Here is a 144,179-nt window from a genome sequence, read left to right as displayed (position 1 = left end):
CGCTATGCTGTCCCTGCTGCTGTCACCGCGAAAACTCGCAAGCAAGTGCGCGCGTACGATGCGATCCGTTTTAACGCCGCGAGCGCACTAGACCCCCATCTTCGAAACACCGCGGCCCGCGCCTCCGTCGCCTCCGTCAACACCTCCGCGTTTTCGCACAGACGATACAGAAGATTGCCGAAACGTTCCCGAGAACATTCGGATAACGATTAATCGAAAACGATCAATCCTGCGGAAACGTTTTCGGGCGCGTCAACGATCGAACGAAGTTAACTCCGGAACAACGAATCAAATAAAAATCCGCATATCTGTCGTTTCGAAAACGCGATACGTTCCGCCGTCGCTGCTACCGTCGCGTCGCCGCGAAAACTCCCACCCGTAGACGCGGGTTTCCCTCCTACCCCTCATCCCTCGAGACCCATCTCGGCAAATTCGAAGGTATACAGCCCCTCGCACTCGACCAAGAGATAATCCCTCTCGGCCCGCACGCGACGGGAACGTCCCTGCGATTCGCGCGAGTACTCTGTAACCCCCGCGATGTCGCTCGACGCGCACCCGGTGACATTCGCCCGAACACCGAGCTCGAAACCGGCGCCGCGAATCCACCGACTCGACACCCGTAGCTCGTTACCGAATCTCCCCTCGAATCCCTTCGGAACGGTTTCCACTCGGAGAACTGTTCCGTCCGCTCCCCGCCCGATCTCGACCAGATCACGGGTCACGAATATCTCCGCGAGCAGATGCTTAACCGTCGGTAGAATCCGCATCGATCCCAGCGAGAAATGTACCGTCTCGGAAAAGAGATAATTCCCCGGAGAGGAGGAACTCCTTCCCACCCCCTTACTCGCCGAAAAGGGACGAATAGACGGAAACCGTCTCCCAATAGTTCCCCCTTCACCACCCCCAGCAACATTCCCACCATTCGGAGGAGCACCATACTCCTTTCCAAGGTATTCCCGAAGACAAAGACAGCCCCGTAATTCCGCTGGGTCCCGAGCAGGCTTGCCATATTCCGCGCGGTACCAGGCCCCTTACCGCTGCGCCCCTCGCCCATCTGCTGGGTTAAGCCCGCCTGGCTTGCCCCACTCCTCGCCAGTGGGAGCATCTGCTTAACCCAGCAGATTGGCGAGGGGCGCAGCGGTAAGGGGCCTGGTACCGCGCGGAATATGGCAAGCCTGGTCTCGAGCCCGGCGACCCAAAGGACCAGGACGTCTCCGCCCCAATCCACCGAGCCACCCCCTGACCCCTCCTTCCTCCAATAGCGACGAGCTCGCCCATGCCTCCGTTCCCACCCCGCAGCTGTCGTCTCGGTGACCCGAGCAGCCAACCGCGGAGGCATCCCCACCGGCGAAGGTCCCTTCTCCCGCGGGAACGCCTATCGCTCCCCGCTGTCCCTTAGGCGCCACCTTCCCCTCCTCGCGCCCCTTCGCGCCTTTACCCCCCTCGTTCCCAAACATCTGTTTACACTTAAAGAGTTCATCGTTGTCGTAGCGTCCTCGGTTACGCACGCGAAGCTGTTCACTCGTCGCATAAGTTACTAAACCGGTGCGAAAAAAACGCTAACCACCGGGAGAACCATTACCCCCCCCCCAACCGGCAGGCCCTCGTACCACCCGGTTCGGACATATCCGTGAAGGTGGCATATCGATGATTCGGTGCACCCACCGGACTCACTCCCAGCGCTCTGCGTTCCCGGCAGTACTCCCTCGCCGCATACCGATACTCGGAGTTAAGAACTTCGAGAGTGGGATATCTCTCTATCGCGACGTTATCGATCGATCGAATCGCGAAAATCTTCAACGACGTTGTTACGTTCGCGTCGATACACCGATTTACGGACCGATCGCGTCGCAAAATATTATAGTCCTTTATTTTCGGTCAAACCATTTAAGGAATTTACCCGGGATCGGGACTCGGGTAGTAGACAGTGAACTGAGTTAACACTTAAAACTGTTTATTGAGTAGATGTTATACAAAATCGTGCTCGCGGTTCTGAAGTCGTGTTGATGGTTCGGGATCCGGATTACAAGTGAAGTGACGGTTTGAACTTGGTTACTATCTTTATTCGGTTACATTTCTATTGGTTGTTTTTGCGATTGTGGGGATGAGTGTCTGTTTTTCTGATTGGCGTAGATGTGGCTGTGGGTGTGGTCTGTATGGGACGTTGGAAGTAGGAAGTTTATTTTTTGGGTGCTATAAAGTTCTTTTGGGTTTTCCGTTTTCGGTCGTACGGGCCCCCCAATCGTCCTACAATTATTTGGGAAATCGTTTTATGACGGCTGGCCAAGGTCCGTCCAGGTCTGAGACTTTGTCTGACTTCTCGGGTTGCTAGGTCTGTTACGCACGTGACATAATATAATTCTCGCGAATATAATTCTCTTCGTACGCGACAACGCGAAAAGCTGTACGCGATTCGACCGTATCTCTGCTCGACGAAACACGCATGTTTCCACGACAATTCGACGTTTTTCGTACAAATACTTTTCCTCTTCCAAAAATATTACGTATCGTCTCTATGCGTGCGTACGTGTCTGCGTGCGCGTACGATACGACTCGTTATCATCCGTTTCCCTAAAGGAATATTCACGGATACTTCTTTTCTTTGTATTTTTCCGCTGTATCATTTTCTTCGCGCAATACCACGAGCGCGGTACACGCGAAAAGCATTATCTCGCTCGCGATAAATCGAGATGAAATTTCTCACCCTTTTGCGCCAAAAAAAGAAAAACGAAAACACATATCCATCGATCATACTTTGAAATATTTAATTCGTTCCTTTCCATAAAACTCTCGAAACGTGTTCTCTCGGTAACCAATTTTGTTGACACTTTCGCGTCCAACACCCGCACGCACACACGCACACATATTCGAAACCTTTGACTTTAGTGTTTCACAATAGGTATTCCACGCGAACGGAATAGCGTGGGATCGCGGTACGCGAATTCGTAAAATCCGATACGACGCAACTTTAATATAAAAATATTAATTATTACACGAATACCTACTTCGTAAATTCTGCGTTCTAATTCGATTTACGAAAACACGCACACACACACGCACGCACACGCAAAAACTTCCTTATCTACATCCGCCACGTGTTCGCGCAACGCCGTTTCCGGCAACGGCGAAATTTTCATAAACCTTTCACTCGATCGTTTCGCGATACGTATTTCACGCGAATCGAATTACGTGGAATCGCGTCCCGCGAACTCCTACACCCCGATCTGACGCTACTTTTCGTAGAAATATTTCAATTATTATACGAATACTTCGTAAATTTTACGTCGTAATCCGATTTAGTTATCTATATCCGCAACGTGTTCGCGGTACGCCGTTTCGTACAACGGCGAAACGCTGAAACTGCAAACCAAATGTACCTCCGAACCCATTTGCCACGCGCGACAATGCTCGATACCGTCCGTACGACGCCAATTTCCGCAACGACGAAACACGCTCGAATCGCTACCCAAATTTATTTCCGAATCCATCGTCTGTCGAACGATGCTGTTCCGAACAGTGTTCGCGAAATGGTTAAAAAAAAAATATTCGCCTAAACGAGACGTCGCCTTTCTCCGATCTTCCTTCAAAAATATTTATTTCGAACGAATTCAAATTTCTCACACGAAAACAGATTTATCGTAGAAAAAATCTAACAACGAAATAAACGTTAACGAAAACAATCGATACGATCAACGTTCTCACGCGACAAAATTGCTACGTTATCCTCTCGTATCTTGGTCTTCGTTGACACAAGATACATACATTACACTCACTGTACAATTTATTGACAAACAATGGAACATACAGTCATACACCTTAACCACTCATGCAATGGAAGAACGCCACACTGCAGAAAATATTGCTAATGAATTAAAAAAGACATCAGACGATTGGGAAATAACAAATAAAGTTGTTTCGATAGTGACACACAACGCTTCCAACATAAAAAATGCAATTTCATTGATGAGTGAGGAAATTGAAAACGTAGCGTGTGCAGCTCGCACTCTGCAGCTTGCAATCAAGAAGGCACTTACGGAAGACATTGTAGAACAAATTATTCGCCGTTGCAGTAAAATAACTGGGCATTTCGAACATTCCAACGTCGCAAAAAAGGCCCTGGAAATCAGAAAAATGCAACTTGGAATATGGAAAACGACATTGTTACAATGTTGTTCTATGAGATGGAATTCGACCTTTTTTTATGTTAGAACGTATTCGTGAAAATAGATGCAGTATAACTAATGTAATTGCAGACAGAGCAATTACTAATTTAAGCACGGCAAGAAATTTGGAGGTAACAGAATGTCGATGGGAAACCATAGATAGTTTATTAAACGTTTTAAAACCATTACAAATAATAACCACGTTGTTTTGTGGTGAAAAAAAATGCGTCAGTGTCAATGGTAAGACCATTACTCAAAAAATTAATAGAAAACCATTTAAATATTTTAGAAACAGATAACGAGGTTATTAGAGTATTTAAAGAAACAGTACTTTTGGAAATAAAGATCCGATTTCAGTTAAATTTTAATGAAGAGAGTACTACAACAATAACCCAAATTTCTTGCTTCCTCGACCCTCGTTACAAAGATTTAGAGCACGAATCTCCTCGCACAAGAATTAAAATTCGTAGCAAAATAAAAAACACATTAGAAAGTTTTCCAAATGAAACAGCAAATAGGAATGTAGATAACAAATTGCAACAAACAGCTTTACAATTTTTATATAATGACGAGATTGTTGACATGACCGACATACACAGCGAATATGAAAAATACATTGCGGAACCACAGATACGGTTTGATCTATGTCCGTATGAGTGGTGGAAGTCGCGGATAAGCAAATATCCGACAATTGCAAAACTTGCAATGAAGTATTTGGCGATACCGGCAACGTCGGATAGTTCCGAACGTTGTTTTTCAACGGCGGGTAATATTGTCACGCGAAAAAGAACACGTTTTCTACCTGAGAACGTAAACATTTTAGTTTTTTTTTGTACCAAAATAGAAAATTAGTTGAATAAATTGTATTTCGTAAAATTGTGTTAATTATTTTTTGTTACCTGTAGCCCAAAAATTTGTTTTTCAGAATGTATGTTAGCTCTGGACAGTCGTTGATCACGCTCAGGCCTCAAGTAACACAGGCGTTACATAAATACGTTCTCTGTTTATATTTAGTAAATATTATGTAAATTTAGTAAATACTATGTTATCTTTTCTTTTTCTTTGTATTGTTCTCTTTCACGTCAGTAACGCTCTCTATTTCGCAATAAACACATCGCTCCATTGATTGTTGAACCGGCATACCATATTTCCCCCGCCCCCCACCACCCAATTATGGTGGAACCGGCGCTTAATGTTATGCCGGTTCTAACATAAAATCGTAGAACCGGCACCCCATTTTCCCCCGCCCCTCACCTCCCTTGCCAATGATTGTAGAATTGGCACGAAATATCATGCCGGTTCTACGATCGAAGATCGGCCTATATGTATACTCTACTTACAATATTCGAATGGCGATAAGTGTGCAAATAGTAAGTAACGAATACAATAAATTAGCTCCTCTACTGTTAGTAGCAAGAACTGAAATGATTACCTTTACGTTCACACACACATTAGCTTCCTATACATCTGGAGTGAGATTTAAATGTGTCGAATCTATGGGAATTGGAGAACCAACGCCGTTATGGGTAAGTCTTTAAAATTGAAATAAGTTACCTGATATTTTATTTTCATTGTATTTGGATGGACGTCACATTTTGCTAGCAAAATGACATCTTTCTCGCATATGGTAAGACATTACCTTATATGGCTCGTTATACACGTGTACAAGTGTATTTTAATACACGTTCAAAACCGCGATTTCTAATATTAAGTAAGTACATGTGTCTCTAATGATTTTCACAATATTCCGCAGGATATCCACCTGGTTAACGTTAACTTCATAATAAACTAATCTTGAGAGTAAAATACAATACAGTTAACACGTTCCATGCCACGTGTACCACCGGTGGTATTTACACGCTGACATATTTATTTAATGCTCTAAAAACATGTATTCTATAACAAGTTTAACACTGTAGAATATATTTCCACCAAAAGAGTGAGGCATTATAAAAACTGCAGTGTAGAACAAAACACATAAGTTTGTTTAGTTGTCGAGCAAAAACGGCTCTGCGCGGAACGTGTTAAAAGTATTGAATGCAAAATTAACAATTCACAATGAGATTCTTTATTTAGCTTTCTAGTCAACGTTACCGAATAATGATCGATATAATTACAATGTGCTGTTGATGCACGCATGCCTGAGTTACATTGTTGAATACAAATGTGCTCATAGAATTGAGCAATAAACTTACAAACTCACAACAGTAAAATCTGTTTCCGAGTAGTATACAGACACGTGTAGGTCAAATGGCAATATGAAATTAATTTTGTAATGGCCCTTCATCTAGCAAAGCTTTTTTTACATCCGTCTACATTCGCTTCAGCGTTATCCTTATTGTAAAATCTATACCGATGACTTCGCGAGTGAAAAATAGTGACGACACCGTCTTAACTGAAATGCATATAAAATTACAAAAACTAGCTATTTACAATGAGCTTTTATACACCTAAATGTCTTGAATTTTTATGTATTAATTGACTTGATCGCGTTCGTCTCTGTTACTTACAAACAATGTAATTCGATAAATTCCGGAAACATATACGGAAAATGTGTGAGTCGTTTCGTAAAATAAATATAACAAGAAATATTTGGCATTGCACTACATACCAATAAGCATTAATAGATACTCACTCACTCAGAAAATCTATGTAATACAACTTCGAGATTGAAATTATTTAAACAATGTACGAGTACATACAAATTTACGTAAAGACTAATTAATAAAGGCTAATATCTTGAAATAATTAGAGATACCGTGGAACTATATCGAGAGGTTATTCTACTTAAATGTTGCTTGTTTTAAAAAATACTACGAAACGTAATAAAAGTTCATTACTTCCACGTATATATTGAAATTTACAGAGAAGTACTGTAAAATAACATTTGTAGGATTTAAATAAATTCGATCTCAATAGTTTGCATCAGTCCTTATACGATATGTATTGTATACATATGTGTCTCTTATACTCTACACTCTACACTCTACACAGTGGTACATTGTACCTTATTAGTTGAATTATTCAGTATCAATTGTTCAGACGGAAGGATTCCATTGCTATTTGATATATTTAGCTTTTCAACGGTATCTTTTTCAAGTTCGTTGATGTTGTCGCATTTGAAGACTTTAATGGTATCGACTGGAGGAGTGCTGACCGCAGGTGGTGTTGCCGGTTCGTTGTTTGGGTAAATCAGTTCCTTTTTCTCACCGTTAATTTGTATAGTGGGTTGATGTTTCTCGAAAATTTTGTTCCTGATCGCCCTTCTGGTCAACTCTGGCGGGTGTGGTAGAGCGTATCGCAGTTTATCCCAGAACCAAGGATCACCCCACTTTACGTAGGTGTTCATGCTCAAATAGGCTTTCAGTTCCGAGTCTAACTTATCAATGGCACCGATCTCACCGTACAGGACTAGAATGACTCTTGCTCGACCTTCGCTGAGAGCCTGTCTGTGGGCGGCCCTAAATTCCATTCGTCCCCATACGCTTTCCAAGAAGTTTGGCAACAATACGACCATCGTTCTCCTCGAATCATCAACAGACCGAGCTATTTGATTCGGTATCCACTCTCCTGCTAACCAATCTCTGAAATGTATGCACAGTTTGAACGGTCTGAGACCGCTTTCCAACTTGGACACTAACTCGTTTATAACAAACTCTTCGTCTTTATGGGAATAACTTATAAAAGCGTCGTATAACTTGTCCCTGTCCAATTCGTCTTCGGTTACGAACCATAGGCAGAGTTGATGCGCGTACAGCCATACTTTTATCTCTTCTTGGTACCGGTAGTACAAGGCTGCAAACATACCGATCAATAATCCAATCACTGCCACGGATAAACTGATTCCTACGATCATAGCCGTTTCAGCGGGACAGAAATCGGTCGCCGTCATTTTTACCATTGGAATCTTTTTATTCTTACACGTGATCAGCGAAGACTCCGAAATTCTAGGGACTTCCGTTTGCATGAAGTTCAAAACATCTCTGGTATCGCAGTCGCATGTCCACGGATTCTCGTGAAGCGTAATTTTCCTCAACTTGGTAGAATTATTCATGAATTCTAGAACGTCCAAATCCAGCTTGCTAATGTTGTTGTTGTGCAGTTCTAGAGAATCTGAAATGTTTGTGTATATTATAAGATACCGTTTTTTTTTTTTTTGTAAGAGCATCCGAATATTAACGGGAGTCACTGTACATTGATATTTGACCGTCAATATTGCCGGTAATATCAGGTTCGCTGACGCGGCAGTTTTGGCAGCATAAAGAACGTCCAATTAAATTGAATACAACGTTCAAGCTTTAAATACAAATCTACATATATTCGATGTGATACGATAAACAATCAATAATACTGTAATACTGCTGATACGCATCTAGATTTAAATGATTAATTCAGTTTTGGCAGTATAATTGATCATCTGGATGTATTAGCAGTATTATAGTATTACATATTGATTGTTTATCATATCACCGAATAGATTTGTATTTTTAGATTGAATGTTGTATTCAAATTAATTCGACAATCTTTATGTGAAAATCGAGATTGTAATGTAATTAAAGATGTGTAAAAGATGTGTAACTTGACAAGTTAGATTTGCTCCTATATATAATAATTCGGGGGGGGGGGGTATCTAAAAATTATATGGCGCGGGTTAGGTAGTTCCTCGATCTCATTTTATAAGTATTCTTTCAGAAATTTAAAACATCTACATATATCAAGAAAAGAGAACAGTGCATCGCATTGCATAAAGACTATTTTATTTTTAATTTTTACGAAGGAAACACAATTTTTCAACTCTTTCTCCTTTGTGTAATGAAGTAATTACTATTCAATCCAATAATGATTCCAAATTTCCGGGTACCCGCCCACCCCTAATAATAATATAAAAAGGGGAAACACTTGTATCACTCACCTCAACGTCAGATGGCAATACATCCAAGGGTACGTTTGAGATATTCGTACCTGACAAAAGCAGCTTTGATATCGATACATTGCTTAAGCCAAGATCAGTTAGGGGTACTAGTTGAGTTAACTTGTTACCCTCTAAATTTAATTCAAGTTGATACTCGTGTACACATTGAATATTGCGTGGAATACTCGTCAAGTTCCTGTAGGAACAATCGATCAAGCAAGCTTTGTCGAATGGTTTCGCCCAACATGTGCAACCTGTTGGACACGGGCTCGTCACTACGCATTTCAAGGATGTGGATTTCAGATGGCTGACGGATATGTTCATTGACCATTCTGGACTTTGGCACATTAAGTTTCCTGGTATGATATGAAAATAGTTTTGAACATAGGGGTGCATGTTCCCCTCTAAATAACGAAGAAAATCAAACAAATCACAGTCGCAAGCTATTGGATTGTCTTCCACTAGTATCACTACGGGACGCTCGACTTTTTGGAACGTCATTAAACGTTCCGCAGTGTTGAGGTAGATGTGAGTTATATTGTTGTACCTTAGGTCCACTTGAATTTCATTCGATGTGAATTGCAGATCTTCGGCCTGAAATGTTTCATATAAAATTTCGACGCTTTAGTATGTTACAGATCCGATTATGTACTATGTATCACAGGGTAGGGCACGTTTTATTTGAAATACGATAAAAAGTGATCATTTGAAATAATGCTCTGTTCTAACGAAATGATACGTGATTATTTCAAGTAACGCGTAGCCAAATAAGATGGTAACATTATATATTTTAACTATTATTTCTGAAATAAGGTATGAGTATCCGATTGTATCTCAAATCCAATTTTTTTAATTTTACGCTGCTGACAGTCCAATCAGTAAATATCTCGGAAATATTATTCTTGGCAAGGTACAATTCTTCTAAGGAAGCGCAATGATGGAACGGTGATATGTTCCAAATTTCGTCACGGTACAGAGACAATGAACTATTCAACGTGAGCAGATTGTTAGAAAATCTTGCAATTTTTAGTTTCACCAATGATTTGAAGCTTGCATGATGTATTGTTTGTAACTGATTTTTCGACATATCCAATATGCTCAGCGATAGTAAGTCTTGAAATAAGTTACTGTAACGATTTAAACAATTGTTTAATTTAAATAATTGCAACTAACAAACGTCGATTCAAAGTTGCTGATTACACTGAAACTTAGCATATGTGTAAAGTATGAAAAAAACATGCGTATTCTTTATGGATGTCTCCTTTTATGTTCGGGAATGTAAATAGTGCCTAAAGGAAGGGATGAAGCATTTCATTTCATGAATATTTACCTGGATATTGAAGTAAAATGATTCTCTGATAGATCGATTTCAGTCAAGGCCTGCGTGTCCGAGAAAATTCCATCGGGCAGCGATGTTAATTCATTCAGATAGAGTTTCAGTACCGACAAACTGTGCAGTCCTTTGAATATATCCTTCGGAAGAGACGCGAGATAATTTCTTTCCAACTCGATGGTGTTTATCGAGCTGGAACCCCGAAACAAATCTTCTGGGAGGGTGACTAAACCGTCGATTTAGTTAGATTCGCGAACAATCCCCCCGGGAGGGTCTCTCGTCATGTTCCGTTTGTTTCCATACATGGTCACGATGTCTAATTTTCTGTTGCGTTGGAAGATCTTGGCCGGCAACGACGTAAAGTTGTTCCCGGACAAGTTCAAAACCTGCAGGTTGGTAAGATTGAAAAAGACCTCCTCGGGCAAAGCGGTCAATTCGTTCGAATTGATATCCAAGGACATCATCAGAGAAGTCAACTTGTCGAACGCCCCCCGGCTCGATCTTCGTCAGTCTATTCTGCCATAGATTGAGGAAAGTCAATTTCGTCAATTTGTCGAACACATCCGGTTCGATGCTCGTTACATATATGATTCTGGCCCAACTCGAGCACCGTCAGATTACTAGAGTTCTGAAAGGTGTCCAACCGTAGGCGAACATTGTTTGCTCGCAGGTCGAGCCACGTCAGCTCCGGTTTGTCCGCGAATAAATCGTTGCCGAGTTTGTTGACATTGTTGGACGACAGAATCAATCGTACCAATTTTGGGAATCCCTCGAGATGTTTTTTCGTCAGATTCACACCCTCGTTGCCGTACGATTGAAATATTAATCTGCTGACCGTCTCCGCGCCGAGTTACCGCGCGATATCCGCGAGGCTTCTGTCCTTCGGTAATTTGCACATTTTGAAGAAGATGGACTCTACTCTCCGCGCAGGGAACAAATTGGAGGCGCGGAAGTCTGACCAATCCGCAGAGCTTTTACATTGTATCTGAAATAACAATTTATGTATCTTCTTTTCATCGTAGTATCGACTGCGGTCACGCTTTCTGTTACTTGCAATTAGCACGTTACGTAAAGGAAAGTGAAAGTTCTGGTAACACGAGGCAGTCTATGAGACATACATATCATTTTTATTATTTCAATAATTGTAAAATGAAAAATCTGGAACCGGTCATTTTAACCGGTGGTCAACGAAATAAATAGGTATTTTCATTTGTTTTTGTTTTTTGTAAATATATATGTAAATTGATATAATACCTCATACAATAGTTAAACGTTTAGCAATTAATTGATACCAATATATCTAATAATGTAAACAATATTTTAAATAATGGTATGTACAGCAATTTCTAGTGGCGCCTCAGAATCGCTACTCTTTACGGTGCTAAAGGTTAATAAAATGCTAGAGTGACCGACGTCGTTACGCTACATCCCCTACGAATACAGGAACTTTATCATCTTTCGATGATTCTATCGATGGGCTTGCGACGAGGCCTCACCTCGCCGCGAGTTAGGCGCAAATGGGGACTACCACTCGCCACCTGTATTTATAGATTCTCGCGACACAGGCGCGCGCCAATCAGAGAGCACCGCGGCCGCCCGACCGAGAGCGGCACTCTCCATGGTCCGCGCTCCCGCGCGCTATATAAGTCGCGTCGAAATACCGTGCGAGCGGAGTCCGCCTGGAACCACTCCCGTGCACACCGGATTGTACGAGCCCTTTTCAGAGCTATACATCCGTCCAGAACGCAGGCTGGAAGCACAAGTTCCAGGAGCCGACTCTCTTCCGTGTTCCCGGGGATCGCCGCGCCATCGCCTTGGCTGGACCGGACCCGTCGTGTCGGTGTGGTGGGCACGAATACCCTTAGGTGCCTCTAAGGTGCGTGCATCTGCAACCCGTCACTCAGGTGCTTCTGTGCGAGGGTTGCGGCACCACTAGGCTCTCCGACCGTCCAGCACGGAGCGACTGGCCTCCGGCTCTGTCCGTGAGTCGAACCTCTGCGGTTAAACGTCGCGATTTGGTGTGGCGGCGGCGGGTGCGAACCTCTCAGGTGCCTCTGAGATACGTACGGACCGTGGTTTGTCTCTCAGGTGCTTCTGAGGGAAAACCGCGGCGCCTGCGCTGCGTCGGGCCGCGACCTCCGACCGTATCCTGTCACCTCCCACCTTCCAGCGCAGATCTGCAGCGACCCCGCGAGGTCCCGAGCCGTTCGATATTGCGTTCAGTACCGCCGAATATTCGAGACCGTTTCCGCGAAAGCGTTCGTCGCGTACCAGTACCGATCCATTGCTCCTGACCGCCTGATCGCTTTCTATTTACCGTTTATACTTATCGCCGGATTACCTCTTCTGTTCTCCACTAGAGCGGGGACGCCGATCCAGCTAACGAGAGGCCGTAGGCTCCCTCCGCAGTCAACGCGGTCATTAAGAATATATTTTTGTTACGCGGCCGGATTCGCCGGTCTGCAGGGAGGATTTTCTATTGTGTAATACTTTCATTGAACCGCACTTAGCGGAATAAAGTTTAGTTCGTTACCCGATTTCGCCTTCATTTCATTTACTTACCTGCGAACCCTGGTTCACTCCTAAGCTACAGGGCATCGCGAAATCGGAACGTTACAGGCTTGTAATTTTTCTTCTCGTTTTCCGTGACTCCGCAGATACTCTTGAGGGAGTATCGATGAGTCACGCGTACTCACCTGAATATACCTGGTGGGTACAACGTTTATTACGAAGTTCGAGTCGCTTTCTGTTGGGCAACGTATCTTGGTACTACTGTTGTGACTTGGATAGCAGCTGCAATACTGTTCAGGACATCGAACATCGTCACCGTTGCACGTGACGACGATAAGTGCCACGATGATCCACCATTGATCTCTCATTTTGAAAACTCTAGCACGAACTCGCCCGGTGAAAAAGAAACATTCGCGCGTATTAATGAAAGCTCAGTGATCAGTCGGGATCATTTGCGCGAGTCAATGAGGAATACGTGAATCAGAAATAGCGGTGCGTTGTATGGTAGTGCTCACTCGAGGGGGGGAGTGTCTCATGTACACGTCGACGGTAAAAGTTTCGAACGCAACGAAGAAGAGCGTATTGGAAAGAAAGAGATGCGAACAGTAGCGCAGTGTGCCCAGTGCCCAGATTCCGCGTTTTTTTTCGCGCATGCGCGACTTTTCAGCCTCAGTAAAGTACGCTTCGCGAGGAAATGTGGCACCTTGAGCGCCATGCCGAATGGAACTGATTATGAAAAACGAATGAATGACAAGTGTATTTGTATATATATTCGTATACAGGGTGTCCCAAGACCCCTTCGACTCCGGGAAATGGGAGGTTCCTTAGGTCATTTGAAGCAACATTTTCCTTTGCACCAATGTCAACCGGGGCTTTGTTTAGGAGTTATTAACGAAAAACACGGACCAATCAGAGCGCGACCTAGACGCGCGATGGCACGTTCAGCCCGGCGCGCCGGGAGACGAGCACGGTGTAACGCCGCGATGCCGCAACGAACAAGAGTTTCTCGAGATTATGTGAATCTTCCCCGATTTGGATGAGCTTTGGATATGTTGTCAAGACCATGATTCTGAACAACATTTCCCTTTACAGTTTTTGTCGGCCGGCTTTAGTTTACGTGATAAGTAACTTGTAATTGTAAATCGATCGATGTACTATCTGAACTATCTCCTCTCCGATTTCGATGAGCTTTGGATATGTTGTCAAGACCATGATTCTGAACAACATTACCCTTTACAGTTTTTGTCGGTCGGAAGAACTTTACTTGTCAATTCATATGGGTGGATCTCTTTACCCGACTTACGGCAACTTTACCCGAACGAGGGAAAAAGCAGAAACTGATTGTATTAAAACCTCACTTATTCAGCCGTAAATCCATTTGCTGCTTCGAAATGTGTGTCACTGGGTCACTCGGTGACGAACTGCACAGATGTCTTCAGGTATACGACAGTACCGAAAGCTAAGGGACGTACGGCCAGGTCGACGAACTGCACAGCCGGTGGTAAAAGGCCTAAGGGATGCGCGGTCAAGTCGACGATCCAGAATTTCACTTTCACTTTCGAATCGATAAATAATTCGTATGTTTATTTCACACAGATGCCTTGAAATTTTTCCACACTCACAATCACTGTTCACATTAGTCAACACATAGTTATGCACTAATAATAACTGCCATATCCCTTGTCCTGCTGCACAAATCACAACAATCAGGTAATGCAATCACTAGACTGCGGATTTCATGCATTTGTAGCAAACATGAGTAGGTGCATTTTAAGACACTAGAGAGATTAAAGTAATTTCAGAACACTAATGTATTATTTTCAACTTCTTAAAATGATCACAGTAAGAATCAAATATGTATCTGTCTGGCTCCTGTCCCTTGTAATAGCGGCAGCCAACTTTCATTTTACATAATGATCCGCAGTCTAGTGATTAGATTAAATAATCGTTTAATTAGTTTAAGCAATTATTATTAGTGCATAACTATGTGTTGACAAATGTGAACAGTGATTGTGAGTGTGGAAAAATTTCAAGGCATCTGTGTGAAATAAACATACGAATTATTTATCGATTCGAAAGTGAAACTGAAATTCTGGATCGTCGACTTGACCGCGCATCCTTTAGGTCTTCTACCACCGGCTGTGCACTTCGTCGACCTGGCCGTACGTCCCTTAGCTTTCGGTACTGTCGTATACCTGAAGACATCTGTGCAGTTCGTCACCGAGTGACACACATTTCGAAGCAGCAAATGGATTTACGGCTGAATAAATGAGTTTTCAATACAATCAGTTTCTGCTTCTTCTCTCGTTCGGGTAACGTTGCCGTAAGTCGGGTAAAAAGATCCACCCATATGAATTGACAAGTAAAGTTCTTCCGCGACCGACAAAAAGTTTTAAGGAAATGTTGTTCAGAATCATGGTCTTGACAACATATCCAAAGCTCATCCAACTCGGGTAAAAGATAGTACAATCGATCGATTTACAATTAAAAGTTTTTACATTTATCGCGTAAACTAAAGCCGGCCGACAAAAACTGTAAAGGGAAATGTTGTTCAGAATCATGGTCTTGACAACGTATCCAAAGCTCATCCAAATCGGGGAAGATTCACATAATCTCGAGAAACTCTTGTTCGTTGTGGCATCGCGGCGTTACACCGCGCTCGTCTCCCGGCGCGCCGGGCTGAACGTGCCATCGCGCGTCTAGGGCGCGCTCTGATTGGTCCGTGTTTTTCGTTAATAACTCCTAAACAAAGCCCCGGCTGACATTGGTGCAAAGGAAAATGTTGCTTCAAATGACCTAAGGAACCTCCCATTTCCCGGAGTCGAAGGGGTCTTGGGGCACCCTGTATACATATGAAATATTGAAATATAATATATATATATATATACACATATATATATATATATATATATATTCAGATAATAATATAATTCCGACTTATTCTATTGTATTTAGAGGATGGGGAAGAGGGAAGGAGTGCTAAAATAATTAAGCAAGATAAATAATAAACAACAAAATATTTTATTTGGCAGACACAATGACAGCTACCGAAATCTATAAAACACATTTTTTAAGTTATCGTTACAGGCCCAGATAAAAAAGTTGGCAAAACATCATATTTTAAAATTTTGTATAATTCTTACCAATTGCAATCGTAATAAATTTTAGTTTACTTATTCTCTAGCGAACTAGTCGGTCTAACATCTTAAAAAATTCAAGTCCTTTGGACCAATTTCTAAAAAGTTATGCGATTTTTAAGCGTGTCCACTTATTATCGCCGCTGACTGTAGCTGCCTCAGGGCTCTGCTACATCATCGCATCGGCCGCAACATAGCTACGTTACTGGTTTGACGCGCATGCGCGAAAAAAAACGTGGAATCTGGGCACACTGCAGTAGCGTGCCGGCGGCAGTGATGCCAGAATCATGGGTCGTGGGTTTTTTCCCCTCCGCTCGCTCAGCCGACTCGACCTCCCACCAGGGTTGCCAGATGTACGCCGTACCCGGCCCCTTACGTTTCCGTCCCTCGCCAACAAGCTGCGTTAAGCCTGCCTTCGCTTCCCCCACTCTTACCACTGCCGCTGCCGCGTGCCGCGTGGAGCATGCTACCGAGTGGCGCAGAAAACACCGTACGCTTATACAAGCTGATTTGCTTCGGAAAGGTAGGCTATACTGCTATAATGAAATAAATGTATTCGTGTATTGTTAAATAAATACAAATTGAGGTTTGAAAAATGTATATTTGCGACCTGCTAATTACAATCATCGCTTTCGCTTCCTATAATTAAATTTTCAAATTCTTGCGGTATACTTTCTTTCTTGTACATATCGCTATTAAAATTCTGTATAAAATCGTCGCTTATAACATAATCGCTACATTTCATATGAGTATTCCTAAATTCTAATTTAACTCTACCGAGTGCAGCAACCGACGCATGCAAGTGTCTTCCACAAGATTTGGAAAAATTACTATACAAACTCTATACGTATCTTTCAAGAAGTCCAAAGAGGCAAGAACAATTAGAAAAGATACAGATAGAGATCCAGCTGGCTAGACATAGAATGATTCAACCATCCAGAACCAGGTGGTTGGCATTATACGAATGTGTACATAGGACATTAGAGCAATGGGCTGCATTAACTAAATTTTTTGAAATAGAAGTAACTGGTACATCAGACCAGTGCTGCCAGATGGTTGTGAGATCGCAACCAGGTACTCTCCTACTTTTCCCCTTCCACTATCCTATTCCATCGCTTTAGGATTGAGTGGGGCAAATGGGAGACACGTTGCGCGTGCGCGACGGGGATTGAGTAGGGGCAAATGGGGGACACGTTGCGCGTGCGCGATGGGGACGGGGACGCACACACACGCAACGATGACAGATGAGATGATATGACATTTCGCAGGTTTTAGGTTATTGCCGCGTATCGTATCGAACTCATGTACATATACGTACTTAATGAAATTAATAATATGAATCGATCTAAATAGACATTGTAAACATTCTTTATTATAAATAAAATGAATTGTGGGAGTTTCAGTCGTGAAGCGAAGTATGAAGTATGAATTTTCACACTGTGGATTTTGAAACTACCTTTTTCAATGCATATATTCGAAAGTTTGGTATTGGGATTATTGGGAAGGCGAAACGAATTGTAGAATTGAATACTGAATATAATAAATATATTATACATAATAATATACACCAGCTCGGTTGGTTGAGCGCGTTAGGTATTCAAGTGTAGACGTACTTGTACATAATAGTATACAATAAAATACAATATGATATAAATATACACATACACACACACACACACGTAATAATCAAACTAATATTCAACATGTATCACTCTCACTGCTGCTATTTTCGGTTTCGTCAGGGAGCAAGATCCCATCTAATTCGGAAGGTACTTCTTTGCTGTGTAACAGACCTGTACGGTGCAGGCCTGTCACTAGGAGACACACGCCGAACATAACCGAGCGACGCCGAAGATCACCGAACGCGCCGTCGGTATACGACGCGCTACGATGCGCGGTCCCGCGCTCCAAGCCATATTCGGCGGGAAACGGACGCCGAGGTTCCGCCATCTTGAGGAAGACGGAAACTCGACGTCACACATCCGTTTCCTACACACCATTCCCCCACCACGAATCCTCGCCTATAAAAGGCGATGCAAACGAGGCACGGGCCTCTTTTCCAGCCTGGGCAGCATCCTGGGCACATCCCAAAGTATCGGTAAGTGTTACTGGTACTTTCCTATTTTCCCACGCTCGTCGTCGAGCTGTCCGCAGCATCGGCCTCCTCGACACCGGCGTTTCCTACCGGCGTGACAGCAAGCACGCCAAACAGAGAGGGCAGCATCCTTCTCTGTCGTTCGGGCAGCATCCCGAACACCCGTCTCGGGCAGCATCCCGAGAACTCCGACAGCATCCGGAGACGATTAAATGTAGGGGCAGCATCCTCTACATTTGCCGTAGAACCGCCACGAGGAGTTTCCCAACTCGTGGCCGGGTTTCCTGAACCGTTCCTTCCGAACCCAACCGTCGAAATCTTTCACCAGGTGCACGCGATCGCGACGCGCCGCGACAAATGTTCACGTGGTAAACACCAGTAGAAGCACGGTCCGGTAACACGACTTGTACGCACACCTAGCTCGCGAACGTGCGTATAGTGAGCCCGAAAATACATAACTCCGCTGTCGTTATTTCACGCCCCGCGCACTTCGTCCAATTTCAGCTTCCGTCGATTCTCTCGCCGATTCACGACCCTGGCACGACGAGCTATCGCAGCACGAGAGAGTACGACGTCGCGGCAACATATCCGTCGGGAGCAGAACCGTTACATGGCGCCCGAACAGGGACCTGGTGCGAAAATCACGCGTCGGAATAGCGGCCACGTGGCAGAATTTCGAGGTTAACGTGCGGACACCTCGCCGGTCGGGAGTGATGCATCGCGCGCGACATCTCGCGTTCGATCCGGAAGACCAGTGAAAGAAAATCAGACAAGTGTGACAGTGCCGCGGCATCTAGCGCCGATCGCCAGTGACAGTGCCGGTGACCGAGAGTGCGAGTGAGCGCCATCTCGGAGTACGCGGCGGTACCACGAGCGCGCGGGCGGAATTTGAACGCGTCGCGCAAACCAAGGACCAAGGCCCGGCAACGGGGCATGCCATATTGCTCTGCACGAGTCACCAGGATACAAGTCAAGAGAATCCTGGCCGAACTGCGACGCCTGAAACTGTCAATCACCGGGACCCCGGAGGAACTCCGACAACATTGGGAGAACTGTATCCGCACACAAACGGAGGATTTGTTTTGCGTACCCGAGCAACTGTTCAGAATGGACGAACCAAAACCAGCGGCCAGCGGGCCGCCCGCACCAACGCCCACGCAAGCACCCGCACACACCTTCATCACCGTCGAGTCACCGGACGACCCAGGAAAAAACATGGATCGCATGCGTAAATGGGCATGTACCACTGATGGGAAGGACCCACATACGTTCATAGAACGCCTCGCTGAGTTGCAAGAAACCTACTGCCTCTCGGACGCGGAACTGTTGCGAGGAGTTACCGAGCTTGTGCGCGGAGACGCACAGGTTTGGTACCGGAATAGCAGACACGGGATTACCACGTGGGCGGACTTCAAGAAGAAGTTCATAGCGAACTTCTCCGCGGAACAAACGCAATTACAGCGGGAACGAGAGGCCCGGGAACGAGTCCAAAGACCAGGAGAGCCGTTCCAAAAGTACATGAACGCCCTCATAACGCTGATGCGACGGGCCGACATACCGACCACCGACTACCTGGAGACGGTATACGAGAACATGCTACCGGAACATACCGTCGTGATAAACCCGGCGCACGTTAAGGACCTGGACGACCTGCTAAGCCAGGTCCAACGCATCGAGAGGGCCCTCGACCGAAAGAATAAGACCCAGAAGCCGCTCGCCCGGGGCCCGGCCTACGAAGTCGGCCCGGAACACCGCACACCTGACGTCGCGGCCACGAGCACCGCCGGCCAACAACCAGCAGCCCCCGCGAACGACCGCTATAGCCCCGTTACACACTGCTGGCGATGCAAACAGCGGGGCCACAACCGTTTCGAATGCCGTAACGTGTACCGCCGATTCTGTGCACGATGCGGACGCGACGGAGTGCTCACGCGGGAGTGTCACCCGCCGAATAACAACTACACCGGGAACGCGTCGGGAAACGGGCCAAGGGGCGTGTCGCAGTAGACCGACCGCAGGCCCCGGTAATAAACTTTACACCCAGACCACGGCTATCAATACTAATTCTTGGCCGACAGGTAGAAGCCCTCCTTGACACGGGTGCACAACTGTCCTGCGTTAACGAAGACGTGCAAGCATGGGCCCGGGAACAGGGCATCGTCCCTCAAGCAACCACCGGCCTGGTCGGGATGGCGGACGGGTCAAATACACGTCCCAACGGCACACTACGGCTTCCATTCGTCACCATGGGACATGAATGGGAACACGAATTCACCGTGCTGCCCAAGATGGGGCCGCAGGTACTACTGGGCATACAGACAATAGCCGCTCTGGGAATTAACATACAACCCCCGGCCGACATCGCCACGTGGCCCGTGGCGTACATCGCCGAAGCGCAGCCGTCCCCAGAGACCGAAAAGGGTTTACGCCCCCCCAGCACCGCCGACCGCGAACGACTGGACAGTTTCGTCGCCGCAGAAATGGAGTTATTCAGCACCGTGTCCGGCCGTACCAATCTCGTGCAACACCGTATTAAATTGAAGGACGAGACCCCGGTCAAACAACGGTACCGCCCCCGAAACCCGGCGATGCAGGCTGTCATCGACGCTGAGGTTGAAACCATGTTACGAGACGGGGTAATCGAGTCCTCCAGCAGCCCCTGGAGCTCGCCCGTCGTCGTCGTGAAAAAAAAGGACGGGAAGCCACGGTTTTGCGTCGACTTCAGGAAGTTAAACGAGCGATCGGAGAAGGACGCGTACCCGCTGCCACACATACAAGCAACGCTTGACAAGCTGCGCGGCGCCAAGTTCCTAACGACGCTCGACCTGAAGAACGGATATTGGCAGGTCCCACTAGAGGAAAGCAGTCGGCCTCTGACGGCGTTCACGGTGCCCGGCAAAGGGCTCTTCCAGTTTAAAGTAATGCCGTTTGGCTTGCACTCGGCACCAGCAACGTTCCAGCGACTCCTAGACCGTATCATCGGACCGGAACTCGAACCCTACGCCTTCGCCTACCTAGACGACATTATTATCGTCAGCCCAACAGTTGAAGCCCACCAGCAGCATCTGCGTGAGGTCTTCAAACGCCTGCGGGCCGCCGGGCTCAGGCTGAACCCAGAGAAATGTCGATTCGGCGTGGACAGCCTCCGATACCTGGGACACGTGGTAGACCAACGAGGAATACGCACCGATCCGGAGAAAACAGACGCGATCGCCAAAATCGTCACGCCCAAGAACATCCGGGACGTACGACGATTCCACGGGATGGCGTCATGGTACCGCCGGTTCGTGCCAAACTTGGCCGAGTTGATGGAACCACTAACCAAGCTTACGCGGAAGAACGCGAAATGGCGGTGGTCCGAGGCCGAGGAAACGGCCTTCCAGGAAATGAAGCGGAACCTCGTCGCAGCTCCAATACTAGCGTGCCCAGACTTCTCGGAGCGTTTCACGCTCCAAACGGACGCCAGCGATTACGGGCTAGGGGTGGTCCTGACACAAGGCACAGGCGATGAGGAAAGGGTCATTGCCTACGCGAGCCACACCCTCGGCTCGGCCGAACGAAACTACAGCGCAACGGAGAAAGAGTGCCTCGCTGTAGTATGGGGCATCCGGAAGATGAAGCCATACATCGAGGGTTACAAATTTACTGTCGTAACCGACCACCAGGCACTCCGCTGGCTGCAACAGATCGACAACCCAACGGGACGGCTCGCAAGATGGGCCCTCGAATTGCAGCAGTACGATTTCGATATCGAATATCGACCAGGAAAACTTAACTACGTCGCCGATGCGCTCTCCAGAAACATTCCAGTACCAGAGGTAAATCTGCTCCAGTCCAAACAGCGCACCGACACGTGGTACCAGAAAAAAATCGAAGCAGTCCACCAGAACCCCGCGTCCGTTCCCGATTACCAGATACGCGAGGGGAAACTGTTTCGGCACCTGTTACACCAGCTTGACTACAACGAGCCAACGTCCAGTAATGCCTGGAAGATCTGTGTGCCGGCAGGGGAGAAGGAAACCCTCCTCCGCCAAAACCATGACGATCCCGCCGCCGGACACCTCGGCATAGCGAAAACAATCGTTCGACTGGCGCAGAGGTACTACTGGCCCGGAATGTTCAGGGAGGTGGCCCGCTACGTCCGAGGGTGCACGAAGTGCCAACAATATAAGACGTCACAGCAACAACCCCCGGGACAACTACACGCGAATCCAGGGACACGGCCATGGCACACGGTCTCAATCGACCTCGTGGGCCCCTTGCCACGCTCACGTCGAGGCCACATTTGGTTGCTCGTAGCACTTGACCGTTTTTCGAAGTGGGTGGAACTCACCCCACTTCGAAAAGCCACCAGCACCGCCGTCACCGCGGCCATTCTGAAGGATGTCATCCTTCGACACGGAGCTCCGGAAATCATCATTACGGACAACGGGCGTCAATTCATTGGCAAACCCTTCACCTCAATGCTGCAGGCCGCCGGGACACAACATCGACGCACGCCGCCGTACTCTCCCCACTGCAATCCCGTCGAGAGGGCCAACAAGGTCGTTAAGACCATGCTGGCGCAATACACCGGAGACCACCACGAGCAGTGGGACGAACAGCTGGACGAAGCACGGTTCGCCATGAACACCGCATGGCACGAGGCCACAGGGTACAGCCCAGCCTACCTCAACCAGGGGAGAGAGCTGCGGCCACCGGGACAGCCCGTGACGGGTGACAACACCGAACCGGCAGCACAGAGGTGGAAGAACCTCCGTGAGGCCCAGGAACTGGCCAAACTGCACTTGGCCAAATCGTTCGGCCGACAGGAAAAATATTACAACTTGCGACATCGCGAATGGAAACCCACGGTCGGCGAGAGCGTATGGAAGCGGGAGCATACGTTGTCGGACAAAGGGGCAGGCATCGCCGCGAAACTCGCGCCGAAGTACAGCGGCCCGTACACGGTCGGACGCATTGTGTCTCCGGTCATAGTCGACCTCCGGGACGCCAAAGGGAAGTGGGCTCGGCACATACATGTGCAAGACCTAAAGCCCCATACCAAGGGCGACGCGGACCCCGGGGAACTCGAGGAGGTCGCGGCAAGGGCCACCACGGAGGGGTCGGCGGCGAACACCAGCCCAGAGTCAGCCCCACCACCACGCCGGCGCGGCCGCCCACGGAAAATAACGAACGATATTAATCTATGTCACAGGCAAGCAGGTCCAGGAAAAGATTCGCAGCAGCCGCTACCACGTACCACGATGGACGATTTCCACGGCGAACTGTGCGAACTGTTCGACGAGCCGTCGAACACCGAAGGACGACCACCCACGCCAACGATTCCGGAGTGGGCCATGCGACCACCGGTGACCGCAGCTACGGCCACCGGTGGCCCCAGAGGGACCCCGCCAACCACCAGCATGCCGACGCCGATGCCGATGCCGACGACAACCACGACGACGGAATCAGCCGTGCGCCAAGCGGTACGCCTACGCACGGGCACAAAGGGGGCCGAGGGCCCCAGCGCTCGGCACACAGTCCGCACGCGGACAGCGGCGGAGCGCAAGATAGAGGTGGCCGCGAGGAAACCCACGCGACCACAGCCAGTGGTCACCCCGCGGAGACAGGGCGCCGCCACGAAGCCAGGAGAAGGGACGACCACCGTCCGGCGGACGACGGGTACGCCCAAAATACGGGCGGTCACGTGGTTCCCCAGGCCAGTCAGGGTGATCGGCACGCAACCGGCAACGGCGTCGACCAGTGCCCTCACCCCGGCGGAGCAGCTACCCACGCTGTCCATAGACGACCACCGCGAGCAAATCGGCCACCCGCCGGCGATCCAACCCCACCGGATCGAAACCCCAGAACCGGCCAAATGGTGGCCCGACGAGCCACTGGTGCCCAAGGCGGAGAAAAAGAGCCGGTCAGCTTCCAGGGCGCGACGCCACTCGGCCATGTCACCGAGGCCGAACCGAGGGCACAAGACACAAGGGGCGACGCGGAGTCAGGCGGAACTCTCTGAGCCGGGGGGCTTCGAGCCACCGAAACCAAAGACCACCGACACGGCCGACGCGGCCACCGACCCACGGCCATCGGCCCTCGCCGCGTCAAGAGAGCGAGAGAAGCGGACCCGCTCACCCACAGGGCAAAGACCGCACGATCCCCGCAGCACCGGGGATACAAGACGCCCACACCAGCCCAGTGCAACACCGGGACCCAGCCGGACACAGGGGCGAACGACTACCCGGACACCAGCGGCAGTCCGGACAGGAGGGGGACCAGAGGAGGTAATCCGGCCCATACGGGCAACGGCGACGAGGGACCCCGAACTGCCAGACGAGGAGCGCCCAGGGAACGACGGCCAGCCGGTAGCACCATGGCGGAGGGCGCCGGGAGCACCCGCTCCAATAACCTACACGGGGGTACATGCGCCCTGCCCAACCGCATGGTACCTGCTGCCGACCGGCCGCCACGTGGAGGTACCCACGCGGTTCGTGGCGAGAAGGGAGTACCGAGCGTCGCTCGACACCGAGCGCTGGATGCTCCTGTTCGAGCGAGATGGGCGCCTCCGCCGGTGTAAGCGCCGAGACACGGCAGGGCCATAGATGAACACGAACCCCGCGCCGGGGAGGGTCATAAACGGTAGTCGTTCCTCTCATACTTCATATTTTTTATACATTGTGTCACGCACCGCGGCAGCTACCGCGGGCTGACCAAACAGTAGCGCCAGAAGCTCTTTCTTTTTTTTCCCTCGGCAGCGCTCTGCAACGCGAGTTCCGTTTTCCTCGCACCATTAATAGTTAGGTAGTGACCCGCGAATAATCACTCAGTTGCGGTTTGTTTTTTTTCTCTCTTCGCCGACAACCGCCGGCACGACGACGGGAACCAGTCCAACCAGGCTATAAATGTAATGGTGTTGAAATTTTGATTAACTATGTGTGAATATAACCAACTACGTTTGTCTGTGTGGAAACCAATTCCTTGTGTTGTCTTATTCACAACCCCCGCTCCATTCCCTGCGTTTCAGATGCGTACACGATGTCACGACACAACCATCTGCTGTATTCGGTGTTCTCTCTTGTTTCTCTCCAATAAAAGGGTGCTCGCTCACGCACGTTCGCTGTTCCGATGGGGGAGGGGGGTGTAACAGACCTGTACGGTGCAGGCCTGTCACTAGGAGACACACGCCGAACATAACCGAGCGACGCCGAAGATCACCGAACGCGCCGTCGGTATACGACGCGCTACGATGCGCGGTCCCGCGCTCCAAGCCATATTCGGCGGGAAACGGACGCCGAGGTTCCGCCATCTTGAGGAAGACGGAAACTCGACGTCACACATCCGTTTCCTACACACCATTCCCCCACCACGAATCCTCGCCTATAAAAGGCGATGCAAACGAGGCACGGGCCTCTTTTCCAGCCTGGGCAGCATCCTGGGCACATCCCAAAGTATCGGTAAGTGTTACTGGTACTTTCCTATTTTCCCACGCTCGTCGTCGAGCTGTCCGCAGCATCGGCCTCCTCGACACCGGCGTTTCCTACCGGCGTGACAGCAAGCACGCCAAACAGAGAGGGCAGCATCCTTCTCTGTCGTTCGGGCAGCATCCCGAACACCCGTCTCGGGCAGCATCCCGAGAACTCCGACAGCATCCGGAGACGATTAAATGTAGGGGCAGCATCCTCTACATTTGCCGTAGAACCGCCACGAGGAGTTTCCCAACTCGTGGCCGGGTTTCCTGAACCGTTCCTTCCGAACCCAACCGTCGAAATCTTTCACCAGGTGCACGCGATCGCGACGCGCCGCGACAAATGTTCACGTGGTAAACACCAGTAGAAGCACGGTCCGGTAACACGACTTGTACGCACACCTAGCTCGCGAACGTGCGTATAGTGAGCCCGAAAATACATAACTCCGCTGTCGTTATTTCACGCCCCGCGCACTTCGTCCAATTTCAGCTTCCGTCGATTCTCTCGCCGATTCACGACCCTGGCACGACGAGCTATCGCAGCACGAGAGAGTACGACGTCGCGGCAACATATCCGTCGGGAGCAGAACCGTTACAGCTGTGGTATATGTCAGAATTAAAATATTCCAACACATTGTCCGGTACATTGTAGCTGCATGCATCAACGTTCTTTGACTTTAAATATAATTTAATTCTAGTTATAGCGGAAAGCATCTGCGTACCTAAGCAATTTCTTTTTAAATTTTTCATGTCCGTGATTATTGAAAAATACCTTTCCACATCTGCATTGGAATGCGGTAGTGATAGGCATATAAATGCTAGTTTTGCAAGTTCGCCATACATTAATTCACCTGAACAATCTTTTAAATTTCTTACGGTGCTCCAAAATGCTATAACATCTAATTTTTTAAACTGTTCTTTTTGTTCATATGTTGAACCCGCAGACAATGTGAACCATTGGTCAATTGCTATTTCAGCTGTCACTTTGGATGGAAAATGTTCTGCAATGATATCGATTTGACCTACGTGTTTACTGTGATCTAATGCTACGTTTGGATCTAAAAAATTCAATGCATTTACAAACTTGTCGTTAACCGGAAGTCTTTTGATGGACTCTTTGTACGCAGTTTTATAAAATTGTTGAATATTTGTATAGAATTGTGTGACTTCCTGGGGCTGACTTTCTCTTAAAACATCTATCAATTTGGTTGCTGCTGCCCCAATATAAATTTCATTTAACGGCAATAATATCGTTGTATCTTCTACATTTAATTTGTCCAGATTATTATCCACCGAAAACTCCGGTTTAACGAACCCGTACGCTAATATTCCTATAAATGATTTGCATTTAACTCTTCTTAAGAATTCTTAAGAACTTAAGACTTCCGGTTAACGACAAGTTTGTAAATGCATTGAATTTTTTAGATCCAAACGTAGCATTAGATCACAGTAAACACGTAGGTCAAATCGATATCATTGCAGAACATTTTCCATCCAAAGTGACAGCTGAAATAGCAATTGACCAATGGTTCACATTGTCTGCGGGTTCAACATATGAACAAAAAGAACAGTTTAAAAAATTAGATGTTATAGCATTTTGGAGCACCGTAAGAAATTTAAAAGATTGTTCAGGTGAATTAATGTATGGCAAACTTGCAAAACTAGCATTTATATGCCTATCACTACCGCATTCCAATGCAGATGTGGAAAGGTATTTTTCAATAATCACGGACATGAAAAATTTAAAAAGAAATTGCTTAGGTACGCAGATGCTTTCCGCTATAACTAGAATTAAATTATATTTAAAGTCAAAGAACGTTGATGCATGCAGCTACAATGTACCGGACAATGTGTTGGAATATTTTAATTCTGACATGTACCACAGCAAAGAAGTACCTTCCGAATTAGATGGGATCTTGCTCCCTGACGAAACCGAAAATAGCAGCAGTGAGAGTGATACATGTTGAATATTAGTTTGATTATTACGTGTGTGTGTGTGTGTATGTGTATATTTATATCATATTGTATTTTATTGTATACTATTATGTACAAGTACGTCTACACTTGAATACCTAACGCGCTCAACCAACCGAGCTGGTGTATATTATTATGTATAATATATTTATTATATTCAGTATTCAATTCTACAATTCGTTTCGCCTTCCCAATAATCCCAATACCAAACTTTCGAATATATGCATTGAAAAAGGTAGTTTCAAAATCCACAGTGTGAAAATTCATACTTCATACTTCGCTTCACGACTGAAACTCCCACAATTCATTTTATTTATAATAAAGAATGTTTACAATGTCTATTTAGATCGATTCATATTATTAATTTCATTAAGTACGTATATGTACATGAGTTCGATACGATACGCGGCAATAACCTAAAACCTGCGAAATGTCATATCATCTCATCTGTCATCGTTGCGTGTGTGTGCGTCCCCGTCCCCATCGCGCACGCGCAACGTGTCCCCCATTTGCCCCTACTCAATCCCCGTCGCGCACGCGCAACGTGTCACTTACTCTGGTGGTCGTCGGAGAGGGGGTACCTAAAATCGGCGTGATTCCCCTCATCTGGCAGCACTGCATCAGACAGTGAAACGGAATCTAGTATGTCACAATCGCAATCTGAATCAGGATTATCAGATTCTTCGGATGTGGTACAATTAAAAAAGTCTTCGTTAAAAATATACAGTGCATTACGTTGGTTAGCAATGTACATTGGAGGAAAGGCGAAAAGTACTCTTGACAAGATTAAACAAGATACTTACGAACAGGAAAAAATGACGAGATTTCTTCAAAATTGCCAAAAATTTTACCAGACGGCATATAAAGGGACTATAAAGAGATTGCCATTTAATAATAATTTTATAAAGGCTCTGGAATTTTTTTAGATCCTTCAGTTGCATTAGACAATAGGAAACATACAGGCCAAGTAGATGATATTTAACTTCCCGATTTTATAGGGAAGTTATTGTAATGACCCCGAAAATCGAAAATCGATTTTTTAGCAGATCTTCACGTTTCATGGTCATTGCAGTCATTTTAGACTATTTTCAGCAAAATGTTCGTATGTGTGTGTGTGTGTGTGTGTGTGTGTGTGCGTATGGCCGTTTCTATGTAATCAAATTTTTCGTTAACGTTTTCAGAAAAAGTAACAACGCGATCAGGATGATGAATGATGCAATCGATGTGCCCCGCTGTAACTTAGAGCTGATTAGATTTTGGTCCATTTTGGTCAAGCAGTTTTTTAGTTTTTTTAGTTTTTTCGAAAGAAGTTCATTCAACGATGCAATTTATACGAGAGAATGGAAAGTTTCCACCGAAGAAACAAACGTAATTACACAAAAAAATTTTTTTTCGATTTTTTTTAAATTAAAAAAAAAAATTTTTTTTGAAATTTTTTTTGTACCTTACGATGATGTTTCCGCTTACAATAATCGAAAATTATCCCAATGCAAGAGTGAGTTAATCATCTCTACTCCCGAGAATACATTTTCAAAGAATATCGATGAAAGTACAAAAAAAAATTTATATTACAATCTTTAAAAAAACAATCAGTTTAAAACGAATTATTAACTCAGATTAAATTGAAAATTAATGTAAACTATATGATAATTATTAATAACATTGATGTTGAAAACAGATTGGTTAATGGAGCACACACACACACACACACACACACATGCGGAATATTAAAATTTATTACTTTTCAAGAAAATACTAAAATTCCGTCTATATTGTGGTTAGATTTTCAATTGGCCAGAGTAGGAGTGAAAGTAAGAACTCGTTATCGTGATTATATGAAAAATGCAAATATTGATCAAAATTTTACACCAATAATAAAAATATCGAATCAAGTAAATATGTCGAGTGAGGAATAATATCAAATTACACGTAGTCAATTTCCAGTGGTTCCTGCTGAAGCGATTACGATTCATAAAAGTCACGGACAAACATACGAGAAAGTATGTTTGGATTTTAAAAAATCAGAAAGGCGAACTTTACAAATGTTGTATGTATAATAGCACTGAGCAGAGTTTCAAAATTGAGCGCGGTTTATATATTTTGGGACAATTTAAATTAACAGTATCGAAGAAAACCAGGATCAATACTGCAAACCCGGATAATAAGGAGTTGTATCGTTTGCGAAAAACTAATTAAGACAACTTATTTTGCAACATTAGTATGCTATAACAAGGAACCAAGCGAGCAACGAGCATACGATGTTGGTTTAATGCGACGCCATATAGCAAACATTTTGATAAGTAGAAAACTATTGAATTTCCCTGAAAACGTATAATCTTCTTAAAACGTACACTTAATAATGATAATAATATACTGCAACTAACGAATCGGGAAGTTCTTTGTGTGGCTCGTGGAGAGTCACACACCAAATAAAAAAAAAACATTAATAGCTATAGGTACTACTAGCTATGCGTACCACTAACCCTTTCGCAAGAGCAGTCCTATCCGCGAGCTCGCAAAGCGAGCGAGCAAAAACAACCCTACTCGCGAGCGAGCGAAGCGAGCGAGCAACAATAACCCTCTAGTTTAAATACATTTCAATCGAAATTCGATAGAGCAGTATGCAACGATGAATGGCACGCCCTAGGTTTTGTAACTCTTTATAAGGATGATATGAGAGAGCGTTTACTGCGATTAAAAATCGTTCAATTTTGGTACGAAATTAATGACATGTGTGATAGTAACGGTAAAAAGCTATTTAATAATATTTCAAGTTTGGCACTGGCATGTTTATCGTTATCACAATCAAAAACGCTGAAATTGAACGATTTTTCTCCCTAATAAGTCAAATGAAAACGGCAGATCGCAATCGACTGCAGCCTCAAATGGTTGCTGCACTCGGTAGAGTTAAATTAGAATTTAGGAATACTCATATGAAATGTAGCGATTATGTTATAAGCGACGATTTTATACAGAATTTTAATAGCGATATGTACAAGAAAGAAAGTATACCGCAAGAATTTGAAAATTTAATTATAGGAAGCGAAAGCGATGATTGTAATTAGCAGGTCGCAAATATACATTTTTTAAAACATAATTTGTGTTTATTTAACAATATACAAGAATAAATTTATTTCGTTATTGCAGTATAGCTTACCTTTAGGTAGAATAGAATACTAGCGAAAGCAATAGCAGTAATTGTAATTAGCAGGCCGAAAATATACATTTTTCGAACATTAATTTGTGTTTATTTAACAATATACAAGAATAAATATATTTCGTTATTGCAGTATAGCTTACCTTTAGGTAGAATAGAATACTAGCGAAAGCAATAGCAGTGATTGTAATTAGCAGGCCGAAAACATACATTTTTCAAACCTTAATTTGTGTTTATTTAACAATATACAAGAATAAATTTATTTCGTTATTGCAGTATAGCTTACCTTTAGGTAGAATAGAATACTAGCGAAAGCAATAGCAGTGATTGCAATTAGCAGGTTGCAAATATACATTTTTCAAACCTTAATTTGTGTTTATTTAACAATACACGAATAAATTTATTTCATTATAGCAGTATACAATATAGCCTACCTTTCTGAAGCAAATCAGCTTGTATAGGGAGCGTTTATAGTTCGGGTCTGAGAGCGGATTACCGCATACTTTGTTATGCGAGCAGAAAAATGTCATAAATTTCGAGCGGGTCGACGGGCCCCCCGCTGTGCGTGGCACAAAAAAAGGTCTCTACGGCTTCACGGTTCGTTTAGGTAAACTACCGATAGCTTTCCTTTAAGGCGGTGGGATATCTTCGGATTGTAAGTAGCAAATAACTAGAATCTTACGAGAAAAATTGGGTTTGCGAATTTTCGCTTTATGTCCGTATACGAGCAAACACACCATCTAAAAATTTCATACGGTACGCAGTGAGCAATTTGGACGAAATCTGTGTCAAAATGAAAGAACTTCCTCCTTATTTTTGCTATATTTTGCAAAGTTCCAGCTTTAATTTGAAAAGAAATTTCATCGCTCTATATCTCATTTCTAATAGAAAGTTCTTTGATTTTGGCATAGATTTCGTCCAAATTGCCCACTGTGCGGCAGACATGAGATGCGAAACACTCCAGTAACCACAAACAGCTGTTAGGTTTGAATTGTTTGTTATTTCGGGTCCATAAGATTGCTGGATATTCTTTATTGTTGTTGGGGTGTCGTACACTCCGAGTGTGCAGTGCAGCACAGGTTAATACCGTCCATAGAAATCGCCGGACGCAAAATGATTTTCTGATGAAATGTTGATTTAACAAATCGATGAAAATGGGTTTTTGGGAGTTTATAGTGAAAACATTTGACATCAGAATTCCTATCCGTAAAGACCTAACGATTATTTATCTCCTACATTGTTCAAAATCAATGGCTCCGAAAAGGAGTACTGCATTGATTATTCAGGTAAGTTCTTCCACTCGGCGAGGTATGGGGCACGTGGCAATCATAAAGGTAGAAGGCGTTGTACCGTTCGTCCGTTAGCCTCTGCCCTAAGCCCGTCAATTTTATTACGGGTAAGGACGGCTACTGATGAGGCTGTTGTAAAGATTAGTTGCTTTGACGAGCATGAATTACTTTATGACCACCGTCCGACGAAAACACGAAGGAAAACGCGTGGCCAACGCGTGTTGGAACTGTTGGAAGGGACTTCCTCATACCAAATTATAATGCACATCGTATTGTTTATGTTCCGAGTAGTAGTCGAATACATGGGCCCGTACGTGCGATAGCGAAACAGCAGTGGGCTAGGACCTAAGATATTAAACCGTTACCGCCCACTACTACGCGTCGTAGAAAGTGGTTAGACGCCATCTCGCATGGGTCCGAACTGTTGACATTGTATTGGCGCGTGCCTTTGAAGAAGGTTTCCAGGCAGGACAACGATGAACGGTCTAGGTACGAGTGCGCGGCCTATTGGACCAGAGTGGAGGAGGCAGGTCTCGTTTCACACGCATTTTCGGCTCTTGTCGAAACATTGGTTACAGCGACCACACATACTATGTAGCGTGCAACGTCGAAGTCAAAACATTGAGACTACGGACCTTATGATAGGCGCGATTTGTTTAGGTGTCGTTCCCAGGGCTGTTCCCTATGGAGAGGTTTATGACACAGGCACTTTTTTCGGACAACACGTGCTCACTGTAAAGTAATTTCTGTAGGCCCCGAGACTTCTCCGGCAAAATAAAAATGTGCTATATCCGAGCAATCTACGAAAAAGCACGTTCAGTAGTCCCTGTTATAAATATTCGCTGTTTCTACGTACCTGCAAAGTTAACCGTCAACCGTTTGCGACGCTTCTCGCCCGGGAAATTTCACCCCGCACCCGACGTCACTTAATGTATTTCAGCTGCCGAAAATGTATTTAAGAGACTGCGAAGCCAGATTTCCGCACCATTTTTTTGGCCTCCGTCGAAAGAGTCACCTCGTGCGCGTGTTTTCTCGATATCTGTGAACCTGTGAACTCAGCCAGCCATGCAGGACGAACAACTTATAGAAGCAGTGAGGCGTCGTCCCTTTTTGTACGTTTTACAACATCCGAAATACATGGATACGAAATATAAGAATATCGCCTGGAGTGAGATCGCGAAAGAAGTGGGTGTGCCTGGTCAGTATTCACTATATTTTATTAACAACTTCGTTTATACATTATGGTGGTCCTTATTTTCCAACTTTCGAATTGTTTTGACCTTAGCTCCCTATAATATGACACTTGGTGAAAAAATGTGTGTAAAATTTTAGTTCGATCGGGCAATGGGAAACCGTACTGCATCGCGCTTGAAAATTGTTTATTTTTGAAATTTGATTTTCTGTATTAATATACATTCCTATATCGTTGACTTTGTCTTTCCATTCTCTATAACTACAGTGGGTGTACAAAGTATTCGTACACCTTTTAAAAACTAATAACTTTTTTATACTTGTACCAAAGGACCTGATTTTTTATAATCAATTAGAAGCATTGGTTTACGAAATGATATGCAAAAAAGATTTTCCAGAAATTTTTAATTTACAAGGTTACATGCAATATGCATGCATATGCATTATTGGGGCCCTTAAAGAAAATTTAAAATGTATGTTTAGTAGATCTAAAATAGTTACACACATGCTGAAAATTTCATCGAAATCGATTAACATACACGTGAGCTACAAGCGGTTAAAAATGGTGAAAATAGTAGTTTTATACGACTTTTGATCAATTTCTGCTTCAAATCCACAGAATCGTACATCTTTCGATGCGTGTCATTTTTTCCTACGTCAACCGATTTCGTTGAAATTTTCAGCATGTGTATAACTATTATAGATCTACGAAACATATATTTTAAATTTTCATTAGGGACCCAAATAAAAGAGTTTCAGAAAATGCCTTTTTTATTTTTGTATGTAACCTTGTAAATTATAATTTTTGGAAAATCTTTTTTGCATATCATTTCGTAAACCAATGCTCCTAATTGATTATAAAACATGAGGTTGTTTGATACAATTATAAAAAAGTTATTAGTTTTTAAAAGGTGTACGAACACTTTGTACACCCACTGTATATAGAAATAAAATACAAGGCAGACGATTGACAGATGATTAATTAAAAAATATTTTTCTCTGTAGCGGACAATTGCAAAAAACGCTGGCAAAACATAAGGTGCGGCTATAGAAAGCATCGCGCCCGCGACAATGCAACGCGGAGCGGGCAGGCGGCATCCAGCGAGAGGCCATATAAATTCGGTAACACTCTGGATTTTTTGAGCCCTTCCTTCCAAGAGAGGGCTACATTGTCCAGCCTGGACGAGGAGAAGAACTCCGGGACTAGCCAGGAGGTGACAGCGGCTACAACCGCGAGCCAGGACACGGCTTCTGGTTTCCTTACCAAGGGGGAGGAGGACGATTGCGAACCTCCGCCCAAAAGGAGACGAACAGGGGGGGACGTATCAGACACTATCAATCGATGTGCCAATTTGCTCGAGAGATCGATGAACGGCTACGACCAAAATACGAGCCAGGCTTTCAAAGACAAAGTAATGCTTGTCAGGTTTTTCAAAACGATGGCGCTCGAAGTTTGTGAATTGAGCCGGAGTTCACAAGACGCCATCAAAATGAACCTCCTACGGGACATATCGGAGAAACGGTGCGCAGGAGAACGAAAACGAGATCTCCACGACAGCGAATAATAACTGTAATAATAAGTAATTATTGAAAATACATTTTCTTTTTCATTGTATGCATTCATATGAAAAAAATTTTATTAAAAAGAATTGAAAGTCTAGATAGGCATTGTTGAATTGTTTATTCGACCCTAGCACTCCCAAATTCCAATCCTTTTCGGACTGCCAACGGGGGCTCTCGAATCCATACATTTCTGTATTCATACCTCTTAAGAAAAAATAATTTAAGATAAAAAGTTGGTAATATTTTGTTGATAATAATAAAAAGTAAATTTTGTTGATAATAATAAAGTTGTTGATAATAATCATTTCTTTAAATAGGAATGCATATTTTTTGTTGCGCTATTGAATTTCTCTATTGATTCTACGTAAAAAATGATTAGGGTACCATGGAAAAAGTTATTAGTTTTCGATGTATTTTCAAAGCCTGTCTTTATTGAAGAAGATTGATCAAGCGCATGGCGTTTTTGCCAAGTAGGACACTTGCGGATCGCCGAAATAATAAACAGCTAACAGGTGAATGTCCTAGCGAGCGTGTGCGAAAGAGTGAGAGCATGAATGTGTGTGTGTGAGAGAGAACCGGAGAACCGGAACCGAAATCGATATAAGGCTGAAACTTTTTCACTCGTAACTGTTTTAAGACAATTTCGGTTCTTATAACTGTTTTGAGAACCGAAACCGATATCATAACCGTTTTCAACCCCTGCTCAAAAGACATGTCGTTTTTCCGACGCGGAATTCATATACTGCCAGAAAGATGGGAGAAAGTGGTCGCTAGTGATGGGCAATACTTTGAATGAAATGTTTTTGTTCCTTATAATTTAAATAAAGCTTTTATTTTGTAAAAGAAACAGCGAGAACTTATTCAAGGTCTAATAAATTACACCCTGCTGATCCCACCAAATACAGAGAAGAAGCTTCGAACCATGGATATTTGGTTTTGCAGACGATGTTCATGCATGGCCGGGCTTACCCCACGATTTTCTACGCTTTGGATTATCGTAGTGTATCCATTTTTCATCGCCAGTAACGATGCGGTGCAAAAAACCTTTTCTTTTCTGCCGTTGAAGCAGTAGTTCACACGTGAGGAAACGCCGTTCGACGTCTCTCGGCTTCAATTCATACGGTACCCAATGTCCTTGCTTCTGGATCATTCCTAAAACTTTTAAATGTTTTGAAACAGTTGACTCATCTACTTGTAATGTTTTTCCAAGTTCTGCTAGCGTCTGACATCGGCACTCCTTCTTGTACCATTACATTCTATAAAGCTTTGCGATCATAGTCCAACAAAAATTTCTTCCGGATTGTTCCGGATCGGAGAGTTATAACTAATTTAGGTAGAAATGAGCGTCGAAAGTGGCGACTTTCGTTTCGAAATCGAAAAAAAAACTTGCAGAATGATTGGTCATGTTCAAATATTAATAACAATATTAATTTAGATGATGACAGAATGAAATCTGTGAGTGCCCTGTACACCTACCTGAACTCTGTACATCGTACTCAAAGCGTTTCGTTATCACTACTTTTCAAGAGTTTCGGATACAAAATGGAATGGAGACAAAATGTTTCGAATAAAAGTTGAACAGTACTTAAACATGTACAAAATTCTATATTTAAAATTCCGAGAAGAACATTTTTTTCGACAAGAAATAAGAATTATTTTGATTTTTCAAATGTTAAAGTACAATTTTTATTTCATAATGTTATAGCTGGCGTCATGACGAATCCAACGATCTACTTTTTTATGTCCCTGTGCCCATAATAACGCTACAATATTTTATTCCCGTTTTTCAGTCAAATACCCCACTGTGCAGCGGAACGATCGGCTTCTCTCGAAACTTGTATATCGTCTCGGAAGTCGTCGATCGTTTTCACTGCGAACATGTTTAGGGTTTCAGTTGTTTGCTGGACTGTTGGACCATTGAAACAAATGTATTTGTTTTCTTGTTACAGATTCGATCTAGAGACGGTATGCAAGCCAGATCGATACTTTTCGATTATCGAAATCAAGACGCAGCTTCGTGTCGTACTTTCAACAAGCAGGAAAGGACGTGAGCGTGAGTACTAATTATCTCCCCAATTAAACTGTGTTAATGAATATCTCTTTGTCCAAACCGTTCATGAACAATTAAGAAATATTCAACTTGTATTATTTATTTTGTATTAACTGATTTAGTCTGCAACAGTCGTTCGATTTAAATTAAATGAATTTATCCTTTCTGTTACAGAGCACTAAGGGTATAAAATATTTTGAGTGGATTTTTTACGTGGATACCTAATGGATGCTTATGTAGATCCCTACCTTGATGACCCAAGACGACATCGATAGCTGAGAACGAGGGCAACGTGTCGTACTTTTTTCAAGGGGGAGAGAACGTAAGTACCAAGAGATATCTTCACAATTAATCTTTACTATTAAACATTTCCTTTCAAAGTATTAATGAAAAATTGTACAGCCTACACTTTTTATTCGAAAATCATTTAAATAGCATTTAAATTGAAACCTTTTTATATGCAAATGGAATTGTATGAATCGATTTTAATATTTTTTTGTTTTATTTTTCGATTTCAGGACTCTAACGCAGCTTCTCATCCTCCCAACAAGTAGTGAGTAAATAAACAACTGTCTTTTTTATATTCTTTTTCTTTCGTAGACAATATTGACGAGTACATCGACCGTGAGAACGCCAGGCGTTCACGCGGGTAGTAATTTGTTTCCTAGCTAGGTAGGGTCTTTTTGTACGTAATGTTTTTGTTTTTATAAATCAACAATTTCATAGTTTGGAACACAATTATTAGAGTCACTTTCTATGATTGAGATAATCATTTGTATTTTAAAATCATATTTTTAATTGCTAAGAAGAATTAGATACGCATTAGAAAGACGATACGCGACGGATCGGTCCTTTAGACAAAGCAAAATTAATTAATTAATTAACCTTTGACGATTAATGTACATTTAGTAGAGTACTTTTTTCATTATTTCGAAAGTTTGCTGTGCCGAAAGGTCGTCCGAGGGTTTTCAAATATATTCATAAAGTATCAGAATAAATAATTTAATAAATGAAGATCTTTATTAGAATTATTTCAGTCTCTTTTTATTCGACTATAGTATTCCATTAGTGTGTTTCCTCTAATTAAATATTCAACTTGTAAATTAGCATTAAATTTATTAAAATCAAAGCAGAGTCATTTTAAAAAAATTCAAGAACATTAGCCCGTATGAAATCTAACAGATTCTTTTAGTTAGGATTTTCAGGATATTAAGATTCCCTGTTCGTTGCTCGAATCCTCTCGCGTGCTCAGGTGCTACTCGGAAGGGTGAGAGCAACGGGCACATGGAATATTGTTCATTAATCTTATGTGTAGCTACTGACAATGGTTAGTGTATCGTACACGACGCATTTTCCACTTCTCTCTCTCTCTCTCTGTGTGTGTGTGCGCGCGCGCGCGCGCGTGTGTGTGTGTGTGTGTTAGGCAGTGGAATTGCGTCGGCTTCTTAAACTAGATTCGGTAGCGCATATTCCCGTTAATCTGTGACATGCTACATGGTACAAAGATTTTTTAATACCTTGTTTCCTTTTTTATTCCAGGATTCTACGCAGCTTCACCATCAACCCCAACGCAGCTTTAGTGCTTTCTTGAAGCAGGAGAGGATGTGAGTAACTATATATTTTCTATACATATTATATTATATTTCGTTGTACATAGTTAAAACTTGCTGTAGATCAAAGTCGTTAACGTTCAAAGTCATGGCAAAACCGTAAGAATTCGGGCCACTTGAGTTTGTTTTCAATAGACCACTAATAAGCAATAAGTGCCACTCATGGAACAGTTTCCGAGTATGACTGCTGAGAATATAGATCTAGATATTAGCGATATCAGTAAGTATCTCTGCGCCAACTTTCAATTCCTGTTTCTGTTAACATTATATCGATTTGCTTCGATAGTGGAAGTGATCCGAAGTGATCCAACGATGCAAGTGAATACTGTACCGACTGGACAGCCTCTCCTGCCATTCGTTAAAATACTAGAACAGCCGGCTAAAAACGGTTTACGTTTTCGCTATACGTGCAAGGGAAAATCTGCTGGTATACCCGGTGTCGACACTACGGCGGATAATAAAACGTTTCCTAGTATAGAAGTGAGTATACCGATAAAACTGTACCATTTACTGATTGTTCGTCTTATGTGATAATAATTAATGTATGGTAAAAGAGATAGTTGGATACAAAGGCCGAGCCGCAGTTGTGGTATCGTTAGTAACTAAAGATCCACCATATAAACCACATCCCCATAATCTTATTGGAAAGGTAGCATGTCAGAACGGTATTTATGTAGTAGAGGTCTCATCTGTAAAGAGCGGGAAGGGGGACAGCGACGCAGCGGGAGAGGGCACCTCCTCTCCCACGAGAGGTGCTGTCCCTGCGGGCGGCGTCAGCCGCATAGAGGGGACGGTGGCGCACCCGGGGGGTGCGGCATTCGGGACTGATTCATTTCAGTTCCGGGTGCCGCAGGGCCCGGATCCAGCGGCTGTCTGGAACCCCAACCCGGAGGGTGGGGACATTGGGATGGTGGACTTGACGGACGACACGGATACCTTCTCCGTGTCCTCCGTCGACCTCACGGGCAATGCGACGCGGAAGAGGCCGGGGGAGCCCCTTGAGCCCGGGAAGACAAGGAGGAAGAGGGGGCCTAACAAGCCCCCTAATCCTCTGGGGCCGAATATCGTTGAGGACTACGGGTCCGATTTTGGTCGGGTGTCGCGGGCAACTCTGCAGTCGGCAGGGGAGTTGATGGCTGAGTGCCGTACTACCCCCATCCCAGAGTTGCTCGCGATGGTAAAGGACGGGGCCATCACAGTGGACAAAGTGTCCAAGGTCTCCAAGGTGCTCAAGGGGACCTTTGTCAAGGAGCTCCGCGTCGCGAGCCAGAACATTCGGGCTGCTAGCCAAGAACTGGCTGCGCGCGCGGTGCACGCGGGGGTGGGGACTGTCAGTGAGGTTGACGAGCTCTGAGAATTGCTGCGTGAGACGGAGGGACGCCTCCGCCGCATGACAGAGGAGCGCGACAACCTCCTGGACAAGTATGAGGGGTCGCCGACCGATAGGATCGCGAGGGTGTTGGAGAGGTCGCCAGTGCCTGCCCTGGAAGAAACCCCGACACCACCGGGGGGAATTTCGCGCCCCTTCACGCGGGCGAGCGCGGTCGCGACGACGGGAAACCGCGCGAGGGGTGAGTCGACCTTCTCCCTCGGCGATGTTGAACGCATCGCAAGGTCCGCACGCTGGAGGGAAAGATAAGCGCCCTAGAGGACCGTCTTTTGGTGGCACTCAAATCCCACGGGGTGAGGGGGAGCGGTGCCGACACAGCGGGGACCAGCATGGGTCCCCCGCCTGCCGACACACGAGCTCCCCGACCGAAGAAGAAGGAGGGGAAGGGGAAAGGGGAGAAGGGGTCACGCACCCCCTCCGCCAGCTCGACGGCATCGTCTAAAGCGGTGCCGAGGCAGACGACCACCAAGAAGGGGTCTTACGCGGAGGGGTTTTTCGCGTACTTGTCACAAGAGGGTCCGAGGATACCAGCATCCAGTTAAATATGTCACTATTGGTGTTGATTCTTGAAGTTCTTCTGGAGTGATATTGTCTTAATTTTTTATACTCTTTATGGCCCGTCTCAATTACATCTTCTGACAGTTGGCCAACTGGTAGAGGTAAAGATTTTATAATATCAGCTCCGTGCCAACCGTGCTCCATTTTGTACCAACCATAAAGTGAAATAGCCATCTGTGCTGTTTCAAAACAATATATTTTAAATAAATCTTCTTCAATATAGTGTCCGCAAGATATAATGGAAAGTATATTTGAAAATCTTTCTATTAAATCGCTATTGATTCCAGTTATTTGGGAAACGAGCGAAGGATTCTTAAAAAATTTCCGCGCTGTATTTCCATCGTTACTATTGCCTCCACCTTGTTTAGGCTGATCCACAACGAGTCCCATTTTTTTATAAAATTCAGTCACTATTTTACTTGTTCCCTTCTTAACGCTTCAAATAGTTCTTTTCTCGTAATCTTTATCTCCTGTACAGCACGGTCGACGCGACTACCTGTAAAGAATCCGCTCTATTGATCGAAGGGACAAAGGGGGGGACTCATTTTTAATTTTTTATATTAGTTATAAGCCATTTTTTCGAACTAGTAAAGAAAGATCGGAGTACTCTTTGGAACTTTTTTTGTAACTCTAGCTAAAGTAAGCATATCAATATTTCCTAACCAAGAATAGTATATGATACAATATAGTATATTAACAGTATGTACAACTCATCTTTGTGTTAACAATAATTGCAGATGAAAGTACAAACCTGACGCTTCAATATCCATGTGGAAAACTTAGCGAATTTCAATTGGAGAAAACAGGATTATCGCATTACGTCGTCAAAATTACTGACGCGAACAACTGAGATTCACCGTCCGAACCATAGTCTAACTTTGCACAGGTGCACCGACTACTGCCTTGCGTTAACAAAAACAATTTTCACGCTACATTGTGGGCCGTTTCTTAGAGTACGTAATGATGGTATTTGAAATTAGTTTAGAGAAAATTGTTAAATCGACTTTTGTCGTCGTAATTTGGTCATTCGGCCGTATGTGGGCCAGTGGAACGCGAGTTCGAGAAGCTTGCCCAAAATGCGCTGAAATCTGCGAAGAAGCGGCATCGTAAACAATTGACCGCCCTCGGTCACCACATCCCCTCCACCGCCGCCACCGAAGCCACAATGGCTGTAAATGACAGGCGCAACTGCTGGGGGAACACCGCCATCAGCGGGCAACAACGACGCCACGGCGTCGTCGTGAGTAAGTTAATTACCGTATATTATAATAAAAGTAAGTATATGTAATCTATTAAACTAATCTTTATTTTTTTTAGGTTTTTTTTTTAGGTTGGCCACTTTGTTGGTCAACGCGGCGACATAGTGGAATAGGCCTACTGGGAATACCACTGAAAAAAAAACGCATTGACAATAGTACCTCCGTGGTAATGTGGAAATCTATTGGAATCTGAGGAAAAGTATAATGTGCTGTCCAGGGAAGGAGGGAGCAGGAAGCAGAAAGTCTGCTCTTTCGCGTGGTATAGTTCAATTTTTCGCTGGACCCTTATTTTTTGAGATAAATTCGAAAATATCCGCAAAAATTGGTGCAAAAGTGGTGCATCGCCGTCTTTAATCATTGTTTAAACATGTTTAAACAATCATAATGTATTAATATTGGATATCACTATATTCGGGAAAGTCTACAGAATCTTTTGCTGTAAAGAACAATTCAATATCTTTTATAATAACATCGCAATATTTGTTTAAAGTTGAAAAATATGTCTTTTTTTTAAACTCCATTTTCTCAAAAACTGGACGTATAGGAAAAAAATTAAAACCAGATTCGGAATCAGCGCGGAAAACTCTATAAGAATCGCATAGTGGAAATCGAAATACTTTTGAAAAGTTGAAATTTGTTGGATAGTGTTATCGAAATCAAAACACAGCGTCGCGTCGTGTCGTACTTTCAACAAGCAGGAGAGGACGTAAGCGTGAGTACCAATTATCTTTCCAATTAAATTGTATTATTGAACACCTTTTTCAAACCATTAATGAATAATTAATAAGTATTCAATTTTAATTATTCTATATTTTCTATTAACTCAAATTTACTCCTGTGTCGCGACGATCAATTGTATTTGAATCCGTGTCGTGCTATCTAAATCGAGTTTATTTAATTTCCGTGCAAATTAATTCTGATTTAGTCTCTACTCTTGGTCGAGTGAAATTAATAAATTTGCTCTTTCTGTTACAGATTCCGAGGGGAAAGAAATCAATCGATCGAAAGAGCAACTTGGACGTCGATATCGATGCTTTCGATAATCGAAAGCGTACAGCAGCGCACAGTGGGATGAAAAGTGAGGTGAAAACAGTGAATCGCCTACAACGTCGTTGGTGAAACAAATGAAGAACGCGGTTAGATACAATTCGTTGCAGCTATTCAACAATCTGCGTTGCACCAATCGTGTAAATGTGTGCAGTCGAAGTGTCAAAAGAAACACTGCAGCTGCTTTACGGCCGGGACGTACTGCACGATTGCGTGCAAGTGTAAGAACTGCTTCGACAACAATGATTGCGAGGAGAGGCTGCGCAGCCAGATGACAACCAGCAGCCAGCCGCAGACGAAGTGCACATGCACCCGCAGTCATTGTAAAAAGAAGTATTGCAAATGCTTCAAGGCGGGAAATCGATGCTCCGGCTGTTCATGTCAAAACTGTGAAGATACTACGGATTGTGACATTTTACATTTGACGCCCTGGACTGCGTCGTTGGAAGGATCCGGAGGATGGGACTTGTAGTGGCCGCCGCAAAAACCGAGGCGATTTGGTTGTACGAATCGTCTCGGTTGCGGCGGCCGCCCCAAGGATTCCGGATCCGGGTCGTTGACACCCCCGTCGAGGTCGGACCTACGATTAACCCTTTGCACTCGGAGCTACTTTAACTGCAAAATTAAACTTTCTTTTCGATCTAGAGTATTTCCTTTCCTTGTGATTTTTAACATTTTGTAGATATGAAACTGGTATAGTACCTCATACAATAACTAAATGTTTAATAATTGATTAGATACCGATATATTTAATAGTGTAAACAATATTTTGAATAATGTTACAGCAATTTTTAGTGGTGCCTCAGAGGGGACAACCGAGTGCAAAGGGTTAAATATCTGCGCCTGATCATCGACGGCCGCTGGCGTTTCGAAGTTCGAAGATCACTTCGAACTCTGGCCCCCCGACTCGAGAGGACAGCGGCCGGCGCGGCGCGGCGCTTGGAGTGAAACCCTCCCCGTGCCAACTAATGACCACCCCTCTCGGGGGGTCGGGTGTCCCTTTGGCGATGCGGGGGGTTCGCCCCTCACGCCGCTCCGCGTGCCCATTTAAAAAATAATTGTTTATTGGCAGATTTTGTAAATTTTAGGATTAAAATTGAAAAAAAGGAGAAAAAAACTTTGTCGACAGCAAGACTCGAACCAGCGACCTACTAATTACCAGTCTTTCCCGCACCGCTCTCAGCCACTGCAGTTCTTGTTATGTGTTAACGTGAACTCTTTATGACTGGGTATAGAGATTTTCAAATGCAACTTTCTCGAAAAATCTTGAGAGTTGCGCGCTACTGCTTTGCTAAATTACATTTGGATACATCATCTTCAAATACTGCAAGTTTTTTTAGGACAATCCGTTTCCCATCTACCGTGGACTCTCCTTGTGAGTTATACACTTCTATCTCAACTATAACTGTTGTATTGCCTTTATCAGATTTTAGCAACAATAGATTACTGTTTTGTTTTAGAAATTGTTTTACTTCTTTCATTTCTGATTTAGATAAGAATTTATTATTTAATTTAGGTGTATGTGTAACATAATTCATAATTTTGTTAATCAATTTCATTCTGGTTGATGCTTGTATATTGTCGCAGTCAGTAACTTTGGTTAAACCAATCTCTATTGATGCAATGAATTTAGGTGACGTGATATACATATTTCTTATTAGGGACGTCAAGTGCATGCTTGGGTCCTAACTTCAAAACTTTTTCAATACACTTTGGAATTTCTATGTTTGTAAGGTTGTAACGGTTACATCCTTACCGGCGCGAAACTATCCCCATCAGAGACCACCGCCGGAACCCCGCGCCCGCCGCACCGACAAACACGCCGCGAAACCGCGAGCGCAACTCGCGGCCGCGAGAGGGCCGCCGCGGCGAACCAGTTTCTCGCGAGAGAAACTGAGCACGCTCGGGGATAATTACCCCGAGCAATCAACGATAAGAAAAGTCAGTGCACCACCGTCTACCGACCAGTAGTCCTCCGTGACGAACACCGACCGACACCGTGTGCCAGACTTTGGAAGCGAGAGTGAGTGAGCGAATGAGCGAGCGACTCCCTAATCCCGTGGTCATACCTTCACCCGACCAACCGTCCGTCCTGGCCCAAGTGGTGAAATACCGACGGGAGTCCCTCCACCTCAGTGGCGAAACGCCGAGTAGGAACCAACCCGGCCCAAGTGGTGAAATACCGACGGGAGTCCCTCCACCTCAGTGGCGAAACGCCGAGTAGGAACCAACCCGGCCCAAGTGGTGAAACACCGACGGGAGTCCCTCCACCTCAGTGGCGAAACGCCGAGCAGGTACCAATCCAGCCCCAGTGGCGAAAGCCGAGTGGGAATCCGCCGCGAACGCCGAGCCACCGCGCCTCCGCTACCCCGAGCGTCCGCCACACCGAGCGTCCGCCACACCGAGCGTCCGCTAAACCGAGCGTTCCGCCAAACCGAGCGTCCGCTACACCGAGCAAGCGCTAGTACCGGCCGTCCACCGCGACGTAGGTCCACCTTGGCTCTTCGAGGTTCCGCGACCTTGGACAGCCGACTGACGCGGCAACGCCTTCCAACGCACCGAGTAACCGTCACAAATGGCGCCCGAACAGGTTTGACATTACGGAAGGGCCACGAATGAGCGATAAAGTAGGCTGGGTCTACCTGTTACGCAAAACAGAACTGATAGAGGAGGCAGAGAAGCGAGGAATCGACGCCACCGGAACCGTCGAAGAACTCCGAGCACGGATTACCGCACACCTCCGCACTGAGATGTCGAAACAGGAGGAGAAGAAACAGGAGACCGCCGACCCCACACACTCCATGATGGAAAAGATGCGGAAGTGGGGAATCCACTACGACGGTGGGAAAGGAGCTGAAGACTTCCTTGACCAATTGGAGAGCTTCCGGAAGGGGTACGGGGCAGATCCAGAGGAGGTCCTACCGGGGCTAGCTATAGTTTTCCGAGGAAATGCACTCCGGTGGTATTGGAACAAAAACGACCAATGGAAAACGTGGAAGGGTTTCTGCCAGGACTTCCACCAGAGGTACCTACCACGGGAGCGGCTCCTAGATTTGGAGGACAGAATACGTGACCGACTCCAGAAGCCAGGAGAGGCGGTAGAGGAATACTTCGACGAGATGGAAACGATGATGCGTAGGCACGGAGGTTTAAGTCCGGAACAACGTCTGGAACGGACATACAGGAACCTACGGGCGGAGTTCAGGAAGTTCATCCGTAAGACAGATGTCCGCTCAGTAGACGAGCTCACGGATCAAGCACAGGAGCTCGAAAGAACGCTAAGGGAGGAACGCCAGCAGCAAGCAGCCTACCAAACAAGGAAAACGCCAGACAGCATCGACGAAGTCAGCAGCAGTTACGACCGCGCTACATGCTGTTGGAGGTGCGGCCAGCGAGGCCACAACCGAAGGGAATGTCGAAGGACACCACGGTTATTCTGCTCCTACTGCGGGAAGGAAGGCCGAACAACCGCTCGCTGTCCGTGCAATGACCTGCCGGGAAATGCCAACCAGACCGGAGGGAGAGGCACTGTCCGGTCATACCCCAGCTTTATGCCTCGCAAGGAACCGGCACCGACGACCGAATCTTCGTCAAGGTAGAGGCCTATGGCCAACGATTCACTGCGTTGGTAGACACCGGGGCCACCCGGTCATACATACGGCAGGACGTAGCAGAATGGTGCCGAAGCCAGGGCGCCTACGTCCGGGAAAAAAACCGGTCCGTCCGAATCGCCGATGGATCCTCCGTGGCCCTGAAGTACGAGCTCGAACTCACACTCAAGGTCAACGAGAGGACCATCAACCTCTTTTGCCCGGTCCTTCCCACGCTCTCCCAACCGGTGCTCCTAGGAGTCGATGCACTACAAACATTGGGAGCAACCCTCCTCATAGGAAAACAACGGTGGGCATTCCAAGAGGAATCGGACAACGTGGACAGGCCAAAAGGCCTCCTAGGATGCACCGAGGAACAGGAGAAACAACTCCAGGAACTCCTCGACCAGGAGTTACCCCGGTTTGGGGCCATCCGAGGCCCCACGCACCTCACCGAGCATCACATCCGGGTAGGCACCGCCGAACCCATCAAACATAGGTACACACCACGGAACCCGGCCACACAAGCAATCATCGACGAGGAAGTCGACAAAATGCTCAAGGAGGGAGTAATCGAACCGTCTACCAGCCCGTGGAGCTCCCCGGTGGTCATCGTCCGAAAAGCCAGTGGAAAGCCTCGGTTTTGTATCGACTTCCGAAAGGTAAACAGCGTTACCGAAAAGGACGCCTACCCGCTACCCCAGGTCCAGGCCACATTAGAGAAGCTGAGGGGAGCCCGATACCTCTCAACGATAGATTTGGCGAACGGGTACTGGCAGGTACCCCTGGCAAAAGACAGCCGCCCGGTAACCGCCTTCACCGTACCGGGGCGCGGCCTCTACCAGTTCAAGGTAATGCCGTTCGGGCTACATTCCGCGCCGGCCACATTCCAGCGCTTGCTGGACTCCGTCATCGGCCCACGTATGGAGCCACGAGCCTTCACCTACCTGGATGACATCATAATACTGGGAGCCACATTCGAAGAACATCTAGCTAACCTGCGGGAAGTGCTACGATTGCTACGCCAAGCCAACCTCAGGATAAACCCTGAGAAATGTCACTTCTGCCGTACAGAGCTACGATACCTTGGCCACCTGGTCACCAGCAAAGGTGTCCGAACCGACCCCGACAAGGTGGAAGCTATACGTAGCATTCCACCACCGACCACCACAAAAGATCTCCGCCGATTTCTAGGGATGGTATCATGGTACCGCCGGTTCATCCCGCATTTTGCAGATACCGCCGAACCACTGCACCAGCTACTGCAAAAGCGCCACGGATGGCACTGGGGAGAGACCGAAAACCAGGCCTTCGAAGTTCTACGGACCCAGTTGGCCACCGCCCCCGTCCTGGCCTGTCCCGACTTCAGCCAGGCATTCACGCTACAAACCGACGCAAGCCAAAGCGGACTAGGCGCCGTTCTAACGCAGGAAGTGGACGGGGAAGAACGCGTCATTGCGTACGCCAGCCGAACGCTCAACGGAGCCGAACGAAATTACTCAGTTACCGAGCAGGAATGCCTGGCAGTGGTCTGGGGCATTAGGAAAATGAGGCCATACCTGGAGGGCTACAAGTTTACAGTGATTACCGACCACCAAGCCCTCAACTGGCTGCAGAAAATGGACAACCCCTCGGGGAGACTCGCCCGCTGGGGCTTAGAGCTCCAGCAATACGACTTCACCGTACAATACCGCCGGGGCGAGCAGAACCTAGTGGCGGATGCGCTATCACGCCGACCGGAAGAAGCCGGGCCCGTAGAGCCACCGACCGACACCTGGTACGAGCACCTCCGAGCTGCCGTACAGGAGAATCCGGGGAAACACCCAGAGTACCGGCTACATGAAGGCAAGCTGTACCGCCACATCCCCGACAATATCGGACTCCAGCCGGAGTGGGAGTGGAAGCGCTGCATTCCGAAGGGGGAACGCAACCGCATCCTCCAAGAAATGCACGACGACCCCACGGCCGGGCACCTGGGGCGAGCCAAGACCATAGCGAGGCTCGGGCAACGGTACTTCTGGCCCCGGATGCGCCAAGACGCAGCCCGGCACATCCAAGGATGTCGCAGCTGTCTACAATACAAGGCTATCCAGCAAGCGCCAGCCGGGGAAATGTTCACCGCCCCGGCGATGGGCCCATGGGATATTGTCACCGCCGACCTAATAGGACCACTCCCACGAACCAACCAGGGATACACCACGCTCGCAGTATTCCAAGACAAGTTCACCAAGTGGGCAGAGGTACGACCTCTCCGGCAGGCGACCGCCCCGGCGGTCACAAGGGCGATGGAGGAACTAGTAATTCTCCGACACGGTTGCCCCCGCATGACCATTACCGACAACGGCCGACAATTCGTGAGCCGAGAGTTCAAAGCACTACTACAGCGATACGGGGTAGAACAGCGGACAACACCACCCTACACCCCACAGTGCAATCCAGTCGAAAGGACCAACCGGGTCCTCAAAACCACGATCGCCCAGCTGACCGCCGGTAACCACCGGACTTGGGACCAAAGCGTGGCGGCCGCCGTGTTCGCCTATAACACCGCCCGACACGAAGCCACCGGTCAGGCACCGGCGTACTTAACGTACGGCCGGGAACTGGCAACCAACGGTACCGACCGAGCACCGACCGAGGCTCACAGAGAAGAGGCCACCACCGACGACTACCGAATCCGCAACGACACCATCTCCCGGCTCACCGAAGGACACCAGTTCGCACGAACCGCGCAGGCACGGGCCACCGAGACGCAGAGAAAGCACTACAACCTCCGTCGCCGGAAGTGGACACCGCGGATAGGAGAATCAGTGATGCGCCGAGAGCACCCGCTATCGTCAGCAACGGCAGGGTTCTGCGCCAAACTCGCGCCAAAATTCTCCGGCCCGTACCAAGTCCGCGAAATCCGCGGGCCAACGGTAGTCGTCGTACAAGCCGGGAGAGGAACTCGCCACAAGGTACACCTACAAGACCTGAAACAGTGCCACCAAGAAGGGGACAACCAGGTATCGACAAGTACCACGCACGACCACCAGAGGGCCACCGCAACGAAACAGGTGCTCGAAAGTAAAGTAAACAACACCGATCATATAATGAGCACCGAATCAGCCGAAAGGATCAACTCAGTAACAATGAGAATCAAAGAGTCTCACGTACGGAGCAAATCCTCGGCAACCCCTCTGAGAGGGGACCATGCCCGCCGTCCGCTTGAAGCGCGGACACGATACCGGCCATCCGCCGGAAACAAAAACACGCCAGCAACCCTACCAACCCGGCGAGGACCGCCGGAGCGTATGCGGCCACCACCGAGAGACCCCGACGAGGTCACCGGGAGACATCGGGTCGCACACCAACCCAAAACGGGGTCCCCATTAGCACCACCAGCAGCGACACTGGCAGCGCCACCACCGGCGCCACCACCAGTACCACCACCGGCGACACAGGACGAGTACCTGCATGACCTCAGGGAGCTCGATGAGATAATCGCCCTCTATGAGGCAAACCCCCTCGGGGCACCCGAACACCGTGCTACACCCGTGGTAGAAACGCCACCAAAGCCCACCATCAGCCCGGTAACGGCAACGCCGGTAACGGCCCGCCCGGCCCCCACCACCGTCACACCACCCACAACCGGCCACCGACCACTACCAGCAGCAGCAATGGCGGTGGAAGACAGCCCAGGCGGGTTCAACATCAGGTTGGACCAGCTGCGCCCAGGACGCCGACACCGCATCCCACACCGGGGGGGCTGGCTCCACCTACGGGTCACCCAGGAGGGGATCCTGAACATCCAGTTCAAAAACCTGTAAAAGATTCCACCTCACACCCGCACACACCCAACACTAGGGAAAGTTTCGCGCCCCGAAGTAAGAGGGGGATGTAACGGTTACATCCTTACCGGCGCGAAACTATCCCCATCAGAGACCACCGCCGGAACCCCGCGCCCGCCGCACCGACAAACACGCCGCGAAACCGCGAGCGCAACTCGCGGCCGCGAGAGGGCCGCCGCGGCGAACCAGTTTCTCGCGAGAGAAACTGAGCACGCTCGGGGATAATTACCCCGAGCAATCAACGATAAGAAAAGTCAGTGCACCACCGTCTACCGACCAGTAGTCCTCCGTGACGAACACCGACCGACACCGTGTGCCAGACTTTGGAAGCGAGAGTGAGTGAGCGAATGAGCGAGCGACTCCCTAATCCCGTGGTCATACCTTCACCCGACCAACCGTCCGTCCTGGCCCAAGTGGTGAAATACCGACGGGAGTCCCTCCACCTCAGTGGAGAAACGCCGAGTAGGAATCATCCGGCCCAAGTGGTGAAACACCGACGGGAGTCCCTCCACCTCAGTGGCGAAACGCCGAGTAGGAACCAACCCGGCCCAAGTGGTGAAATACCGACGGGAGTCCCTCCACCTCAGTGGCGAAACGCCGAGTAGGAACCAACCCGGCCCAAGTGGTGAAACACCGACTGGAGTCCCTCCACCTCAGTGGCGAAACGCCGAGCAGGTACCAATCCAGCCCCAGTGACGAAAGCCGAGTGGGAATCCGCCGCGAACGCCGAGCCACCGCGCCTCCGCTACCCCGAGCGTCCGCCACACCGAGCGTCCGCTAAACCGAGCGTTCCGCCAAACCGAGCGTCCGCTACACCGAGCAAGCGCTAGTACCGGCCGTCCACCGCGACGTAGGTCCACCTTGGCTCTTCGAGGTTCCGCGACCTTGGACAGCCGACTGACGCGGCAACGCCTTCCAACGCACCGAGTAACCGTCACAAGGTTTTCTAGCCAGTAATTATTGTTCTCATCTAAAGAAATATCATTATCGTTGTTAAGTATGATGTCGTTTGAGATGAGTTCGATTGAATCTATTGAATTTATTTATGCCTTTCTTTCTTAATTCTTTGAATAGTTTGTTGAATTTTCTATTTTCTAAAATGAAAAACCTTTCAGACACATTCTGAGGAAGTGTGAAGTGGATTTCATTATTTAATTCAGAGATTCTATTCAGTAATGATGCTTGTAAGAAATGTGTATCTTTAATAGTAATGTTTAATAATTTCCTCATGTATCTATTCTGTAAATTTGTCAATTTGTTATAAGTGAGAGAAGAAGTGGTAAAAGTGTTGAATTTATTGTTAATACTATTTCTAATGAAGTTCGGAATTATACATTATTTGATCTGTATTTATTATTTCGTTCTCTCTCCTTGCATATCCATTCAAAAATCTTCAATATGAATTTAAAGAAACATTACTTTTGTCAGTAAGAAGGAGCACTGCTACATATTTGTACGATATTCTTTATATTCAAATTTCCCTCTCAGCGCAAATTGAACCTATAGTGCGGTAACACGATCGTAACTATGATCGCGTGATCAACGGGTCACGCTACAACGGCATTCGCCACATTAGTGTGACCGTGCAACCCTCTTAAAAACAGGCTGAATAAAAATCTCTTAAAAACTAAAAAGTCCTATTGCATTGTTTTGGTCCCAAGATTTAAACAAAGACAATCCATACACGAAATATGTCTCGAACAAATTTAATATTCATAAAATCACCGCCCCTCACTAATGATGTATGTAAACTGAACGACGATCATCAAATCGTTTATATATTATTCCCCACGCGTCCGAATAAGTATCGCATTATGCTGGCAAGGTGTGCTGTCCAAAATCGGGCAGATTCCGAGCATGCTCAGCTTCGAGCGTCGTTCTGACAGCTCGCATGGTGCGATTACAGGCTATGCTCGATATCTGCTCAAGGCAGACCTCGCTGACTGGGTACTGGGTAGTTAAGCGCTTCGAAGATTCATAGTTTTTCTGTGCGAGGAATGTACCTGTTGCTATATACAGATTCTTGTATCAGATGATCGCATAAGTTCGTGCCCGATTTGAAAATACAAAATGGCTAAATTTCAATTATATCAATTATATATAATTTATACTATATCATTTTTTTACACACCGCCGTGCAGTATAGTTTGCTACATCTATGAAAATCGGGCACGAACCTGTGCAATCATCTAATACTTGTGATACTTGTGTAAAAACTTGAATCCGCCAACCAATTCAGCGAACTAGTTGCCAAAGTGTAATGGGTGAACATTTTTTCAGGCAATACACATTTTATCAGAATTATTATCTTATTGTATAATAAAGAGATAATATTTTGTAGTTTAGATTTTAGATTAACATTTTTAAGCAAAAAATTTCAATGTTTTACATGTGGCATTCAGACATTAGCGTCGTGTCTAGTTCCCTGTTGATGCTTAATCTTTGATGCCCGATTTGTTCGCACTCGTATGGTATGGGTCGTAAAGTATATTAATCAGCATTGATTAGTTTTCGGGAATGTTGCAATAAAGTGTGGCTATTTTTCGAGGATGATACAGTGAATGATGGTGGAATGGAATGTGTTTTGGAATGTATTTGCTCTCTTCGTAAAATAACAAATCTTATTCCATTCATCTTCTTCGGTGGCGACGTTTGCTTGTTTCTTGTGGGCAAACCCTTACAGTGGCGGAATCAGCGTATCAAGATCGTTGTTAGAATTTGTATGTTTTGAAGAATTTCTAACGTAGTTTCTTGTATTCCTCTATTACTATTAGAGGCTACTAAGGATTGCACATCCTCCTGCTATAAGGATTGTGCATAAAAACTGCACATGCTCCAATTCAGAAAACTGACGTTCATTTTGGAAGTTGTGTCCTTATTGTTTGATCCTTGGCGATGACGGCACATCCTGAACCTGAGAATCCGTCTTCTCAGCCCGTAACTAAGCCTGTATTATTCGAACTACACGTACAGCGTAGTTTCAGTTGTATAAACACAGGCTCGTAGAGGCTAGTTTCGTCAACCTCATTTTTTGGAATATCGTCCACTGTCATCGAAACTGATGAAAACGTTGTTGGATCTAATCTGGAGGTGGGGTCGACAGATGTTTGTGGGTGTTCCATTACGATGTTGAATTCCGTTGCGTGAATGTGTCGAGTCTAAAGCTAAGAGTTATGCTTCGACTGGATACTTTAGATTTGTCGATTCTGATGATAGATACTGAGCTGGGATATCATTGCAACAACCGAACTCCTCCAATTGCTGGTCAAGACGTTTGAATATGTTGTCTCGCCATGGGGCGGAATCGCTGATTGTTTAGAATGTACCTCCGATTTCTTCTATGAATATCGTTTTCATTTCGGATACGTAATGTTTTATTGGAAAACAAAGGATGGACAACAGTTTTGGTCGTTCTTCAAAATAATAGATCAGTTGCTATGTCGTCTGCATCGAGTTTGTTGCGGACATAAGTGGAGCAAGCTGTTTGCTTCTCCTAATCGATTGTTCACCGCCAGATGGTGTCGTTGCGTACAAAAAGACTTCATTGCAAACGAAGAACGTTTCCTCAACGGATGAATAAAATCGCAATGCGATTGAAATTTCCGAAAAACTTTGTATGATGGAGAGAAACCAGTTTCGCATTCGTGCTCGACACATCGATGTCTTCCATAATCGCCTGTCGGTAGTGTAAGTCGAAGTTGGCACTGAACGATGTAGTTATAATATTCTGATTCGTAACTACGTTACTGCCGATACATTTGTCGTACTCTACAGGCCAATGTGGTTTTCTTTGAAGATCTCTCACGCACGGTGGACTTGCGGGTGTGATCGTTACCGCGAATAGCGACAACACACGTGACTCGAGACGGGCTAGGTAATTTGATTGGCAGGATTGTTACGATCACTGCACGATAAATTCTCCTTGCTTTCCTAAGGGCTTCTTTGGAATTTTGCTCGTCATTTTTCGGATCCCACCATGGTTTCGATAGTCGGATTCTTTTTGACTGCGTTGAGTCCACGATGGCAAACTCCCTTTTTTGCAGTTCCACCGCGTAGTCTCCCGATTTCATTGGCACTGGTTGGTTCGGAAGATTTCGGCATTTTCTGCTGCAACATCCACGATTGTTTCCAGTTCGCTTATTACCTCGTTGATTTCGTCTGAATTGATTTTATGGCCTGTGTTGTTTTTCTGGTAACGAGGCGAGCCAATTGTATTTTACAGATGTTCCATTTGAGTAGATACGAGATTTGATTAGAGAGTTATAGGTACAAGTCCAAGGTATAGGAATCTGGAGATTGGATTTGTGAACAGTATCAGGTCAGACATAATTTACTGCAACATCATATTCCCAGAATGCATTGGCAATTTAGAGAAAGACAAAAGCAGAGAAACAGCTTGGTAATCATTGGAGAAAAAGACGTATGTGTTGTGACGTTGCAAGCGTGCGACGTCACTTCGCCGTTTGAACTCGGTCAAACAGCCGAATTACGTGTGGACCGGACCGACCTTTCTCGGTTACGTAAGCCACCCGCAGGCCATAAGAGCACTCCGAGAGGAAAATCTTCCGATTTCGTGCACCGTACTAATGCCATCTGTTGTGCGTACGGAGTACGACGTTTCAGGCAATTATCGATCCTAAAGAAAGCGTACGAGTCCGAAAAGGTGCCGAAGGATCAAATACCGAATAAAAGGATGGCCAACGAACAAATCCGGCGCCGGAAGCAGCAAAACAAGTCACCACACACGGGCGAACAAACCCGGAGGCGCCGTCGTGGGACGAAGAGATCCTATAGCGAACAACAGCATGCCCGAGTCCCGCCGCCGTCTCATCCCGCTCAACTAGGATCTCAGCGTGGGTGGTGTGTCGAATTGGCTGCCGAGGATTATGCGAACCGCTCGCCGAGGGCGAGCGGGAATTCAAAGGTCGCGGTAAATTAAGTGGTCGCGTAAAGTCTGGGGCCCAAGGACTTTTTCGTAGTTGCGATCCTGCGACAACCTAGTTGCGTTGCGTACGGCACCTATCGGAAAATTCGGCAATACGCTCGGAGTGGGGGGAACCAGGATCGATGCGTTCCGTCGATGCGGATCGAGGAACCACTGTCGCACAGAGGCTCATCGAGTATAGTCGCGTTTCGCTTCAACTAATCTCGTCCTTGCAACTACCGAATACCGCTTAGTTTCGCGTCGCGGGTGGCTTTTCCGGATCCAGCTCGGAATTTCGGTCGAGGGGCAACCTTCAGCGAAGCCTACGAAGTCCATCGGTAGCGGCTAGCGTGAATATCGTCAACGGTAAGCCGATTCTGTGATTCCTCGATTCGTTAATCGTGGTGGCTCGTGTTATTCGCGCGAGGACGACACGTGTTCGTCTCGTCCTCGGAGATTTCGTAAGAGCCGAGGCGCAGGGCGCCTCGAGCCTTCGCTCGCGTCCTCCTCAAGGACGCTGTGAGCCTTCGCGACAAGAGTTCCCTTAATTTCGTAAATCGGAAGTCTTCCTCGGGAGTTGTGTCGGTATCGAATAAGTCTCGAATAGTCTTCGGTTCGGATAGTCGGCGACGGTAGAAGCGTAGGCGGAATTACGCGTGAACCGCGGCGGTCTACGCGCCTCGAATCCCGCGTACGGCCGTGGATTATCCATCGCACGTCGGCAATTTCGCTTCGTCTCGGACTCTCGCGACAGTCGTAGGAATTGCGCCGTTCATCCGCGCCTCGCGGAATCTTGTATCGACGAACAAATCGAATATTGTACCGTAGCATCGTACGTCCGCGATAGAATCACGATAGACTAACGCGCTCAGCGAACGATCATCTTCCGCTAAAGTGTATAAGGAGCGCGGGCTCCCGGTTCGCGGCCTCGTGGCCGCTCGCCTGTATCTTTTACTTTCGTGACCATTAAAGATTAAGAGCCAATTCCGTTTGTTGATTCTTCACCTGCGAGATCCGTCCTGCCGTGAGGGCTGTCCCCGTTATCTCCTGCGCTCGAATCATCTGGCCGTTCGCGTCATTATTTCAGACCGCGTTTCGTGGAGGCTTGACTCTCGGACTCGGCTTCCCCGAGTTCGAGGTCACCATCGTGTTTCGCGTGGTATTTTCTAAATACCTGGCGCCCGAACTATCGTCGCGTTGTTCGTTCAAGCCTCCATCGAGTTCCGCCTTTGCACCGAGAGGACCGTGTCCGCACGGCCGCGCACGGCCCGGTCTCAGAGCCTATAAAATCTCGGGGTTGACCGTTTTTCGTCGGCCATAAAACCGTTCGAAAAAGGGACAACGTCGCAGTGTATCTAAACTATTCTGATAAAATGGTATGTAAGCTTGTTCTATGTTGACCGATTAAATATACTGCAACACATTGCTAACCATATTCTTCGAAACGCTTAATTCAAACGATGTACGTATGCGTTGCAATTATATTATCAGTACTTGTACATATAAAAATGCACGGTCTTCGCGAGAACGCAAGAGATGGATGAAGATATCGAGCAGATATCGGGCACAGCCTTACAGATCTGAAGTCTGTGACAGCCTGGAATCGTATAATGCCGGCAGATGGCGAACATTATGCTGTCATTATGTCATTATGGCTCTGAATCTGCTCGATTTTGGACAGCACACCCTGCCAGTATAAAGCGATACCTATTCTAACGCAGATGTATGGCATTCTGCTGGCACTATTAGTATAGTATGTGATAGCACCGCCAAGATACAGTCGGTGCTAATAGTATCTTGTGGGTGTTCAGGAAGGTCGCACTAATGTGGTAGATGTTGTTAAAGTAAATTTCTATTGTACTAATATATAGCAGTCTTCCTTTTTACCGAAAAAATTAATATCTATTTGTAGGATTAGGTGATTTGAGGTAAAAATCAACTCTGCGTGTCCTATGCTTGACTCAAAATACGTTCAAATACTTCATTATGATTATTTTTAATATAACAAGATTAATATAACAAAGATCTTATTGTAAACCACCCCCTCCCTCTCCACCACACGCCCCCGGGGTGTCAGGTATGCGTAACGCATTTTCACATTACAAAAGTATAAGTTGCATAGCAAAACACAGAGAATTAAATTCGTGTCCGACGTGGTCGCGAGAGGTCCCGACAAAGATTTGGTAGTTTCATCAGCATGTGATCACAGTATTATAGGTTAATAGGTTGATAATCACATCTAATTTATATCATGGATGGCGAAACATTTACAAACAACGTTAGTTACAATATCCTCGAACCGATGATTCGTGAGCGTACATGTAATAAGAACAGATTACATGGATTATCTGTGGCAAAAACTGAAAATTAGACCCACTCACGTTAGCGATTATAGACAAGTATACTAACGTTCGGTAACATAGTTTTCGTAGTAACTAGCGATACCATAGTTTGGCGCAAGTATAATTTGCATAGCAAAACACAGAGAATCAAATTCGTGTCCGACGCGGTCGCGAGAGCTCCCGACAAAGATTTGGCAGTTTCATAAGCATGTAATCACAGTATTATAGATTACGGTGCGCACGGTCCTTTCTATGCAATTTTGGCAGGCGGCGAATTAGTTGTGTACAATGTAACAAAACACTTTTCTACTCTGATTGCCGATATTTTGCCAAACTGGAAGATAATGAGTTGAACAAAAATCAAAAGAATACTTTCCACGGATCTCGTATTAGAGATAACGCGTTCAACATTATGGTTGTTCCGTTTGTTCAATCATTGCAAATATGTACGTCGGAAAACAAAGGACATGGCACACCTGTAGATACGAAATACTGGACTAATGGAAGTTGAAGAGTAGAGAATATTAAGCAGACAGCCCTAGGGCAGACGATAAAGAAAAGAACCGATTTGAAACGTAGTAACAGAGCCTTCTTACGGAGCAGGTAAGGATAAGGATAGAGTACTTCGAGTACTCTTCAGTACTCTCAGTTATATCGTAGCATTCCTCCACAATGATACGACACAGAGCAGAACATTATAATACCAAGGTAAATCGCTGTAGTCTATCTGCGATATAGTAGGTGCTGGCTCATTGCACTCTCGATCAAATGCCTCATTCAAAGTTCCTCGTTTTTGTGTGGTTGGATGATGTACGAAGAGAGTTTACATTTAAGCTGAATTTGCGAATGTACGCGGGAAGGATCATATTGTATCGGGGGCCATCGTCTCGTATGTTTTTCCTACAATGATTCCGTTACCTAATTCCTTTGTCTCCCTCACAGCCTCGTTTATTCGGTCATTGCCCTAATGAACGTTGCTGTGATCGAATGGTAATTTCTAAATAACGTTTCATGCCTCTCTTAGCTATATTCATCCAGTTAACGACTTAGGAATTCACTTCTCCTCTACCCTAGACTTTTCCAACCATTTTTATCACATTGTCAACTCCGCTTCAAGAATGCTCGGTTTCATACTTCGTTTTTCCACAGATTTTCATTCAATCCATACACTTAGGTTGCTATACATATATTACCCTTGTCCGTCCCCAGTTAGAATATGCTTCAACCATATGTATGGTCTACGAAAAGTGTTAAATATGAAATTATGCTATAGAGAGTGCAGCATAAATTCCTCAGGTTTTGTGCATATAAGACAAACAACCCAATGTCATTCTTTGATCATAATTACTAGAAACATATTTCAATACAACAAAAAAACGAACGTCGTAGCTTTTAATCAATATTTCAATAGAACATCGCAGCTTTTAATCAATATGTCAAGACTTAGTTAATAATAAATAATTAAATAGTTTTCTGACTCTGATATACTTTATTGAACAAACTCTTTTGACAAATTTTGATTTTGACAAATCTCGCATCTATTTATTTTTACTGCTTTCTTTCTATCACTCACTCAATATTTACAATAAACCATTCATACAACTATTTCCACTCCGCTACAAATATTTCAATAGAAATTTACATTGTCCATGTCTGTTTGCATAATCTACTAGCGAAGCGAGCGAGCACCAATTCCCAGACCAGTCATAAAATAAAATAAAATAAGTAAAAATTAGTTTACGGGGTACCGATATAATCTTACCGGACAAATTTAAAACTCCAGGACATGTCCTACGAGTTACAAAATATACACAAATACACTTGTTCTCGCGCATGCGCGAGAAAATTTGGGGACGATCCAAGCACTGACACTGACACTGAGCATTATTACGGATTAGTCTCGCCTGTCAGGAAAAGTGCAAAACGTGGAATATTATTTTTATATCAAATTTAAAAAATAGTGATAAATATGGACGCAATAAATAAACCCTGCGAGTTACAACAAGAGACAGAAGTGGCGACAGAACTGACGGAAGTGACAAGTAGGAGTGAGATTATTTATTATAATAATAAATTATTATATTATTATTATATATATATAAAATTTTTATAATAGCACACAATACGAGCATAGAACTCGAAAGGGCCACAACCAGAAGTAACTCCACATATTATTCTACCCTCGAAGTATCGGCAGAAAGAAGCATTAACGCTGCGTTGGTGACGAATAACATCGGTCAATTGATACGTATTGTGGATTCAGGTCTGACAGGATATCCAATGCGCTATATGATGACTACCCTACTATCCTGCAGTTTAATTATGTAATTCATTGTTGGGTTTCTTTTAAATCGGAGGAAACAATACGACATGGGTGACCCACAGGAAGCGATGACCGCAAAAACGTTAAAAAGCTCGATGTCAACTATGGTATATATCATATTCTTCTTAAATTTAGGGTTGGCTATTTGCAGCGCCAGGGAATAAATCATGTATATATGTATAATCATGATCGACAAGGTGTAAAAACTGCGTAAACTAATTTTTACTTACTTTATTTTATTTTATGACTGGTCTGGGAATTGTTGCTCGCTCGCTTCGCTAGTAGATTATTCAAACAGACATCGACAATGTAAATTTCTATTGAAATATTTGTAGCGGAGTGGAAATAGTTGTATGAATGGTTTATTGTAAATGCCCGATGAAATGTGGGCGTCGAAAAAATTAAGAAGCTGGTTATTGTTCGGGGTGTAAATTTTTCTTTACCGTGTCCCACGGACACTGCAGAGTTCTGATTTATGGATCGATCCCTTCCGCGGAGACGAGGATCCCTGTTTTCTATCGTGGAGGAAAGGCAAGAGTCACACTGCTGCACTTTCAACTCCTGCAAAACATGTGGCTTTTTAGAATGTTGTTGTATCCTCAGTTTTCCTTCGTGATGGGGATATTCGGGGGTGTTCGCAGCTTTTTTGAGAAGCTGCAGTCAGTCTAAGTCTCTGTCGCATCATGCATCTGTCGCATTCGCAAGAAAATTTTCACATCATTCTCGCTTACGGCCGCTGCGGGTGCAATGCTGATGCCACGTTCAGGTGTATCAGGCGAGAGCAGCCACACATCCGACTCTCGTCACCGAATTACATCCGGCGTTTGGCGAACCGGTTATATTCGAGGGGGTGTTTCGATCGCCCTAGACCGGACACCGGAAGAGGAAGAACAACGAGATCCATGCGGAATGTGGATCGTGTCCGAGAAATGGTGGAAAAGGATGGCACCGTAAGCGTGCGCGACGTCAGTCGCCAAACAGGGTAAGTCAAAGCGAAAAGAAATGTTACTTAAATAATGTTGTTGTTCTACACAGTATCAGCCGGTCGAGTGTCCACAGAATTTTGAGGGACGAATCGATACAACCATACAAATTTGTGCGGGTGCAAGAATTGCTACCAGCGGATTTCAACCGGCGCGCGGCGGCTTGAGTATTGCAGGTGGCTGTTGGATGAAGTGTCACGAAATCACTCTTTCTTTCACCGACGAATCACTCTTCACAAGAGAAGGGTGCTTCAACGGCCACAATTTGCATATGTGGAGCGTCGAGAATCCGATGGCAGTTCGGCAACGCGCATCACAGACCCGCTGGTCGGTCAACTTATGGGCCGGTATTTGTGGCGAGCATGTTATCGGGCCGTACATGCTACCTAATAGACTGAACGGCCCGGCGTTTCTGACATTTTTAGAACATGCTCTGCCGAATCTCATGGACGATGTTCCTTATGCGATCCGGCAGAACATGTATTTTCAAATGGACGCAAATGTCCGCGCCCATTTGAATGAAGCCTTCCAGGACAGGTGGATCGGCCGCGGTGGTCCTGTTGCGTGGCCCCCACGGTCACCTGATCTCAATCCGCTGGATTTTTTCCTCTGGGGCTACTTGAAGGTAATTTCAATTTTCATTTATTTCTTCAGGTATTTTTTAATCGTTATCGTATACGTGTATACTTACGTGTTGTTTTTCTTTTATAAATATCATTCCACAGGATGAGGTCTACAAGCGCCCGTTAACCAGGCCTGAGGAGATGGTGGCACGAGTTCACGGTGCCATTGCGAACATAACGCCGGCCACCCTTCGCGGCGTCATGCGGGAGACGATCCGGCAAGCCAGATTATGCATTCAACAAAACGGAAGACATTTCGAACAATTGAGGCTTGAGTCCAGAGATGGGCAGTATTCAAATAAAAAATTATTCAAATAATTTTTGAATAAAAGATAAATAACTATTATTCTTTATTTGAGGGCTTGAATAAAAAAGTAACTATTATTCAAAAATTATTAGAATAATTTTTTATTCACCGAGAATTTATTCAAGCTTTGAATAAAATTTTTATTCTTTATTCTTATTCTTTATTCTTATTCTATTTTCTCGAAAATGAATAAATCCATGAATACTTTCGGCCAGCTCGAGGCTACAATGAACACGACCGACGCCCGAGGGTCGAGCCCTGAGGCCTGAGCCCAGAACACAATAGTAGTGCAATAAACACGGCCCGACAATCCCCCGGCGAGCCAGGTAGCTCGGCATGAAACCGCTAAGGAGCGAATGGTGAACTTATTTATTTTGTAAAATCCGCAGTCTAGTAATCAGTTATGCTACTAATTGTATGATTCCAATCAAACATTTCTTCTAACGATTTGGATTCAAATTTTATGTACGGCAGTGTGGTGAGGATTGATAGAAAAATTTAAGAGGAAAATATTGATGATCAAGATGAAGACGGTTTATGTTCAATATACAGGGTGTCCCAAGACCCCTTCGACTCCGGGAAATGGGAGGTTCCTTAGGTCATTTGAAGCAACATTTTCCTTTGCACCAATGTCAGCCGGGGCTTTGTTTAGGAGTTATTAACGAAAAACACGGACCAATCAGAGCGCGACCTAGACGCGCGATGGCACGTTCAGCCCGGCGCGCCGGGAGACGAGCGCGGTGTAAAGGACCCTTTAGTTTGCATCGTCTCCGGCGCGCGGACATGTTGGACCATTTAGTTTGGTGTCCGGTGGGCTGGTCGTAATTCGTGAGGCTCGCACAAAGGCCAAGCGCTGGGGATCGTGTCTTACCCCAGGGGTTCGCGGACAAACCCCAGGGGTTCCCTGAATCTTTTACTCCCCTCTACACCTCAGGAGATGCCTATCCTAGAGCTGGTCCGTCGCCGATCCGTCGCCGGAGAAATTCCAAGCTCTCCGAAATCTTTCCGGCGCCGCTCCGGCGTGGCATAGGCAGAATATAACATGCTGTATTTATTTAAAAAGCTATTGACTAGAACTTGTCAGAGTTTGTCGTGTCAATAGGTGGCGAATACGTTGTTAAGGAATTTAAACGTTATAACAAAGAGTTTGATTTTTTTGAAAAGTTAGTACAATTATTAATTGATTACACGACGTGGAAAAAGATTTGTGGAAAATGCAATTGGTCGGAATTGCAGAGGAAATACTAACAGTTGTATTTCGCAATTTTTTTGGGGTGGCTCTTTATTAAAAATTTGAAGAGCACGTTGTGTGGATCTATTCCTGGCCAGCGTTTCTCTTGCAAATTATTAGAAAAACATGAAAGAGGAAAAAGTAGTACATACTGTTTTTTATACGCAATGGAACGACATATGTAATTTTTTTGTGTTTATGATATTTTGTTAGACGTAAATCCGTATATTGTACAGCGACCCTCAAGGTCATGCAAGCTCGGAAACGAAAAAAGCATTTTGAATATTTAATACCAATGTGTTTGCAAGTATTTCAAAATGCTTCTTTCGTTTCTGACTTTGCATGACCTTGAGGGTCACTGCACAGTATACGAATGAATTCGACTAGACACGCGGTCTCATGTGACATAAGAAATAATAAAGCATTCTATTTAAAAAAATTGAAGGTCACCTTCGTATCTAACAAAATATTATAAACACAGAATAATTACATATGTCGTTGCGTTGTGCGTATAAAAAACAGTATGTACTACTTTTTCCTCTTTCATGTTTTTCTAATAATTTGAAAGAAAAACGCTGGCCAGGAATAGCGTGAAACACCCTGTAGATCCACACAACGTGCTCTTGAAATTTTTAATAAAGGGCCACCCCAAAAAAATTGCGAAATACAACTGTTAGTATTTCCTCTGCAATTCCGACCAATTGCAATTTTCTACAAATCTTTTTCACGTCATGTTGTCAATTAATTGTACTAACTTTTCAAAAAAATTAAACTCGCGGGTAGCGGTTTTCATATCTTAGCCCACAGCTGTCCCGCTATCATTCGTACGGGGCAGTGTTTTGAACTAGTCAGAACATAAACAAATCCGCGAGCAACACAACACGCCTTTTCGGGCAACGTTGCAATCTATTGGTGTGATTTTTGAGCTGGTACATTATAATTTAGAATGTGGAAGTCCCTTCCAACACGTGTTGGCCACGTGTTTTCCTTCGTGCTTTTGTCGGACGGTGGTCATAAAGTAATTTATGCTCGTCAACGAAACTTATTTTTACGCTACCCTCATTTATACCTGTCTTTACCTGTAATAAAATTTATGAACTTAAGGTAACGGACGAACAGGAGAACACCTTCTATGTGCAGCTGTTTGTAGTTATTGGAGTGTTTCACATTCCATGTGTACCGTATGAAATTTTTAAACGGTGTGTACAAGGTCAATCAAGTTGCAAAGTGTCGCAGTGTAAAATGAACAATTTACTTACTACTTTCCTGTGCATACTCCCCTCTACGTGTATTCTCGAAGACTACATACAATGACTCCCACTAATATTTGGACACTCCAAAAAAGACGATAACTTTTCAAATATTGGACTATATGATTTGAGCTTTTTTAGAAAGTCAGATCAATTAGTTTACTACAGGACGCGAAAGGAAATTTTTTCTTTTTTACGTGGGCCTATATTGAAAATTTAAAACATAGGTTTTGTAGATCTGTGTCAATTCTGAAAATTCCTTCAAAATCAGTCGATGTTGCAATAAGCTGCAAACGTTCAAAGATGTTGAAAATTTCAATTTTTCACGAATTTTAACCGATTTCGATGAAACTTTCACAATTGACACAGACCTACAAAACGTACTTTTTAAATTTTCAATATAGGCCCACATAAAAAAATTGTAAAATGCAACTTTTAGTATTTTTTCTACAATTCCGATCAATTGCAATTTTTTAAAAAATTTCTTTTCCCATCCTGTAGTAAACTAATTGCTCTATAGCTTCACAAAAAAGTTGAAATCGTATAGTAGAATATTTAAAAAGTCATCGTCTTTTTTTAAGCGTCCGAATATTAGTGGGAGTCGCTGTATGTAGCATTTTTACATTTATTTTCCTCCGGAGAAGTCGGGGCGCCTACAAATTATTTTACAGTCAACACATGTTGCCCGAGAAAGTGCCGACTTCCAATTCAATAGTAATGAACTGTGATACACCTCTCCATAGAGAACAGCCCCGGGAACGGCACATAAACAAAGCGAGCCTATCGCTAAGTCTTGCTATCATCCCCACCACAGCCCCGCGCCTATAGCCCCAATGTTTTGACTTTGACGTTGGACGCTACGTAGTATGTGTGGCCGCTGTAGCCAATATTTCGACGACAGCCGAAAGTGCGTGTGAAACGAGGTCTGCCTCCTCCACTCTGATCCAATCGGCCGCGCGTTCGTACCTAGATACGTCCTGGCTGGGAACCTTCTTCTCAGGCTCGCATCAATACAATGTCAACAGTTCGGACCCATACAAGATGGCGCCTTGCCAGTCCCTACAATCGCGTAGTAGTGGGCGGTAGCGGTTTATTATATCTGAACCCACTGCGCTGTTCCCCCCCATCGCTCGTACTTACGGGGCAGTGTATTAGACTACTTGTTGGACATAAACAAATTGAAAATGTTTTTCACTACGTGGAAGGTGTAATGTCTAAAGAATATTCAGCAATTTTATTCACCCGAAATAACAAACAATTCAAACCTAACAGCTGTTTGTAGTTACTGGAGTATTTCACATCACATGTGTGTCGTATGAAATTTTTACATGATGCGGACAGTTGCAAAGTATCGTAGTGGGCGAAATGACACTATTGGTTTCCATAAAATGAACATTTTATTATTTTCCGGTGTATCCGAAATAATTTTTGATATCATATGTGTATTAGGTTGGAAGGAAAGAGTTATGGCGCATTTTAAATAAGCAAGTAATTTTACTTGTATATCGAAAACACATGTTGCTAATTAGTCATTGAGATACGGGAATTGACAGGTAACCTGAATGATGGCAACAAGTTGTTACGAACAATGAAAAAAGAACGGTATTTCAAAGAGCAAGAATCGTAGAATACGACCATATATTTAAACATTTTTTCACACTAGATCCGGTGGAAAATTTGCAGAACAAAGATATGTCTCTAATATATTTTTTAGCAATTATTTTAAATCATTATTTAAGAAGAATTCACCAAGCGGTAGGAACGCTTCCGTCTTCCATGATGTTATAAAGGAGACCTACCGATAGTTTACCTAAGGAGTTGTAGAGCACATAAAAACCTTTTTTTTGTGCTACGCACAGCAGGCAGCCGCGACCCCCGTCGAGAATTTATGACCTGACGGCTGCGGCCCGGCGCGAGGAAAAATTTCGGAGAGAAATCGGACCGGTGCTGCCGATGTCCGTCGCCCTATCCTTAAGCATTGGTGGCGGCCGGATGCTGTGGCAAACTAAAGGTGAGCGCATACTAGATGGTCGCGGGAAGGCCGCGGGAAGGCCAAAGCCGCCGATGGACGTCCATGCGGCAAGGGAGCAGGGCTACCTGCTGTGCGTGGCAGAAAAAAAGGTCTCCGTGGGCTCCCCACCTCTTTTAGGGAAAGGGACCTTTCTTTCAGGGAGCCCTGCTCCCTGCTTTGGAGCCGTCGGCCCGCTAGAGATTTCTTCCCGCGTGGACGTCCATCGGCGGCTTTGGGCGTCCATCGGCGGCTTTGGCCTTCCCGCGGCCTTCCCGCGACCATCTAGTATGCGCTCACCTTAACTGGTCCTTAACGCCGCGATGCCGTAACGAACAAGAGTTTCTCGAGATTATGTGAATCCTCCCCGATTTGGATGAGCTTTGGATATGTTGTCAAGACCATGATTCTGAACAACATTTCCCTTTACAGTTTTTGTCGGCCGGCTTTAGTTTACTTGATAAATGTAAAAACTTTTAATTGTAAATCGATCGATTGTACTATCTTTTACCCGATTTGGATGAGCTTTGGATATGTTGTCAAGACCATGATTCTGAACAACATTACCCTTTACAGTTTTTGTCGGTCGGAAGAACTTTACTTGTCAATTCATATGGGTGGATCTCTTTACCCGACTTACGGCAACTTTACCCGAACGAGGGAAAAAGCAGAAACTGATTATATTAAAACCTCACTTATTCAGCCGTAAATCCATTTGCTGCTTCGAAATGTGTGTCACTGGGTCACTCGGTGACGAACTGCACAGATGTCTTCAGGTATACGACAGTACCGAAAGCTAAGGGACGTACGGCCAGGTCGACGAACTGCACAGCCGCTGGTAAAAGGCCTAAGGGATGCGCGGTCAAGTCGACGATCCAGAATTTCACTTTCACTTTCGAATCGATAAATAATTCGTATGTTTATTTCACACAGATGCCTTGAAATTTTTCCACACTCACAATCACTGTTCACATGTTTATGTGAACATGTTTCATAGAAAGATCTATTGTAGAAATATCTATGGCTTTTTGCACAAGATTCTACAATAATTTTTTCGCTTTCTGGAGCCAGTTAAAGTTAAAAAGCCAACATTTACATCAATGTTCAATAACTCGAATAAAAAAAAATCGCACAATAATCAACAACCACACATTTTACATAGGAAAGATAGCCCTTCCGCATGATGTTAACGCGATTCATCAAAAACATTTGTTTCTCCCCGTGTGATGTTACGAAGTTGCACAAAATTTCTGTTAACCGTCAGTGTTGTCTTTATCTCGCTATAACTTTGTCAAAAATCAACATAGCAACAATTTGAAACGGAGCATCTGAAACTAGAGGTTTCACGCTTTCAAAACACTGTTTAACGATATCGATACTGATACAGCAATTTTGGCCGGAGTGGTGATCATGTAAACTGGTAGCAATTTTTCGGGCTCGCAGAAGTGATCCCTTAATTCTTTTGAGGAGTGTATAACTCGTATGTTAGTTATGTCATGTTATAACTAACCTGACGTCCTGGCGCCTTGCGCTCGCCTTCCACGCTATTGTCTCGTTGTTTGTGCTGTTTCCTGGTTCTTGGTTCCTGGTTCCTGGATGCTGGTTCCTGGATGCTGGATGCTAGATGGTGGATGGTGGACGACATCTTTCTTCGTTGATCCTCGTCGTTATTTTGTAGCCTCCGACGACAGGAAAAGAAAAACATTTTCACATTAAAATGTGTTTGTCACACGTACAATTGAAACTTTAATCTAACTCATATGTAAGTTATCTCATGTTATAACTAATCTGGCGTCCTGGCGCCTTGCGTTTCGTGGTTCCTGGTTCCTCGTTCCTGGTTCCTCGTTCCTGGATCCTGGTTCCTCGTTCCTCGTTCCTGGTTCCTCGTTCCTGGATCCTGGTTCCTCGTTCCTCGTTCCTCGTTCCTTGACATTGGATGGTCGTCCTCATATTACTGCCTCTGCAAATTGGCTTTCAGAACCACTCGTCTTTCAAAGTTTTTGTCTGAAAGCCGATTGCTTTTTGGCGAGTTGGTAATTGTCGCGTACGAGAAGAGTCTCTCGACCGATGCTGACGACGGTAGTGGCGTGTTGTACCTCATGAATAAGGCTTTAACGGCTGGATATTGCTCCAGGATTATCAATTCCTTTGTTGTTTCCTCCAGGAAATGTAGTATCTGTAAAACAAAATTTTTTAAATTTACAACATACGCACTGCATGTGCTGCATTAAATTGGAAATGTGTATTTATCATGTAGGCAACATTCTACTAACCTGCAACGATGCCTTGGATGCATAGTCTACAGTTTGATGCGTTGGGCTCTCGCCGAAATAAAAAAAATCGTCATTGGTTGATGATGTCGTCGGCACGCCTGCGATTGGCGGGTAGCTGTTCTTCAATTCTTCGGCAACCTTCGTCTGGAAGAGTCGCATCAACGCATCTCGGTGGTTTTCGTCGATGCAATTGAACCACCGGTTCTTGAAATGCGGATGAGACAAAGCTGCTATTCCCGCGTTGTCCGCCTCTGCCGTGGCGAATCCGAAATGGTCCTTGAATCTCGTTTCTAGGCTTGCGAGAAGGTGGACACTTAAGGATCCACAGAATGTCCACCTCTTCTCTGTTAATACTTATAATTTTCTTCTTAGGGAGAGAAGACAGGGCAGCAACGTCCCGTAAAAAATATTATTCTCTCCCTGCAATATATCAATTGCTTCGGCGATAGGAGATGTGCATTTCAGGTGCTCTTCAATATATGTGAAATCATTCTCCCCGAGAATGTTCCTCACTCCCAGTACTCTGCCTACGTCTGTAAGTTTGTCCCTGTTCTCGGACAATTGCCTCATACTATCGTACAGGGAGTTCCACCTGGTTTCTCCAGGTCTCTTCAAGGCATGGCCAATTATTCGTTGGATTTCCTCTGCCGATTTCGGTCGCATTGCCGCCTTCCATAAGATGTTGCACTTTTGCATCACCTCCGTGTGCATCGCCGATAGCATCTCGTCACCTCGGATAGTGTTCATCATATCCGTCGTGACACACAGGCTCAATGTGTGTGCAGCACACCTGATGTGGCGGGGGAGTATATGGTCCATGAATGACCTGGTGTATCCCTCGACGTCATCTTCTTCTTCTGCTTCTTCTTCCGAATGGTCCTCTTCTTCCGTTGGGATGTCATCTTCTTCATTCTCGAGTTGGATCGCGGACTCGAGGACACCGAACTCCTTGAACGCTTTAACGAAGTTCGTAGCGTTGTCTGTTACCGTCGCGACGATTTTATCGCGTGTGAGCCCGAATTCGGCGTGAATCGAGCTCAACATGTCCGTAATCCTATCGAAGGAATGAACACCCGGAAAGCGTCGACAGGCAAGGGCTGCTGATTTCCTCTTATAATCGGAGGAAATCCAATGCACTGTCACGCCAAAGAAACTTCTTCTCCGTGCAGACCAGATATCTGCTGTGGTGCACACGAACTGCACTGTCTTTAGTTCTTCCGCGATTTGATTATTCACTTTCACGTGGTATGCCGCTATGGCTCTGCCCAGTGTGCGCCGACTAATGCCATATACGGATTCCGATATTCCTTGGTTCTTCAGCATGCGGCGAAAGTATATGTCTTCCACTGTTTTCAGTGGGATCATGGAGTGAATGACATAAGTAGTCATGTCTTCTACGAATATCTGCCTGTTGTTCCTCTTCTCCCCCTGTTGTTCCTCTCCGACAGGGGTTGTCGGCGTTGTACTTTGTTGGTCCTGGCGCACGTTCCTGTCCATGTTGTTGGGCCTTCCTCTTCGTGTCTCTGCACTCTATCTTTCAAACTCGGCCGGATGCTTCCGCTTCAGGTGTGACCGGAAGTTGGAGGAGCTCGTCACGAGTCCTTTTATTTCATTTTTGGGTGGCGTGCAAAATTGGCACACGCATACGGCCTTTCCATCGTTGACTGCAGCGATCTTGAAGTATCTTCCGTCCAGGATGGCTGCAATTTGCCGTGCTGGTACTGCTGCTCCTGCTTCTTCTTCTACGGTGGTCTGGATCGAAGCCGCCGAGGCTGCGACGACTGATTGAATTTGCCCTTCCTCCGAGTACGAATCCATCGTTGATTCTTGCACAAACTTTTAATGTGAAAACTGTCAAAGGTAGTTCAAGACTGTTCAAGACTAATTCGACAGAAGCAGGTGACCCGGTATTTATATGCGATGGGACCTCGTAGGCGGGGCCATCATCCCTTCCACTGCGCCTCCAGCCAATCCACTTCACTCACGCGCGCTCGGCCTGGGCCTTATGGTGCGCAGTGGGCAACTTGGACGAAATCTCTGCTGGATTCAAAGAACTTTCGATAGAAATGAGATAGAGCGATGAAATTTTTTTTAACTTGAAGCTGAATCTTTGCAAAAGATGGAAAAATAGGGAGATTATGGTACGAACGTTTTTTAACCTCGAAAACGTTCGTTAAACTTGCTCAATTTCAAGAAAATTGTGGTTTATCCGATACCACGCGCGGAAAATTTTTTCGTTAACATGCTCTACATCATTTCCCGTAGATTTATCCACGCTGATTTCAAATCTGGTCTCAAAATTCGTCTACGTCCTCAGGATTTTGCAGCAAATCAAATTTTGTGGACAAAACTAATGTAATCATTTTTGCGTTGAAATGATTTGATAACCCACTAGTTTTAAGTAATATTGTATTCTCACATACAAAACACCACAAAAGTAAATATAACAAAGTGTTTGAACGCCATTGAACGGTTACTTGATGTACATAGGCTACTTGACGGACGATCACTCGACGTATCGATGCGAATGTCACTGACACTTTTTGTAGGCTGTGTCTGACTGTAATGTAATTTAAATTAGAGTTATCTATTTTCTATAATTACATTTTCATTTACACATGAAGCAAGGTAAGTATTTAATCTTTTTAACTTAATTCTCGTCAACGAATTTTTTAACTTCTCATCACAAAAATTAAAAAATTAGGTATTACCATTACCAAAAGTCGAAGCAGAGAAGTAAGTTAAAGAGATTAAATACTAACCTTAATTCCTGTGTAAGTGACAATATAATTATGGAAAATCGATAACTAATTTAAATTATATTAGTCACACACAGCCTACAAGGAGTGCCAGCGACAATCGCAGCGATATGTCGAGTGATCGTTCGTTAAGTGATTGTATGTACGTCAAGTAACCGTTCAATGGCGTTCAAACACTTTGTTATATTTATTTTTGTGGTGTTTTCTATGTGAGAATACAATAGTACTTCAAACTAGTGGGTTATCAAATCATTCCAACGCAAAAATGGCTACATTTGTTTTGTTCACAAAATTCGATTTGCTACAGAATCCTGAGGACGTAGACGAATTTTGAGACCAGATTTGAAATCAGCGTGGAAAAATCTACGGGAAATGATGTAGAGCATGTTAACAAAAAAATTTTTCCGCGCGTGGTATCGGATAAACCACAATTTTTTTTAAATTGAGCAAGTTTAACGAACGTTTTCGAAGTTAAGAAATGTTCCTACCATAATCTCCCTATTTTCCCATATTCCGCAAAGATCCAGCTTTGAGTTAAAAAAAATTTCATCGCTCTATCTCATTTCTATTGAAAGTTCTTTAATTTTGACACAGAATTCATCGGTATGGCCCACTGTGCGCCGCACAATGGTGCCAAATGGCCAAAAAACGGCAAAAAATCCGAAAAAGCGAAACTGTCCAACGAATTTGTTTGAAAATTTGAGAATACATTCCAACAGGCATAACGCACAACACTTATTTGGAAAAAATAATTTGTCAATAATTCAACATTAAATAATATGGATTAATCGGAAGTTTCTTTACATTGCGCTCATGTTTTAATTATGGAAGCAAATCTTAAAAGTGTTAAGCAGCTTTGGTTTGGTCCTCAAAGTTGATATTCAAACTTAAATTGCGGCCAAAGTGTGATTGGAAGTAGATTGGAGATTTTTTACACAAACTAAGTTTAATATTACACCTAACCACAACAATTTGTGCAAAACCAATGCTGCTCAACATTTTTTAGATTTGCTTCCATAAGAAAAACATGAGCGCAATGCAAAGAGTTAATGTTGAACATCTTTATTGACAAATTATTTTTACGTGGCGCGCCGTGTACCCCGCGTATACATATGTATAGTAGAGGCGTGCCCATACCGCTTTCATGGTCCGTTGTCTGTACCGCTGGTCTCAAGAAAATAATACCAGGCCGTATACGAATACGACTAAATGACTCTATTCTTTTATATTTTTCACTTCCAAATATACATATTGCAGAAAAAGAAATGGAGCTAACAGTAAACTTAAAAACTTGTAAGACAACCAAAATGAACGCCTATTGTCAGCCTGTTATTTAGGATAGGATGAGGGGTTGAAAAAAAAACTTTTTGCAACATGTATATTTGGAAGTGAAAAATATAAAAGAGTAGGGTCATTTCGTCGGATTCAAGCTACCTGGCTGGCCGGGAGATTGCCCGGACGTGTTTATTGCACCAATTGGCCAAGGCGTCCCAGGGCCTCGTCGCTTCGTCGCCCTAGTTCAAATCATAACCTCTTAATCCTATCCTAAATACCAGTAAGCTTACAAACTTGTAAGGCAACCAAAATGAACGCGTATTGTCAGCCAGTTATTTAGGATAGGATGAGGGGATCAGTTTACTGTTAGCTCCATTACTTTTTTTGCAACATGTATTTTTGGAAGTAAAAAATATAAAAGAATAGGGTCATTTCGTCGGATTCAAGCTACCTGGCTCGCCGGGGGATTGTCGGGCCGTGTTTATTGCACCACTTGGCCAAGGCGTCCCAAGTCCCCGTCGCTTCGTCGCGCTAGCGCGGTGATGGGCAGAAAAATAATTGAATAAAAATTTCGAGCATACTTTAATGAATAAAACCACTAGAAACGGTCTTAATTCCGTCGAGTTTAGGCTTTTCTTAATCGGCAGAACGCCACGAATTGGCTCGTGTGACTTTCGTGAGGGCAGCACGGAAAATAAATAAGTTCACCATTCGCTCCTTAGCGGTTTCATGCCGAGCTACCTGGCTCGCCGGGGGATTGTCGGGCCGTGTTTATTGCACTACTATTGTGTTCTGGGCTCAGGCCTCAGGGCTCGACCCTCGGGCGTCGGTCGTGTTCATTGTAGCCTCGAGCTGGCCGAAAGTATTCATGGATTTATTCATTTTCGAGAAAATAGAATAAGAATAAAGAATAAGAATAAAGAATAAGAATAAAGAATAAAAATTTTATTCAAAGCTTGAATAAATTCTCGGTGAATAAAAAATTATTCTAATAATTTTTGAATAATAGTTACTTTTTTATTCAAGCCCTCGAATAAAGAATAAAAATTTTGTATCTTTTATTCATTACCCGGAATTTTTATTCAAATAAAAATTTTGCCCATCTCTGCTTGAGTCCAATTGTAATCGGCCCTTTTCAGGGCCCCAAATATTTAACGCAGGAATAACGTAGGAACTACCTGGTACGTGCTGAAGTGACAGGTGCGTTGACCTGGACGCACTTGCCGTGCTGCCCTCCATTTTCAGCCCTTGGATTTGACTGCGATCGCGTACCTGACAGCTACCACCAGCGATGTAATTACCGGCCTGACCAGAAAAATAATTTATGGACAACGAGCGGAAGGGACACCGTATACGCGCGTGCCAAATAATTGTGAGTTCGTAGATCAGTTCGTCGATTTCGATGGATTTTAGTGCATCAACTGTCGCCGCGAAATATTCCCAGTGTGGAAACGTACGTTTGACCGTACAGTGAAAAGTGAAAGAAAAATTCGGGATGTTCTTCTTTTAGAAAGTTGTGATTTAAATTTTATTGTGCTGCAATACAAGTGATATTGCAATTGTTATTAGTGCATCTGTGTGAAAAAGACATGTGATTTATTTATCGATTTGAAAGTGAAAGTGAAAAGTCCAGATCGTTGACCGCGTATCCGTCAGGGTGTCGTATACCTGCTATCTACCACCAGGTGTGCAGTTCGTTGACTTGGCTGTACGCCCCTTGGATTGCGGTACTGTCGTATACCTGAAGACACCTGTGCAGTTCGTCCCCGACTGACCCATTGGCACACATTTCGAAGCAGTAAATGGATTTACGGCTGAATAAGTAAGTTTTTAAAACAATCAGTTTCTGCCTCTTTTCTCGTTCGGGTAAAGTTGCCGTAAGTCGGGTAAGGATGATCCGGGTCTTCATCGATTTCAATGACCTTGAAATTTAAAAATTTAATTTCTCTGAGAGAATCTGCTCCCCTTTCCTCGATTTTCTTAACAGCTACATCTGTATTCTTCCAGATACCTATAGAATAACAGACCAATATAATGAATTAAAAATTTGTAAAATAATACCTCTGATAGAAATTACATAACTATAGAAGGTGTGCGAGAACCTATACAGGATTCTCGAGAATCCTGAAATTCTTGAGAACCTGACTTGTCTTGATCCGATGCCTTCCCAACCTGTCCCGATCATCGAGTACCCGACATTTTTTGGTTCCCACATACCTTTAACAACTATGTATATTAGAACATTACCTCTATACACAGTTCCAAAACCGCCTTTCCCTAATTTGTTATGATTATTCCAATCATTTGTGATTGTACATAATTCATCATACGATGCATGTGGCAGAGTTGCTTCATTGCATGCAAGTACTGCAACGTTTTTTTCTTTTTTCCTTATGTTACCAATCTTACTTAATATTACCAATTAATGGTAATTACCAATTACCAATATCCGCGAACTTCCGGTCCTCCATTATCAGAAAATCATGCTTGCTAGCCAGATATTCCAAACGATTTATGAAATTGTCACTCAAGTCTTCTATTATGTCTACGTGTGTTTTAAGGACGACGATGTGTGTTCCCACTAAATCAGCAATTTCCAAAACAGACTCTGCTTTAGCCAAGTCCGCTGCCAAGCATAAATTTGATTCCTTCGCTTCCATTAGGTTGAACAGGATCGTTGCCATCTCGTTTTTAGTCTTGGTCGCGCGCGAGTGGAACGCTACCTCCAGTCTTGATTCTTGAATTTTAAAGATAACCAAGTATTTCCGAGTACTGAGTTTGGAAGTAGAAGGGCGGTCCATTGACCGTCCCGGGTGAGGTTTAGGTTTTTAGTGGGTATGGGTACGCCGAACATCAGCGGCCTGAGTCCCACACTACCTGTTTAGCCGCGGAACTGTGGGTTCGCGACTGTTCCGGATCACTGCCCGCCAAGTTAATCTTGGGCAGCTAGTTCAAATGATAGAATGATCGCAAAAGACAATAATTGATTCGCTTGACTTGATATCGCATGAATACGTTAATGGAAGCGTTTCGTCCCGGACCTGCTAGTGGACTCGTCAGTAAGGCTGATCTAGCAGGCCCTGCCTTATACGCGCGCAGATGATAATATGAGGATTCGCGTTTGTAATTGAACGCACGCGAGGGATCTCGATTGATTTGATCCGGTTCGCGAGGGATTTCGACCGACGCGATCCCGGTTTGTCGGATGTCCTGATCACTGCACGACGAACTACCGTGATGCTAACTTTGCACATGTTATGAACGATTGACAAGACAACGGCTCGTGCGTTGTACTTGTCTACCCGAGGACTGGAGAATGTCACGGCGTTAGAGCGTAAAACTCAACTGAGCGATTTCGTCTTCCAGTCCTGGCGCGATGCTCGTTGGATTCTCGAATATGAAATAAGATGCACTGATTGGTTCCTGCAGAAAGTTGCATTTCCCAATCAGTACACACTTTGACTCCTAGGACCTCCTTCCCGTAGCTCAGAATGAGGCCCTAGGAAGGAGGAGTGGGGCGAGATCTTACTCGGTCGACGACACGACGGTTCCAGGTAATTCGAGACCCTGCGTAACGGTCGCGGACGGTCCTTCGGAGGGACAAAATTTATGACACCGTGTAATTTCGAGGGTGTAGAAAAAACTGAATGTTAAACAGATGCCTTGACTGGTCGCCGAATGACCCTAGTTGTTTAATCCTTGAGGAGGATATTTAGGCACGTTCGCATCATAAATCCTGTCCGAAGGAAACCTACGAATTCTATTCCGGTACGACGGAACATGCTCCCCCACGTTGATCGATCCGATCGATCAATATTAAATTCTAGTAGAAAACATGTAATTGACGCTAACGCGTAGCACCGCGCGGTTGTGCTCGGTTTGTATATAAAATAATTGCGAATTGTAACGTTGCGCGTATAAACATGATGATGTTTGGATCATCACTGCGTGAATGCTGCAGTGATGTTCGATTTGCGTATTGTGTGTTCCGCTGAAATCAGTTTAGGTAAGATATACACATTAAAGAATCACCAATCAGGAAATGGCCATGAGTAAGACTGTTGAATTGTTCGGATCTGACGAGATCGATATACGAGAACAGTTTACGAACGTTTAAATGTTGCTAACAAACATAGTGAATTGGTTATACGTGAATACTGGCTGCCGACGACACGTTTGTCGTGGTGTTTGGAAGATTTGATAATTGATTCCAATAATACCGATATGGTAGTGAAACGCAACTAGATTTTGAAGAAATCTAGTCTAAAGGACATGAGAAAGTGTCGCGATTTCTTGTCCTTGAATGAAAGCTGACTCGTTGCGTCAGTTCGTTATCTGTGATGTTGAAATCCGTACCGTTATCCGAATGAATGTTTCGAAAGTGTAACGTTTGGCGACGAATCGTAGGAAAGTCGCGATGAAGACCTCGGTGGTTAGGTCGCTAGCTGTGTTTCTGCGATACAGTAGCGGCCGCGAGGGATCTTGACTGATGCCACGAGATCCCGTTTTGTAACGTGATTTGTCCCGTTGGAGAAACAAGAGATCAATGTGTCAGAGTTCGATTGAGAGTGTTAAAGTGGACTGCGCTAAGGACTGATGAATGAATTCGGCTTCGAGTCCTCTGGCGAGTTTGTAGAACTCCTCTGTATGCGAGAGGGCGTATAACTCGTGACGCCCTTCTTTGTAGGGAGAAGGTGTCGAGAATAGACTGCGCTACGGACTGATGAGTATCACAATGTGTGAATTCGACTTCCAGTCCTGTCGCGAGTTTGTACTGTACACTCATCTTGGCTAAGAGCGCAAGAAGTCAGTTTACTTCGCTTGTATTGGGATGATACAAGAAGTGTGGCGCTGGATTGATCTGTAGAGCGCGTAGCTTCGCTTGTATTTGTAAGATACAAGGAGTGTGGCGCTGGATTGACCTGTAGAGCGCGTAGCTTCGCTTGTATTTGTAAGATACAAGGAGTGTGGCGCTGGATTGAACACTGAACTGAGTTAACGCTGGTCGACTGCTTGGAATGTGTTAAAATGACAACTGTGATTTTAGCTGTGACAAGCCCGTTATTTAGTAAGTCGGAAAAGTGGCCAATCAGCGGTCGCGCACGAACCGTTAGAAGTCGTCGGCCGTTTGAAATATTCACTCACGATCAGACGCTCTGTATGTATGGATATAACTGCGACTACTTCGTCCAAAAGGCTTGAAGAAAATACTTAAGCGATATATTATATGAAAGGAGTATTTTCAGTTAGAGTGTTTTTGTTAAGAGTTCTGCAAAGATGCAGTTATTTACCTTGTATTAACGTACATCAAGGAAAATGTAAAGTTGTGAAGTTAAGCACGTGGCGTCTACCTCTCACCTCCACGCAAATATAATAATTTAACAGAATGAATTGATGATGACATCTATTCGAAAGCTTGGGACGAACTGTGTTGCGAACTCGTTCTGAGTGCTCAATCGGCCTGAAGAGATGGGTGTCTCTTGGATGTTAAGAAGAATGTGTATTGCTTGGTTAATGCCGAATGGTGCATTTCCCAATCAACAACCTCCAACTCTGACGCATGATCGAATGATTTGACGCGTGATTCTAGTGTAGAATTGACTTGTATATTTGACGCGTAGGTCGATATGACTGACGTGACTTGACGTGATTTAACGCCCTTTGATGTGACTTGACGCGACGTGACGCGGTTTGACGTGGTTTATCTGTTGATTGAATGTATAGTTTGACGGAATGTCAAATAGATTGAGTGTCAATTCAATTGAACGTTAGTTTGACTGAATGTCAGTTTAATTGAATGTGAGTTGGTTGAGTGTGAGTTCAACTGTATGTGAGTGTCGAATGTCGAATTTATTGTATGTGTTAACAATTGGTGCAGACGGTACGTTTCTGGGAATAATAACGTGCCACGAGTTGTTTACTCGGCATTTGTACCGATAATCCGTCCTTTGTACCGACGAAATTCGTATTGTTGACCGAATAAGATTCCGAAAGGTTACCGTTAATACCTCGTGGTCAATCGCGAAGTATGTTTAGGTACACGACCTTTGTTGAGCGTAGGTAAAACACCGTCGCGTGAATCTTACTTCTGGTCCGATTTTTAAGTGGTTGTTTGTTCACGTGAAAATGACCGTACTAATCTACGCGGTGGTTTACGACTGGCCGACCCTCGAAGACGGGTGTCGCAGGTAAGATGAAGGTTAATCATCCCGGGAATCCGAGACATGGTCGAATGACTTGAGACGAACTGTGCTTAATCCGCGAGGGTGTACCCTTGGTCCGGCTGGTCCAAGGCAAGCCATAAAAGGGGACCGTTACTAGAAAGTCTTTAGTCTTGTGTAGAAATATACAAAAAACAAAATTGCCCGTTGGGCCTACATCTGGGATGGTAAATACCGATAATGTGTTTTGCCTTCGGGAAGGTCTCTTTATTCTGAATCCATGAAAGTCCGTTATCGTGATCTGATCATAAAAACGAGGGTTCGTTGGAAGGTTTAGTGTAATGGTTTTTTGCGACAAAAACCTTTCCGTTTAAAGGGACACAAACATATAACAAAGGAATGTAAGACTTAATTTCTTAGCTGCTATTTCGTTCGCTCAGGTATACGAATCTTGCGATGAACACTGTTCTGCGACGGAACAGATCAATAATGAATATGACACATCTTGACTCATATTATGCTGATAAGTTTGCCCTACTAGATTGTGCATCGTCCATGGCTGGAAGCGGTGCTAATTTTGTGACGTGTGATTTGTTTGTGGATTTGACGCATTGACGTGATGCGTAAACTTGATTTGATTTGTCTGTCGATCGAGTATGTGGTCGAGATCAATGTCTTGATTTGAATGTCAATTTGATTAACTGTAGATTGCTCGACTGTCAGTTTCCTACTATGTCGGCCACGCGTTTGTTTATCCGCGATCGCGCGTTGTCGCGTTTTTGTTCATTCGCGATCGCGTGTTGTTGCGTTTGTTGCTCGCCAAATGAAGATTGGGCAACTGATTCAAGAATGCGATTGATTAGAAGAGATCGCGTGTCTCCCGGACCTGTTAGAGGATTGTACAGCAAGATTGTCAACAGATCCTGCCTTGTGGTCGCGCGGATCTTCGGTCGATCTGTATTGCCTTCGACTTGCACGATATCGACTGCTAGAGAGTAGGACAGCACCGCGCAATTTCACGTGCGCGAGAATGATTCGATTCAAGAGTGCGATGCGGTATTTTGCATGAAGTAAATTAATGTGAATAGACCTGAGCCGGTCCGCGTGTCCGCGTGTATAAAGGTATCGTGTGCTCTTTGTTCCCGTTGTGAAGTCTATGACGTTTGATTCGTTCGCGTCGTTGAGTTTCGCGAGGCGATTGAACTCGATGTTGTTCCGTGATCGTAAATCGCCTTCGAATTTGATCGAGTCTGTATGAATGTAAGTAAGCGAAAAGGCGCGATCTTTGGAACGCAAGAGGGGTTGCTGATCCCTTTCGATAATCTTGGTTGGAACGTATGCGTGCATTTGATACTATGCGTGCGGACCCGATAACGGCGATCCGTGTTGATCTGTATTAGTGACTCGTCTTGTCTTATAGAGCAAGAAGTCTGTAGTACTTCGCTTGTATTTGTAAGATACAAGAAGTACGGCTTGCTTGAAACACTGACTGAGAACTGTATTCGACTGCTTGGAAGATTCGATGGTATCGACCATTCGAAAGCTAGAAACGAATTAACAGTCCTCGTCTCGAGTGCTCAATCCGCCAGAGGAAGAGGTTGACCTTTGACAAGGAAAGGGAAGTAGAGTCCATTGTAATGAGGAAAAGAGCTGTCCGGATGATTCAAATATAATTGCGCGTATCGGAAGTTCGATCGATCGTGAAGCTCGTGAGGATATCATTCGTGATGTCTTATTTCGTAATAGGATATGCGATTGTGTGCGATGACTTGAATCGTTTCGAGACTGTGATGAATTGTCCGGCATGGCGGTGCGTTTAATAATCGCGAGGTGTGATGTAAACCAGAGCGCGATGGTTGTCGTACGTTTCCACCAAATGAGCTTACACGGCTTGTAGTTTTCGTCGGTAGTCGTAAATATCTCGATCGTTGATTTGGCCTTTACGGAAATACACTTTATGATGTTATGGGTGTACGTAGACAGAGCGAGCGAGTCGTTCGTGATTCTCGCGTATGTTATTCGAAGTTTAATCTAATGTTGCAAACAATTGTGCCGTGTCCGCGATTACGTCGTTGTATGAAACGGTCGCGGCTTCGCGTTCGGTCTCGTTTTCGTTCTTGTTGAATTCTTCGCAATGTCCGAATTCGTCTTGAATATCGTTGAGGAAGCCGATTGTTTCCTCCAGCGTTTGACGCGTTCGCGAAGTTGTTCACGTCACGTTCCGTGGTGGAATCTCGAAACTCTTCGAGGTAGTTTGCGATGATCGTTATTTGTGACTATAAAGACAAGTCGTTCTGCTTTAAAATGCGGATACTCGCGTTGGCTCGTTTCGTACGCGTTAGCCATTGTAATTCTCGTAACGCGTGTGAATATGAGAAATTGCCAATTGTGTGAGAGTTCCTGATTAGTAAATTCAATAACGTGTCTACCTTGTACTGATGTGGTTCGAATGCGAATGATTCAGATAGTATGTTGTGTTCGAATGAGTCTCGGCGTCGACGACTGTTTAGAATGGCTTCTCGGCGACGATGTGTGTTACTGCGGCTAAGGCTGGTTGCTTCCTTTAACGTGGTTGCGTGAACTGACGGATGCTGCAGACCACTGTTCGAATGTCTTGTACATTATTGTTTGTGCACGATTGTCTTTTGCACGAACTGCACTCACTAGGCCGCTGATCCGGCTCGAAGGACCAAATGTTTAGCCGCGGAACTGTGGGTTCGCGACTGTTCCGGATCACTGCCCGCCAAGTTAATCTTGGGCAGCTAGGTCAAATGATAGAATGATCGCAAAAGACAATAATTGATTCGCTTGACTTGATATCGCATGAATACGTTAATGGAAGCGTTTCGTCCCGGACCTGCTAGTGGACTCGTCAGTAAGGCTGATCTAGCAGGCCCTGCCTTATACGCGCGCAGATGATAATATGAGGATTCGCGTTTGTAATTGAACGCACGCGAGGGATCTCGATTGATTTGATCCGGTTCGCGAGGGATTTCGACCGACGCGATCCCGGTTTGTCGGATGTCCTGATCACTGCACGACGAACTACCGTGATGCTAACTTTGCACATGTTATGAACGATTGACAAGACAACGGCTCGTGCGTTGTACTTGTCTACCCGAGGACTGGAGAATGTCACGGCGTTAGAGCGTAAAACTCAACTGAGCGATTTCGTCTTCCAGTCCTGGCGAAGGAGGAGTGGGGCGAGATCTTACTCGGTCGACGACACGACGGTTCCAGGTAATTCGAGACCCTGCGTAACGGTCGCGGACGGTCCTTCGGAGGGACAAAATTTATGACACCGTGTAATTTCGAGGGTGTAGAAAAACTGAATGTTAAACAGATGCCTTGACTGGTCGCCGAATGACCCTAGTTGTTTAATCCTTGAGGAGGATATTTAGGCACGTTCGCATCATAAATCCTGTCCGAAGGAAACCTACGAATTCTATTCCGGTACGACGGAACACTACCCCCTTCTGGGGTGTGCGTAAAGTCATTTTCCCCCTCATTCTTAAAAAAAAAGGTACCGCTTCAGCGGGAACGCCTCGTCGTACAGTGCGTCGGAATGCCCGTTTTTTGGACAAAATTCCATATCTTAAAACCTATAAGTCATATAAAAAAATGTTTCAAATGAAAGTTATAGGGTATGAGAAGGAGTATATGATGATTGTATTTGTTTGGTATTGTTGTAACCTTGAGAAGCTCTATGATGGTCACTTTTAAAATTTCATACGGCAATGTACATTTTTGATTATGTATTCTAATAGGTGAGGTTAAGACATTTTCAAAACACTACAAAAACGTTATTTTTGCATAAACCGTTGTCAAGATATGATGCTTACATCCAAAGTTGGCGCACCGTCTATAGTGATATTGATTATATGTATAACTACAAGTGAAACAAAAGTCAAAAGTCAAAATCGACTGTTTAGTAACGTGTTTATTTTCGTACGATTTTATAATAAATAATAATGATAATAATGCGTACGTGGTTTCTGGGTGTCTTCCTAAATAAATATTTTTTAAAATTAGGGGAGCAAGCTTGAGCAAAAAATTTTTATAGAATTCGGTAAAGAATACTCCTACGAACACTTTCTAACAAAAATCACACGACATGTTTTAGCTTTTTTGAGAAAAACTTATTGTTAGTTAAAGTTATAAGAATTTTCGATTTCGCGTTTTAACAAACGGATCACTTTGAATCAATAAAATACGATAAATGATAATTGTAAAAACCGCTAGGGAGCGCCAAAATAACTAGTACACACCTTGAACTAAATGATCCATCGCAAATTATTCAGTTTTTCGCTTTACAATACGTTGTATAATGTTTTCCCTTTACGCGCGTACTTGAGGTTATAACACAACAAAAATTGACGTGTCGGATTATGACGGAAGGAACATGTTCTGTTTCAATCGATGTTCAGATTTTTTTCTGGCGAATGCTTATGAATAAGCGGTATTTTAAAAATAGATTCATGTAAACAGATATACATTTTAAAAATATTCATTTTTTGATTTTTGCACTCTTGGCCGACGCACTGTGCGTCGCCGAGAATGATGACGCAGGGCGCGGAAATGTTTGTGCCGGCAAGCCCGCGTCGGACAACAATCGAATCCTGCCGTCTTCCAGCTTCTGTCCGAATTTCGGTTGTGCAAGTATCCCTCCATCACTGTTTCGGCTAAACCCGCCTACCTCCACGGCGATAAAATTACAACTGGCGTCGGCCAGGGCCATCAGCACTATGGAATGGGTTTCCTTGTAATGAAAATATTGGGACCCCGAGTTCGGTGGTGCTTTAATGTTGACGTGTTTCCCGTCTATCGCACCTAAACAATTGGGGAACCGGCATTTCTCCCAAAATTCTTGTTTGATGGCTTCCCGTCTTGCCCTGTTGGCCAGTCCAATCACCTCCTTCAGTAATGTATTGTGAATCGCTCGACATGTCTCGTGCACAATTTCACGTACGGTCGCATGCCCCATCCGGAAATTCTAAAGCGGCTCCTAGACGTTCAATAATATTGTCAATACGCCCGTCTATGATATTGACGAGGCGCATTGAAAGGGCATATTGACCGTTTAGAAGGGATTCAAACGCATTGATCAATATATTGAAGCATATTGATAGAAATTTTGATTGAAGCGCATTGACGGGAGCCATATTGATGCGCGCATGTGCGGGCGAAACAGTTAACGTATCTATTGTATTACGATGATGAGGTAGCAGAACCCTGTGGCAATTATATTGGCAGGAATGTACCGAAACAATCTGTTCCGGACAGAAAGACTCGAGGACATGTCCTACGAGTTACAAAACATACAGAAATACACATTTTATACATTCATTTTGCAAAATCAAATCATACCACTTTTTTAAAATTCTGCGGGGTGCTCGAGGTACCCCATTTTATCTATTTTACTAAATATGTATATTGTGACGTGGCAAAATTGCCTACGCCACTCTGAACCAACTAGCGAAAGACCGGGCCACCCTTTGGTAAAGCAGAACACGATAAGGGCCGCTGCGAGCGCTCTCCCAGGGCACGTGCGAGCCCCAGGGACGAAGTTCTTACATTTTTGAACGTCGCGCCAATTGCTCGACGCAGAATTTCAGAGCCGTATCCGAGTCCCGCGGGGACCCGGAACTCTTGTCCAACCGCCGACGCAACGGCACTATAAGGGAAAAACAGCTAGAAGCCGGCTAGGACGTATTCTTGCACCAGGAGACGGCAGAATCGAAAGGGCCCAGGACAACCAACCTGGAGGCGCCGACGAGGGCACGCGGTAACAAGACGTCCATCCACTTTACCCTGTCGTCGCCTCAACCGGGAAGAAGCTTGTACCGCAATCGGATTGGCCTACGTCGATTGTCTCAGCGAGAAGCGACCAATCAGAGAGATCGATGCCGGATACGTCGCTGGACATCAGGAGCCAGCCGTCGCAGCGTAGGATTCGTTGACGCGGAAATCCTAATTGGCGATAGGCCGAAGCGTCGCGCGAGAAAGAAAGACTACGAGAAGTGGGGGACGCTCGGCTTAGGGTACGCCTACAGTGGAGCCGTTTTCGTCCTACGTCCTACAACCGACCACACAGACGAGAGTTTCGAGCGCCTCGAGAGGCATGTGTTGGTGCCAGTACGGCCGACTTTGCCGGAAAATGTGCGCACAGTGGGCCCGTCGTCTGACGAAATGGTCAAAATCACGGGGAGCCGAACCTTTTTCAGGTACTTCGAGAAGGGTAACAATGGACAAACCCCATGGGGCCTCGCCGTCTGACGACGTAGGAGGAAAATCAAATAATTTCAATTTTCGTCCGGCGTAGGACGAAACAGCGTTCACTTCAAATAATTTTCATGTCGCCAATTTTGAAGTATCCGTATTTTTAAAAACGGGGCCGTAAAGAGGACACTTGGGGCTATATTATCATAATTTTTTTTTTCAATTTTCTGGCGGTATGATAGCAATGCGCCTGTTTAAAAAACAATTGCAAAATAAACTGTGGCGGCCTAATTTCCTACAGGCGCCACAAGAGGGACAGGTAGTTGAGACCTTTCCCGCAAGTACTCGATTCCTCAATGATTTGTATATATACAGTCCTCAACCGCCTTCCGACATCCCAACCGTCTAAGGCAGGGCCCGCTAGATAGCCTTACTGATGAGTCCTCTAGCGGGCCTAGGACGAAACGCTCCTTCCTTTTTCCTCCTCTCTTTCAGATTGGTCGAGCTCCCTTTCCATCTTACATTAGCTCCCACATTGGTGACCCGCGACTTTAGAACACAAAAACGCAACACGGAGGACAACATGGAGCCTAGGAGGATATTTACGGGGGGATGAATACTACTACATACATCAATCGAGTGGGCATTCCTCGATAGGCTTGAAGACGCACCGTCTCGCCGTCTGATACACGATATTCATCATTCCCCCCCCCCCCCACGATCAGTACCAATAACGACTAGTATCGTTATCTACTGGCAGGGGGGTGATGTGGCGGCCTAATTTCCTACAGGCGCCACAAGAGGGACAGGTAGTTGAGACCTTTCCCGCAAGTACTCGATTCCTCAATGATTTGTATATATACAGTCCTCAACCGCCTTCCGACATCCCAACCGTCTAAGGCAGGGCCCGCTAGATAGCCTTACTGATGAGTCCTCTAGCGGGCCTAGGACGAAACGCTCCTTCCTTTTTCCTCCTCTCTTTCAGATTGGTCGAGCTCCCTTTCCATCTTACATTAGCTCCCACAAAACTATGAAAACAAATATTTTTTCAACTGAAATCATTTTTATTAAATACTCTTATGGTTACACTATGATATAATTTAATGAAAAACTTGTGACTTTGGGTATTCGGATAGTTTTTTCATATTTTCTTGGTTTTAAAAATCTTAATATTAATAAATGTGGATTCGAAATAATCGTTTATCTCGCACTTTCTAAAACCATTGTGACCTTATTTGTGGAAAAGTAACATAAAGTCGCAAATTTTTGGATTATAACCAAATAAAAATCGGTGGCACCCATAGGGTCTTAATAATATGTATACAAAAAAAATTAATGATTAGCTTTGCATTTTTTATAATTTAAAGTAATGTACTCACCGCACTGAATAATATCTACACTATGAAACTTTCGAAAATCAAGGAGTGCATATACGCAAAAACAACAAAGAAATGAGACAAAATTTTTTCCTTCAAATGTATGTCACAGTTCTTTCCAATGTCAGTGTTTGGGTTAGGTTCTATTACAATCTATGATTGATGCATTAATACTGTAATGTATTTCAATACACATAGATTTTTAAAAATGACATAATAAACGAATTATTGCGATGTCTTGGGGATTTTTCACCACTGTACGACGTACGATAGCGTAGCGGCTGTAAAACATTGGGCATGCAAATGGTCGGGTCATTATTGGGCGATCGACAGCGAAGCTATTTTCCAGAAAGCTGTTTTTAACGCGTCCTACTCATAATGTTTTACTGTAAAGTACTTTTTAATTTAACACAAGTCAACACGTCATGTCCGATAAAGTGTCGACTTCCAGCTCAATAGTAATGACCTGTCATAAACCTCTCCATAGAGAACAGCCTCGGGAACGGCACATAAACAAATCGAGCCTATCATTGCTAGGTCTGCCTATCTGCCACCACAGCCGCGCCCGTAGTCCCAATGTTTTGACTTCGACGCTGCACGCTACATGGTATGTGTGGCCGCTGTAGCCAATATTTCGTCGACAGCCGAAAATGCGTGTGAAACGAGGTCTGCCTCCTCCGCTCTGATCCAATCGGCCGCTCATTCGTTCCTAGAGACACGTCACCGTAGTCCTGCCTGGGACCCTTCTTCTCACGCTCGCATCAATACAATGTCACCAGTTCGGACCCATACGACATGGCGCCTTGCCACCCCGACAATCGCGTAGTAGTGGGCGGTAACGGTTTAATATCTTAACCCACTGTTGTTCCGCTATCGCTAGTACGGGGAAATGTATTGGACTACTTGTTGGACTGAAACAAATTGAAAATGTTTTTTCACTACGTGGCAGGTGTCCCCTCCCAACTTGGCCACCATGGAGGTGGAAGAAAGATAAAAGAGTCACTGTACACGGTGTGCGGGTTGACGGGAAACCCCAAAAATAAATAGCTGCAGCCTACAACTGACCGTGAAGGTCGGCAAGGTTTATAACACATAATTGCTGTTGAGGCTCAAGGGCGATTGCAGAGTCTTTCTTCGTGGCTCTGACAATAAAGTAATATCGAACTAAATGCATTTAAGAGAGGTTTTCTCTCAAAAATTGCAAGGAAGTCACGTCCGTAAGAAAGGCACAATTTTCAACTGTAAACAAATATTGTGATGTTATTATAAAAGATATTGAATTGTTCTTTGCAGCAGAAGGTTCTGTATACTTTTTCGAATACAGTTACAGTGGGTATAGAAAGTATTCGTACACTGATAAAGAAACAAAACTGTAAAATTGTTGTTTATTAACTATTTTTTCTGTAAACAATGAATACGTACATATTCTGAGAAGTCTATAAAATAGATACAATGCAAAAAACAATTAATTTCTTGATTAACTTGCGAATGTAATAAAGGAAAACAAAAAATCGACTAAAATACACCAGCAAATAGTACGCGTACACTCTTTAACTCGAACTGCGTAGGGAACAGTTCTTAACGTAAACATACCATGTAAACATAAACAAATTGCGGTGTAAGTATGATTGATCTCCTCAGTATATTTAGAAACGTTGTTGGCATCAGTAGCATTTCAAAATCTTGAAATATTCAAAGTTATCGTTGAAAAATGGGACGGAAACGTGCGGAAACAACGATAAAAGAAAGAAAAATTATTATTAATTTGCACAATTAGTGTAAACGTTTAGCAGAAATTTCGCGTATTGTAAGTAGACCTCGATCTACTATACAAAGTTTAATTGACAGGTATGGGCTACGAAAAAGAGTACAAAATAAATCAAGAAGTGGACGTCCACGAAAAATCAATGAATACACTGGTGGAGTTATTATTAGAATGGTAAAGACAAATCCAAGAATAAGTGCAATAAAAATAGTTGAACACATTAAAAATAATTTAAACATTGACGTATCTGCTAGTACTGTGCGCAGTTTTATACGAAATTCAGCATATCACGGACGGGTGGCCCGTAAAAAATTTTTCGTAATTGAAACGAATAGAAAGAAAAGACTGGAATTCGCAAATAATAATGTAACTACACCAGTGGAGTACTGGAATAAAGTGATCTTCACAGATGAAAGTGAATTCAACATTTTTGGGTCTGATGGACACTGTACCGTTTGGAGAAAAAAAAATACAGAATTGAAACCACAAAACATAAAACCTACAGTCAAGCACGGTGGAGGTTCAGTACTTGTTTGGGGCTGCATGAGTGCAGCTGGTGTTGGCTCATTAGAATTTATTGATGGAATAATGAACCACAGGGTCTATATTGACATTTTGAAACGTAATCTTGATCTTAGTGGAGAGAGAATGAATATTAAAGATGATTTCGTTTTCATGCGCGATAATGATCCCAAGCATACTGCGTATCATACCAGAATGTGGATACTACATAACACACCGGCGTATCTGAAAACTCCGCCACAATCTCCCGATATCAATGTTATAGAACACCTGTGGGATTATTTAGAACGACAGATATCAGAAAACATGAAATGTCTTCAAAAGAGAGCTTAAAAAATGCACTGAAGGAAGAGTGGAACAAGATCCCACAACACGAGTAAATTCAATGCCGAGAAGAATTGCAGCGGTTATAAAGGCCAAAGGCTATCCAACCAAATACTAGTTAACAATTTCTTAATGTCACATTAATTTACATTACGTTTTTTTTCTCAAATTGTAAAAAGTTAGAAACTGTACGAATACTTTTTGTTGGTGTATTTCAGTCGATTTTTTGTTTTTCCTTATTACATTCGCAAATTAATCAAGAAATTAATTGTTTTTTGCATTGTATCTATTCTATAGACTTCTCAGAATATGTACGTATTCATTTTTTACAGAAAAAATAGTTAATAAACAACAATTTCACAGTTTTATTTGAAATTTATCAGTGTACGAATACTTTTTACACCCACTGTATATCCAATATTAACACATTATGATTGTTTAAACATATTTAAACAATGGTTCTGGAAAGAGCGAGACAAACGATTTTTTCGAATCCATATTTATTAGCTTAAGATTTTTAAAACAGAAAATGGGGGGGGGGAACACTATCCGAATACCCAAAATTTCATCGAAAACGGTTGAAGCATAAAACAGATATAGCAGCCATTGAAAGATGTAAAGATACGAATCTTTGAATTTTTCTGCGACGTACGATAGCGTTGCGGCTATCGGCACGTGCAATAAAACATTGGGCATGCAAATGGTCGGGTCATTATTGGCCAATCGCCAGCAAAGCTATTTTTCAGAAAGCTGTTTTTAGCGCGTCCAATTCATAATGTTGAACAAAGCATCCTCCGTTCCTTACAATCGTTTGTTTTCGGCTGTAACAGCAAATGCTGGTACCAAAAACCCCAAGTTTCCAAAAGGTTTCGCTGAACGAGGTCCAACGGCCTGCAACAACTTTTCTGCGCAGGAAACACATCCGCTTCATTTATGATTTAAAAGAGGAAAGGTCTTGATTTTTATGGTTAAATTGCGAGCTGGTGCCGAAATATTTTAATCTCTTTATGACCACCGTAGCTCGACAACTTCTTTCCAAAACGTCCCAACCGAGACCTGCAATAAACCAGTGGAGGGATTATCGGTCATTAAACACGACATCGTTTTGTCACTAGACAATACGAAAAGTTTCTTTTGGCAGTTTCCCACTCCACCATGCAAAAACGACAAGACACACCCACGACCAATAGGAAAAGTCAAAATCCCACCACTTCAATCCATAGTTAAGTATAAGAAACCGAGTTGACGCTGGACAGAACATAACGAGACGCAACCAGTTCCGAGATTTTCCGAGATTTTCGAACACGTGAAGATAGAATGGACGCTGCATTATTTCTTTGTTTGGACACAAATCCCTTGCTGCGGGAATATTGTTTGGAAGGAAGGAGATGTCAAGTACATGAAATTAATGCAGCGCGAGAGGAAAAAGGCGAATACCATCTTCTCTATCCTGACCTGCGGAATCATCCCGACAAATTTTATGGATACATGAGGATGAATATGGAAACTTTTGACTACATTTTGGAAGCCATCATAAGTAAAATTGAGAAACAATCAAATTTTCGAAAGTGCATTTCGCCAGAGGAGAGGCTCATGATAACATTGAGGTAAGTTATTTTTTAATTTGATGGAAATATATAAATGTCATCGAATAATTCCTACAGTACAGTTTTATTAATAATATTGATTTTTGTTTTAGGTATCTATCAACGTGACTTGCATTCCGTTCAATGGCGTTCAGTTTCAGAATGGGAGACTGCACAATTGGAAAAATCGTCTATGAGACATGTGAGGCAATTTGGGAAACACTGCAAGAAATTCACATGCCCGTCCCATCCACGGACGATTTATATAGAATTTCTTTGGAGTATGAGCAACAGTGGGGTTTTCCGAATTGTGTGGGCAGCATCGATGGCAAACACGTCCGGATAAAATGTCCATCGAATTCTGGGTCGATGTTTTTCAATTACAAGAAATTTTTCTCGGTCCACCTGCAAGGAATCGCAGACGCGAATTGTAAATTCGTGACGGTGGATGTAGGTGATTATGGGAGGCGATGTGATAGTGGTGTGTTGTCAGAGACAAACATATACCACCGTCTGCAGAACAACACACTTCACATGCCACCCAGCAGAGTATTGGCGAACACGGTAACCCTACCGTATGTACTCATCGGCGACCAAGGCTACCCGTTGAAGGAATATTTATTGCGACCGTACGCGATCACCGACGACGGCGAGGATAACGGCCAAGAAATATTCAATTATAGATTGAGCAGGGCCAGACGCTGCATCGAATGTGCATTTGGCATCCTTGTCAGCAAATGGAGGTGCCTGAAATGTGAACTCCAGGTGATTCCACCACACGTGGATATAATTGTTAAAACTGTGTGCTTATTGCACAACATAATTATGGACAGGGAAAGCACAGACAACCCCGCACTTGCGTCGACAGACTCCATTATGGAGGAGTACAATGGGTGGGACCAGGCGGACTCTGGAAGAAGTTCCAATCACGCAACACGCAGGGCATATGAAATACGCGATGCCTTCAAAAATTATTTTGTAAACGTATGATAATCTTATATAACAATAATAGTTGTGTGTATGTGTGTGTGTGTAATGTGTGGTGATTGTGTGTAATTTGTAATCGTTGTATGTAATGTGTGTTGATTGTGTGTAATTTGTAATCGTTGTATGTAATGTGTGTAATTTGTAATCGTTGTATGTAATGTGTGTTGATTGTGTGTAATGTGTACTCGTTTTATGTAATGTGTGTTGATTGTGTTAATCGTTATATAAATTTAATAAACTTTATATATTATACATATCCTTATATATAACTTTATTGATTTCCCTTAGGGTTAGAATTCTTATAATATCCTTCCTCTGTATCCGCATTATACATATATCCTTATACTCTGTATAGATTATTTAGCGAATAATTGAAGTTCATATTTACATCTTTGCGTGAACACCCTGCACAGTGGGAAACTTTCGACCAAACTCGATTCAAAATCAAAGAACTTTCGATAGAAATGAGGTAGAGCGATGAAATTTGTTTAAAATGAAAGCTGAAACTCTTGACAGAATATCGGAAAAATAGGGAGATTATAGTACTAACGTTTTTTCACCTTGAGAAAATTCGTTAAACTTTCACAATTTCAAGAAAATGTGGTTTCTCCGTTATCACGCGCGGAAAATTTGTTTTTTAACATGCTATATTTCATTTCCCGTAGATTTTTTCACGCCGATTTCAAATTTGGTCTCAAAATTTGTCTACGACCTCAGGATTTTGCAAGAGATCGATTTTTGCGAACAGAACTAATGTAATCATTTTTTCGTTGAAATGGTTTGATAACCCACTAGTTTGAAGGTACATTGTATTCTCATTTATAAAACACAATAAAATTAAACATAATGAAGTATTTGAACGTTTATTTGACGTGTATCACTTGACGAACGATGTAGGCTATGTGTGACTGTAATGTAATTTAAATTAGATATCTATTTTCCATGAGATTATATTTTCATTTACACAGGAAGTAAGGTAGGTAAGTATTTAATCTCACCAGAAGTTAAAGAATTCGTTGATGAGAAGTAAGTTAAAAAGATTAAATACTTACCTTACTTCCTGTGTAAATGAAAATATAATCATGGAAAATAGATATCAAATTTAAATTACATTACAGTCACACATAGCCTACAAAGAGCGCCAGCGACAATCGCAGCGATGTGTCGGGTGATCGTTCGTCAAGTGATATACGTGAAATAAACGTTCAAATACTTCATTATGTTTAATTTTATTGTGTGTTTTATATATGAGAATACAATATACCTTCAAACTAGTGGGTTAGCACTCATTTCAACGCAAAAATCGATCTCTTGCAAAATCCTGAGGTCGTACACAAATTTTGAGACCAGATTTGAAATCAGCGTGAAAAAATCTACGGGAAATGATATGTCGCATGTTAAAAAAAAATTGAAATTACGACTATTTTTCACGGGTGAAAAGTTCTGAAAAACTTATTTATAGTCGTTTATACATTATAGTTTAATATCCAGCAGTTTTCCTGCTGCTTTAGAAAAATAATTACAGCTCATAGAAGAGAAAAACACTGACGCGAGCGGACTCGAAAAGTTTCTCTTATCTCCAAAGAATAACAAATAATCACAGAACTAAGTATCAAATATACATAATAAGATATCGAAACCCAAACAAAAATGCTAATTTAATATTACTAATTAAATTTGAAATTACTAACCTTTAGTTTTAAATAATTTTAAATCATTTTAAAGAGCATATACTATATTATATGGGCTCGAGGAGCACCCACGTTGGGTGTCCGCGTGAAGGATCGGAGCTTCTGAATGCTGCGGTTAATAAAAGGTACGGGAATATACGTTCTTGAAGGAAAAACAAAGTGTATTCAACATATATGTATATACTTCCTAGACACACAAATATAAAATAGAAATACATAAAATACATAGCACTAGAAAACGTGAAATACATTTAAAAAATACAAAATTGAGATACATTAAAAAATACATACTAGAAAATGTGAAACTTAATATAAAAATACAAAAAAAATTACAAAAATTAAAAAATACAAAATTGAGATACATTAAAAAATACATAATAGAAAATGTGAAACTTAATAAACTACTTAATATAAAAATGTCTCACACACGCGCAAACAAACATACGCGACGGCCGCGTTATTGCGACGAGGACGAATCTCTCTCGAAATCATAATTTGTACAATCATCCATTTCCCCTCCCACTTCATTCATAAAGGCTTGTGTCAGCCGGACGTGTGCTTGCAATTTTTTTTGCTTCGGTATTGCACGCGCATAGGGGAGCAAACTCAAAACGAAGATATAGTCTTCGTCGTTCTCTTTATTGTTTTTGTCCTGTCCTTGTTGGTGTATCAGCTGCTGAAGGTGCGCTACTTTCTCCTTTTCGATCTCTACCATCTGTGCGCGCACATCTTTCGCCAATCTTGGCCTTTTATGAAGCGATGATACATCATTGGAGGATCTATCATCGACCTCCCCTTCCGTCTCGTCCATTTCCGTTTGAAGCGTTTCGTTTCCAGAGTCCCTGCGCGTGTCGGTCATGTTTCCAACCATGGCCCGACTCCCATAGGTATCCTCCAAAAAATTCATTTGGCTGAAATACTGCCACGTTGACACTCCTTGAGACTGAGAGCCTGTCGGTTGATTATTTCTTCTTAATTCTCGTCGATACGAGTCTCTCAGACGTTGCCACTTCGCTTTAACAATAGCGCCTGAAAATACATACATAGTAAAACATTAGAGCATGTCATTGAAAGACATTGCAAGTGGTACAGATGAAGAAATCGAACATTTTTCGGAGTATGTACTGTTTCGGATTTTACTAAAATTTGGATATGTTACAGTCTTTAGTCATACATGAACGCGGAATGATCCATGTATGTTAATTGTAAAGAATAATGTATACAAATTTAAATGTATAATAGTTGTATGGAATGTATATTAAGGCGGCAAACTCGTTTTCAGGAATGCAAGGGTGCGGGATTCGCGTTCTCATTTCTCGATAATACAAAAAACATGGTAAAATGAGGTTTTTTATAAGTCAAAAAAGCTAAATAAAAGAACGATCTAGGCCGCTATCGCCCCCAAAAGTCCAATTTTTTCGTTTACGAGGCGTATGCTTTACATGCGCAGTTGTATGCTTCCGAATAATGAAAATTACGCTGCCGAATAATGCAAATTATGCCTCGTAAACGAAAAAATAAGACTTGGGGCCGATAGCGGCCTAGATCGATCTTTTATTTAGCGTTTTTTACTACTGGAAAACCCCATTTTTGTATTATCGAGAAATGAGAACACGAATCCCGCACCCTTGCAATTTTGGAAAAATGAGTCCACTACCTTAACCACTTCTTCGTTTCCCCTGCCGTCGACGTCGATACCGTTCGTATAGATAGGGTCACAGATGTGTTATGACGCGACGCGACGCCGATACTCTCTGTACAGACCAGAGACGTGTTATCACGCGACACAATATCGCTTGCGCCGGTGCCACGGACGTGTTGTTCCGCGATGCAACACCGTTCGTGCGGTGCTACAGACGACTCATCTCGCGTGCTTCATTATTACATGGGCTTTTTCGGAAAAAATGTAACCCTGAAAGCAATGTTCCAGGCTGGAAATGGACAGGAAAAGAATAAAATTGCTTTCGCGGTTACATTTTTTCGGAAAAGTCGATATGATAATGAAGCACGCGAGATATGTTGTCTGTAGCACCGCACAAATGGTATTGCGTCGCGAGATAACACGTCCGTGGCACCGGCGCAAGCGACATTGCGTCGCGTGATAACACGTCTCTGATCTGTACAGAGAGCATCGGCGTCGCGTCGCGTCATAACACATCTGTGACCCTATACGAACGGTATCGACGTCGCGACATAACGCATCACTGAGAACCAAGTGGTTAATTGTATACAATGTAGATTAATTTGATGTAGTAATTGTCGTAGGTACTTACTTGTGGAATTTAATAAGGTGGCAACTTCACACCAAAGTTTCCGATTATTATCCCTGTTGTGGTATTGACCGTCTCTAGGGTCCCACAAACTTTTCCTTTCCTCCACCAAACTGATCAACTTTTCACAGTCCATTCTACAATGTGTCTCTCTGCTTCTTCGAAGTGTACTAGGCGCGTCACGAAACCGTACTGATGTCTTCATTTCCGCGGTCTAGGCGGAAAACTCTTCAAAGCGCTCGTTCGTCCAAAACTTTACTGATTGGTTAACGATTTTCAGGTAAACCGACCAATCACGTTTTTGTCAACATGAACACACCCACAGCACCGAAAGTTTGACAACGTACCGGAATAAATGGAAAACATACCTGTTTTTACGGATATGACTTCCTTGCTATTTTTTGGAGAGTAAGCCTCTCTTAAATGCATTTAGTTCGTTATTACTTTATTGTCGGAGCCACGAAGAAAGACTCTGAAATCTCCCTGTGCCTCAATAGCAATTATGTGTTATTAACCTTGCAGGCCTCCACGGTCAGTTTTGGGCTACAGCTAATCATCTTGGGGTTTCCCGTCAAACCCGCACACCATGTGCAGTGACTCTTTTATCTGTCTTCCACCTGGAAGACACTTTTGGCCAAGTTGAGATGGGACACCTTTGATGTAGTGAAAAAACATTTTCAATTTGTTTATGTCCAACAAGTAGTCCAATACAATGCCCGTACGAAGCGATAGCGGAACAGCAGTGGGTTCAGAGTTGTGCAGAATTACAATTACTCGAGGAATCAAAATTATTAGGCCGAAACGAAAATTCTCGCGGGTTTAATTAAAATGAAAATAACGAAAACCGTAAGGACTTTCTCTCCGACCTAATACAAACTAATTGATTACATTGTAATTCAGTGTCATATTGTAATTTATAATTCATATCTTCATTCAATTAAAGTACAATGTAATTCGTAATTGCAATTGGAGTACAATTATAAAATAGCGGTACGTATCCTGAAGGAGGACGAGGAATATAAACTACACCGCATGGACAGCAAACAAGAGCATATGAAAGAAAAACATAAAAATATATCCGCACTTCTTCAAAGTTCTGGACTATAATTTGGAGAGCTGTATTTTAATGTAATATGTACTTCAGTGATGACGTAGATGAATTACTATATAATTGAAATACAATGTAATTCAATTGTGTAATTGAATTAGCAAAACTCTGAGTGGGTTAAGATATTACACCGTTACCGCCCACTACTACGCGATTGTCGGGGGTGGCAAGGCGCCATCTCGTATGGGTCCGAACTGGTGACATCTCGTATGGGTCCGAACAATTCAATATCTTTTATAATAACATCCCAATATTTGTCACAGTTGAAAAATGTGCGTTTCTTACGGACGTGACTTCCTTGCAATTTTTGAGAGAAAACCTCTCTTAAATGCATTTAGTTCGATATTACTTTATTGTCAGAGCCACGAAGAAAGACTCTGAAATGGCCCTGAGCCTCAACAGCAATTATGTGTTATAAACCTTGCCGACCTTCACGGTCAGTTGTAGGCTGCAGCTATTTATTTTTGGGGTTTCCCGTCAACCCGCACACCGTGTACAGTGACTCTTTTATCTTTCTTCCACCTCCATGGTGGCCAAGTTGGGAGGGGACACCTGCCGCGTAGTGAAAAAACATTTTCAATTTGTTTCAATCCAACAAGTAGTCCAATACATTTCCCCGTACTAGCGATAGCGGAACAACAGTGGGTTAAGATATTAAACCGTTACCGCCCACTACTACGCGATTGTCGGGGTGGCAAGGCGCCATCTCGTATGGGTCCGAACTGGCGACATTGTATTGATGCGAGCGTGAGAAGAAGGTTCCCAGGCAGGACTACGGCGACGTGTCTCTAGGTACGAATGAGCGGCCGATTGGGTCAGAGTGGAGGAGGCAGGCCTCGTTTCACACGCATTTGCGGCTGTTGTGTCGTCGAAGCATTGGCTATACAGCGACCACACTTACCATGTAGCGTGCAACATGGAAGTCAAAACATTGGGACTACGGGCGCGGCTGTGGTGGGGATAGGCAGACCTAGCAATGATAGGCTCGATTTGTTTATGCGCCGTTCCCGGGGCTGTTCTCTATGGAGAGGTTTATGACAGGTCATTACTGTTGAGCTGGAAGTCGACACTTTCTCGGACAACACGTGTTGACCTCCTCAAATCACCAGCATTATGAATTGGACGCGCTAAAAACAGCTTTCTGAAAAATAGCTTCGCTGTCTATCGCCTAATAATGGCCCGACCATTTGCACGCCCAAGTTTTATTGCACGTGCCGATAGCCGCAACGCTATTTCATACGTCGCACAGTGGAGCAAAATCCCCAAGACGCGGCAATAATTCGTTTACAATGGTAACGTCATTTTAAAAAAGTTATGCATTGAAATACATTACAGTATTAATACATCGACGATCATAGATTACACTGTCCAACAACCAAAAAACGTTTCGATTTTCACTATGCCATTCATACAGAGTTTTTCGCGCTGATTCAGAATCTGCCCTTAATTTTTCTCCTAGACGCACAGTTTTTCAGAAATTTGAGTTTGAAAAAAGATATATTTTTCAACTGTATACAAATATTGTGATGTTATAAAAAATATTGAATTGTTCTTTGCAGCAAAAGATTCTGTAGACTTTCCCGAATACAGTGATATCTAATATTAATACATTATGATTGTTTAAACATATTTAAACAATCGTTCTGGAAAGAGCGAGACAAACGATTTTTTCGAATCCATATTTATTAAGCTTAAGATTTTTAAAACTAGAAAATGAAGACACTACCCAAATACCCAAAATATCATCGAAATCGATTGAAGCATGAAACAGATGTAGTAGGCATTGAAAGATATAAAGATACGAATCTTTGAATTTTTTTGCTTACGATTGATCTATGTAAATCGCAGTTTCTTCTAATTGTTTTAATTATTAATTATTTTCGAGTATCCCCATACTTCCATGAGAGTTAATCTATGTATATGTATACAATTAGTGCACGTGAATCTTTCCATGCGAGATAGGACTACTGTTTCGAATTTTGTTCAAATTTGAATATGTTGCAGTCTTTAGCAAAATATAGACGTATCTCAAAGAATTCTTTTAAATCTTGAAAACTGTTGGTTTTACGGACGTGTAATATGAGTTGTGTGTCACAAGTTTTTCATTAAATTATAACGGCTAAACTAGCAAATTGATGAAACTTAGTTTTGGTTACTCATAGTGAAACCATCAGAGTATTTAATAAAAATTATTTCAGTTCAGAGAATATTTGTTTTCATAGTTTATTTTGCAATTGTTTTAAACAGGTGCATTGCTATGAAAGCACCAGAAAATACAAAAAATAAAAATAATGATAATATAGCCCCAAGTGTCCTCTTTACGGACCCGTTTTTAAAAATATGGATACTTCAAAATTGGCGACATGAAAATTATTTGAAGTGAACGCTGCACCGAAATATATGGCGCAAGGGCCGTCCTGTCGGTTGATGCAGGACGAAACTAGAAGGGCTGTTGATTGTAATAACGGCAAGTCTGTCGATAAAGTAGGTGCAAACAATTATCATCTGAACAGATAGTTGTAGTGACACCTGTTGTGTACTACTGCGTGTTGTGTATACTCTGAACAATGTATCTAATACAGTCTCTGTACGACCGCACAACCAGAAGGTCTTATATACAAGTATCAGATTAAAGTGTTATATTAAAACCAGTCTATACATATATTCCTACTCTGCTCATACCCAGTAAAAGTAATACTGTTATTACAACAGATAAAAATTCAACAGGTTATGGGCCCAGGTCCAAAGAAAAGTAAAAAAGGTAAAAACTAAAAACTAACCTAATACTAAGAGCTGTCGAAAAGTCTAAGCAAAATTAAAATCAAGTAAAAAATAATAAAGAGCAGTAATAAGTAAAACTGTAGGAAAGTGAAAAAATTAATAAGGCTAACAAGTTAAACCATAAGTGTTCTGTTCGAAATTCAAATACACGTGGTCGTGAAACAAAAGTGAAAATGGCTGCCAGAAACGGTTATAATGAAGCAGATCATATAGAAAAACTGAAGGACGAAACCAACTTTCAGTTCTGGAAATTCCAAGTGACGATTCTGTTTAAGTCGCAAAACATACTCGATGTAGCGACTGGGAAAATTGTGCCAGCAAACGATTGGAACGAGCAAAAGAAGCTAGACTGGGAACTTAAGGATGCAAAAGCGCAAAAAGTTATCATACTTTCAAGTGAGAAAAAACCGCAAATGCATCTCCTGCATTGTAAAACCTCAATGGAAATGTTCAAGAAATTAACGGCCATATACGGAAAAGATACGGAACAAATGAAATGTACATTGCTGCAAGAATTCTTTAACTGTACTTTCGAAAAAGGAAGCGATATATCGACTCACGTGAGTACTCTTGAAAACTTAGCTCATCGATTAAATTCATTGGATCAAACAATAGACGATACAATGTTAATAACAAAAATATTAGCTACTCTTCCTGTTCAGTTCAAACATTTCGCAAGCGCGTGGGATTCGACGCCATTGGCCGAAAGGACCTTGACGAATTTAATAACAAGGTTACAGCTAGAAGAAAACAGAAACAAACAAAAGGACGATTCGCCCGACAATGTTGCCTTTAAAGCTTCTGTTAGAAGGTGTTTCAAATGCAATGGTTTTAACCATTTGGCTAAGTATTGCAGGTCAACAGAACGTAATCGCAACGAAAGAGGATATAAGGAGAAATCTTTCGAATCGGCGAGTGACCAATCATCACAAAGATGCGGAATCTGTAAGAAATCTAACCACTTAGAGAGAGACTGTTACTTTAGAAAGAATAAAAATGTATCAACTGCTAGACGTACTCAAGACAAGGTATGTTTCTACGTTAATAAAAACAATGACTGTGAAAATAAATGGGTAGTTGACTCAGGTGCATCGAACCACATGATTAACAACATTAATCTTCTAAGTGATGTAAAAACTGTAGAGTCCGAAATATCTACTGCAAAAAAGTCGGTAACTATGAAGGCCAAAGCAACAGGGCAAGTAATAACTGAAAATTGCACACTAAACAATGTAATACTGATTCCAGAACTCACGAAAAATTTATTGTCTGTAAATGCAATCACTCAAAACAATGGAAAGGTTGTGTTCACCAAGGACAAAGTAGAGATTTCAAAAAATAATACAACGGTACTTGAAGGATCTCGAGGACAGAATGGACTATATGCAATCGATTTCAATAAAACAAACAAAACTACAAGTTTGCTAACATTGCAAAACGAGACCTTACTATGGCACCGAAAACTTGGGCATTTGAGCGGAGCAAACATGAAGAAATTGGAAAAATTAAGTAAAGGTATGAACTCAATGTCTATATCTACTAATAACCTAGAAACATGTGACATATGCATGAGAGCGAAACAAACGCGAAAACCGTTTAATACGGAGAGAAACAGAGCCTCAAAACCATTGGAAATCATACATTCCGACGTGTGTGGACCGATAGAACCACCTACCTGGGACGGGATGAGATATTTTGTAACAATTCTCGATGACTTCACGCATTTCACAGCTGTATTTCCCATCAAAGGAAAATATGAGCTAAACGGCAAAGCCGAAAGGTTGAACCGGACAATTATGGAAAAAGCAAGAGCTCTTTTGCTGGATTCCGGATTAAACAAAGAGATGTGGGGAGAAGCTGTAAGAACAGCAGTTTATTTGTTAAACAGAAGTCCTACCACCACGAGTGATAAAACGCCAGCGGAAAATTGGCATGGAACAATTCCTAACCTGGATAATTTACAAATCTTCGGATGTAACGCCTATGCAAAAAAGCTTGGACGACTAAAAAAATTAGATGAAAGGAGTACTAAATATGTTATGGTTGGCTACTCCACTTGCGGATATCGCTTATGGGATGAACAAAATAGAAAAATAACACTAGCACGAGATGTAATCTTTAACAATGAGAATAAAGAAGAACAAGAAAACAATGAAAGTAAAATATCAAAGGTAATGATTAGAATAGAAGACAGTAAAACAGACGAACATCAAACAGAGAATACAGAAGAAAATCAAGAAGAAGAAAACTCGGAAGAGACAGACAGATCAGAAAACTCTGAAGAGACAGGCAGATCAGAAAACTCGGAAGAAAACGAAACATCTGTAAATGAGGATGAAGATATACAAAATACTGATCAAGATCGACAAGAAATGCCAAGAAGAAGTGAAAGACAAAGAAATCTACCAGAAAGACTTGGAGAGTACTATGTACATCTAACGTACAAGGAAGCAATCTATGGAGAAGATGCAGAAAAATGGAAAGCTGCAATCGAAGAGGAAAAGACATCCTTAAAAAAAAATAAAACATGGATTGAGGTAGATCCTAATCACAATATCAGACAAAAAGATTTTGAGTGCAAGATGGATATTCAAAATAAAGGATGATGGAAGACACAGGGCACGTTTAGTAGTCAGAGGATGTGAACAACAAAAAGGAGTTGACTTCAACGAAACCTATAGTCCTGTGCTACATGCAAATCTTTTCAGACTGTTAATGGCCTTATCTGTTTTAGGAAATTACAAAATTCTGAAATTTGATATAAAAACTGCGTTCCTGTATGGACACTTAGATGAGGAAGTCTATATAAAGTTACCAGAAGGATTCGGAAACACAAACAAATTCTGTAAGTTGCAAAAAGCTTTGTACGGACTGAAACAAGCTCCAATAAATTGGAATCAACGTTTCAAATCATTTGTAAAACAAAACGGGCTAGATCCGATTCCTTCAGACCAATGTATTTTCAAATCAAAGGGAGGTCATTTGATATTGGCAATATACGTAGACGACGGAATAATACTAAGTAAAAATACTAAATATTTGAATCAAATTAAAGAAAAACTGTCAAAAGAATTTGAGGTAAAATTTTTTGGCTCTTTTGAAAATTTCTTAGGTGTTAATATAACTAGAAATAATACTTCGTTAATATTAGATCAAAGTAAATTTGTTGAAAAAGTATTAACAGAATATGGAATGGAAAATTCAAAGGCTGTTTCCACTCCTGTAGTAAGTATTCATACGAATACTAATTTAAATGATGAAACATCAGATACTCGTTTTCCTTATAGAGAATTAGTTGGTAATTTACAATATCTAACGTCGAAAACTCGACCGGACATCGCGTTCGCTGTCAATTACGTAAGCAGATTCGTAGACAAACCAACAAACCTAGATATAAGTAATATAAAACGCATTCTCAGATATTTACAGGGAACTAAAAACATTGGTATTCAGTTTTCAAAACAAAACGCTCAACGAGAAAATGAATTAATTGGCTACAGCGATTCGGACTTTGCTGGTGACGTATCCACAAGAAAGAGTACTACTGGCTTTGTCATATTTTATGGAAATGGACCTATCAGCTGGTGCTCCCACAAACAATCCATAGTTGCACTGTCAACCACCGAATCCGAATACATCGCTGCTGCAGAATGTTGTAGAGAACTTACATACCTAAAAACTGTGTTAGAAACTTTAACTAATTCAAAGGTAAAGGCTACACTATTAATAGACAATCAGAGCGCTTTGAGCCTAATTAAAAACGGAATAATTCATAAAAGAAGCAAGCATATTGATGTACGATTTCAATTTATCAGCGAAAAATATAATGAAGGGACTATTGACATAGAATACTGTCCATCTGAAAAACAGTTAGCTGATCTACTAACTAAACCCTTAAGCAATGTAAAATTTAAAGAATTTAAGAATAGTTTACAATATACTATGTAGAAACAAGCATTAATTAACAGCGCTCATGAATCAATGATGTGTATTACTCAGTTTGGTTTATTGTTCTTGTGACTACATATGTTAAAAGCTATAGACAAGGCAATTCAGTAATATTTTTTGGTTTCTAAAAGAAATAATATTCAATCTATGTTGTAATTATAGAAATAAAAAATTAATAAATCTCTTAGACAAACTTACCGTTAAGAGGAAGTGTTGATTGTAATAACGGCAAGTCTGTCGATAAAGTAGGTGCAAACAATTATCATCTGAACAGATAGTTGTAGTGACACCTGTTGTGTACTACTGCGTGTTGTGTATACTCTGAACAATGTATCTAATACAGTCTCTGTACGACCGCACAACCAGAAGGTCTTATATACAAGTATCAGATTAAAGTGTTATATTAAAACCAGTCTATACATATATTCCTACTCTGCTCATACCCAGTAAAAGTAATACTGTTATTACAACAGACAAAACTCAACAAGGGCCTCTCACAGACGGGCCTACCTGGGCCTACCCACACATTTGAAATGTCTGCCAGACGGCTCTGACGTCACCATGTCTGTCGGTCGTAGGATGCACTGTAGGCGCACCCTTAGGCCCTATGTCCACGATGCGTCGCGTCAGAGAGGCGTACGCGTAGCGTGCGGGCCGCGATTTGTTTCTGTCTACGATGCGTCGCGTCAGAGACGCGTACACGTACGCATGGCGTATGAGATGTGGACGCTTTGTTTCATTCACGAAACGTACAGCAAGTTTTCCATCATTTCGAGAATGTTGAGTGACGATGAGGACGCGCTCTATAATCGAAACAGAAGGAAATTCTAGGTGGACCCCTTATACAGGAAATATTGATTGCAGAACGTTTATAGCTGCAAAAGATTGATCAGAAGATGATGCTAAATGAGATATTTCGTTTCCACGATGTCGACGAAACGATACTATGGACGAGATATCTCGTCACCATGATACTGTACGTACAATACTATGGTCGAGATATTTCGACATGTCATCGTTGGTGGAAGGTGCTTTAAAGATGATAAATATAAAATATTCCATATTTTACACAATTAGAGTTTTTATTGTTTATTTTATATGGAATAAAGAGGGATAATTGTAATCGATGTAGAAGATCTAATATACAAAAATGCAACTCACAGAAAAAGATCTCATCCAACGAGATAATATGTAGTTTGCAAAAAAAAATGGTCGACGGGAGGAAACCAAATCCGTCACACTATGCAATTCACCATGTTTTGGAGTATTCCATACAAAATAAACAATAAAAACTTTAATTGTGTCAAACAACATAACATTACAACATTAAACCCAGACCGTTTCTTTAATTATTTTTTAATGTTTACATATTGTTGTCCTGATGACATTCTGTAGAGTTTGATAGAGGAGTGGGGGATATACATATAAATGTGGGTGAATGGGGTGTAATGATTGATGGTGGAGTTGGTGAAAAGGGAAATGTATTTGTGGCTTGATGATGAGGGCGGCTTAAAATTTCATCGAGTAGCATCATGGTTTTCATTTTAAACTCCCGTGTCTCACTATTTGTCAATTTCTGGACATCAGGGAGCAAACTCAGCAGAAACATTTTCCGGTGGTCCTCAGTCGAAGTTTTTGTTTTATGTTCCAAATACTTCATGAACATCTTGTCCACCTCATTGGAACATTTTTTTTTCGCCTTGTATCCTCTTGATGGACTTCTGCAACTGTCTCAATAAAACTATCATCCCGTTCTTCAGTTCCTGAGATTTCCTCAATTGGTGGAGGTAGAATGTTTCCACAATTTTCTACGTGCTGCATTGTGGGCTTTACGAACGGGAGAACAAATTGCATAATATCATGCAAGTAATACTGCCTCCTTTGTTTTGCGGAACAACCACTAGCTCCTGGTTTTAAACTTCTTACAAATCCGTTCCGAATATTTCTCCATTTTTCTTTGCAATCGGCAACTACAGTTGACATAGATCAACAAAAATTATTTTTTAAATTTTCAATATAGACCACATAAAAAAGTTGTAAAATGCAACTTTTAGTATTTTTTATATAATTCCGATCAATTGATATTTTTGAAAAAAAATTTGTTCACATTCTGTAGTAAAAACTAATTGCTGTAGCTTCCCAAAAAAGTTCAAATCGTATAGTACAATATTAAAAAAGTTATCGTCTTTTTTAGAACGTCCGAATATTTTTCTGAGTCACTGTACATATTTAGCAACGGGATGTGCTTTTGTATAATAATATTTACCAGGCCACTTTATTTCGTTCGCCACTTCATTCCACGCCTTTTCCGTAATATCCTTCTTTGCATACTCCGATAATGTATGATTATACAAACAAGGATACCTTTCTATCAATTGTACAAACGATGTAATTTCACACATGTTTGCTTTTGTACAAATAGTAGCAAAATTCAACAAGAAACAAACAATAAACAAATAACAATTAACAATAATTAAATATTAACTGAACCAATAAAAACAATGAATAATATGTTGAACAATAATGAAAAATAATTGTATCTATGCAACGCGTAGGTGAAAAAACATCTATAGGTTAATGTAAAACAATGAAAACCCGCTCGTGAAGCGATATCTCGATATTGGTAGCAATCTTCATTCATCATGACGCCTGCCGTACGACAGTGTCGTACGCTAGGCGTACATTGCCGTATATCTACATTCTACATACATATACAGTGAGCCACGAAAGTATTCGAACGCCACTTGAAACATAATAACGTTTTTATAATTGTACCAAACAACCTGATTTTTTATAATCAATTCGAAGCATTGGTTTATGAAATGATATGAAAAAAAGATTTTCCAAAAATTATAATTTACAAGGTTACATGCAAAAATAAAAAAGGCATTTTTAAGAATTTTTTATTTAATATATTTTCAATTTTTATAATTACATTCGACGGAGAAGAAGAAGAACAAGAAAATTCTGGGTGCACCCTTACATTCGCAATAATATTAACTGCCGAATATTTGTGGCTACAAGAGAGTTAGCAGAAGACGATGTTAAATTTCAAGCATTTTACAGAATGCGCAAGACTACGTACAAGAATCTTATCGTTTCAGGTGCGTATTTTTCAATTAATACAGACATTCCACTGCCATGGCACAGCAACCTGTGGTTTTAAAAAATAATTCGCTAAGTAGTCGCGTAAAATTAGCGCAGAAGGTCGCCCAGAAATGTTAATATTTTCCCGTAAATTGGGAATATTTCTACGCGTTGCAGAAGAAACTGTTGGATTATTTGAATTAATTCCGTATGGGAGTCCATCATTTCTTCGAATGTAATTGTGAAGTACACAAGCACATTTTATTATAGAAACTATAGTTTCATATTTACGGCATCGAATAGGAGTCAAAAATACTTGAAATTTTTGCGTTAACATGCCAAATGTGCATTCTATGTTCTTTCTGCCTCGGCTTAACCTGTAATTACAAATCCTTTTTTTGTTATTGAGGCCTCTCTGGGCATACGGTCTCATTAAATTTTTTCGCAAAGGAAAAGCGTTATCGGCAACGAAATAATATGGAAATGGGTTGTTTTCTTCATCATGTGGTAATCGCGACGACATAGGAATATTGATGCCATTTCTTTCCAACCAACGACCTAATGCCGATGTGCGGAATATACCTCCATCGCTATTTCTCCCTGCGAAACCACATTCGATGGATATAAAGCAGCCATCTGCATCACTGCAACCCAATAAAATTACGGAATGATATCCTTTGTAATTAAAGTTTGTGGATCCCGAATTTGGAAATTTCTGAATTCTAATATGCTTTCCATCAATAGCCCCCAAACAATTTGGTAAATTCCACAATTCCGAATATTTTTCTGCAATTCCTTTCCACTTTTCCATACTAGGAATGGGCATATATAAATCTTTTAGGGCAGTCCAGATTGCTTCTGTAGTTTCCGCTACAACTCTCGCTATAGTAGATACTCCTCTTGCAAAGTAGAGTCCCAGTGATACGAAAGTACAACCTGTTGCCAGGTATCTGAAAACGAAATATCTTTGACCTTGTCTTTGTATAGTATAGTATAGTATATAATTTACACTTATCCTGAAACCTGAATTCGAAACTCAGTCCTTTACTTATATTGATAATATTAATAATTTATTATAAACAATTTAATTTTATTTGCCTACCTTAACGTTATCAAAATCCTTTCTTCAGGACTCACACATTCTCGCATATTTGTATTTTGTCTTGCTATGCTTGGCCCCACTATTCGTACAAGATTCTTGTACGTAGCCTTGCGCATTCTGTACAATGCTTGAAATTTAGCATCGTCTTCTGCTAATTCTCTTGCAGCCACAAATATTCTGCAGTTAATATTATTGCGAATGTAAGGGTGCACCCAGAATTTTCTTGTTCTTCTTCTTCTCCGTCGAATATAATTATAAAAAATCACATTCTCCTCGTCGCTCGACATCTTTGTTCGCTTTTCGTAAATAACGTGAAGTTTGCTCTACGCTTCGTGTATAGACGATTGCGGCATCGTACGCTAATCATAATGACGACTGAATGTAGCGACGATTACGCGACGATGACGCTTCGTGGACACGCGTCAATTATTTTACATTGGTTGCAGCACTGAAACGTACAGCAATCGATATTTTGTCGCGTACGCGTCTCTGACGCGACGCATCGTGGACATAGGGCCTAAGGAGTTGTGGAGCCCATAAAACCCTTTTTTTTGTGCCACGCACAGCTAAGAGCCCTGCTCCCTGCTGTGGAGCTGTCAACCCGCTCGAGAGATATGGCCTCACCGGCTCGACGAAAAGAATCGGAGCCGATTCGCCGGAATCGCTCAGATATGAACTGTGCCACTTAAGGGTCGATTCATACCTCACCGGCCCGGCGACCGGACCGGTTTTGCGTGTTCATAGCTTACCGTTCCGGTTTTACGGTAACCTGAGAAGGGTTCGAGATGCTCGAAGAAAGGCCAAGTGCCGAAAATCGTGTCACTTGCTACCCTAACCCCAGGGGTTCCTGGTACCCTTTACTCCCCTCTACACCTCAGGAGATGCCTATGCCAATGCCCACCGGCAAACCGGAAGATTTTCTTCTCAAGAAGAATACTGTGCTAGAAACCGGACGGCACGAAGGCAGAATATAACATTTATTTAAAAAGCTATTACCTAGAACTTTTCAGAGTTCGTTGTGCTAATTAGGTGGAGAATACGTTGTTAAGGAATTTAACTGTACGGTGAAACAATTCGTCAAACAACTCCGGTGGAGGTTCTGAACGTTCTGGTTCGTTCAGTACGTTGCCGTTCTGAAAAACGTTGACGGGGGACGCGCAGAGAAATATATAAAAATAATATTATTTAATAATAAGTAATAATATATACTTATTGAACAGTTACGTGATTTACATATTTAGTATTACAATAATAAATTACATCGTTTCACCATAATTTAACGTGTATAAAAATAATTTTTTCCAGCTTTTCCAACCATTTTGACTTTTGAAATGTGGAAATGCGTTTTCGATTTCATAATGTTACAGCTGACGATAAGCGAATTGAACGACCTACTATATTACGACCTTGAGCCCATAAATAACGCTGAAATAGTTTTTTCCTGACTTTTCGGGCCAAACACTCAACTGTGCGATGGCTTGTTTAATATTGGACCTTGCGACTTGGATGTTGTTTGAAAAGTTGGAACAATCATTTGCAATTGGTCCGAATTGCAGAGAACATACTAAAAGTTGGGTTTCGCAACTTTTTTAGATGGACCCATATTGAAAATTTGGAAAGAACGTTGTGTGGTTCTATATGAATCATATGTATCCTACCTTTGACCTGCCAAAACATTTATGAACATAGGACATTTATGAACATTTCCTTGGGAAATTTTCCTTGAAACTTGGAACGGAGAGAAGTTAACCGTGAATATTTCTTTTCACATCCTGTAGTATACTAATTGTTGTAGCTTCCCAAAAAAGTTCATATCGCATAGTCCAATAGTAACAGAGTTATCGTTTTTTTGAGACGTCCGAATATTATAATGAGAGAAGGAGAGAAACAGCAACATGTGTTTTTCGGGCCATCGTCACCCAGGTCTGTTCTACGGGCTTTCCATCTATAAAAATTGCGGAGAAGCAACTCGATGATCGTTTACTGCACTTACCGCGTGAGCCCAAGTTCGTCCGCTACCTGCCTGTTTTGTATTCTTTCTCTTTTGTCAAGTTTTACCTTTGGCTATCGTTACCAATCGTATTTTACATTAGATAACAGGGTGAGTCACCTAACGTTGGCACCTCAAGTATCTTTGTTGTTTTTAAAGATACGTCCAATGTCTGAAGGACAAAGTTCAATGGTAAAATGGAGCTCATACAATACCAAAAAAATTTTTGTTTTTATGTAATTTTTTTAGAGATATGAACGCCAACTTCATTTTTTTAAATAGAATGTCTTATTTTTTATACCATAGATCGATAGAGTATCAAATTCTGAGTATAAAACTGTTGACCTTCATATGTCCTAAACCTAATGGATAACGAGATAATATCCAAAGAAGAAAGAAAATTTTTTGATAATATCTCGTAAAGTATTAGATTTGGGACATATGGAGGTCAATACATTTTTACTCCGAATTCGATAGTCTATCAATTTACCATACAGAAAGTAGGTACTTCCATTTAAAAAAATCAGGGTGACCTTGAAATGTCCTGTATGCCTCTACCCACGCAGAAAATGTTTGTCACAATATGCCCTCCTCTGTACTTGCACGGTATATATATATATTTTGGTATTGCATGAGCTCCATTTTACCATTGAACTTTGTCCTTCAGACATTGGACGTATCTTTAAAAACAACAAAGATACTTGAGGTGCCAACGTTAGGTGACTCACCCTGTACATCTAATGTAAAATACGATTGGCAACGATGGCCAAAGGTAAAACTTGACAAAAGAGAAAGAATACAAAACAGGCAGATAGCGGACGAACTTGGGCTCACGCGGTAAGTGCAGTAAACGATTGTCGAGTTGCTTCTCCGGAATTTTTATAGATGGGAAGCCCGTAGAACAGGCCTGGGCGACGATAGTCCGAAAAAAACACATGTTGCTGTTTCTCTCCTTCTCTTGCTCGATAAGCTTTCCTTCTCTTGCTCGGTAAGAACGGGAGAATCAGTCCTTTTCAGGGCTACTTTTAACGTAGAAAAACCCCAAATAATAAACGGTTATCCTTACTCGAACAAATTTTCCGTTACGATTGCCACCGTGCCTTGCATAAGCGTTGGAACATAATATGACTATCACGACTGCAGAACTAAAAAACTTTTTCTCTCATATCTTTTGTCATGGTATGTAGACTATGTCTACAATTTTTCATGAAAAAATTGTAACATTTTATCCAAAAATGTTGCAAAAAAAGTTAATTTTTAACATATTTTCCTAACAAATTATTATCTTTTTAATCAGCTTACACGGAAAAATTCGACATTCAAAGACGCACAAATTGGATTTTCACATTTTTATCTAGGGCCAATACTATCGAAGATATTCAATAAAATAGATCTTCCTTCGAGAGCTATTTTTACCCCCTTAACATGAATGTCGGCCGCTATAAAGAAATACGTGTCAAATATTTTTTTGAGTTCTATATCATACCAAAATTTCACTCAATCGGCGTGTTGCAATTGGATAAGCCCCCTTGTAAGTTGTGGATTTTTGTCCGCCAGATTTGCCACTTTGCCTGCGATGGACCTAATGTACATTGCATCGGTTAGCTTTTCTCCGTTCCCAGAAAAGTTTTTTGGCAGATCAGAAGTGTGGGATACATAATTCATGTACAGAAAAATATTCGGACGTTCTAAAAAAGACGATAACTATTTTAATATTGTACTATACGATTTGAACTTGTTTGGTAAGCTAGAGCAATTGGTTTACTACAGTATGTGAAAAAAATTTTTTTCGCAAAAAATAAAACTGATCAGAATTGTAGAAAAAATACTACAAGTTGCGTTTTACAACATCTTTGTGTGGGTCTATATTGACAATTTAACAAAATAACAAAAAAATAGCCTATTAGTTTATAAACATATAAATTACAGATTATGATATGTTTGGTCACTGCTAATACCGATATAGGTTAACTATACATATTAAGGTATGTTAATCGCACAATAGTGTCTGATGACTAAAGATTGATGGCTGATCATTTAAACTAACTAATTATTAATCATAACTAATAAGCAATAACTAACGATTGCTTAGAGTTGTGACTAACTAGTGCCATGTATTTATGACTAACTAATCAAAAAGTTTTAACTGACTTTTTTAAAGTTTTTACTAACAATCAATGAGACTATTAGTCATTTTTAAATATCAGTTGATTTTTGCCCAACTCTGCCGCACAGTAGTGTTTGTAGACACGTTTGCGACTCTTCTCGCCCGGGAAATTCCACCCTCACCCCTGACGTCACTATATACGGGGGTTGCCGGAAATGTATTTAAGGGACTGGGAAACCAGGTTTCCGCACCATTTTTGGCCTAGCGCTTAGAGCAGTTACCACGTTCGCGTTTTTACTCTCGAGACCATGGGTAGTGTCGATCCTGCGATATTGGCAGTCGCTGCCGTTCAAGCGGAGTTGTACCAAATCGCGCTGCAAGTTGTGCTTCAGGAACAAGAGGGTGAAAGAAGAACAAGAAGACGAAGAAGACGTCGCTACAGCGTCCATCCTCTCTGGAGGAGCCGAGATACAGAAGGAGAACTGACCTTATTCCGGCAAATGTCGATGGATTCTGAGGAGAAATTTTACGGATATTTCCGGATGAGTACAGCCTGCTTCGCACAATTGTTAAGTAAAATTGAAGGTCAGCTGGTCAGACGAGAGACGTTCTTTAGACAGCCAATTCGCTCGGAGCAACGATTGGCAGTTTGCTTGCGGTAGGTGATTTTTCCATTCATTTATTGCTATTGGGGGAGTCGACTCCTTTTCCCAGGATTGCAAGGGTGCGGAATTCGCGTTCATATTTCTCGGCAATACAAAAATGAGGTTTTCCAGTAGCCAAAAACGCTAGTTCGATGTTATATCTAGCGAAAAATGTGAACGCGAATTCCGCACTCTTGCAATCTTGGGAAAAGGAGTCCACTCCCTTTAAGGGAAAAACGTATTAGAAAAATACTAGAGAGCCGAGAAATGTACAGTGACATGGATCTTTTGAAGGCTTTAGCACAAAATATATCGCTTTAATTTCATTACTTGATATTTGTGTAATTATTGTGCAATCTTGTTATGTTTTATAATCAATATAAAGTTACTCCAATTAATATTCGGACGCTCCAAACAAGACGATCACATTTTCAATATTGTGCTGTACGATTTGAACCTTTTCGGGAAGCTGGAAGCAAATCGTGAAAATCAGCAATTGTTGCCATCGTTAAACGTTTGTAGCTCATTGGAACATCGACCGATTTTGACGAAATTTTCAGAATATGTATATAATTGACACACATCTACAAAACATACTTTTTAAATCTTCAATGTAGGCCCACATGAAAAAGTTGACTATCAAAGTTGAAAAATGCAACTTTTAGTACATTTCCTACAAATCCGATCGATTGCAATTTTGACAAAATTTCTTTTCACATTCCGCAGTAAACAAATTACTCTAGTTTCCTGAAAAGGTTAAAATCGTACAGCACAATATTAAAAAAGTTATCGTCTTTTTTAGAACGTCCGAATATTAATTCGCGTAACTGTGTTCATATTCGTAGCATTTGTTCCGTTTATTCCAATTTTTTATATGTATTTACACAAATATATTTGAAATTAAATGAAATATTATGTAATAACATAAACAACAATGTTTGCTTTCTAATTACTTTTTTTATTCGTTATAAATTTCGCTGTTCTCACGCTCTTCTTCTTGCTCTAGCTCCTTAGCTATAGCAAGAATTTTTTCTTTCGCTATTCTTTGGCGCTTCGGAGCCAACCGCCCTACGGTCAGCGCAATGTCTTTGTAAAACTGTATTTGCTGACTTTGTTGGTCGGATATTAATTTTTGCATCACTTCGGCCGAATTCTTAATTGCCGCTATTAATTCCGGAAGTGCGCTATTTACGCGTTTTCTCTTATTTGGTTTTCGTCTCTCCTGCTCTTCCTCGGCAGACTCACAATGAGAATCATTGCCATTTTCGGCGGACGTTGTTGTCTCCTGGCTGGTGCTCGTGGAGGCCTCCTCCTGCACCAAGCTATCGGGGAGGCTGGACACCGTCCTCCTTTCCTGCATGAACGGGATCAGGAACTCCATCATCCTCCCATATTTATAGGGTCTGACTGTCGTCTCGTCTGCTCCCTGCCCGCTCCTTGTCGCATTTTCTCGGCCGCGGAATTTTCTGAATAAGTCCCGCATGTTGGACCACCTTTTTTTGCATTCTGCAACTGCAAACGGAAAGATTTCATAATTAATGATTTATGTTTGATTCCAAATGTTAAGGATGTTCTGGAGGTATATAAAAACGCAACAAAATTTTTGAAAATTAGACAAGATATAATTCATACTAAATTAATGCAATTACCAAAGTTTGGGTTCGATTCACGGCACCGTTTAAGAATTATAGCATCTTAAAGTTTGCACATTTTAACACGCCTTCTTATGGTGAATTCATAAAATTCTGGTAAAATTATTCGCAAAAGTCACTTACAATTTTTTATAATATGAAGACAGTTTGATTAAAAAATAAATATAACATGTAATTCACTAATGAAACTAAAGCTTTTTAGATTAATCTATTTTTTTAATGCAAAATATACTCATGAATGGCTTTCATTATTTTAGATACCTAGCAACGGGGGATTCGTTGAAAAGTATTAGTTATAGTTTTCGTATGGGCCATTCGACGGTCCACCAGATTGTGAGAGAGACCTGCACAGTAATCGTAAACACGCTACTGGAGGAAACCATGCCGATTCCCAGCAGGCAGAAATGGGAGGAGATTAAACAGCAATTTTGGGAGAGATGCAAATTCCCCAATTGCTTGGGGGCCATAGATGGGAAGCACGTCACCATCCAGGCACCACCAAATTCGGGATCGTTATATTATAACTACAAAAAAACATTTTCAACGGTGCTGCTGGCCCTGACGGACGCCGATGCGATACCGGGTCTTTTGGAAGAAACAGCGATGGAGGGATATTTTCCTAATCAAAGCTGTGTAAAGCAATTGAAAATGGCAGGATGCAGTTGTTGCCCGACGCAAATTTGCCGGGTACATCTATCAGCATGCCTTGCGTGTTTGTGGGAGACGAGGCTTTCCCGCTTAAACGATATCTATTAAGGCCATATCCGGGAAGTCAGGCAGATGGCAATGCAAAATTGACAAATTTTAATACGCTACTTTCCACCGCGAGGCGCAACGTGGAAAGCACATTTGGCATTTTATGCCAAAGATTCCGGATTTTTAATAGGCGGATACAGGCGCTGCCCGAGAATGTAGACTACATGGTACTAACGGCGTGTATACTACATAATATTATTCAGGCGTATGGGAGATCTGCACCTGTATCGGCCGGCCGGGAGGAACACGCGGAGGGTGCGAGGTGGCACTCATTGAACCGCCAAGGAGGCAATTCCAATAGGGAAAACTTCGACATCAGGGACGCCTTCAGCGACTTCCTTTTCGCATCCAGGGACACCGTGTAGGTGTCCAATATCTCACGTGAGTTAGATATTTTATACACACCATTTCTATATAGTTACTCGAATTAATATTCGGACGCGGCAACCATCCACTTTGAAGGGGCGAAAACAACCCTCAAAGTTCACTTCAATGTAACGTCGGGTGTGTAATCTTTGATCCGAAACAGGGGGAACGTGTTGTAGGAATTTTTTTTACCGTTACTTTTTTCACACCTCGAACATCTCGAAGATATCAAGAAATCCTTTAAGAATCGTTCACAGATCACTACTGACAATGACATATTCTAATTGGAACGAAATTCGAAATTGAAATACAAAAAAGTACTATGACTCCGTGTGGAATGACTATCAGGAATGTTATAAACTAAGTTATTAAAATACAGTGAATACTGACCTGGCATGTCCAGCTCCTCCGCGATCTCCCTCCTCGAGATGTTCTTATACTTCGCGTCCATGTATTTTGGGTGCTGCAGGTTATACAAGAACTCGCGAATCCGTACGGCCTCTATCAGTTTTTCGTTCTGCATGCTGGATCTGTGTGCACTGGTCGGTCAACAGTCAAAACTAGAAAGATTCCTGTGGCGACCCTTCGTTAAAGAAGTAACCTCGCAATTAGCCTTTGCGTGGGGATAGGGACCGTCATCCGAAATATTCTTAGGGTGGGGGACGCGGTTGACAGTAGGCCCTGCGACTGACTTACCTGAACCGGGGCGCAATTGCAATTTTTTCAAAAATCTTTCTTCCATGTCATTTGGTAGATCAATTCTTCTAGCATTTCAAAGCAGATCACAGTTCGTTTGGTCCGATTATTGAAAAGTACGAATTAGATGATAAATTTTCAGCTTGTACTGTGAGCTCAACCCTTTGCACTCGAAACTATTTTAACACGAAAACTAAACATTTCTTTTGACCTAATAATATTTTCATTCTGATGCAATGCACTCATGCAATACTCAAATGTTTAGCAATTTATTTGATATAAAATATTTTAATAACGTTACAATTATTTCACAGATCCGATACAGCACACAGGAGTGGTGTCTCCGAGTTGCCGCTCAACTGCTAAGGGTTAAGACTGCCACGCGTGTTGTTAGTTGCTCTCAAGTATTTACATGCTGTTAATTTTAAGGTTACAATTTTAAAATGTAATAAATTTAACAATAAATATTGTCCGTTAAATATGACTTTCTGATCTGCATATGCTATTCCTGTAAACTGTAAATCCCTATAAACTGTTAATGTTAAGGTTACAATTTTAAAATGTAATAAATGGAACAATAAATATTGTCCGTTAAATATGACTTTCTGATCTGCATATGCTATTTCTACGCCAGTTAGTCGACTAACTTTTAACATATTTAATTGTTACCACTGAACCATTAGTATTTTGCTGATTGTTATACACCAAAAGTTTGTACATTGACTTGGATGTATAGATTTAATTTTGAATTTCGCTTTGATTGAACCTAGTTGTAGTTTTAATCAAATTAATATTAGTGAGAGTAGCAAATCAACAAATCCCGGTTGCGGGGTTAGTCGACTCAACAGAGTTTCTTTCAAGTGATTAAGAAAAAATAATAGTATTAACAATACTTACCTTTTTATTCGTTCATACATATCTACTGTAGTGAATCAGATGATGATTTGTAGGCAAAATTAAATAAAATTAGGCTTACAAATCATCATCCGAGTCATAGTTAATACGTACACACATCTAATGCATTTTTCGTGAGCCATTTGCTGCAACGTGTGCACTGCACTCCGTTTTCACCACAAACGCTATCAGTGTAAGATTCATTTCAGATCAAGCACATTCTGAATCATTCTCTGATTCTGAGGGCCAGATGCATTAACCTCGATGCGCACCGGATAAAATAAAATACCTCAAATTGTAGTCAATATATCATACTTTCATAAACTAATCATGAAAAAATATCAAGCAATACCTAATGGACAAAAAATCGATATTTTTTATATAAAAATAATTATTTATTTGTTTCTGGATTTTTTATTCTTATTAGTATCACACGCAAGTTTCGGCCACGACAACACATTACATGGTGATCTAGTCATTCTTCAGTTTCAATATTGCGGATAGCAGCATCGTCTACTTAATAGTATTAAAATTAGAATGGATTAGTCGATTAACCCCATTAGTCAACTAGCCCCCTGTATCTCCTAGCGTTTCTCTCCAGTCCTCATTCCTCTTCCAAATTCTCAAGTACTAATCTGCTAAGTAAACACCTCATTTGTTTAAAATATTCGACAAATGAATAGCGAAAAAAATCATGTGTTTTCAACTAAAATAACTTGAAGCTCTGCAAGCATCATCTTTATTGATTTGTTAGTGCAGCTGTTATAATACAATGAAAAAAGGTTGACAATTCACTTTGCAGGTATGTAGAAACAGCGGACATTTATGACAGGGACGACTGAAAATACTACTTTTTAAATTTCTCGGATGTAGCATTTTTATTTCGCCGGACTAGTCGGTACCTACACAAATTACTTTACAGTAAACACGTGTTGTCCAGATGTGTCGACTTCCAGCTCTGTAATATATGTATATACCTGTCATAAACCTTTCAATAGAGGTTCCCCCGGGAACGACACCTAAACAGATTGTGCCTATCATAAAGTCGCCCTATCCCCACCACAACCGCGCTCATGGTCCCAATGTTTTGACTTGGACGTTGTACGCTACATAGTATGTGTGGCCGCTGTAGCCAATATTTATGGAACGAGACCTGCCTCCTCCACTCTGACCCAATCGGCCGTGCATTCGAACCTAGACACGCCACCGTACTCCTGCAGGGGAAGGCTTCTTCTCAGGCTCGCATCAATACAATGTCACCAGTTCGAACCCATACGAGATGGCGTCTTGCCACCCCCTACAATCGCGTAGCAGTGGGCGGTAACAGTTTATAATATCTTAACCCACTGTGCTCTCTCTCTGTTCCCCTATCGCTCGTACGGGGCAGTGTATTGGACTGCTCGGAACATAAACAAATATCGCCTTTTCGGGCAACGTTGCAATCTATTGTTACGATTTCTGAGTTGGTACATTATAATTTGGTATGGCGAAGTCCCATCCAGCATGTGTTGGCCATGTGTTTTCCTTCTCGTTTTCGTCGAACGGTGGTCATAAAGTAATTCATACTCATCAAAGAAACAAATTTTTACGCTAACCTTATTTTTAGAATAAACCAGTGCCTGACTTTCCCTGTCATAAAATTTATGGGCTTAAGCCTTAAGCTAACGGACAAACGGTACAATACCTTTTACCGTCATTATTGCCACCTGCAGTATACCTTGCCGAGTGGAAATCTTACGAGATTAAAAAACAAAGTACTTTGCACTGTGGATGGAATTAACCTGTACTGCACACTCGGAGTGTGCGACACCCCACAACGATTTAGGATCTTTTTTCGCTTTTCTAATCATATTACGTTTGGCACGAACGTCAAGTAGTTTTGGACGACCATTCTTAGTAATCGATTCAATTCTATCCTCACGATTATATCTTCGTTTGATGTCCGCTACAGTACTACAGTACATACTCTTACTACATTGTAATAATATACCGATTTCTCGATATGATTTCCCTTCCTCGCGATTGTAAATAACAAGGTGACGTACATCAAACGATGTATTTTTAGCATCACGTGGCATTTTCACAACTAAATACGTGCGATACGAACGACGTTTGAAATGAAACTAACTTTGGCACGAAGGCAGAATATAACATACTGTATTTATTTAAAAAGCTATTACCTAGAACTTTTCAGAGTATGTCGTGTTAATTAGGTGGAGAATACGTTGTTAAGGAATTTAAACGTAATAACAATTTATTACTATGCTAACGAAAAAAAAGAATATCATCTGACAAACTGTACAGTGAAACAATTCGTCAAACATCTCAGGTAAACACAGCGGAGGTCTGAACGTTTTTGAAATTTCTCGGATATAGATATGTAGCATTTTTATATTTATCTTTCGCCGGAGAAGTCGGGTGCCTACAAATTACTTGACAGTCAACAAGTGTTGTCCGAGAAACTGTCGACTTCCAGCTCAATAGTAATGACCAGTCGTAAACATCTCCTCCATCGAGAACAGCACCGGGAACGACACCTAAACAGATCGCGCCTATCATAAAGTCGCCCCCTCCCCACCACAACCGCGCTCGTAGTCCCAATGTTTTGACTTGGACGTTGTACGCTACATAGTATGTGTGGCCGCTGTAGCCAATATTTATGGAACGAGACCTGCCTCCTCCACTCTGACCCAATCGGCCGCGCATTCGAACCTAGACACGCCACCGTACTCCTGCCTGGGAAGGCTTCTTCTCAGGCTCGCATCAATACAATGTCACCAGTTCGGACCCATACGTGATGGCGTCTTGCCACCCCCTACAATCGCGTAGTAGAGGGCGGTAACGCTGTTCCCCTATCGCTCGTACGGGGCAATGTATTCGACTACTCGCGTTGGACATAAACAAATGGAAACTGTTTGCTCACTACGTGAAAGGTGTAATTTTAAGACAAACGCTGTCGACCCTTATTTCAGAATATCTAAAGAATATTCAGCAAGTTTATGGGCTCGAAGTCACAAACAATTCAAACCTAACAGCTGTTTGTAGTTACTGGAGTGTTTCACGTCTCATGTGTGCCGTATGAAATTTTTAGGTGCTGTGTACAGAGTTGCAGAGTAGGTACATAGTAGGCGAAATGACACTATTGGTTTCCCTAAAATGAATATTTTATTATTTTCCGGTGTATCTGAAATAATTTTTGTATATTAGGTTCGAAGAAAAGTTCTGTCGCATTTCAATGCTAATTAGTCATTGGGATACGGGAATTACCTGACAGGTTACCTGAAAGATGGCAACAAGTTGTTACAAATAATGTGAAAAACGGAATTTCGAAGAGAAAGAATCTTAGAATACAACTATATTTTTTAACATTTTTTCACACTTGAACCGGTGGAAACGTTTGCAGAACAAAGATATGTCTAATATTGTTCCTAATAATGATTTTAAATCATTATTTATTAATAAGAATTCACCAAGTGGCAGGAACGTTTCCTATTCCCATGATGTTGTAAAGGAGAACTACCGATAGTTTATCTAAGGAGTTGTGGAGCCCATAAAAACCTTTTTTTTGTGCCACGCACAGCTAAGAGCCCTGCTCCCTGCTGTGGAGCTGTCAACCCGCTCGAGAGATATGGCCTCACCGGCTCGACGAAAAGAATCGGAGCCGCTGTGTTTTTGATAGTGATATTTAAACTAATCACTAGACTGCGAATGTTTATGCAAAATGAATGTTGGCTGCCGCTATTACAAGGGACAGGAGCCAGACAGATATTTGATTCTTACTGTGATCATTTTAAGAATTTGAAAATAATACATTGGTGTTTTGAAATTATTTAAATCTCTCTACTGTCTTAAAATGCACCTACTCATGTTTGCTACAAACGCATGAAATCCGCAGTCTAGTGATTGCATTACCTGATTGTTGCGATTTGTGCAGCAGTACAAGGGACATGGCAATTATTATTAGTGCATAACTATGTGTTGACAAATGTGAACAGTGATTGTGAGTGTGGAAAAATTTTGAGGCATCTGTGTGAAATAAACATACGAATTATTTATCGATTCGAAAGTGAAAGTGAAATTCTGGATCGTCGACTTGACCGCGCATCCCTTAGGCCTTCTACCACCGGCTGTGCAGTTCGTCGACCTGGCCGTACGTCCCTTGGCTTTCGGTACTGCCGTGTACCTGAAGACATCTGTGCAGTTCGTCACCGAATGACCCAGTGACACACATTTCGAAGCAGCAAATGGATTTACGGCTGAATACGTGAGGTTTTAGTTCAATCAGTTTCTGCTTCTTCTCTTTTTTTACGATTATCTCGTAAACTAAAGCCGATCGCCAAAAAGTCTAAAGAGAAATGTTGTTCAGAATCATGGTCTTGACAACGTATCCAAAGCTCATCGAAATCGGAGAGGATTCACATTATCGAGAAACTCTTGTTCGTTGCGATGTCACGGCGTACCACCGACACTCGCTTGCCGGCGTGGCGCGTCGCGGCGTGCCAGGGCGCGCTCTGATTGGTCCGTGTTTTTCATTAATAACACCTAAACAAAGCCGCAGTTGACATTGGTGCAAAGGAAAATATCTCTTAGAATGGTCTCAGGAACCACCCCCTTTCGGGATTTTCACGAATTTTGGGACACCCTGTATAAAAGAGAAATGCGTACCAGATTTGATTTATTGATACCTAAGGTTAGAAGTGAGGTAGAGAATAAGCAATTTGAGCAAAAAAAATTTATGAATGGAAATAGAAAATTCGATGTTAACATAGGGGAAAAGGTGTTTGTGAAAGATCATAGATCAAATCCGAAATTAAGGTCAGAAGCTCAAATAGTAAAACGTAATTCACCGTCCACATATACAGTTAAAAAAGACGAAACAATGGCAAAGAAACACGCTAATCAAATTGTGAAAACTAAGATAGGTAGCAAAATGGAAAAGGAGGAGAGTGTCAGTAAAGATAATCTGGGAGGTGAAAGAAAAAAAAAATAAAGCCGCAGAAAATGAAGTGATGACAAGAAGGTCGGCGAGGCTGAAAAGCAAAAAGTAATGGTGGTCGAGTAAAGCCAAAACCGATTATAAGGTTAAATTTCGTCATGCGCATAGGCTTAGGTTTAACAAGGGGGGAAATTGTGATATCCTGTAGCTGGTAAAATCAGGGAAGTGTGTGTGAGGAAGAAGATGTGTGTGTGCGAGTGACAGGTGGGGATAGAGTACGAGCGAGAGTGAGGTGTGCGCGACAGCAGGGGCGCAGATGTATCGAATGATATGGATGAGAGTACACGTGCGCAATACTGTTATACCTAACTACAATTATATGTGCGAGATTGAGGGTTTATAATAAAGAACTTGTTATACGACGACTATTAATGGTGCTGCAACTATCGGTATCAGAACCCAGATACCAGAACCCAGGTTACAACAGCTATCATAAGCCAATTTATGCAATCCTCGATAAGAAGGTTGTCAAATATAAAAAAGAAGAGAATGTAGAGAAAACAGATGTATCAATCGCAAATCGACAAATGAATCCTGAACTTTATACACTTTTTGATGAATGTTTAATGATCTCGGACCAGCATATCGAGCAAAATAATCATGAATATGCAGTGTCTGCAGACTGTTTCCTCAATAAGGGTTATAACTATGCTTTAGATACAGCCGAATGTAAAGAAGTCATAAAACCTGATTGTTATTTTACAAGATAAACATATTAATTTATTTCATGAAATTATGAGCAGAAATCTAAACGAGCGTGGAGTATACAGTTTTGCTCAAGATACTGGTTATGTTCGAGCTTTTTTAAGTAATTTACAAGAGATCCCAGAACATGAGACGAATATTCAAATAATATACACTGGTGAAATTGGAAAAAAGGTAGTAGGACATTGGATTTGCACAAGATCTGATGGTAACGGAAATGTACACATTTATGATAGTTTTAATGCTAATCATGTGAACCATGATGTAATAGATTATTTGAATGCCCTTTATAAATATAATAAGAAATATATATTTCACAGAGTGCAATATCAAAACAATGAGTTTGATTGTGGAGCATTTGCAATTTATTTTGCAACATATAATCATCTTAAAACGTTCACTAAATGTAATAATGTAGTATTGTATGTAATACTGTATGTATAAATGTATGTAATGTAATAATGATAATAATGTACTGCAACTAACGAATCGGGAAGTTCTTTGTGTGGCTCGTGGAGAGTCACACACAAAAAAAAAGAAACCATTAATAGCTGTATGCCCCACTAGCAATGCGTACCACTAATCCTCTCGCAAGAGCAGTCCTACCCGCGAGCTCGCGAAGCGAGCGAGCAACAATAACCAGCTGGTTTTTTTTTTTTAGGAACACGTAATGAGTTATCCGATCACGCAGGATCTATTAAACGTACCATCGCGCGTATCGCCACGCCTATCACCTCGCCTAACGCCGCCCGTACCGTCGCGCGTATCGTACCTAACAGTACGAGTTACGCCGGACGCAACAGCGCGAGTTACGCCGCGCGCATCAGCACGAGTTACGCCGGACGCAACAGCGCGAGTTACACCGCGCGCATCAGCACGAGTTACGCCGGACGCAACAGCGCGAGTTACGCCGCGCGCATCAGCACGAGTTACGCCGGGCGCAACAGCGCGAGTTACGCCGCGCGCATCAGCGCGAGTTACGCCGGGCGCAACAGCGCGAGTTACGCCGCGCGCAACAGCGCGAGTTACGCCGCGCGCATCAGCGCGAGTTACGCCGGGCGCAACAGCGCGACTTACGCCGGGTGCAACAGCAGCGAGAGTTACGCCGGGCGCAACAGCGCGACTTACGCCGGGCGCAACAGCAGCGCAAGTTACGCCGCGCGCATCAGCGCGAGTTACACCGGGTGCAACAGCGCGACTTACGCCGTGCGCATCAGCGCCAGTTACGCCGTGCCCAACATCGCGAGTTACGCCGCGCACACGTGCGAAACCTGGAAGGAAACCTGCGTGGACAGATGACCTAATGATCGAAGCACTCGTCGCTAGAAAGTAATATACCATATTTTAAATTAAAATCCAGGAAGGAAACGGCTTTTGTACTTATGCGTACCGTTTCCGTGTTTCAGGAATGGTACATCGATCCGAGAAGCTAGTCGCCGCTTCAAAATACCATATACGACACTAAATAAGCGATTCCACAGAAACAAATAGTAATTATTTATTTATTTATTTATTTATTTATTTATAAGACGTATTTTAATTTCGATATTTATATTTATTTATTTATTATTTATAAGACGTATTTTAATTTCGATATTTATATTTATTTATTTGTTTTAATTATTTATTTATTATTTAATTGTTTTTATCGATCGACAATTTTTTAAAAATATATTTTATACATTGACTCAAAAATTAATTAATTTTTTCTTATTAATTGATCCTTCATTAAAAAGAGATTCAATCTTTTTTTAATATTCGAATATACATACAATATTTATTTTATATTAAGTAAAAAATATTTCTTTTTGAATATTCAGGAAATATATATTGACTAGAAAATAACTAGAATCTCACTAGAAAAATGGCTCGAAACATGGGGTTGCACGCTGTCGCTTAATGTCCTTATACGAGCAAATTTTGGGCTGGGTGAGGGCTCATTCGAAAGAGGAAGGTTCATCACACCCCGCTCTTTCATGAGGTTGTAACGGTTCTGCTTCCGACGGGAAAGTCGTCGCGGCGTCGTATCCTCTCGTGCTGGAATAACTCGTCGAGCCGGGTTCGTCTACCGGCGAGAGAATCGATTGAAGCTGAAAATGGACGAGGTGCGCGGGACGTGAAATAACGACAACGTTTATGTGTATTTTACGGGCCTCACTGCTCGTACATTCGCGGAACTGTGTGTCTCATGAACGGTCTTACTGATCCGGGATTCTAGGGACGATCTTTGCGTGATCGTTCATCGCGACGCGACGTGTGTTCGTGGACCTGGTGCTTGTACCGGCGACTGGGTTCAGACAGGAGTGGTCGGGAAACCCTGCCACGAGTCGGGAAATTCTCCGTGGCGGTTCTACGGTAAATGAAGAGGAAGCTGCCCCTTCATTTAGACGTCTCCGGTAGCTGTCGGAGTTCTCGGGATGCTGCCCGAGAGGTTTGCTCAGGATGCTGCCTGAACGGCAGAGAGGGACGCTGCCCTCTCTGTTTGGCGTGTCTGCTGTCACGTCGGTGGGAACTAGGTTAGGTAGGAAGGTGTTCCTGGGATGCTGCCCAGGCTGGAAAATAGGCCCGTGCCTCGTTTGCATCGCCTTTTATAGGCGGATGTTGGTGGTGGGGGAATGGTGCGGGGTCAACGGATGTGTGACGTCGAGTTTCCGTATCCGTTAAGATGGCCGAACCTCGACGTCCGTTTCCCGCCGAATGTGTCTCGGAGCGCGGAATCGTACGTAGTGACGCGGTGTGTGGACAACGCGTTCGGTAATCCTCGGCGTCGGTCGGCTGTGTTCGGCGCGTGTCTAATAGTAACAGGCCTGCACCGTACAGGTCTGTTACAAGGTTAACGAGATTATGTTTATATCTAATGATATGAGGGCCCAAAGTAGAGTAAAAATCTGGGGAAAAAACCAGCAGATTTGAATGCATTTTTCTGTCTCCAAAAGACTTTTCGACTTATATGATGACCAGAGCGGGCTGTGATGAACCTTCCTCTTTAGAATGAGCCCTCACAGAGCCCAAACTTTGCTCAAATAAGGACAAAAACCGACAGCGCGCAGACCCACTTTTTCGATCGAAAATCTAGTAAGATTCTAGTTATTTGCTAGATATCGAATCGTCTCGGTTGCGGCGGCCGCCCCAAGGATTCTGGATCCGGGTCGGTGACACCCCCGTCGAGGTCGGACCTACGATTAACCCTTTGCACTCGGAGCTATTTTAACTGCAAAATTAAACTTTCTGTAACATTTTGTAGATATGAAATTGGTATAGTACCTCATACAATAACTAAATGTTTAATAATAGATTAGATACCGATATATTTAATAGTGTAAACAATATTTTGAATACTGGTACAGCAATTTTTAGTGGTGCCTCAGAGGGGACAACCGAGTGCAAAGGGTTAAATATCTGGGCCTGATCATCAACGGCCGCTGGCGTTTCGAAGTTCGAAGATCACTTCGAACTCCTGGCCCCCCGACTCGAGAGGACAGCGGCCGGCGCGACGCGGCGCTTGTAGTGAAACCCTCCCCGTGCCAACTAATGCCCCCCCCCCTCACGGGGGGTCGGGTGTCCCTTTGGCGATGCGGGGGGTTCGCCCCTCACGCCGCTCCGCGTGCCCATTTAAAAAATAATTGTTTATTGGCAGATTTTGTAAATTTTAGGATTAAAATTGAGTAGATGTTCTAGGCGGGTTCTAAGCCACTTTTCACTTCACGGGAGAGCGGTACCGCCACTTCACGGGAGAGCGGTACCGCCGAGCGGTATTGCACGAGCATATATTACGTCATATTTTTAATGGAATTATTGCATCATGTTTTTGGGGGAGGGGGAGGGGGGGAAATACAGCCCATATCTTGAAAGATGGGGGAGGGGGGGGGCAGTTTCCAGGTATTGCATTCGAGACCAGTTTCCAGGTATTACGAACGTGTCCGAACGTGTTTATGTTTTCACGTCTCTACATGCAAGACTGTTTATGTCAGTCATCGCCATCTAGCTATCGTAAAACATTCATTTGAACGGAGTTCAATGAACGTCTTGTTTAATTTCATAAATATATACAACGGTCCCCTCTGAAAGATTTATGTAAGAGGGCCAGTCAATAATTTTTCTCAACATCGATTTGTCGAGGACCAACGGTTTTTCTCACGTGTGGAGATTTCGATGAACGTCTAATCTCGCGAGTTCGTCTTGTTTACTTTCGTACAACGGTCCCCTCTTATCGATGTAGTGCAAGAGGACCGTGTCGCTGTTTCCGTCTGTCATCGCCATACAGCCAGCCGTCGTAAACATTCATTAAGAGTAACATTTACAATAATTTTCATCCATCTTTTTTATCGTAGTTGGGGTGGGGATGGTAAGAATAAAAGAACAGGGTGCGATGGAACGCGAAGTCTTCGTAAACGGTCCATCGTTGCAAGCGTTTATCGTGTTGAGATTTGGATCGCCGACAAACTGCTGACATTCGACGAGGATCTATCATCCAGTTATTATGTGTTTCCAAATCAAACCACGCGCCACTGCCAGGGAGAAGGCAGTCAGATTCGTCTCTCCATTTGACTGGCACCTGTGCTACCAAGGAACCGTCTACTCCGACATCGACGGCCAAGAAGTTTGCCAGCGTTGCAGCCCGCTCGTACGAGGAACCGGAGAGGCATTCCACATCCACTCCATCCAATGGATAAGATGGATGAAAAACACCTGTGCAAACTGTAAAGGGCCACTGTTCCACACGCAACCCCCGCTGGACTGCAGCGAATGTGGGGCAAGGCTAAGCATAGTCATGGCCAAAACAATATTCAGGGACAGCCCACACCTTGAGGAACTCCGGCAATATCTGCTCCCACCGAGAGCCAACAATCCGGCGCCCTAATGCCGCTTCATCATCTGTTCTACGGCACGGTCCCCTCTCGGAAAAAACTATGCATAACTTGTACAATCTCGAATTCTGCGTGTACAACATGTATTCATGGTTGATCGACAATGTTCCTACGGTGACTGCTAAATTTATGAATTTTGCCGCTGCGGTGAAGGATAGCAACGCGAAGAATATCATGAAAGCGATCGTCGAGAGCGAATCTTTCGATCAAAGTTCACTGATCGATTGTGAACTGGCGGCTTCGTGCGCTGACATCATCGCGGCGCAAAACAGATAGGTTAAAAAATTACTGTTGTGTGTGTGTGTTTTTGTAACGATACACATTATTTTAAAATAAAATTATTCGAGAATATCTCTTTTGTACTTTATTTTATTACAAATTACATTTTTTCACTATCATAAATCTTACATATAAAATACGAGTAGAAAATACAAAATTAAAGTATATTTGTTTTAGATATCCATGAATTATGCGACGCATCCATCCCTAACCATTTTACATATACGTTATTTCCTTTCCTACGTAATATTTTTTCAACTAAGTATATGTCAGGATATTTTGTCGCACGTATCTCGTGTTCGTAAAATCCTCCGGCAATCGGTTTGCCCCTTACGTCAGCCAAGAGGTATGTGACAGGATTCGTTCGTTTCACCGCGATAATCTTGAATATTTCGGTTGACCAGTTCGGCGTGTATCCTTTGTCAAATAGGGTTTTGAACTTGCTAATGCGCACGCGATCATTGAGCTTAAATTTGGCAGGACCAGCAATCTCCATCTTGTCGTACACGGTGGACAGAAGGCGGCTGGCATTTTTACGGTTCACGTCGACGGGTCGCATACGGATGGTACGATGTTTTCGATTATTGTAGTCCTCGGTCAACGTGGGAAGCGCATCGATCCAATGATATTTTCCGCTCAACGAGAAAAATTTCCACATGCTGTTCTTCAACGTGCGATTGAAACGTTCCACGACGGATGCTTTCATAGTGCTAAACGTAGAATAATGGTTGATGTTGCGACTCCTTAGATAGTCTTGAAACGTTGTATTGTAGAATTCTTTCCCCATGTCGGTCTGCAAGTTGTTCGGGACTCTACCGTCCTGCTTCAACGCTGACGCGAAAGCTTTGCACACGTCGCTCGCATTTTTACTCTTCAAAGGAACCGCCCATGCATATTTGCTAAATACATCGATTATCGTGAGAATATATCGATGCCCTCGATTCTCTCGCGCGTATTTTTGAACTTCAACGATATCGGCTTGCCAAAGATCATCGAATCCCCGCACAACCACACGTCTACGCGGGTAAAAACGTCTCGCCGGGGCATGCAGCTCTTCCACCACGTTTTTTTTACTCATCGTCGTCGTCGTCGTTCTTCTCGCTCTCCCTTTAACCGATTATTCACTTTTCAATCGTGTCTTTCCAGTCATTAAAGCGATGACTAACAGGTACAGGAACAGGTACAGGAACAGGTACAGGTACAGGTATAGACAGGTATAGGCGGTTACAGGAACAGCTACAGACAGGTACAGGAACAGCTACAGACAGGTATAGGAACAGCTACAGACAGGTATAGGAACAGCTACAGACAGCCACAGGAACAGCTACAGACAGGTACAGACAGGTATAGGAACAGCTACAGACAGGTACAGACAGGTATAGGAACAGCTACAGACAGCCACAGACAGGTATAGGAACAGCTACAGACAGGTACAGACAGGTATAGGAACAGCTACAGACAGCCACAGACAGGTATAGGAACAGCTACAGACAGGTATAGGAACAGCTACAGACAGGTACAGACAGGTATAGGAACAGCTACAGACAGGTATAGGAACAGCTACAGACAGGTACAGACAGGTATAGGAACAGCTACAGACAGCCGCAGGAACAGCTACAGACAGCCGCAGACAGGTATAGGAACAGCTACAGACAGCCGCAGGAACAGCTACAGACAGGTATAGACAGGTATAGACAGGTACAGTATGACGATTGCACATCATATCCACGGATTTCCCTCAAGGACCGTCGACACGTTTCTTGTGTCAGACTTTATCGTTTCTTTAGCGGTCTTCAGGACTCCGATCAGCTTTTCATCCTGTTTAGCTAATATTTCAGACTTATTTCATGTCGTCCTCTTTTCACCTTCTCCTTCAAGGTCTCGTTGATATCGGTTGATTTCATATTTTCGTTTGCATCGTATGGAACACCTTGTATCGTAGCCAGTATTTCGGACTTTATCGTTTCTTGAGAGGTTTTCAGTTTTTTGACCAGTTTTTTCATGATCTCTGATTCAAGCTTCGCGTTAAGCGTGTCCACGTATACTTTGGTTGCAACGTGATCGTTTGCCTCGGGATTCGCCACGCGCCCGATCCTCATACCTTTCGCATCATACAATTTAGCATCATCGTTTAAACATATAGCGTTATCGCGCACGTAACTTTTAACAACGCCGGGATAGAAAATTGGAGAAACGTTCGACTCGCGTTTGTTCGCTTCGCGAAACACCATGCCAAATTTGTTGATAGACATTGTTTCGAGTTAGTCTTCTTCTTCTTCTCCTTCTTCTTCTTCTTCAGGTATCACCAACTCGTACCGCTCGCACAACCGTTTTACCTGCGCTGCGATCCACAGTATTCGTTGAAATATCTCATCCAGTTTTATCCTTAGACTTTGAAATCTCAAGTTCCAGCTTTCACCGTTGTCGTCGTCGTATCCTCCCGAGGATATCGTTTGATTCGTTTCGCAACAATTAAGATGAATACGCATTTTTATGAACCGTAACAATTTTATCGATTGACATTTCATTCGTCACTGACTCGACGAACGCATGCACGCGTTAATTTATAACTATACCGGCTTCGCGAAGTTCTTCGATTATCGCCATTATTTCATTGTCATGGTTGGAATGACCGGCATTCTTCGAAGCGGTTAACAATTTCAGACGATCGACGAGTTCGTTCGGATCGTCCCAATGCACGTAATCGATTGGATGGTCGGTCACGCGCATAGAAGTTGGAAGGGCAATCCCTCTCCCACTTCGCGACGAAAACAATGGTCCTATAATTTTCTTATACTTGTAACCTTTGTTTCCCTTTAGCTGATTCCCGCGTCGATGTGCTCGCGTAAGATTGAGAATTCTTTTGTACACGTTCTTATCATCCTCGGTGTACAGCCGCTCGTCGGGTATTTTATTGAATATCAATTCGTAAAGACCGTGAGTCCCCTCGTACCTTACTCCGTTAACGATGATATCGTCGTTGCTGTTCACATCGAATGTGGAATTTCCCAGCATCAGTTTATCATCGTGCAAATATACCCCGTACACGTTGTCGGAATTTGTCGTTGGACCGGTAAAAAATTTTTTTAAATACTCGCGCGCCAACGGTCCTAAATTCTCGGATAGATGTTGATTTTCCTCTTGATGAGTTTCAGGATTTTCAAAAATATCACGCATCGAAGATTCCAAAGATGCCTTGTTCGTCGGCTCCATCTCCTCGTCGTCGTCGTCGTCGTCGTCGTCGTCATCATTGTCATTGTCATCGTCATTGTCATTGTCATCGTCATTAACCCTCATTTTTTTTATAGAGGACGAGGTCGGCGGTCCTCCAACATCTGAGAATCTTCTTTTTTTTCGTGAGGGTGGAGGGGAGGGTGGTGGCGTTTCCTTGATATCTGAGAACACGTTGTCGTTCGGCTCGACAGTAGCCGTATTTTGAACTAGCTGTTTCAACGGTTCAACGATCGGTCGTAAATTCGTTTGCAAATTCTCCTCGGTCGCCATTTTCCCAACTTTCAACGCCAAATACTTTTTACGTATGGTATCGCTGGTCTTCGCTATTTCGTTTGCAATCGAAACTCGCAGCTTCTCCTTCTTTTCCTTTTGAGCCGGCATATTGCTTGGAAGCGTAAGAGAGAGATTTACAGCCACGATACACCACCGACAACCCTTACCGAGCAACTGTGCTCATTACAGTACGACAAACTCGTTAAATCCACGTCTGTAACGACCGCGATTCGCGGGACTATCTTTATCGATTACGAGAAATCCATACTTCCTTCGCCAACAATTCGCACATAACGCGCTAAACGTCTCGAACGACATATTGGTATTTACGTGATCCTGATGAATGTGACGCAAGTTCATGGTATCCTGTTTGAACAGAATCAACAGATTGGCATTGTCGCGAATTAAATGTTTAAGTATTCTCGCGTACGACTGACCCAGGTAGAAGCAATCGACGTGCGAATGTCTACCCATCGCGAAATACTCTCTCATGATATCCTGCTCGTCACACGCCACGTCGTCGAAGATGAATATCGAATCGGGTTGTGCTTCTGCGGGAGGGATTACGTCGGCATTGTCCGCGAACGCAAAGTAGCCTACATCCTCCCCCACGGATGAGAACAGTTTGCTCAAGTATTGATATTTTGACTGGTTCAGCGATTTTGAGTACACATAAACGTTTGCGAATCGTAGTCCGTTCTCGCTTTCCAGCGGGCTAATCATAACGTTCGTTTTACCGCACCCCGATGGGCCGCTTATGACGCATCGTACATTGCATGGTAACAACGATCCATGTTTACGCATCGTCTCGTCACAATCGTCGAACGCGCGACACGTTGGAACACGAATATTCAAAGATTGTCTTACAAAACGCATGATCTGATTGACTAGATGAGAGAGGGGGGATAGTATTTATACGAGAGCTCAAACATCGTCGGTATCAGTCACTCCCCACCCCCTCCAAACGTGAGGAAGTTCTTTTCTTTTAAAAAAAGAGAGAGCAGAAAAAATAGCTTATGCGCACGAATCGTTGTTTGCAACGACGTCTCGGTCCACATACGGGTAAGGGGTTTTTAAACAGAGCTATAAACGCATTACCGTTCGAATTGCATATACCTGGTTATCAATTCTGCGGTCCTGGCACGAAACTGACCGCGCGATTAGCTCGTGGGGATCGAGGAATCAATCCGTTGGATGCAGCCTGTCGCGAGCACGATATAGCGTATTCGCAGTACAAGGATCTTGAAAATCGTCACGCGGCCGATCACGTTTTGGCGAATCGCGCGCTGCATCGAGTAACGTCTGGAGACGCAACGTTGGGAGAAAAGGTGTCTGCAGCTACAGTGTTGGCAGCCATGAAAGTTAAAACGAAATTGGGCATGGGTTTGATAAAGAAAAAAGGTGAAAAGAAAAGAAAAACGACAAAACGAATTCTCCCGATCGCCAAACGCGGTGGTTTTCTGCCGTTGTTGTTGCCTGCTTTGTCAGCTATAGGAGCATTGACGGGTGGCGCCGCGGGAGTATTCAAAGCTATAAACAATGCAAAAGCTGCGAAGAAACAATTGCAAGAAGCGGAGCGACACAATCGAACCATGGAGGGTCGTGGGTTACGTCTCGCACCGTATAAGCATGGAAAAGGCTTGAAGGAGAGGAAGAAGAAAAAAAAACAACGAAGAAAGACAACACGACGACAGACGTTGAATTAATGGCCATCTGTAAAGGATTACCATACTTTCGCGGAGTTTTTATGCGTAACGATTTGCCGCTGCGTGCGTGGGTAAATGAGCGAGGTATAGTCAATCTAGATAATAGTTGTGGGCCGGGAACGCACTGGGTCGCCTATATAAAACACGGCTCGCGTGTAAAATATTTTGATAGTTTTGGAAATCTTCGACCACCGATCGAGTTGATTCGCTATTTCGGTGCGAACGCGACGATCTTATATAACCACGAACGTTTTCAAAATTATAACGAAAGCGTGTGTGGGCAATTGTGTGTGAAGTTTCTCCGAGAATAAATTCTCTGGAAAGAGTCTCTCTCTCTCTCTCTCTCTCTCTCTCTCTCTCTCTGCACGATGCATGCGAAAAAGTCATTTACGTTCACGTTGTCGGGAAGAAGCAGCGTGCTGTCGTCCAAGCACTTTCCGCCCATAGATCTGAGCAATGGCGAATACGAGCTGGGATTGCTCGATTTGCAAACTTATTACACGATACCGAACATCAGCGCCAACATTGGAAACAATCGATTCTACTTCGGCGAAAAAGATGAAGAGATCGTCATACCCGACGGTTCATACGAATTGGAAGCGATAAACGCATACTTGAAACGTGAAATATGCGCACGATATCCCCCAAAAAATGTCGATGAGTTGTCCACCACCTCTGATATCGAATATCCGCTGGTCTTACGAGCCAACACCAACACCATGAAAAGTGAAATTATAAGCAAGTATCAAATAAACTTTGCAAAGCCTTGCAACGTGGGCTCTATCCTAGGATTTTCCATGGATCGTGTTTTGCCACCGAACGCGTGGCATACATCGAATGTGCCTGTGAATATCATCAGCGTGAATATCGTACGAGTAGAATGCAACATAACCACCGGATCGTACGACAACGGTAAACTTGTTCACACGATACATGAATTCACGCCTCAGGTACCGCCAGGGTATAAATTGTCGGAAACGCCGGCGCGAGTCATTTACCTTCCGATCGTCGGACGAGTAATTGACGATTTAACGATTCGCATAGTTGATCAATCCGGACGTTTGATTGATTTTCGAGGTGAAGAAATCACGGTGCGACTACATGCGCGACGAAGCAATGCTAATTCATAACAATACAACATTCCATACGTTGAACAACAGCGCCTGCAGCAACAACAGCAAGAAACTAACCGCTGAGAAAAACGTAAAGTCATCGATTCGCAAGAAATTAACCGTGGAAAACGCCAAGTATCTACGATCTTTGGGATTTATTGTAAAAAAGTGAGAGGGAAAAAATCATGTTTGACAACATTTTGAACATCTCCGAAGCACCGATCTTCGACAATCGCATAACGAAGATTGAGCTGCACACGTACAATCCGTATGCTAACACAACGTTCGAGAACAGCGACGAGATAAGGATACCCATTCAGCAACAAGACCTGTACACGCTCCCGTGTAAAAGTTTCCTATACGTTGAGGGAAAACTTAGTTTACCGAGAAAACTCGAATTACCGACTGGATCAGGAGGAGAATCCAGCATCGATACGGCAACTCTTGAGAACAATGCCGTTGCGTTTATGTTTGAGGAAATACGCTACGAATTGAACGGTGTAGAAATCGATCGATCCAGAAATCCCGGTGCGACGACAACTCTGAAGAATTACGTGAGTCTGTCCAGAACGAGAAGCGGCGCATTGTCCAACGCTGGCTGGCTGTATGGTGATGGTGGACAGAAACAGGCTGCAACGGCCACGGCTGCGATACATTTCAACTTTTGTGTACCTATGAACATTTTATTAGGCTTCTGTGAAGATTACAAACGTGTTGTGATAAATGCTCGACACGAATTGATTTTGATTCGCTCGCGTACCGACGCGAACGCATTGTACAGTCCTTCCAACAACGCGAAACCTATTCTGGATCTGTACAAAATTCAATGGCGAATGCCACATGTTGCATTAGATGAAATACATAAGCTATCCATGTTACGTATTTTAGACAGCGACAGATCGATCGGCATGAGCTTTCGATCGTGGGATCTGTACGAATATCCTCTACTACAGACGACTACGAAGCATACATGGGCGATAAAAACAGCTCTGCAAATGGAAAAACTGCGATACGTGATATTCGCCTTGCAAACCGATCGAAAGAATAACTTAAAGAAAACAGCTACGCGATTCGATCATTGCGCATTGACAAATATTCGTCTTTACTTGAACTCGGAAACATATCCGTACGATGATTTAAATATCGATTTTGAGAAAGGTAAATACGCGTTGCTCTACGACATGTATGCAAAATTCCAAGAATCATACTATGGAAACGGTGAAGCGCTACTCAACACCATGGATTTCCTGCGATACGGTCCACTCGTCGTTCTCGATTGTTCTCGACAAAATGAAGCGCTAAAAAATGCTACGGTCGACGTGCGAATCGAATTCGAATGTCGAACCGATGTCCCCCCATCAACAACAGCCTACTGCTTAATGATACACGACCGCATCGTGGAGTACAATCTATTGACGAACATTGTTCGAAAAATTACTTAAACCGCTCTAAAAATATTTATCATTTCTCTACTTTAATTGTATTTTTATTCTATAGGAATTGTAAAAGAAGGAACTTGTAATAAAATAAAATACAAAAGAGATATTCTCGAATAACTTTATTTTTAAAATACCTTCTCGAAAAATTTTCACATACACATCCACACATACATACATACACACACACACAATTAAACTAATAATATTACCCCCTCTCCATTGACATGTTTACATTAGCGGCATTATAAATTGCTCGCTGCAGTCGCCGTATGAAGTAATAGCATAAAAAACGTCGACGATCACGGTCGCCATACGAAGTTACATCGCTGGTGTGTTTTTATCATCCGACCAGTCAACTTTGCGCATTCCCTCTCTTTTTCAACGGTAAGTACAATAAAAATTAATAAACGATGTAAAATCTAGTGAAAATACTTTCTTTATTTAGATGGATCGAATCACTCAAATCATTGACATGGACGGTTTCATTGTGGAAAAAAAATTTATATGCAAAGAATTAGCTATGATCGATGTTTGTCACGACGGCTCGTTCGAACTCTCCGAATTTCGCTTGGGGAAGAACTTTCATTGTTTATCCGACGCCGACAGAAAGTCTGCACGGTATGTCAACAATTTCATACACGGGATTCCATTTAAAGATTTCGGTTATGAAAAATATCAACAGCACGATATATTCGATGTAATTCAAAATTTTGTGTGCGATTACGCGAATCCTGTCGTAGCGTACAAAGGTGGATGTTTCGAGAGAGACATCCTTCGAAAAATGAAAATAAACTCGATAAATTTGGAAGATTTCAACTGTCCGAAATACGATGTACTAGTTCGCGATCCCGTGTATGAAATTGCTGATGACGAACCGTGTCGACTTCACTGTTGGCAACCGACAAAAAACGTCACATACCATTGCAGTCTGCGCGAAGTGCGAACATTTCGAGCATGGGTTAACAATTATAAAAACACGTAAAGTATCAGTTATAAAGACGCGACTTTGAATTTTTTCCACGTCAAAACCACAAACACCTCTTTTTACGTTTTTGATTTTTTTTTTCACACAGTGTTTCACAATGATTGCAAAATCGGAGATGGATCCCGCAGCCGTCGCAACAACCGATCACACAACACCACCCGATTATCGTCTCGAACGTGACAGACTCCAAAGTTTCCGCAACTGGCGTTACTCCCACATCGTCCAACCGGAGAAACTCGCAGCCGCTGGATTTTTCAGTCTGGACTATGAAGATAGCGTCGAATGTTTCGAATGTCGCATACGGCTGGCTCTATGGGACGAGGACGATGATCCCATGAAGGAGCATCGCGCCTGGTCGAGATTCTGCAGATACGCCAGCGGATTGAACTGCGACAACGTGCCGATCGGAGTCGATCCCGGCACAATCCCGCCAACCCCTCGTGGTGTGGATGTCTGTGGAATCGCGAAAGAATCGGCGCTCGAACGAAAATAAATTAAGAAATAAAAAACCTATATAATGAAAGTATAAAAAATTTTTACTTTTTTAAATAAATATATTATTTTAAGAAATATATGTTTTATTCTTCCTCTTCCTGCTGTAAAAAAGAAAAAAATGTTATTAAGTATTAATTTTTTATATATATAAAATTATTTTAACTTTACTCACCGGATTCTCGAACACTACCCTGACTGTCGTTATCACATTCGAATTCTCCATAGGAATATTATATGCACGCATCGCATGCAACCATCCACGCATAAACGCGGCCCTCTCTTCGTCGGAAGCAAACATCTGTTGATAATATAAAAATTGTAATATAAAATAACACTATATCAATAATATAACATATTACTTATAATATTTCTTTGTACTTACCACCAACTCCATTGCATCAGCCAGGGATACATTCTCCTCCTCCTCTACAACGATATGAGTTACTCTTTCCATCGTGACGAAAATGTTAGAATAAGAGCATCGACTGCACCCATTCTTTTATACATGTATCCCCACCCGGAAAAAGAAGTAGGGAAATCTCCACCCCCACGAAATTAAATAAGATGTTCATCGAAATCTCCGCTCGTGAGAAACCGACGGGTCCAGCCGCACGTGAGAAAAACCATTGGTCCTCGACAAATCGATGTTGAGAAAAATTTTTGGCTGGCCCTCTTACATAAATCTTTCAGAGGGGACCGTTGTATATATGTACGAAATTAAACAAGACGCTCATCGAACTCCGTTCAAATGAGTGTTTACGATAGCTGGGTGGCGATGGCAGACGGAAACAGCGATACAGTCCTCTAAGATCTTTAAGAGGGGACCGTGTCGTAGAAGATCTTTAAGAGGGGACCGTGTCGCAGAAGATCTTTAAGTGGGGACCGTGTCAGTTTAGCGCTCCACGCTTTTATTTATTGTCGCTAATGTGAAAAAAAATTATTTATCGAGCACAGTTCAAATGAGTGTTTATGATAGCTGGGTGGCGATGGCAGACGGAAACAGCGACACGGTCCTCTAAGAAGATCTTTAAGAGGGGACCGTGCCGTAGAACAGATGATGAAGCGGCATTAGGGCGCCGGATTGTTGGCTCTCGGTGGGAGCAGATATTGCCGGAGTTCCTCAAGGTGTGGGCTGTCCCTGAATATTGTTTTGGCCATGACTATGCTTAGCCTTGCCCCACATTCGCTGCAGTCCAGCGGGGGTTGCGTGTGGAACAGTGGCCCTTTACAGTTTGCACAGGTGTTTTTCATCCATCTTATCCATTGGATGGAGTGGATGTGGAATGCCTCTCCGGTTCCTCGTACGAGCGGGCTGCAATGCTGGCAAACTTCTTGGCCGTCGATGTCGGAGTAGACGGTTCCTTGGTAGCACAGGTGCCAGTCAAATGGAGAGACGAATCTGACTGCCTTCTCCCTGGCAGTGGCGCGTGGTTTGATTTGGAAACACATAATAACTGGATGATAGATCCTCGTCGAATGTCAGCAGTTTGTCGGCGATCCAAATCTCAACACGATAAACGCTTGCAACGATGGACCGTTTACGAAGACTTCGCGTTCCATCGCACCCTGTTCTTTTATTCTTACCATCCCCACCCCAACTACGATAAAAAAGATGGATGAAAATTATTGTAAATGTTACTCTTAATGAATGTTTACGACGGCTGGCTGTATGGCGATGACAGACGGAAACAGCGACACGGTCCTCTTGCACTACATCGATAAGAGGGGACCGTTGTACGAAAGTAAACAAGACGAACTCGCGAGATTAGACGTTCATCGAAATCTCCACACGTGAGAAAAACCGTTGGTCCTCGACAAATCGATGTTGAGAAAAATTATTGACTGGCCCTCTTACATAAATCTTTCAGAGGGGACCGTTGTATATATTTATGAAATTAAACAAGACGTTCATTGAACTCCGTTCAAATGAATGTTTTACGATAGCTAGATGGCGATGACTGACATAAACAGTCTTGCATGTAGAGACGTGAAAACATAAACACGTTCGGACACGTTCGTAATACCTGGAAACTGGTCTCGAATGCAATACCTGGAAACTGCCCCCCCCTCCCCCATCTTTCAAGATATGGGCTGTATTTCCCCCCCCCCTCCCCCAAAAACATGATGCAATAATTCCATTAAAAATATGACGTAATATATGCTCGTGCAATACCGCTCGGCGGTACCGCTCTCCCGTGAAGTGGCGGTACCGCTCTCCCGTGAAGTGAAAAGTGGCTTAGAACCCGCCTAGAACATCTACTAAATTGAAAAAAAGGAGAAAAGAAACTTTGTCGACAGCAAGACTCGAACCAGCGACCTACTAATTACCAGTCTTACCCCCACCGCTCTCAGCCACTGTTGTTCCTGTTATGTGTTATCGCGAACTCTTTATAACGCGAACTCTTTATGACTGGGTATAGAGATTTTCAAATGCAACTTTCTCGAAAAATCTTGAGAGTTGCGCGCTACTGCTTTGCTAAATTACATTTGGATACATCATCTTCAAATACTGCAAGTTTTTTAGGAAAATCCGGTTCTCATATACCGATTCTTTGAATAGTTTGTTGAATTTTCTATTTTCTAAAATGAAAAACCTTTCAGACACATTCTGAGGAAGTATGAATGTGGATTTCATTATTTAATTCAGAGATTCTATTCAGTAATGAAGCTTGTAAGAAATGTGTATCTTTAATAGTAATGTTTAATAATTTCCTCATGTATCTATTCTGTAAATTTGTCAATTTGTTATAAGTGAGAGAAGAAGTGGTAAAAGTGCTGAATTTATTGGTAATACTATTTCTAATGAAGTTCGGAATTATATTACTTGATCTGCATTTATAATTTCGTTTTCTCTCCTTGCATATCCATTCAAAAATCTTCAATATGAATTTAAAGAAACATTACTTTTGTCAGTAAGAAGGAGCACAGCTACATATTTGTACGATATTCTTTATATTCAAATTTCCCTCTCAGCGCAATATATTGAACCTATAGTGCGGTAACACGATCATAACGATGTTCGCGTGATCAACGGGTCACGCTACAACGGCATTCGCCACATTAGTGCGACCGTGCGACCCTCTTAAAAACAGGCAGAATAAAAATCTCTTAAAAACTAAAAAGTCCTATTGCATTGTTTTGGTCCCAAGATTTAAACAAAGACAATCCATACACGAAATATGTCTCGAACAAAAATATTCATAAAATCACCGCCCCTCACTAATGATGTACATATTTAAACTGAACGACGATCATCAAATCATTTATATATTATTCCCCACACGTCCGAATAAGTATCGCATTATGCTGGCAAGGTGTGCTGTCCAAAATCGGGCAGATTCCGAGCATGCTCAGCTTCGAGCGTCGTTCTGACAGCTCGCATGGTGCGATTACAGGCTATGCTCGATATCTGCTCAAGGCAGACCTCGCTGACTGGATAGTTAAGCGCTTCGAAGATTCATGGTTTTTCTGTGCGAGGAATGTACCTGTTGCTATATACAGATCCTTGTATCAGATGATCGCATAAGTTTGTGCCCGATTTGAAAATACAAAATGGTTAAATTTCAATTATATCAATTATATATAATTTATACTATATCATTTTTTACGAACCTGTGCAATCATCTAATACTTGTGATACTTGTGTAAAAAGTTGAATCCGCCAACCAATTCAGCGAACTAGTTGCCAAAGTGTAATGGGTGAACATTTTTTCAGGCAATACACATTTTATCACAATTATTATCTTATTGTATAATAAAGAGATAATATCTTGTAGTTTAGATTTTAGATTAACATTTTTAAGCAAAAAATTTCAATGTTTTACATGTGGCATTCAGACATTAGCGTCGTGTCTAGTTCCCTGCTGATGCTTAATCTTTGATGCCCGATTTGTTCGCACTCGTATGGTATGGGTCGTAAAGTATATTAATCAGCATTGATTAGTTTTCGGGAATGTTGCAATAAAGTGTGGCTATTTTTCGAGGATGATACAGTGAATGATGGTGGAATGGAATGTGTTTTGGAATGTATTTGCTCTCTTCGTAAAATAAGAAATCTTATTCCATTCATCTTCTTCGGTGGCGACGTTTGCTTGTTTCTTGCGGGCAACCCCTTACAGTGGCGGAATCAGCGTATCAAGATCGTTGTTAGAATTTGTATGTTTTGAAGAATTTCTAACGTAGTTTCTTGTATTCCTCGATTACTATTAGAGGCTACTAAGGATTGCACATCCTTCTGCTACAAGGATTGTGCGTCAAAACTGCACATGCTCCAATTCAGAAAACTGACGTTCATTTTGGAAGTTGTGTCCTTATTGTTTGATCCTTGGCGATTACGGCACATCCTGAACCTGAGAATCTGTCTTCTCAGCGTCAGCTATAGGAACTGATATAACATAGCTGCAACTAAGCCTGTATTATTCGAACTACACGTACAGCGCAGTTTCAGTTGTACAAACACAGGCTCGTAGAGGCTAGTTTCGTCAACCTCATTTTTTGGAATATCGTCCACTGTCATCGAAGCTGATGAAAACGTTGTTGGATCTAATCTGGAGGTGGGGTCGACAGATGTTTGTGGGTGTTCCATTACGATGTCGAATTCCGTTGCGTGAATGTGTCGAGTCTAAAGCTAAGAGGTATGCTTCGACTGGATACTTTAGATTTGTCGATTCCGATGATAGATACTGAGCTGGGATATCATTGCAACAACCGAACTCCTCCAATTGCTGGTCAAGACGTTTGAATATGTTGTCTCGCCATGGGGCGGAATCGCTGATTGTTTAGAATGTACCTCCGATTTCTTCTATGAATATCGTTTTCATTTCGGATACGTAATGTTTTATTGGAAAACAAAGGATGGACAACAGTTTTGGTCGTTCTTCAAAATAATAGATCAGTTGCTATGTCGTCTGCATCGAGTTTGTTGCGGACATAAGTGGAGCAAGCTGTTTGCTTCTCCTAATCGATTGTTCACCGCTAGATGGTGTCGTTGCGTACAAAAAGACTTCATTGCAAACGAAGAACGTTTCCTCAACGGATGAATAAAATCGCAATGCGATTGAAATTTCCGAAAAACTTTGTATGATGGAGAGAAACCAGTTTCGCATTCGTGCTCGACACATCGAGGTCTTCCATAATCGCCTGTCGGTAGTGTAAGTCGAAGTTGGCACTGAACGATGTAGTTATAATATTCTGATTCGTAACTACGTTACTGCCAGTACATTCGTCGCACTCTACAGGTCCATGTGGTTTTCCTTGAAGATCTCTCACGCACGGTGGACTTGCGGGTGTGATCGATACCGCGAATAGCGACAACACACGTGACTCGAGACGGACTAGGTAATTTGATTGGCAAGATTGTTACGATCACTGCACGATAAATTCTCCTTGCTTTCCTGAGGGCTTCTTTGGAATTTGGCTCGTAATTTTTCGGATCCCACCATGGTTTCGATAGTCGGATTCTTTTTGACTGCGTTGCGTCCACGATGGCAAACTCCCTTTTTTGCAGTTCCACCGCGTAGTCTCCCGATTTCATTGGCACTGGTTGGTTCGGAAGATTTCGGCATTTTCTGCTGCAACATCCACGATTGTTTCCAGTTCGCTTATTACCTCGTTGATTTCGTCTGAATTGATTTCATGGCCTGTGTTGTTTTTCTGGTAACGAGGGCAGCCAATTGTATTTTACAGATGTTCCATTTGAGTAGATACGAGATTTGATTAGAGAGTTATAGGTACAAGTCCAAGGTATAGGAATCTGGAGATTGGATTTGTGAACAGTATCAGGTCAGACATAATTTACTGCAACATCATATTCCCAGAATGCATCGACAATTTAGAGAAAGACAAAAGTAGAGAAGCAGCTTGGTAATCATTGGATAAAAAGACGTATGTGTATCTAAACTATTCTGATAAAATGGTATGTAAGCTTGTTCTATGTTGACCGATTAAATATACTGCAACACATTGCTAACCATATTCTTCGAAACGCTTAATTCAAACGATGTACGTATGCGTTGCAATTATATTATCAGTACTTGTACATATAAAAATGCACGGTCTTCGCGAGAACGCAAGAGATGGATGAAGATATCGAGCAGATATCGGGCACAGCCTTACAGATCTCAAGTCTGTGATAGACTGGAATCGTATAATGCCGGCAGATGGCGAGCATTATGCTGTCATTATGTCATTATGTCATTATGGCTCTGAATTTGCTCGATTTTGGACAGCACACCCTGCCAGTATAAAGCGATACCTATTCTAACGCAGATGTATGGCATTCTGCTGGCACTATTATTAGTATACTATGTGATAGCACCGCCAAGATACTGTCGGTGCTAATAGTATCTTGTGGTGTTGAGGACAGGTCGCACTAATGTGGTAGATGTTGTTAAAGTAAATTTCTGTTGTACTAATATATGTATAGCAGTTTTCCTTTTTACCGACAAAATTAATATCTATTTGTAGGATTAGGTGATTTGAGGTAAAAATCAACTCTGCGTGTCCTATGCTTGACTCAAAATACGTTCAAACACTTCATTATGATTATTTTTAATATAACAAGATTAATATAACAAAGATCTTATTGTAAACCACCCCCCCCCTCTCCACCACACGCCCCCGGGGTGTCAGGTATGCGTAACGCATTTTCACATTAAAAAAGTATAAGTTGCATAGCAAAACACAGAGAATTAAATTCGTGACCGACGTGGTCGCGAGAGGTCCCGACAAAGATTTGGTAGTTTCATCAGCATGTGATCACAGTATTATAGGTTAATAGGTTGATAATCACATCTAATTTATATCATGGATGGCGAAACATTTACAAACAACGTTAGTTACAAGATCCTCGAACCGATGATTCGTGAGCGTACATGTAATAAGGACAGATTACATGGATTATCTGTGGCAAAAACTGAAAATTAGACCCACTCACGTTAGCGATTATAGACAAGTATACTAACGTTCGGTAACATAGTTTTCGTAGTAACTAGCGATACCATAGTTTGGCGCAAGTATAATTTGCATAGCAAAACACAGAGAATTAAATTCGTGTCCGACGTGGTCGCGAGAGGTCCCGACAAAGATTTGGCAGTTTCATCAGCATGTAATCACAGTATTATAGATTACGGTGCGCACGGTCCTTTCGATGCAATTTTGGCAGGCGGCGAATTAGTTGTGTACAATGTAACAAAACACTTTTCTACTCTGATTGCCGATGTTTTGCCAAACTGGAAGATAATGAGTTGAACAAAAATCAAAAGAATACTTTCCACGGATCTCGTATTAGAGATAACGCGTTCAACATTATGGTTGTTCCGTTTGTTCAATCATTGCAAAGATGTACGTCGGAAAACAAAGGACATGGCACACCTGGGGATACGAAATACTGGACTAATGGAAGTTGAAGAGTAGAGAATATTAAGCAGACAGCCGTAGGGCAGACGATAAAGAAAAGAACCGATTTGAAACGTAGTAACAGAGCCTTCTTACGGAGGTAAGGATAAGGATAAGGATAAGGATCGAGTACTCTCAGTTATATCGTAGTATTCCTCCACAATGATACGACACAGAGCAGAACATTATAATACCAAGGTAAATCGCTGTAGTCTATCTGCGATATAGTAGGTGCTGGCTCATTGCACTCTCG

At 42.9% G+C, this 144,179-nt stretch overlaps 2 protein-coding genes across 2 annotated transcripts; one reads left to right on the top strand and one right to left on the bottom strand.

Moving 5' to 3' along the window:
- Nucleotides 1–7,149: 7,149 nt before the first annotated feature.
- On the bottom strand, nucleotides 7,150–13,287 carry LOC143218347 (protein toll-like). The gene is given in 7 exon segments (XM_076443478.1): nucleotides 7,150–8,276; nucleotides 9,072–9,662; nucleotides 9,871–10,202; nucleotides 10,406–10,899; nucleotides 10,901–10,984; nucleotides 10,986–11,414; nucleotides 13,126–13,287. Coding segments are annotated over 7 exon segments (3,219 nt in total).
- Nucleotides 13,288–57,787: 44,500 nt separating this feature from the next.
- On the top strand, nucleotides 57,788–143,779 carry LOC143218346 (galactoside alpha-(1,2)-fucosyltransferase 1-like). The gene is given in 8 exon segments (XM_076443477.1): nucleotides 57,788–57,821; nucleotides 57,955–57,978; nucleotides 58,062–58,093; nucleotides 58,159–58,244; nucleotides 95,123–95,131; nucleotides 126,432–126,467; nucleotides 143,399–143,481; nucleotides 143,484–143,779. Coding segments are annotated over 8 exon segments (600 nt in total).
- Nucleotides 143,780–144,179: the final 400 nt, after the last annotated feature.

The sequence above is a fragment of the Lasioglossum baleicum genome, chromosome 19 (genome assembly GCF_051020765.1).
Source record: "Lasioglossum baleicum chromosome 19, iyLasBale1, whole genome shotgun sequence".
NCBI classification, from domain to species: Eukaryota; Metazoa; Arthropoda; class Insecta; order Hymenoptera; family Halictidae; genus Lasioglossum; species Lasioglossum baleicum.
Note: the sequence above shows the minus strand (reverse complement) of the source record. Positions and strands in the feature narration are given on the sequence as shown.